We start from the raw sequence: 144,179 nt of genomic DNA, 5'->3' as shown, positions 1-144,179 counted from the left end.
CATGAAACTCTTGGCTAATAAACTTTTAGAAAGGAAAAATATAAAGAAATGAAATCAGAAATGTGACCAGGAAGCATGGCAGGTACAAGTTGATCATTTTGACTACATTTTCAAATAGTATTCTTTTGTAGAAATTTAATGCTATTATAAAATTAAAGAAAGCAGTATGTATAAAACAGGAAAGGAAAAAGTTAAAAGGTAGAGTCTTTCTTATACAATTTTCCCTAAAGACTTGGATTTCCCTCCATAGTCTCTCTCACGCTGGTTTTTGGAACTTCAATATACCCCTGACTAGAATGATTTGGTTTGAAAAAGAGGGTGGAAGAATAAAAACAGCAAACTTAAAGAGCAAGCAGATCCTATAGTTTTAAACACCCTTGTTCATTGTTGTTGTTGTTGTTGTTCTAACTAAAGGCTAAATAAAACAACAACAACAACAAACTAAACTAAACTAAAGACACAGGGGACAATCCAGGAAAATATCAATTGCTCGATATTAGCTCAGGTTTTGGCATTTCCTCCTTCATACTCACAGTTGTGTCTCTTTCATCTTTCCCAAATCCTACATTCTGATACAGACCTTCTAGTTCTTGGTACTCTATACAGTAAGTAAATAAAGGGGAAAGGGAAACTCCTGGGGGTCATCTACCCCCCGAAAAGACAAGATGACCTTCCAGACAAGTACATACTTTATTTTGGCTAAATATTTGGGTCCAATTCTGATGTGGTATGTCACACTGGTGAGCTAAGTTGGGCCATATGTTATCTCCAAGGATATTTGTGATGGATCCTTTTGCCTAAGGCCCAAAGTAGAAGCAAACAAAGTACCCCCATTTATTACTTTCCTTAGCATGATGTTTTTCAAAATGTGATCCAGAGGTCAAAGGCATCAGAATCCTCTGGTAGGCATGCTAAAGGTGCCCACACTCCATATCCTTCACATCCATCCCATACACATATAATGAATCAGGGTCTGTGGAGGTGGTTTCGGAAAATCTGTAGCTTCAACAATCTATTGGGGCGATCCAGCAGACTGAAGACTGCTGGTAGCTCTGCCCCAAGAAGCCCTCATTGTGGTGTTTAAGGTCTTACCCTTTGGCATAAAGAGACTTATCAAAGGAAAATAGGAGTATTTGTTAAATCTACCAGCAGTTAAACTCATCTTACTGAGTTTCCACCTAGTGTTTCTTTGTTGTCTTCATCCTTAGGGGGAATGGAGAAAATGAGTTTCAGGCACAGACCTACTCTAAAATTCAAGGAGATACACATGCCCTGTGTCTATGTACTTAAAAGTGATAAATGAAGCTAATAAGCTGTTAAAATGTTTCATCTTCTTTGATAGACATTCCTTTAGAGTGTCCTGGGAAATCAGGTCCAATTTAGAATTTTCAGAGTCCTTGAAGTTCTATGTGGGGTACTTGGTGGCACAAGCGGTCAGCTCCAGACCCTTAGCCTCCAGCCCATAGCCCACCCCTTCTTATCTCAGTCTGCCCAAGCCTGTACTCTGAGAGGCCTCACACACACAGCTGTGGACACCACATCCTGCAAGTACAAGTTCCATCATCCCCTAACCATACAAAGAGTCACTCCTTGGCCACAGCAGTCTTCTGACCTCACATTAGTCCCTGGAGGAAATGGCCCTTGCAGCTTGGGGAAGTGAACTAGAGGCTATTTTATGTGAGTATGGAATCCCCAGTGTAGTTTCAGAGGGAGTGCAATGGGCTCTTGTAAGCATGTCCTCTTGGCCTGAGGCCTCATGTTGGGAAGGAGGGGTGTGGCTAGAGGAAGGCCAGCCCAGGATTTGATAAAGCACAGGCCCCAAGGCAGGGACTCATAGAGCTATTTTATGTGTGTGATTCTTAAAATTTAAATATTACCTAGTCTAAGTTTCTGGCTGGTTCTGGTTTATTCATTTATTCTACAAGTAATTTTTGAGCTAAATGGCCAGTACTAGTTTAGACATTTGGGATACATTGGTGAAAAAATCAGACTAAGCCTTTGCTCTTGTGGAGCTTATATTCTAATGGATTCTTGAGTCCCTTCTATAACGTACCTAACACCTGCTGTCTGAAGACAGCCTGAACATATCCACTGATGGGCTTTTCTTTCATTGTGGGCTACAGTTTTCATCTGACTTTTTTTCAATTGGATATATGGACACCTTCCCAAGATAGTAAAAATTCCAGCTGGGAAAACTTTTGCAATTAATTTATTCTATATGGAAGAAAACACTATTCAAGTAGATTATATCTTTTAAAGCCAGAAAAAAAAAAATAAAGAAAAATAATGTTATATTTTGAACTGTTCTTGATCATGATTCTGATATCCTAATTAATTTGATATTCTGAACTTCTTTTTAATAAAAGTACAAACCAGAAGTTTATTAGAATTTCTAAACTCATGTAATAATTTAACTTAAAAAAATTTTTTTTAATTAATTAATTTGTTTTAGAGAGAGAGAGCATGAACAGGGGCAGGGCCAGAAGGAGAGGGGGAGAGAGAGAATCTCAAGCTGACTCTCCACTGAGCAGGGAGCTCATGAAAGCCTTGATCCCAAGACCCTGAGATCATGACCTGAGCTGAAATCAACAGTCAGATGCTCAACCAACTGAGCCACCCAGATGTCCCCTCATGTAATATTTTAAAAGTTCATAAATTTAAGCTGGTAGACTCCAGCGATTTTTTGAACTGAAAACACTTTGTTGTTTAAAATATGCAAAGATATGAGTTATCTATGCAAAGAATAATCATAATATTTAATTTCATAAGAGAAACTGAGATTCAGATATTTTAAATATAGTAAATAATACTGCTGAGTCGACTGATAACTCTCAAAAAATATCACCAGGAAAACCTGTTGATTCAAAAAAGCTAAGTTAATTAGACTTAGTGCAGTAAATACTCCCCTGGGGGTGTCTTTGTAGTATTTCAGAAATGAGAACTCTGAGGAGGATATAGACATGTTTAAGTCCTTGGGTTTTTTTTTTTTTAATACTTTTAAGGGGTTTAGGTCCTGGGTTGGGTGACTTTAAGGTGAATCTTGCAAGGTGGAATACTAGTTGGGATTGGCAGAGTTTGTGACATAGTAGTTTTGGATTGGCAGACATAGCAAGGAAATGTTCTTTAAATGCATACTGCTGAGTAAGCTATGTTAGTAGTTTATTGTCATATTTTCCAGGAACAAGTATTTTTTGAGACGGTAGCTAGGTTATTTTATTTTATTTTTTCATAGAGAGAGGAGGGGCAGAGGGAGAGGGAGAGAGAGAATCTTAAGCAGGTTCCACACCCAGCTTGGAGTCAACGTGGGGCTCGATCTCACAACTTGAGTCGAAAGCAAGAGTCAGTTGCTAAACCAACTGAGCTACCCAGGCACCCTGGTAGCTACATATATATATATGTTTGTTTGTTTGTTTTTAACCAAATTCCTGTGTTGGTTAGCTTGTTTAGCACAAAACCAGGAATGTATGCTTTGTACCAAAATAGATGAGCATGAAAACATTAAAGTTCTTAATTGAACCCCAATTTTTTTCTTCTAATAAATCACTGTTGTAGAGAAGCTGAAAGTTATTTATCTATAGATCATTTAAGAAAAAAGGAAACAACAGTCTAATCTTATCATTTATATGCAAACATATACCTACACAATCAAATAATCCAATTAATCTTCCATTTCTACCAGTTATACTGATATTTCATGTTTCTATACATTGATTTTTTCAACCAATATTCCTTTTTTTTCTTGAATGTCTTGACCTCTAGATAAACCTATGAGTGAAGGAATAACAAATTCAATAATAAAGAGCACAATTGAGAATGCTGGGATTTTTTTATTGATTTTGATTTTCTGCTTTTGACCAGGTATAATCCTGCCATAAGACTGACTTCCTGTAAGTAAGGAAAATAAAGAATTCAAGTTCCTTTGCCTCAGACTCAGCTTTAGAAAACTACCCAGAAGCTGCCATGAGCTAAAATTGATGTGCCAGGAACACCTTTGCCCTTTCTTTATTGGACTCTAAAATAAATCTGCATTAGGTACACAAAAGCAGTTAGGAGAACTAGATCAGCTCTAGCTGCCTTCCAACTCGTGTGGAAGCAGCTTCTCCTCAAATTCAGACCCTTGTGTTACTCTGGGTGAATAATTATCAATATTAGACTGGCTTGTAAGAACTGTAAAAACAACCATTTAAGAAATTGAAGCTAAAATTAATTTGTTAAGAATGATAAAACTATTGGCTTGATCTTATTTTGTCACTATTTTTTTATAAACTGCAACATTTAGTTATATTTTTTCCTTTTTTGCATGTTTTCAGTAGTGTTGCTAATGTTTTGGTTTTGCTCTTAACTCCATTAACCATAAATAGATTTTTTGTGTTTACACCTGTCTGTTCCAGTTTTAATCTGTTCTAGTGGTCATGTGAAGAGAATATTGGCATTCATTTCTAAAATGGGACTATGAGTGTGTTACAACACAATGAGAATTACAGTATGAGTCACACAGTCTGAGTTCTAGTCCTGGCAGTCAAAACAGCTAATTGTATAAATTTAGGAAAGCTCTATGGGACTAAAGTTGTTTATTTGAACAAATGAAGGTGTTGGGCTATTTGACTGATAAAATTTTCCCATGTCCATGAAGGTTTTATTTAGCTTAATTATAAAATATCCATAGTAAATCAGATTGCATATAGAAAAGGATGTTAAGAAGCTAAACAGGCTAAAACACGATGCTTTTGGTGTATTGTTGAATCTATGATGATGTAATGGATTTATATATAAAATATAAAAGAGAAACCAAAGGTCAAATTAAAATTTAAATTTAAAAATCAAATAAAAAATTAATAAAGATCTACATACTTAAGAGAACACTTGAAGAAAAAGCCTTAGTTTGTAAAATGAATTCAACTCAGCAAATTTAACATAGAGAAAAAAATGTAATGTTCCTAAATAAAAATCTGGCTCTTTCTTTCTTTTTTCTTGCCCTTCTGCTAATGGTGAACTTTATTTGAGCTCTGGAAAACAATGATGATTAAGAAATCTTCCCAATGTTTTGTTATCCAGAATCCCCCTTTTTGTGTTATGGGAAAAAGTTGACCTCAAAGAACCACCCATGTGAGTTAGATAGGACCTTCTGTCCACCCTTTCTTTTTTTTCTTTTTTTTTTAAGATTTATTTATTTATTTATTTGAGACAGAGAGAATGAGAGAGAGAGAGCACATGAGAGGGGGGAGGGTCAGAGGGAGAAGCAGGCTCCCCGCCGAGCAGGGAGCCCGATGTGGGACTCGATCCAGGGACTCCAGGATCATGACCTGAGCCGAAGGCAGTCGCTTAACCAACTGAGCCACCCAGGCGCCCGTGTCCACCCTTTCTCATGACCCCTTTATGATTTGCAGATGACTCCTTTGTGTACCTGTGACAGGTCAAACACAGACCTTTCCCCCTTTTGCCTGAACCTGCTGACAAAACCAGACATAGACCCTCCTCTTCCCATTCCTTGTCTCGTGAATGATTAGCTGAGATTAGAACTGTTTGTCCCCCATGAAACTAGCTAGACACAGGGATAAACATTTCCATTTTAGCTAACTGACTGAGACTTCCTTGACTGAAAAAACAAAACAAAACAACAACTCAAGTGTAGATGACTCTACCTTTAACTTTACTCCTCCCTGTAAAAGTCCAGGGTAAAACTACGCAGCTTAGACACTGATTTTTGGATCTCCCTTTGAAACAGCCTGCATAAAGTCAATCTCCTCACTTGTTTTGTTTTTCTTTGACATTGCCTTCTATTCTTCTTTCTTTTCTTCTTCTCTTTCTCTTTCTCTCTTTAATTGTTATTGGATATCCATAGGTTTTCTCAGATTTTATTCAAGGTGAGTCTTGAAGCACAGAGAAGACACTTCTCTTGCCTTCCTAAACAGTAAGAATGATGAGTAGCAGATGGGCATGTGTCTAGTAAAATGAGAAAAGAAAAGATTAATTACATACTGAAAAGATAATGCTTCTGAGCTGAATAGCATTTTAAGGACCACATAGCACTCAGTTATGATAGAATAGTTTAATTTGGATCCATCATTAAGAAAGTTTGGATTTAGAAAAACTGACATTCAAAAGAAAAAAGAAAAACTGACATTCAAAGTTGTCAAACCTAAATAAAAGTGTATATGTGTTTGTTTGTGTGTGTATGTGTTTAATACATGTTTATTTCTGACTGTAAGGTCCTACATATTAAAGAGACCCAAATAGTGAAAATCAGTTAAAAGTATATATATGTATATGTGTATATATATATATATGTTTATATATGTATATATAAAAATATGTGTAAAATGTACACAATCATACATAAAGTATTATAACCATTTTGTCAAATCGAGGGACAATTCAGTATACTAAAATTGTTAAGAAGTTTACAGTTTTAATGAAGTTCTTCTAGCTTAAGGATTATTCTATTTCATATTCCTTTAATCTATAAAAGTAACCCAGTAAAAAATAAATACTACTTACTAGAATTCTTGATTTCTATAAATCTAACTTTCCACATACTATAGTTCTATAGCATTTTTACTTCTATAAGATTTATAGAGCAGCATATCTCAAAAGATTTCATTTGAATTGGTAGCAGAATGATATAAACATTTCTATACTTCTCATAAAGACAGTCTGCTCCTTCTCCTTGTGCAGGCACATTACTCTAAGTGATGAGGTTCATGGCACTACACAGCATGCTTTCTTGGATCAACACCAGCTCTTCAATCCCAACACATCTCAGAGTGTATTTTTGATGAATAAATTACCAAACTAATGAGACACACTAAGAGGTTAAGGATTGATCAAGTACTTAATCTTTTTAATGAAGGACACAGCATGAAACACATTCCTCCAAATAGATACAATAAACAATCTTCTAAAACCTAATTAGAAATAAAAATACAAAGAAAGGTGCAAAGTCTTAGAATATTTCTACCAGATAATAACTTAGCATTTTCTGCAACAATGGAAAAGCTTTAAATCATCAACCTTATTAATATTTGAATCAGGTGAGTGCCAGAAATGCAGCAGGATAAAATAACATTTTGTTTTGTTTTGCTTTTTTTCTGGGTCAGTCTGGAGATAAGAGCTATGCTGGGAGAAAGTAGTAATGATTTATTAGTTATAATCATAACAACAATAACAGTATACATATATTGAAAGCTTACAATTCTCCCAGCATTGTCATGTTTTATTTCACTGAATTCTTTTAAAAATGATATGAAATGACTGCTATTATTTTCCCCATTTTACAGATGAGAAAACTGAGCTCTAGATAATGTAAGTGACTTACCCAAGATCAATACATGGTAGGTGAGAGAACTGGATTCAAACCCCACATGGTTCAGAGTCATAAACCATTAAAACAAGAAAACCATTAAACCATGTCAAAAATTCTTTTGTTCAAAGAGGTGACCCACAGAATGGGAGAAAGTATTTGCAAATGACACTACAGATAAAGGGCTGGTATCCAAGATCTATAAAGAACTTCTCAAACTAAACACCCAAAAAACAAATAATCAAGTCAAAAAATGGGCAGAAGACATGAACAGACACTTCTCCGGAGAAGACATACAAATGGCTAACAGACACATGAAAAAATGTTCATCATCATTAGCCATCAGGGAAATTCAAATCAAAACCACATTGAGATATCACCCTATACCAGTTAGAATGGTAAAAATTGACAAGGCAAGAGACAACAAATGTTGGAGAGGTTGTGGAGAAAGGGGAACCCTCTTACACTGTTGGTGGGAATACAAGTTGGTACCTCCACTTTGGAAAACAGTGTGGAGCTGCCTCAGAAAGTTAAAAATAGAGCTACTCCATGACCCAGCAATTGCACTCCTGGGTATTTACCCCAAAGACACAGATGTAGTGAAAAGAAGGGCCATATGCACCCCAATGTTCATAGCAGCAATGTCCGCAGTAGCCAAACTGTGGAAAGAGTTGAGATGCCCTTCAACAGATGAATAGATAAAGAAGATGTGGTCCATATATACAATGGAATATTACTCAGCCTTCAGAAAGGATGAATACCCAACTTTTACATCAGCATGGATGGGTCTGGAGGAGATTATGCTAAGTGAAATAATTCAAACAGAGAAAGTCAATTACCATATGGTTTCACTTATTTGTGGAACATAAGGAATAGCATGGAGGACATTAGGAGAAGGAAGGGAAAAATGAAGGCGGGGGAATCGGAGGGAGAGATGAATCGGAGGAGAGACTATGGATTCTGAGAAACAAACTGAGGGTTTTAGAGGGGAAGGGGGGAGGGGGGATGGGTTAGCCCGGTGATGGGTATTAAGGAGGACATGTACTGCATGGAGCACTGGGTGTTATACAAAAACAATGAATCGTGGATCACTACATCAAAAACTAATGATGTATTGTATGGTGAATAACATAACATAATAAAATAAAATTAAAAAAAATTCTTTTTTTGCACTAGGTGTGTTTCCTGCAGAAAAATTACTTCGAGAATATTCCTTTCCTTAGTAAGAAACAGTTTGGAATGACAGTGATTTAAGTTCCACCCACACGACACTGTCAATGAAACTTCAAAAACATGGACCAGCCCTACCAATTCTATGTACTCTTAATGTTTGTCATTCTTCAAAGACAGATCAGATCTCTAACCAGGGAACTAGTATCTTCCCAATAAAACTTAAATTATCGATTAATATGGAATTTCAGTGGTGTGGTTCAAGGAATAAAAGCTGCAATTTTAAATAGAAGAAACTGCAGTGTGCCCTCACTATATTTGTTCTACCAGGAGGCCATCAGGTGCTTAGAAAGAAATCTACTTATAGGAGAAAGATGGGCCTAATTTATAACAGTTAAAAATATAATTAAGTAAATATTTCCAATTGTCTTGAAACAACCATCATTTTGCCTCATAGACAAGTAAGTATTTGGTTCTCATGTAAAATAATTTGTTTCCACGGGGAATAATTCATACTCTCGGATACCAAACCTTATTTAGTGGATCACTTTCTCTTGTTTATGACTCTGTGTTTTAGAAGAGTTACATTATAACTGTTATTCAGTTTACTGCCTTAGAATACTAGAATTCCAGCAATTACTTCTAGAATAAATTTGTTTTAAAACTGTGGTCTAAGGAGTGCTAGTGGTTCAGTGAGGGCCAGGCCTAAGATGGGTGGACAAACAGCGAGCCTGCCGTAATCCATCCTGGGCTGCCAAATTAGATGTTCCTTGAACAGAGAGCTAAAAAATCAAACCCGAACTCCAAAAAATTTTAAGTCCCTCAAGTTAGAATAATAAGTAGAGGAAAAGTCATGTATAGCCTTTATTCATTTCAATATCTTAAAACATTTCTTTTTGGAAGCCTATGAATGTATTAGACAAGTTATTAGAAGATTTGAGTTAAACATCTGATTTTGTGTTTACCTTGATGTGTGAACTTTGGGGGCTAAGGCTCCACATCTATGAAAAAAAGAATGTTGGATCATTCAAATCACCTCTAGCTTTAAAATAAAATAAAAAAATAATGAAATTAACAGCAATGATCACAAACAAGTTGCATTTGTTCTTTGAAGATTATATTATAGCTCAGTTTTCCTATATTACTAATAAATAATTACCTCATATGACACTGAAGGTCAACATGACATTTAATATCAGTATGCAAAATTAGACTTTCAATTATTCAGATATTTATAAATACCCTCATGTTTGTTTCTGGTGAACAGTATTTGTGACTAGGATTCTTTCATTCTAAACTAAGAAGTTTTCAGGCCCACTGATCTATTAGTAGTGTTGTAAGCACTTACTAGCTTCTGTAGAAACCTGAAAGAATTTAAAGAATTCGTAAACTTTTCAAAGGTGTCCAATTATCTCCCCATATTACTCCACAATGAAAAAACAAATCTGGTTCTTTATCATTTATAGTTTCATTACTTACCAAGTTTATAATTGTTTTTGAGAAAGTTCATTGCACACATTTATGGAAAACAGAGTATATTTTCTCAAAATATATGACTCTCCATATTTATTGCTTTGTGGATTTTTATGACTATAAAACTTAGCATTTTTTCTTTCCCATTTTGCCTTTTAGGACCCTAGGTAATGAAAGTTGACCATAAGTGTGTTATATCATTAAAACTTTAAATTTAGTACGTTTTCCTTTTAAAGATCTACAATGCTATTTTACAAAAAAAAAAAAAATTGAAACATTTGGCTTTTGCTTGCTTCTTTCCCTCTTCCTGTTATCTGAAAATGGCACAAATCATAAGTGTACAGTTCAATGAATCTTCACCAAGTGAATGCATCCCTATAAATATATCAGAAAATAGAATATTACCAGGACTGTAGAAAATGCTGTCAGAGTCCCTACCAGTCACTGCCCACCTCCAAGGGTGATCTCCATCAAAACATTTAATATCATAGAAGCCTGTCTGATTTTAAACATTATAAAAACAGACTGTGCAGCAAGCCCTCTGTTGTGCATGACTTCCTTGACTCCATTGTTTGTTTTTTAATTGGTCCATGAATTTGTGAGTAAGTGTGATTGGTGTTGTACATCTTTTGAGTTGAAAAATAGTAGATGAACTGTTTGGGGGAAAAATGTTTTTACAAGTGATATACAAATGTCTGTTCCTCATTATTCCATATTATCTCCATCTTATGCGGGATCTTCCATACTAATCTAATAAAGACTCGCTGAAAATAAATGATGTGTAATGTGAGAATAATCTATCCATAAACATAAGTAACAAGGCTTCTCTTCCCATAGCTTTCAGTTTCAGGGTTCAAACTGTCTTAGAGATTTCACAAAATAAAGTTTCTTTCCTAAAGTAAATAATGAGACATAATGAATATTTGGGACAGAAAATAAAAGAATTTCATATATGTGACTTTTGAATTATAGGAGAAAGTTAATCAAATAGACTACATATTATGCTAATTCCAGATTGGCATTTATACATGCTTGTCTTTTTTTTTTTTTTTTTTGAGATTTTATTTATTTATTTGGCAGAGAGAGAGAGCACAAGCAGGGGCAGCGGCAGGCAGAGGGAGAGGGCGAAGTAGGCTCCCTGCTCAGCAGAGAGACCTGACATGGGCCTGGATCCCAGGACCCCAGGATCATGACTGAGCCAAAGGCAGATGTTTAACTGACTGAGTCACCCAGGCGTCCCACATGCTTGTCTTTTTTACCTTGCATTTTGAATGTATGCACTTGAATGCTAATTTCATTTCCACTGCTTGACTCTGTCTAGGTTCTTTGGGTGGGGAGGTATCTATTCTTGTATCTCTCAAACTTACTCTAACAGTTACTCTAACTTACTCTAACGGTTACTCTAACTGTAAACCAAAGTAGGTGCTTACTAAGTGCTTGTGTTTGAAAAGAATAAAAGGCTGACATACCCATTTTTCCAAATCATGCAATAATAAGTAGTCAGAATCTCTATTTTTGCATTTAATCTATAAAATGATACCTTTAATACTGATTTGTCCCTTGATTATATTAAAAATCTATTATTTCTGAGGCACAGGAATGTTTTTTGTTCTGTGTAATGTAAGTACCTGTGTTATTCTGTTTAGAGTAAAGAAACGTTTTTGAAATATTCTTGGATTTTCAAACCAGTAACTAAAGCTAAAGTATGAATTTTTTTTTGCCAATAGGAAAAAAATTCTAAGAGAGATTGGTAGCTCTACCCTAATCTCTAAATCAATACAGAGCCATAGCCTAAAATTACTGAATTCCATTGGATTGATAGGTAATATTCTAGAATGCATCAGTGGTTGCCAACTTTTGCCTTGGAAATAGAGAGCAGACCAATGGGCTAGAAAAATGTCTCAAAAGGAGAAAAAAAGATAATCTACTAAGTAATTCCACCTCATGAGAGAACATGATGAGATATATTAAATTCAATCTTTAGGCATTTTATTGCTAACTCTCAGTAGGTCAATATAACGAAGTAAATATAGTTTCTAGGGTTTTTTGTGTTTTTGTTTTTGTTTTGTTTTGTTTTTTTGGTGTAGTTCAGTCTACAAAATAAATTGGAAGAGAAAACAAAAAGAGTTATATCTCATTTCTTCTAGTCATAGTTGGTTTGAAATTGTTCCATGAGGCAGACAGACATTTTGTCAGTAGAATTGGATCTAAGTGGCTCAGTAGTTTTGTTCTACAAGAAGAATCTTTATTTGAATTCCCAGCCCAGTGTTTTTCTATGTGTATCAATTTGGTTAGAGATATTTAACATCTTCCAAGCATTAGTGGCCTCGCATGTGCAAATACCATGTGCAAATTTCCCTTTCAGTCTGGGAAGTTATTAGTTAAAATCATCCAGGAAATATGGTAGAGATTAGTTTCCTTGTCCAGTCTTTCTTCTAAATGGCAGCCATGCTTGGGCTGTGCAGCAAAGCAGAGGCAGAAGCACAGAAATCAGAGAAGCCCGCAAGCAGATGGCTTAATTGTCAAGTCCATCCTATCCATCACTGGGCCATGTGCTATTTTGGCAGTCCAGGAAATGTTATTTTTAGGAACTGCAGGAGCTGCTGCTAAAGCCAGCAAATACACTTTTGTGGTAGCGCCATTGGCCAGTAGCATTTAATGTCACAGCTAGAGATAACAAGATTTTATACCACAGGTAGTAGTATTGGGTGTTTAATATCACAGGGAATGGTATTAAGTACTTACTATCACATGTAGTGATACGGATGTCTTTGCTTCTTACTCCATCCTTAAGAAATGGGGCAGCACCAACACATCCTTATATGCCTTTAAGACCATTTTCAAAATGTAAGATACACTTATGGGTTTGATAAACATCATTATAACAATCATACACATACTAAATTGGTGATTTCTATTTTTAACTTGAAAGCTTTTTCTGGGATGATAGAAACTCATAATAGAGAACTCTATTTTATCATGATCTGATAACAGTAAAATATTTATGGTACAGACCAGCTCACACAAAATGATAGATGATAATCACGTTGAAATGAAAGCTTCATTTCTGTCAATAATTGGATTTATAATGAGTAATAGCAAACCAAAGTATTGAAGAGAGTAATATCACTCAAAGAATCTATATTTCATATATTTTTGCTGTTGTACATGAAGAAAGAGAGAGAATATATTAAGGATACTACTTTTAAAGTTCAGCTTTGCAAAGTAGTTAATACAAACATTTGTTTTTCAAAAAGTAAGGTTTACATATATAATTACTGCCTACTGATATTCAAATATGATTAATACAAGAATTAGTCAATTTTTGGCAGGCAGGTAGAAAAGAAAATGTATTTAGTATAGAATTGTATACAAACTGTTATGTCTATTTACTTGGCAAACATCATTTGCTTTCCTTGAAATAGCAAGAACTTCATGTTTAGATGTTTACATAATCACCCCACAAAGAAGGGCCATTATCATTAAAAATACAACTAATGTATAGTAAATACCATAAAAAGGGAGCTTTTAAAGTTTTTGCATTTTTTACATTTTGAAAAACGTTCTCCCAATTCCTATTTCTGAAATAGTAATTCATATCTACAATCTATTTAAATGGAATTTACATATTTCCATTTGTAAATTTCCTTATTTTTTTAAAAAGTAGCACTTTAAAAAAGCTTTTGTAGATAGTCTCCTTTTGTCCCTTAAAACAGTTAAGTCAGGCCAAAAACTATGATCGTTTTAGTGAGGGAGAACAGGGAACGGATTAATTTAAGGTTCTAGCTGAACCTGGAGGTTGGTGGGGAGGTATGAAAGAGAGAGATTAGCAATCATTAACTATGTGTTAGGCATCTTTATGTAACGAAATCCATGATGCCTAAGGTCTCCAGGTAATGGGGTCTAACTTGCTTAATCAGACCCAGGAGAGCCAGGTCTTCTATTAATCCTCCCAGAAGCAGTCCCCAAGGCAAGGATTCAGGTTCAAGTGATTTGTTAAGGAAGATCCCCCAGAGGAAAGCAGAGGAAGCAGCCACTCAGTTCTGTGGTTTCAGTGGAATCCTAGACTCAGCCCCAGCCCTCAGGGAGCTCTGTAATGTAAAAACACCAGGGACTGTCCAGACTTGAGGCAAAGGAGAGGAGCCTCTGTGCTCTCATACTAGTCAGTTATTGTTAGGGACTGCGGCTGGGTGGAGGGAATAAATTCCCCTGTACTTCTGGCTCCCCATAAGGGTGGGCACTAATCCTCAGAGAAGAGCAAATACAAGTAGGCAGCTGCAAAGCGCACTGGGGCTGGGAAGTAGTTGCACAGAGATGGTCCAGCAGTCCGACTCGGAGGCCACCGCCCGCGTCAGCTATGGTTCATCTTGCACGAGCATTTAGGTCCAGCTCCCCCTCAGTTACCTCTGAGGAATCCCAGCAGGAGTCTGCCTCTTCCTGGCTATTGCTTGTTTCCTGTCCCTTCACTGTACCTCCTCTGGTTCTGTCAGTCTGCTCTCTTGACCATCTGGTACCTGCTGCTCCAAGCTGTAACCCTTCTTCCCTAGTTCGTTTTGCTCTGAGGGTGGACACAATCCTTCCTCTTTAATCACAGTAACACTCAATACAAGACTGTGCAGTGAATAGATTTAAGTAAATCTTTAAGATAACACAATTACAAAGCAGAAAAGGAGAGCCTAACTGGTCCCTGTGTGCTACGGCTCTGCTCTTCCTTAGAGTGACCCCCCCTGGGCTTTCTCCCTGTTCTGTCTCCGTGTTCTTGAGATCTACTTGCCCTCTACCCCCCAAAGAAAATAACAATTCTCCTCTGATGTGGCACATTTAACAAACCCAATTTAAGGCACTATAAGACATTTTTTTAAAAAGTTATAATTATCTTTTCAGAGGAAGAAAAAAGATTATTCCATCATTTATTAAACAGAATTCTTAGAGTCCAATCTCAAGTATGTTTGTGTATATTATTCGCTATATTCCTTTTTAAAGGAATAGCGGCTACAGCCTTGCCTTACTTCTGTACCGCTAAATATTCATGTGAAAAGCTCACCTAAGACATTTCAGCTTAGACCCTAGAACGCAGAAACTGTTGCTTTTTAAAAATCAGCTCAGGGAGTGCCTGGTTGTCTCAGTCAGGAGAGCATGGGACTTTTGACTTTGGGGTTGTAAGTTTGAGCCCCATGTTGGGTATAGAGATTACTTTAAAAAAAAATCTTAAAAAAAAAGCAGCTCTGTTTTCTCCCTGCCTTATCTATACATTACATCTAGTTTACATGTCATTGTAAATTATTGTATAGAAGAGGAAGTTAAGCCTTAAGACTGAGTAACTTTTAGAAGTCATATAATTATTGCATAGCAGAACTAGTCTCCCACCATGCATCACTTATCTCGAAAGACATCTTTTTTATACTATTCCATTCTTTTATTTAAAAAAGGTTTTATAGTGCCAAAATTTGTCTTATGTTTGTATACCATCTTTGGGGGGGCTTTAGACATCATTTGATACATAGTGTGGTCTCTCAGGATATTTTGAAAAACTCGTCTCTGATTGAAGAATGTCCTTCTTTATGAATCCTGCCTTCCTAAGACAGGAACTAGACCTGGCTTTTCCAGTCTTCCTAATAGTTTGGGCCCAAGAATACAATCCAGGAACCAGAAACTCAAATGTGAGACTTTGCTACAGAAGAGAAATGTAAAGAAGCAAGCAAGGCCTCACAGAACCCACCTTTGAGAGAGTGTGGTGGTAAAGGTGGCTGGCTTTTACGGGTAGCACTGGTGAAATTCTGGCATTCATTTCCAAGCATCAATTCTGTAAGCAATAGACTCATTTCCAAACTATTAATCTGGGGATAAAATTCATGCTTACTTCTGTGTGGGTTTAAGAGAATTAAATGAGATAATGCATAAACAATGTTAAAAAGTATGCATGGCACAGAATAAGTCCTCAATATGTTAGCTTTTACAGAAATGATGATGATGATGATGATGATAATGATGGTCTCATTCTTCTTAAATCCTTCAGTGGTTCCCCAGGTTTTTCAAGATGGAGGTCAAACTCCATAGTTTATGCCACAAAGGCCTGCATTAACAGGGTTTTGCCTCCTTTCTTTGCAAACCCTTCCTTCCTCCACACTAGATATAGAGATTTTCATGAATTACATCTACCTGCTTCCAGTTTCTGAATATATAATATGTTTAAAAGTATCAGTGCCTTCATGCATACTATCCTTTTCCCAGTATCACCCTATTCCGGCTATGAAACTTACTGTCTTTCAAACAGTAAGTTTCATATTTCCCGGAAGCTTTTGCTTACCCAATTTGAATTAATGCTCCTTCTGCTCTCATAGTGTCATATCTATTTCTCCATCTCAGCATTTAATACAATATAAAGCCCTTTGGACTTAAAGATTTGTCTCTCCACTACTCTCCTTGAGAGTATAGAATATGTCTTACTTGCATGGTTCTCCATACTTCTTAATCTCAGAGAATGTTATTAAATCAAAACAATATAATCAGAGACTCTGAGTAGAATAAATAGGGAGACCCTGAATCAAAAACATTGATGAAGGCAACATTCACTCCCTCCCAAAAGTATAGAATCACCTATTATTTACTGTTAAACATGTGCAAATCTTCCTTTGTTATACACAATAGTTGACTTCATCAACCTACCTCCACATAGCCACTGCTCTCTGCCTCCCTTCTCCATGAGTTTTCTATACTCGCTGTGTCTACTTCTTTATCTCCAATTACTCTTAAGCTCATTCCAATCTGGATTCACCACCATCTCCATCACACCACCAGGCAATCCTCATCAAGGTCACCAATAACCTCCAGGTCAGTAAATCTAATGAACTTTACCCATTTCCTAACTTGCTAGACTTGTTACCTACACTGAATAATGTTGAAGGATTCCCTTCCCTTTGTATCTATGTCCCAACACTCTCCTGGTATTCCTCTCACCTATTTGTACCCTACTTTCCAAGCTCAGCCTCTTTTACTGTCTTTAAAACTTGGAATTCTTTATGACATGATCTGAGGCCTATATCTCTTCTTGTTTGTTATCCAAAGAAATCTCTTATAAGACTATGCCTTTAATATGCTCTAGATATGTTGACACCCAGAGCCTAGAACAGTGACACTCAGTACACAGTCAATTTCTCTTTGTTCAGTGTATGACTGAGTAAATGAGCAAACATCAAAAAGCTAGGGTGTACTGGACCTTAGGATGAGCAGGAAAGAGCCCAGTAATGCTTTGGACAACAATGGAGGACCACTGTAATCCCCTCTATGAGATTAGACTTGGTGGTCTCTGAAAAATATTTATCAATGAGGGGTGTGTTATTTAATAACTCATTCCATCAGGAAGTTCTGCTCACAGTTTGAAGCTCATGCTCTGTTTATGATCTATAAGTCTGAGCTGAATTGGCCATGCATACCTATACAACAGAAGACCTGAGTTCAATTTCAGGTCTGTGGTGCAGAAAAGAAATAATGGGAAAGGCTCTCTGTTGTTAGTAGAAGGTTGAATTTTCCTCAGGGAAGCAATAGGGTTTGTGGAACACAGAGACTCACAGAAGAGTGTGGCATTTTGTGTAGGATGGGCGATGTACAAACCTGAGAAGGAAGGGTCAAGAATAAAAGGAATAAGGACACCTTCTTACAATGTCTGTTGTTTAACACGGGGACGTTATGGTATCTTTTGTGCTAGATAGCTCGCTCTTCAACTTTAAGGGTAGTAAATTGTCCTAAATGAGAATGTACACCTCAGGGGTCCTCACTGGCAAAATATCATAAAGTCCACACTCCACACTATAGTGCTTATATATGTAAGCACTATATAAATATTGTATGTACTTAAGTGCAATATTATATAATGTAAGAGAACAGACACTTGCAAAAAAACAAATCTTCTGATTGCCCTAGAAATAATCAGAATCTACTATTTGTTGAGGAAATAGAAGAGAGCATAGAAATATTGAGGTTATATTATCCTAACACTTAGAACATGTTTAAGACCTAGAACACGGCCTAAGCCTGTTCTTTACCTGGTATATCCTTGGTATATACTTGACAAACGCTTTTGGATGAACAAATGAATGCAGTTAGCTTTTAGTTTTTAAGGTCAGTATTATTCTTTTTGTGAATTCTAACAGAGAAGGAAGTCCTCACTAGTATTTCGACTCAGTTCTCAGGGCCTGGCAATCTGGTGAGTGCTTAAATATTTTATTGGGTGAATGAATGTTTACTGGAAGAAAAAAAAATCAATAAATGGATAAATTAAAAAATAGCCACTAGATTCTAAATATTAAGGTGTATCATGATGGGACAAAAAAATTATACCATGCTAAATAGGTGAAACATATTCTTTAAGAAGCACACTTATTATTTTTTTCTATTGCTAGATAAGTAGGATTATAATAAAATAATGCATCTCAAAACTTCATACATATTGCGCTAAGGTTACACAATTAAGACTAGGATAAATTTTTAAAAATCAGAAAACAGGCAACACCACATTGCTAATGTGAAGGTAAGAGAGAAAAAGAATGGTTTCTTCTTGAAAAGATTCATTTTATTATAGGTGGTGCCTTAGCCCAGGGACCCAGGTAACAGTAATTTAAAGCTGCTGTATTTGATCTTGTATTGTTAAAGGAATTTACAAATAAACCCTTTACCAGTCTCTCCCTCTCTCTCTCTTTTTTTTAAAGATTTATTTATTTATTTGAGAGAGACAGAGGGAGCAGGGGAAGGGGCAGAGGGAAAGGGAGACAAGTAGACTTCCCACTGAGTGGGGAGCCTGATGCAAGCCTGATGCAAGGCTTCCCACTGAGTGGGGAGCCTGATGCAAGGCGAAATCAAGAGTTGGACGCTTAATCAACTGAGCCACCCAGGCCCCCCACCAGTCGCTTGAACAATGGAAGAGATAATACATTTAGAAAGTAAAGAGTTAGTGATGTCTTCTGTGGCTACTAGGCAAACAGTGTAGATCATTCCTGAGCAGTATCTTCCTTGAATCATCAGACTTAATATTCTAGACTAGAAGTCTAGAAAAATAATTATTGCCCAGTTGTTGAAAGTTGCTTAGTAAAATGGAATTAACACAAACAAATCTCACAGGAGACTCATGTATAAAAAACAATATCAATGGATTATTTAACATTATGTCACTACATAGACTTGCCCAGCATTAGAGAATTTAGAAAAATTGAATTTGTAACCAAGGAGTTACTTGGTATATATGAAATCGCAACAGAGAAAGTAGAACTTTCAGGGATGTCCTTTTTCTATCTAGAATGAATTCCCCAGTGCTATAACAGAGCATATAGCTCCGGTGATTAGAAAGCTCTTGTCCACCAGGTGAGACAGGAAGGCGTAGAAAGATTATAATGTATATATTTTCAGCTTTTGTAGAGGATTGAAAGCGGAATGAGCTTCAATGACATGCATTGGTTATATCCCTATAAATGATTAAGTAGTCCATACTTTAATTGGCTTAAGTTTATGGAGGTATATTTTATCTACAAAAAAAAAAAAAAAAAAAAAACTCAGGGAACACAATATAATTTCATTCTCATTACTCTAACGTGCAGACTTTTTCTTAGACTTACATCCCTTTTGGCTCTGTCATGGTTATATCTGCTCTGCCTAACTAATGCCAATGACTCTTCTCTACAGAGATAACTTACTTGGGAATTTTGCTCCTGAATGCTTCCATTAAGTTGACCCATACATATAGTACACCAGTTCTCTAACTTTGGTGAATATAAAAATCACCCAGAATATGTGGTAAAATTTCAGATTCCTGGAAGAAACTCCACAGTTTCCCATTCTAAGGGTCAGGAATCTGAACTTTTAACAAGCACCTCAAATAATTTTAGGTGAGCAGTCCAAGAACCAGAATTTGTGAAAAACCCTCACATAGTGATTTCATTGAATCTCAGAGTGTGCATCAATCCCATTTCCCTTTAATGTTGGCTGCACTGGTGTCCATCCCCATAGATGCCTAACTGGGTTATACTGATCTGGCCAGAAGTTCAAGTGGTGTCCCCAGGTACAGTCACTGGTATGTCTAGCCAGCTCATGTTCTGACAGTGAGGGCAACTATACTCATCATTATAACTGAATGGTTAGCATTTCAGTATTACCTCTGCTAATAGCACTCTTGGTCCCTCTATTTCCCAAAGGAGAATCCTTTCTGACTTGCCTCTGAAATAAACTTACTTTTTTCCCTCTCTGGGGAAATATTTTTACTCAGATATCCCAAGAAGAAAGACAGATTTTTTTCCAAGTCAATAACCAAGATACAGTCTTATGATTTCTTTATAGGTAGGGTTGACCTATTCACACATCAGTGGCCAAAGATTGACAATCAAATAACCCAGTTTCTTCCTAAGGTGTCATGGCCATTTGGGGCCCATTATGCAAACCTTGAAACAAAAATTCCTCTACAATTAACATGGGTTCCTTACACTATATACACATATACATACATATATGTACATACATATGTGTGTGTGTATATATATACGTATATATATACAGTTTAGAATTTAAGACTTTTTCTTAAGAATTTCTTAAGAATTAAGAATTTTCCTAAATATGAGTTGCCAAAAAACAGAAAAAAGTATTAGGAGGAGCAGAAGATTGCTTTGTTCTCTTCTGTTGTGTATCATAGAAAGAAAAAGTTAAGCATTTACCCCTCTGGCATAATAAGATGTAGCTCAGTGAGGGTGAAGCATGGTGGGAGTGCATAAGCTATTAAAATCCCATCCAACCTAGTGAATCTATTTATTTGTTCTTTTCCTATGTTTAGATGTGGCAGTGATGAATGCTATTTCCATACAATACGGTGCCTGTAGCCGGCACTGGGACCATGTTTTGTAATGAGCTAGGTATAGCCATCTACTTTCATATCTTGGCTACTGTTCTATTTAACATAGACCTTGAAAAAAAGCACATTTAGTTAATAAGTGTTTAAGCATTTTTCATAAATGTGGTTTTAGAAAGCTGTGCTCAGAAAAGTCTAATTTAGACTATGAATTATGTGTATTTAACCTGATTTTAACAATCTATATGTTTTACATTATAATATCTGCTTCTTAACACATAAAGCTCCCTTTTTCTTTTCTTGCTTTTTAGATTTCAGCTTTTAATTTAAATTTGTCCTTTAACCTGCTCCATCTGCTTACCTGAAGTAATTATTTTTATGATATACTTGGAAGCAGTTGCATATCCAAATGCTAATTAGGCATACATATATATTTATAAATATATATATATTAATTGAGGTAAGATTGGTATATAACATATTACTTTCAAGTGTATCACAAGATAATTTATCTTTGTATATAATACAAAGGGATCACCACAAAAGATCTAGTTTCCACTCATCACCATACAATTGACTACCTTCTCCTATATTGCTCAACCCCAATTCCTTTCCCTTCTGGTAACTATCGATCTTCTGTATCTATGAGTTTTGTTTTGATTGTTTTGTTTTTTATATTCCACATAAAAGTGAAATTATGTGGTATTTCTTTCATTGTATCACTATTTCACTTAGCATAATGTCCTCAAGTTCTATTCATGTTGTCACAAGTGGCAAGATTTCATTCATTTTTATGGCTGAGTAGTATTCTGGTGTGTGTGTGTGTGTGTGTGTGTGTGTGTGTGTGTGTGAGTATAATCACATCTCCTCTATCCATTCATCTGTCGATGGACACTTAGATTGTTTCCATATCTTTCCGTACCTTGGCTACTGCAAATAATGCTGCAGTAAACATAGGGGTGCATATATCTTTTCAAATTAGTTTTTTCATTTTGTTTGGATAAATATTCCAAAGTATAATAGATGGATCATATGGCAGTTCTACTTTTCACTTTTTGAGGAACCACCATACTGTTTTCCACAGTGGCTGCACCAGTTTACATTCCCACCAACAGTGTATGAGGTATCTCTTTTCTACAAATCCTCATCAACACTTGTTATTTCTTACCTCCTGATAATAGCTATTCTAACAGTTGTAAGTTGATATCTCATTGTGGCTGTGATTTGCATATCCACAATGATTAAAGATGTTGAACATCTGGGCGCCTGGGTGGCTCAGTTGGTTAAGCGACTGCCTTCGGCTCAGGTCATGATCCTGGAGTCCCTGGATCGAGTCCCGCATCGGGCTCCCTGCTCGGCAGGGAGTCTGCTTCTCCCTCTGACCCTCCCCCCTCTCATGTACTCGTTCTCTCTCATTCTCTCTCAAATAAATAAAATCTTTAAAAAAAAAAAATAAATAAAGATGTTGAACATCTTTTCATGTACATATTGACCATCTATATATCTTCTTTGGAAAAATGTCTATTCAGATCTTCTGCCCATTTTTAAATGGGATTGTGTGTTTTTCGCTATTAAGTTGTTTGAAGTTCTTTATATATTTTGGATATTTACCTTTTATTAGATACATAGTTTGAAATTTTTTCTCCCATTCAGTAGGTTGCCTTTCCATTTTGTTGATTATTTTCTTTGCTATGCAGAAGCTTTTTGGTTCAATGTAGTCTCATTTGTTTATTTTTTCTTTTGTTGCCATTGTTTTTGGTGTGAAATCCAAAAGTTATCACCCAGACTGATGTTTATGTTTTCTCCAAAGAGTTTTATGCTGTCAGGTCTTACATTCAAATCTAATCAATCTGAGTCAATTTCTTGTGTGTGGTGTAAGATAATGGTCCAGCTTCATTCTTTTGCATGTATCTTTCCAGTTTTCCCAATACCATTTATTGAAGAGACCATCCTTTCTTCATTGTGTATTCTTGGCCCAATGTAAGCATGGGCTTATTTCTGTGCTTTCTCTTCTGTTCTATTGATCTGTGTGTCTGTTTTTATGCCAATACCATACTGTTTTGATTACTATAGTTTTGTAGTGTAGTTTGAATTTAAGGAGCATGATATCTCCAGTTTTATCCTTCTTTCTCAAGATTGCTTTGACTATTTGGTATCTTTTGTGGTTCCATACAAATTTCAGAATTATTTGTTCTGGTTCTGTAAAAAATATCCTTGGAATTTTGATAGGGCTTGCATTGAATCTGTAGATTGCTTAGGTAGTATGGACATTTTAAAAATATTAATTCATCCAATCCATGAGCATGGGATATCTTTTCTTTTATTTGTGTCTTCTCGAATTTCTTTCATCATTATAATCTGTCCTTGAGAATGTCCCATGTGCACTTGAGAAGAATGTGTATTCTATTGCTTTTGGATATAATGTTCTGTATATACCTATTAAGTGCATATGATTTAATGTGTCATTTAAAGTTGCTCTGTTTGGGTGAGCCCCACTGCTCTGTCCTCCAGGTCACTGTTCTATTCTTCTGCTTCATCTAGTCTGCTGTTGAAGCCCTCTATTGTATTTTTCAGTTCGGTTACCTGTGACTTTTGTTCAATACATTCTTGGGTTTTTTGCCTTTTTCTTGAAGTTCTCACTGTGTTCTCCATTCTTCTGAGATTGGTGAGCATCTTTATGACCATTACTTTGAACTCTTTATCAGATAAATTACTTATCTCCATTTCACTGAGGCTTTTTCTTGGGGTTTCATCTTGTTCTTTCATTTGGAACATATTCCTCTGTTTCCTTATTTTGCCTGACTCTCTCTGTTTCTGTGTATTAGGCAAAACAACTACCTTTCCTCAGTCTTGAAGGAATGGCCTTGTGTAGGCAATGAAACTTATCATTCAACCTTGCTGTAGCCCTTGGTTATTTCTTAAACCTTTGTGATTGTCTAAGCTGCCTAATTTATTCTTGATAATTCCCAGTTGTTGAAGGTGTGTCAAGCCCTTGTCAGTGTTCCAAAGGAGATCTCAATCAGCACCTGTTGTAAGCCTATTGGAAGCCAGTCTCTCAGGCAGTGGCTTTTAAAGTATGCAAATATATAGAGTCCTGTGAGACTACAGTCGTAACCTCTGCTGGCCTTCAGACCAGGTGATTTGGATGTTTCTCCTTGGTGACAATGCAAAAATTGGGGCTCCAGACAAGTGTATAAGCTCCATTCTGAGAGGTACCAATGAAATCCAAAGAGACCAAAGGAGAGTGCAACAATGGCATCCCCTGGCCTGAGATCACCTCAGTAGCCCCTACATGTGTGGTAAATCCGATTCTTGCCCCTCAGCTCCAGGAAAAGTAAATAGTCCTTTTCCACAGGAATACTGGGAGTGTGTTTCAGTCTGTTGTCTGTGTTGTGCCCTGAGGGGTGATAGCTTACCAAGAACTGTCTTTATGATTGTTTCAGTCCTGTGGTGAGCAAAGGTGAGTCAGGTGAGCAAAAGGTGTCCCCTGTCTGGATTAGAGAAATCTGCTGGCTTCAGCAAGCCCACTGGTGCTAGCAAGGTGCAGTGAAAAGGCAAAAAATGGTGCCAGCCAGTGCCTTTGTCCCCAGAGAAACCCAACCGATCTCCGCATCCCTGGCAGATGCTTTGAGATTAGCTAAAAAATCTTCATGTATGGTCCCGGTGTTTTTCAAACTGTTGCTTTTGCACTGGTTCCCAGGGTGAATGAATCTGTGCATGAGCCCTTTAAGAGTGGACTTTCCATTCCCCACAGAGTTTTGGGTCTCGTAGATTCAAGCCCTACTGGTTTTCAAAGCTTGGCGTTTTAAAGGATCATCCCTCCAGCGTGGGATCCAAGGGCAGTGGTGCCTGATGTGGGGAACAAACATCTTGGTCCTCAGGGATAGGCTCTGTATCTATGATACCCATCTTGATTGTGGGTCACTATGACAGGGATGAGGTTTTTGGCAAGACTGTGTCTCTGGTTTTCCTAACCTTCTCAGTGTGGTCCTTTTATCCTTGGTTGTGCAGGAGCTGTTCAGCTAGTCTTCAGGTTTTTCTCAAAAGGAATTTATATATATATGTAGCTGTAGATTTGGTGTATGTGTGGGAGATGAGTTCAGGATCTTCTTATGCTGCCCTCTTGAACCTCCCTCTCCCCCACTCAATGAGACTTATATTTATCTCTATATTTTGTGGTTTAAAATTCCATCTGATAACAAAGGGACACAGTGTAGAAATGCATACTGAACATTAAGATATGTGTGTATTTTTTTCCTGGGGGCATATAAGATTTTAAAAGAGAGAGAACTGTTAAAAAGGGTACAAAAAGAAAAAACCCAAAAACAAAAACAGAAAGAAACCTACAACATTTTTGTGCATTTTGAAAATCAAACAATAGCATAAAAGATATAAACATAAGAATAAAACTAAATTTTTTTCTAGAAAAGTTTTAATCCTGAGAAACTTCTTCCTTCTTTTATCTTCTATTCTAACAGTTCCTTGGAGTACTGCAGTTTGTTTCTGCTCATTGGTTTGAAGCTGACAGCAATATTTTGAACACTTTCATCAGTGTGCTATGCACTTTTTTTTCATATATTAATCATCATAATTTTGAAGTCTGGATGTTGAAACAGTTTTAGGACATAACTGAATGGGTCTCTTAAAATTTCCCTGAAGGCAATGTTGTTCTGATGTGGCTGATGGTGAACCTGGACTCATTGATAGAATGGTATCTGTGCTGGACAGTAAACAATGACTTTAATCAAGATTCTAAATGTTGTTCAGATTAAATTGCTTTCCAAGGTTCTCTGATTTTACAGAGTCAGAGTGGGTGTATCTGTTTCTCTTTTGTAGTTTCATTCCCCTAGATGCTGATTTCTCTTAACTCTCAAAGCAGTAAAAGAAGCTAAGACAAAAGTCTTGCTACCTAGTGATCACTTTTTGTTTTGCAGTCTGAAGCACATCAATGTTGGTAACCGTAGAAAGGAAAGAAATGTGCTCTAGTTTTTCCTTTTCATTATCATTTCCTTTGAACATAAAGGAGGAATATTACACAAAAGGCAAATTTTGTTGCCAGCCATGGGATAACTTATCTAAACAAATACATGTTGGTTGCTTGAATGCTGTCACCTTAAAAGGCAATGCTCTCATTTCACTCATGCTGTAGTTGCCCTGGGTAGCTTTGATCCAAAATTTTAGAATTATTTTCAGAACCAGAGGCAGATTCTTTTCTTTTTATTTTCCCTTCCATTATTTCCTTCCTCCTTCCCACCATCCTTTTTTCCCCTTCTTTTGGCTTCCTACCATCTCCTTTGTCCTTTCATTCTGTTTTCTTCCTGGTCAAGCACCTGGAGGTAAAACTCACGAAAGGACAGGAGCTTCCCTAAGGCTGAGACTCCCTTGAGTTTTTAACTCTTAGACTTGCTCACCCTGAGCCGCCAACAATTTATCCATTACAGTTTGTGTTCCTACCCCCGTATTGGTTCCAGTGGAGGTTTTTGCTCAGGTAATTTGTGAATCTCTGTTTCACCTCTTTCTCAGTTTTGGGGGGCAGCAGCTTGCCCTGTGACCTTAATTCTCTAACAAATCTGATGAAAGTAGTTGATTTTTAGTTCAGCTTTTTTCTTGTGAAGATGGGAGTGACCACTTCCCATTTCCTTACAAGCTGGACCAGAAACTAAGAGCCTCTGAAGCACATTTTTAATGCATAAGAAGTTGCAAAGACTCTTTTAAAAGGAGTCTTATACATACTATGTTTTCTATCATTTTTAGCTATCATTATTGCTATATTTAATACACCATATCTTATTGATGCTGGGGCTGTGTTTTTTTCAGATTTCAACAGTCTTGAAATCATGATGTGGTGGCTTACAGTTGGTTTGCACATGATCCCTGCTATTTCTGACCTTGACTCAGCTAAAGAAGTCCAGCTGCTGTTAAAGTAAGACCTCAGCAATTGCCCTCTCCACCACAAACCTCTTAGGTCCTATCTCTGCAGTCCCTTTGTACCAACTCTCTTCTGTCAAACACAAGCATTAACATCCTTGGACTTGCTTTTACACCAGGAAAGAACACTGAAAGGCCACTTAGATTTCTTTGGGCCACTATGTAGTTCTGGTATCTATTGGCTGTCATAGCACATCCATCTAGAACTCTCTTTCTCTGTATATCTTTCTGTCTCTTTCAGTTTCTCAAGTTAAGATAGGGAACCCTTCTGGAGCCAGAGAATCTTCGAAAGAGCTTTTCTAGTAAGTGCAAAATAAAAAAAAAAAAAATCAATCAAATAATAAGAAAACATTTTGCCATAACTTAATTGGCAGTATTACTTATTTCTTCCTGGTAACTAAAAGGTGTTGTACAATTGATAACAACTTATATCCTGATCAAATGATCCAGTGATTTGCTGCAGCCAGCTTCTTCTCCTGGCTCATGAAGTAGAGTGTGTGCCTCTCTTCCCAACTCCATTCCCAGTGACATCAAGTTGGTGGCTTGAAGTTAGCTATGGTGGAATTTTTAACACCACGCAAATCAGTAAAAATTAAAAGTCAGCACCTCCTCCCCAAGTTGTTAGATATTTCCTAGAAGACCACTGATTTTACCTCTGAGTTACAATTTTCGCTCTGGAAAAGCATTATTTGTGATTGACTTCAGAAAGGATGAACTTGCAAAATTTAAACATATTTTAGAAGTTTACATACCTTACCATATATTGGCACGAACCAGTCACTAATGAAGTTAAATGAGATTACCACATTTTAAAAAAATATTATTTAAGTTGATAACAACATCACTAAAACTCTACTTAGTCTATTTCTCTTTCTTTGTTGAATGTTAAGCTTAAATGTTTTTAAAGAATGTTTTTCAGTAATAAAATATAGTTGAGTTTATTATTGGTGTAAAAAAGGACCTATAATGACTTCTTTGGGCCTTTCAAATTCATAGCAATTGGACATTCTTAGACTTTTAGCTAGTAGTTAAAAGATTTTTATTTAAGAAACTTTGTAAAGTTGAAAAACTTTTTTCAAAGAGCAACAATTTTTTTAGCTAATATTTTTCTCTTGGACTATTATTAAACCATGACCTTAGAACGACCAGTTTCTTTTTCTTCTGAGATCTAGCAATGAGGAAGCCATCCTCTGTTTATGGTACAAAAGAAACAATGTCCTCTGGAGAACAGCAGGTGAGAGACTGTCACTTTCTGTAGGGTCCAGTACAAATGAGTTATTAGGATGGAAGTTTTTATTCTGTATGTATACCTTCAACCTAAAGAGCAAGTAGAAATTATTTCATTAAAAAAATTATACCTAAATAACTCCTTAAGTCTACACATTGCTTTAAAATTTTTGTCTAGGTCAAGTGGATATCTTTGGAAAAGTTATCACTCATTTCCTTTTCACATCTTGAAGGTTTTTACTGTTAATCTATCTTAATTACTCATTCATTTTATCTAATATATCTCCAGTGCTTAGGACAATGGCTTATACATAATAGGAGTTCAAAAAAACATCTAAGTGTATGAATATATGTATGTGTATCTATTTATAGTCTATCTTAATAAATTGATGACAGCACTCAGATGTAGGATATGACAAGAGGAGAGTATCCAGAAATTAAGGACACTTAATCAGGACTAAGCAAACCTCTGTTCCTGCTTAAGTTCAACTTTAACTTTGCTCTTTCACTACGGGTCTTTTCCAATCCTATTTTTTGCATCCTTTCCTTCTTCCTTTTGCTATTTTACTCACTAGCTTCTTAAATTACTTTTTTATTCATGCCACTTCTTTTCATAGGAATTGTTGAATAATACAGGCAAGTGAAATATTGACCCCAATTCGTTCCCTTCCTTCATATTGAAATGTACTACTGCATTACAGGTCACAGAAATGATTGGTGAGTAGAAACTTGTGTGGTTACATTGCATCTACAGGTAAATACAGCACATAGTACTAGAAAGCAGGGAAATATAATCAAGAATTTCATCCACTGCCATTACCACTCAAGTGGAAAACCATTTCTGAAATGTCTAAAATGCTACTCTGACTGTATCATTGATAAATAAATAATAAGTGAATCCTTCCTTGCTCCAAATGGTTTATAAATCAATATTTTGAGTATCAGATATCAATATAAAGTATTCCATGATTTACACATGGATATTTATTGAAATAAGTAGCAAACATTAACTTTGTTACATTTTTAAAGGTATAAATTCTTAACCTGCTGATTTAAATGATACTTGCAGAAAGATTTCATTCTGTTTTACTTATTTTGTTAATGTAAGTTTATTCATTTTTTATATTTTAAACAAAGATCCATTATTATTCATGTGGTATATATTAGGAAAAATTATCTTCAAATGAGTAAGATAAAACATTTAACTATGTTGAATGTACAACGTAATTAAGAGTTATTAACACAAAATAATATGTTTAGAAAGAAAAATATTGAATGTTTTAAAAAGAGAAATGCATTTACATATATAACATACACAATTTGATAACTTATTTGTCAGTATTCTGATCTCTGCAGAAGATAGTTACTATATAGAGAGTTTTATTCATTTGAAAGGCAAGTAGAGCTAGAATGTAAATGTAATTAATCACATGTTAACAAACATATCAAACTCAAACCTCAAAGTCCATATAGATTTCCACTGTAGGATGATGGTAAGAATGGACATACTGAACAGGGGGGAAATACCCCTTCTCTATCTTGCTCTTTTGTCTAGGGGGGGGATCTCTGAGCTTGGAGCTCCTCGCCTAATCAGGAAATTACACACTTGAGCAGGCACTATAAGGTGGTTTTTTAATGTGAGAATTGAACCCATTTATTTCCTACCTTGATTCTATTTAAATGAGATTGACCCAAGAGAGAAAGATGTAATTTGATTAGGTTGTAATTATTTTTTTTAATAGTCATTCTAAAATTATGTGGCAATTACCTGTGGAAAATATAAAGTGTTTACATCTGTTAGTACTTTGGAGCTTAAGCCTGAAGTTATTCTCCCGGGAAGAGTCGCCAGGAAGCTTTGGAGGCTTTTTTTTTTTCCCTTTAAATTTCTAACCCTTCACTCAGAAAGTCTGGCAAGACAAATTTCTGAAATCATTTTTAAGGCTGTGAAATGATTAGCAGAAATGTAAAAAAATGACCATAGTTCAGCAGTTAATCTGTTGTGATCAAGGTCATGGTGTCCATTGTGAACATTTCTTTTGGGGGGTGGGATGCGGGAGTGCTGCTACTCATCTCTTGATTAAATAAATAAAAAGAAAAAATAGAAAAGTTAGCATAACTCAATGTTCGTTTACTCAAAAGTGCAATACAACACACCGATTTATTTGCAAAGTCATTCTCATATAATTAAATGATATTGCTTATATACAAAATTCATAAACTCCTAGGGGGCTTTAAAACACTAAATCGTTGCTAACCTGAATATAAAATTTTTTCCCCTTCACAGCCAGTTCTTCCCAAGGAATTTGAGGGAGAAGGTCACATTTGCCCAATAAGGCTGATTTTACTTAAGTGGATGTAAAAACCTATCTCAAAAAGCTCTTGAGATGTAATTTAGAAGTTTTTAGGAAGCAGCAGAAAACACTTACCAGTAATGTAAATTTAGAAGGACCCATCTTTTCTTTTAACCACCTGAAATCAGCAGCCCTGTTATAAAAAGGAACAGACACTTGGGTGATTATGTTCAGGGCACCAGCAAAAAGAAAGTAATTTTTAAAATCTGGCCCCAAATATAAATTCTAAAGATAAAAATAATCAGAGAGGGGTAACTAGTTCCAACATTCTGAACTGACTATAAAATTAGTAGAAATAAATTTGTCTTAAGATTTGTATGTTGCTTACACACAAATGAGGTAAGGAATTTAATCTGATGTATCTGTCCCTGAAGAAAGCAATCTTTCCATTCCTCAATAGCCTCCATGTAATCCTATCACTAAACACTGGTTTCAGGTTTCTGAAGTTAATTGTTTCCATTTAGTTATTTCAGAAATACATAGACTCTATAAAGCTTAAATAATTATCAAATATGAAGATCTTGAGTCAATCAAGTCTGATTAATTAGATCTAGAATACAATACATATAACAATAAAAAAGATTCCTATCGTCTGAGCTAATATTAGGTTGCAAATTTAGGTTAACCTAGGATAGAGAAAAAAATAAATGCACCACAAACATCAGTTAATATAATGAATATCAAGCAAAATGTTATAAGGTAGACAGAATAGTTAAAAAGCATACACTTGGGATCAGGAAAATCACATTTGAAATTCAAACCATTTCCCCCACTCACAATGCGGTTTTTGAAATTCTTATTCTTTCAAATGCTCACTTTTCTCATCTGTAAAATAGGATACTAAAATAATGACAAACATTCAGTTTGTTGAACTTTATAGCAATGGCTTTGCTTCTAAGTTCCTCAGAAAAAGTAGCTCTTGGTAGAGTTTTTAAGACGGAACATTTCAAAGAATTAAAGTACCATAGTTGCAATTTTACAAAGATTGTATCATCTACTTAATTCTTTTTTTTGTTTTGTTTTTGTTTTTATTTTATTATGTTATGTGAATCACCATACATTACATCATTAGTTTTTGATGTAGTGTTCCATGATTCATTGTTTGCATATAACACCCAGTGTTCCGTTCAATACGTGCCCTCTTTAATACTCATCACCAGGCTAACCCATCCCCCCACCCCCTTCCCCTCTAGAACCGTGGGTTAGTTTCTCAGAGTCCATAGTCTCTCATGGTTCATCTATTTCATTCTATAAGCTAGCAAATATAACTCACATTCTTTTTTTTTTTAAGATTTTATTTATTTATTTGAAAGAGAGAGAGTGAGTGAGAGAGGGAGAGAGAGCAGGAGCAGGGGGAAGGGCAGAGGGAGAGGGAGAAGCAAACTCCCCTGCTGAGCTGGGAGCCTGATGCGGGGCTCGATCCTAGGACCGCAGGATCATGACCTGAGCCGAAGGCAGACGCTTAACCAACTGAGCTACCCAGGCGCCCCAATAACACACATTCTTATTTGAGGGGTAAAATAATGGTTACTTTTATACCTTTTGGATAAATCTTCCCTTAGAATTGCCGAATATATACATATATGTGTGTGTGTGCAAACATGAACACGTACACATATGCACACTTGTTTCATAATGTAATTGTTCTTACAGTAACTTCAAGAAATGACATATCACAGCTGTATAATTTTATAATGTTGTTTGATACATTAAGAAATTATTCCTAATGAGAAAGTAGGTTTAGATTCAAACCTATAACATTTCTGCTTCTGGATCAAGTCGCAAAACGACTCCTGTAAACATAAGTATTCAGTTTTCTTTTTGATTTTGGTTTTGGGTTTGGGTTTTTTTGTGTTTTTGTTGTTGTTGTTTTTTCTATATTTTCTTTGACTCTTTTTTGTTTCTGTGAGGAAAATGACAGCATTTTTCATCATTATGCTCACATCACAATCTGACAGATCTTATTGCTGCATCTTCGTTTTAATGCACCAATTTTTAAAGAGGGTCTGTGCCTTCCCAGTAGGTACTACTGTTTTTCCCACTTGATTTTGCTGGTTTTGCTGCTGACTTTCACTACAAATTTACTGAATCTGGCTCACAGGTATATTTTGCTTGGTAAGAAAATTGGTGTGTGTCTCTGCGTTCCCGTTTGCAAATATGAATGTGCAAGTAAACAAATATATATTTGTAAGCTGTTTTTAGTTGGGGCATGTGTTCTCTAGTTCAGCACAGGCCCTGGTGTTCTCTACTGCCTTATTGTGAAGTGCTTCACGCTCTGTCTTCCAGAAGATGAGTTTGGCTGCATCGTTAGAGGTCTCCAGCTTGATAGAGTCATTTACTAAACCACTGCTGTTGCCAAGTTGGGACAGGATGGTTTTAGTGTTCTCCAACAATTTTTCTGCTTGTTTTTGCTGCTGCACTTACTGCTTAAATATATGGTAACTGTTTATTTTTAAAACAATGCAGATTAACTACATCTTGGATTCTATGTAACAGATTACTAAGTCTATGCAAAATATCCAAAAGGCTTTTATTCTTACGACATTATGGTTGTCAGCAAAAGAGTTAACTTTTGCTTTTAAAGTACTTTTAAAGGAGAAGTTACAGCATTTCCAAATTTGTATGTGTATCTAATATTAAAAAATGAAGAACTAAACTTCACCGGTTTTGAACTAACAATTTTACATGCATTTGCCCTTTGTGAAAATGTGCCATCACTATTGTTGCCTTGCAAGGGCACATTCAATCAATTCTAGTTATTATAAAAATGACAAGCAGATAGAATTCGTTATTGTCATGCCTCGTGTGGACTTGTACTTGGTCTCTTTCCAAGAATAATTCTTCTAAGGGTCAGCAGATTTTTTAAATATTTATTTTTAAATCCTGGCTTTTTCTTAAACAGTAATTATAGGACAATATATATCCTTTGAGTCCTACTGTGTAAGGAAAGAAAAGGCTATATGCAAATATAAAAATATATTTATACATTATATATATTTATATATGTATATATAAATATATGTATATGTACATGCATATATGAATATATATATACATATACATGTATGTATATGCATCTTTTGCATTGGATTGGAATTAGGTATTATATCTAATGACTTATTATAGAAGCATGGATATTTGTCTGAAAAGTCTAGGAGGGTGGGTTGGAGGGGTTGGCGTTAGATCTGCCAAGAGATTGGGGGAATTGAAACAGATGCTGACGGTGGAATTTCAAACAAGTGAACATATGAATGGAGTCTAATTTTTTAAGTTTGGTCAGTATAGAAGAGAATATTAACTATGTCAGTCTGATGGAAAAACAAGGATTTCACACAGCATCAGAAATCTAGGTTGTGTTATCAGTTACTGCCTTCCAAGTAAACAGACCCATGAAATGTGTACATGGATGACAAAACTAAAGCTTAGGTTTCAAGGTAAAATCTCAGTCTCTAGAGAGGGTGTTTGGCCGCTAGGCAGGGTTTTAGTCCTCACGAGAGGGTGGGATAGAGAAAGGGAAGCAAGTTGGCGGTTACTGAGGGCTCTGTACTATGTGTGCTATGCCGGATGCAGATGATGAAGACTGCATTTGCAACAGGGATCAAGAGAAAGTCTCAGCGAATGGGAGACATGAGCTTCTCAGGACTGAAGAGCCAAGAGTCAGGCCTCTGGGAGCATTGTGTCCAAAAAACCACATACAGGCTGAAGATGGAGGGGACGGAATGCCAAGCCCTCTAAGTGATATACTCATGTACTAGGGTTGCTTCTTGCTTTAGTCAGTAAGAGTTCAGAAACTGCGTCCAAACTGGCCAGCAAGTAGGGTATTAAGTGGAGCCTAATCACTGGGGAGCTGGAAAGAGCAATCTAATATTCCTGGCCGATATTCAGTATCTAAAACAATGAAGTTTAAACTAGGAATACTTTCGATTAATAAGTGCACATTTTTCTAAACTCATGAGTAGCATTCTTTTATGTAATTGCAGTCATAACTCCTACCTTATGGAATAGATGTATGCCTAGAATGTATATGTAAATAATTATTGTCTTAATAAATTAGCTTGTATTTTAAGTGAACAAAGAAACTCACTGTTTAAAAAATATCAAATGAGGTTATCAGAAATATGAACTTGGTCCTTCAATGTATGACTTTATCTTTTTATCTCAGTTTACAATTCACAAGAAACATTTTCACTTCTGTTGTCAGCTGTGAATCCCATAACTCCGTAAGTTATACAAGTGAGTATAATTAGGTACACTTTTGGAAGGAGCAGGAGAGGGAAATATGCCCATCATCACACATCTTCTGAAAGTTAGCTCTAGATCTTGGACCATCATGCTTTCTCTCTCCCTCCCTCCCTCTCTCTCTCTCTCTCTCTCATACCACACTGCCTCTATATTTTGTAAAAATGTGTTCTTATGTCCCATGTTACGGTCTGTGGTTGGGATCTTATTAGCGAGGGAAGCCACCATATTTGGTTAACAGCAGTGGTTTGGTCCATCCTCTAGCAGGTGGCATAGCAATTTGGAGCTTGGAGTTTGGAGCTACGCACTTGACTCCTCCCTCTACATCCCTATTACTCATGTTCTCACTCATTGCTCTGACACTGATTCCAGGCCCTGGAGAACCCTTCCTTAAGCTGTGTGTCCCTTCTCAATGGAGCTTTAACCATACATAGTAGGGCAGCCTATATAATTGTCCATGAATGAGTAGGTATGGTGAGCTTTTCCTCTCTTTCCTTCTAATTCTTTTGCTACCTTATAGATTCCTTAGATCCCATTACTTCTATTTCCCAACAATTCTCAAATAACAGACTTCCAAGCCTGGGTTCTTACACTGCCTCAATAATTGACGTGGACTGTGCTACACCCGGTTTTAGATGGGCCCACAGCCCTTCTTATTGCTAAGCTGCTCTGCTTGACTCAATGATTTCCATGTTCAATAGGCATACCTCAAGGATAGCCTCTGTGGCTTGAAATTTTTTATATTGTACAAAGTACCAGCAAAATGGACCACCTATTAATCATTTTCTTCAATATTAGCCTTTAAGATAAATAAAATAATGATTACCTCTTTTGGTTTAATTTATTCACTAAATATGTGACTGGAAAACTTTTCTGGGGAAAAGTTTTATTATATTGCTCTTTGAAATGTTACAGTGTAACATTTATAAAATACGTTAAATGCAAATTGTGAGCTGATTTGCTGAAACAAGCCGCCACATATAAGAATGATTCATTTGGGAGAAATGCATATCAGATTCAAATAATTCAGTTCTAAATTTAAAAAGAAAAATCAACCTATTTGCAGCTTCAAGATTGCTTGTATTTGGTTGTTTTGAAATGAAGCACACCTGCTTGACTCAAATGACTAGTACCATACTTATCATTTCTTTTGACCATTGCAGCTGAGTTTACAAATACTACCTGTTCAGTGGAAGTCATTTATAACACTGAGGTGGGTAAAGTGAAATACCATCACCTTAGAAACTTTTGTTGCTCCATCATGCTTTAGTTGAATTCACATATTGTGCTTCAGAAAGCAAGGTCTGACCTGTGAATTACCAGAATTCCCATAATAACCAATAATCATAATATACCTTGAAGTAGAAGGCATTTGAAAAGAAATATGCCATTCAATCAAAAGAGTTCTACATTGAAATAGGAAAAGAGAGAGGAAAGAAATTAATAGGATTAAATTCAAAACACAGGAGATTTTAGAAAATTATGTATATGACTAAACTTTTTAGAGAAAGGCTGTTAACGGAAAAAGAGACTAGTAGTTTCAGGAGGAAATATTAAAAAGAAGAACATAAGCAAGTCTGAATAGCGTTTAAAAATCCAGATGATAGAAACAAATGGAGAAATTTGGGTGATGATGAAAGCAATACAAGATGTGGGAATAAGCTACAAAATAATAGACCAGCAGAAAAGAACATGCACGATACTTCCTTAATAGACAAGATATGACATTGATTGAGGAAATCCACTCTTCACATATCTGCAGGAGCTTCATTTTTTTTTGAAAGCAGACAATCTGACAAATTTTTGTCTTGTCAATTTTATCTCTCACTAGCAATGAGAAAATATATATGTACTGTCAGTGTTTAGATTGGAGAAGATTCAGAGGCATCATGATGGCTGTCTTTAAATAAAGGAAGATGTGTTATGTGAAAAAGGGACTCCTTAGCCTAAAACACAATTCCAGAGGCTATAATTAGAACCAATGTACAGAAACTCAAGGGGAGTTAAATTTAACTCAATAAATGCAACTGTTGTTCTTGATATATTCCTTATTAATGAGTAGGAATATGTAACCATAGAGTAGGCTTTCCAGTGAAGAAGGAAGATGGTAGTCATGGATTTCTTTGTGACTTGAAAGTCCAAATAGGTGAAGTCTCTGAGCCTAAAGGAAACTGATCTCTATTAAAAGGGAAGAAAATTCTGCTATTACTACTAATAATAATGACTAAGGCTTATTGAATGCTCACTATAAATCATGCACTATTTTTTAAAAATTTTTTTTATTGTTATGTTAATCCCCATACATTACATCATTAGTTTTAGATGTAGTGTTCCATGATTCACTGTTTGTGCATAACACCCAGTGCTCCATGCAGAACGTGCCCTCTTTAATACCCATCACCAGGCTAACCCATCCTCCCCCCCCATAGAACCCTCAGTTTGTTTTTCAGAGTCCATCGTCTCTCATGGTTCGTCTACCCCTCCGATTCTCCCCCCTTTGCTCTTCCCCTCCTGCTATCTTCTTCTTTTTCTTTTCTTAACATATATTGCATTATTTGTTTCATAGGTACAGATCTGAGATTCAACAGTCTTGCACAATTCACAGCGCTTACCAGAGCACATACCCTGCCCAGTGTTTATCACCCAGTCAGCCCATCCCTCCCACCCCACCCCCCACTCCAGCAACACTCAGGTTGTTTCCTGAGATTAAGAATTCCTCACATCAGTGAGATCATATGATACCTGTCTTTCTCTGATTGACTTATTTAATACCCTCCAGTTCCATCCACGTCGTTGCAAATGGCAAGATCTCATTCCTTCTGATGGCTGCATAATATTCCATTGTATATATATACCACCTCTTCTTTATCCATTCATCTGTCAATGGACATCTTGGCTCTTTCCACAGTTTGGCTATTGTGGACATTGCTGCTATAAACATCAGGGTGCACGTACCCTTTCTGATCCCTACTTTTGTATCTTTGGGGTAAATACCCAGTAGTGCAATTGCTGGATCGTATGGTAGCTCTATTTTCAACTTTTTGAGGAACCTCCATACTGTTTTCCAGAGTGACTGCACCAGCTTGCATTCCCACCAACAGTGTAGGAGGGTTCCCCTTTCTCCGCATCCCCGCCAACATCTGTCATTTCCTGACTTGTTAATTTTAGCCATTCAGACTGGTGTGAGGTGGTATCTCATTGAAGTTTTGATTTGGATGTCCCTGATGCCAAGCGATGTTGAGCACTTTTTCATGTGTCTGTTGGCCATTTGGATGTCTTCTTTGGAAATATGTCTGTTCATGTCTTCTGCCCATTCCTTGATTGGATTCTTTGTTCTTTGGGTGTTGAGTTTGATAAGTTCTTATAGATTTTGGATACTAGCCCTTTATCTGATATGCCATTTGCAAATATCTTCTCCCATTCTGTCGGTTGTCTTTTGGTTTTGTTGACTGTTCCTTTTGCTGTGCAAAAGCTTTTTATCTTGATGAAGTCCCAATAGTTCATTTTTGCCCTTGCTTCCCTTGCCTTTGGCGATGTTTCTAGGAAGAAGTTGCTGAGCTGAGGTCGAAGAGGTTGCTGCCTGTGTTCTCCTTTAGGATTTTGATGGACTCCTGTCTCACACTGAGGTCTTTCAACAATTTTGAGTCTATTTTTGTGTGTGGTGTAAGGAAATGGTCCAGTTTCATTCTTCTGCATGTGGCTATCCAGTTTTCCCAACACCATTTGTTGAAGAGACTGTCTTTTATCCATTGGACATTCTTTCCTGCTTTGTCAAAGATTAGTTGACCATAGAGTTGAGGGTACATTTCTGGGCTCTTTATTCTGTTCCATTGATCTATGTGTCTGTTTTTGTGCCAGTACCATACTGTCTTGATGATGAAAGCTTTGTAATAGAGCTTGAAGTCCGGAATTGTGATGCCACCAGCTTTGCTTTTCTTTTTCAACATTCCTCTGGCTATGCGGGGTCTTTTCTGGTTCCATACAAATTTTAGGATTATTTGTTCCACTTCTTTGAAAAGAGTGGATGGTATTTTCATGGGGATTGCATTGAATGTGTAGATTGCTCTAGGTAGCATTGACATCTTCACAATATGTGTTCTTCCAATCCATGAGCATGGAACGTTTTTCCATTTCTTTGTGTCTTCCTCAATTTCTTTCATGAGTATTTTATAGTTTTCTGAGTACAGATCCTTTGCCTCTTTGGTTAGATTTATTCCTAGGTATCTTATGGTTTTGGGTGCAATTGTAAATGGCATCGACTCCTTAATTTCTCTTTCTTCTGTCTTGTTGTTGGTGTATAGGAATGCCACTGACTTCTGTGCATTGATTTTATATCCTGCCACTTTACTGAATTCCTGTATGAGTTCTAGCAGCTTTGGGGTGGAGTCTTTTGGGTTTTCCACATAAAGTATCATATCATCTGCAAAGAGTGAGAGTTTGACTTCTTCTTTGCCAATTTGGATGCCTTTTATTTCTTTTTGTTGTCTGATTGCTGTGGCTAGGACTTCTAATACTATGTTGAATAGCAGTTGTGATAGTGGACATCCCTGCCACGTTCCTGACCTTAGGGGGAAAGCTCTCAGTTTTTCCCCATTGAGAATGATATTCGCTGTAGGTTTTTCGTAGATGTCTTTTATGATATTGAGGTATGTACCCTCTATGCCTATACTCTGAAGAGTTTTGATCAAGAAAGGATGCTGTACTTTGTCAAATGCTTTTTCTGCATCTATTGAGAGGATCATATGGTTCTTGTTCTTTCTTTTGTTAATGTATTCTATCATGTTGATTGAATTGCGGATGTTGAACCAACCTTGCAGCCCAGGGATAAATCCCACTTGGTCGTGGTGAATAATTCTTTTAATGTACTGTTGGATCCTATTGGCTAGTATTTTGGTGAGAATTTTTGCATCCATGTTCATCAGGGATATTGGTCTGTAATTCTCCTTTTTGATGGGGTCTTTGTCTGGTTTTGGGATCAAGGTAATGCTGGCCTCATAAAATGAGTTTGGAAGTTTTCCTTCCATTTCTATTTTTTGGAACAGTTTCAGAAGAATAGGTATTAATTCTTCTTTAAATGTTTGGTAGAATTCCCCTGGGAAGCCATCTGGCCCTGGGTTTTTGTTTGTTGGGAGATTTTTGATGACTGCTTCAATTTCCTTAGTGGTTATAGGTCTGTTCAGGTTTTCTATTTCTTCCTGGTTCAGTTTTGGTAGTTGATACATCTCTAGGAATACATCCATTTCTTCCAGGTTATCGAATTTGCTGGCATATACTTGCTCGTAGTACGTTCTTATAATTGTTTGTATTTCTTTGGTGTTGGTTGTGATCTCTCCTCTTTCATTCATGATTTTGTTGATTTGGGTCATTTCTCTTTTCTTTTTGATCAGTCTGGCCAGGGGTTTATCAATCTTGTTAATTCTTTCAAAGAACCAGCTCCTAGTTTTGTTGATCTGTTCAACTATTCTTTTGGTTTCTATTTCATTGATTTCTGCTCTGATCTTTATTATTTCTCTTCTCCTGCTGAGTTTAGGCTTTATTTGCTGTTCTTTCTCCAGCTCCTTTAGGTGTAGGGTTAGGTTGTGTACTTGAGACCTTTCTTGTTTCTTGAGAAAGGCTTGTATTGCTATATACTTTCCTCTTAGGACTGCCTTTGCTGCATCCCAAAGATTTTGAGCAGTTGTGTTTTCATTTTCATTGGTTTCCATGAATTTTTTTAATTCTTCTTTAATTTCCTGGTTGACCCATTCATTCTTTAGTAGGATGCTCTTTAGCCTTCATGTATTTGAGTTCTTTCCAACTTTCCTCTTGTGATTGAGTTCTAGTTTCAAAGCATTGTGGTCTGAAAATAGGCAGGGAATGATCCCAGTCTTTTGGTACTGGTTGAGACCTGATCTATGACCTAGGATGTGATTGATTCTGGAGAATGTTCCATGGGCACTAGAGAAGACTGTGTATTCCGTTGCTTTGGGATGGAATGTTCTGAATATGTCTGTGAAGTCCATTTGATCCAGTGTGTCATTTAAAGTCTTTATTTCCTTGTTGATCTTTTGCTTAGACGATCTGTCCATTTCAGTGAGGGGGGTGTTAAAGTCCCCCACTATTATTGTGTTGTTGTCAATGTGTTTCTTTGCTTTTGTTATTAATTGGCATATATAATTGGCTGCTCCCATGTTAGGGGCATAGATATTTACAATTGTTAGATCTTCTTGTTGGATAGACCCTTTAAGTAGGATATAGTGTCCTTCCTCATCTCTTATTACAGTCTTTGGTTTAAAATCTAATTTGTCTGATATAAGGATTGCCACACCAGCTTTCTTTTGGTGTCCATTAGCAGGGTAAATGGTTTTCCACCCCCTTACTTTCAATCTGGGGGTATCTTTGGGTCTAAAATGAGTCTCTTGCAGACAGCATATCGATAGGTCTTGTTTTTTAATCCAATCTGATAGCCTGTGTCTTTTGATTGCAGCATTTAGCCCATTTACATTCAGGGTAACTATTGAAAGATATGAATTTACTGCCATTGTATTGCCTGTAAGGTGACTGTTACTGTATATTGTCTGTGTTCCTTTCTGGTCTATGTTGCTTTTAGGCTCTCTCTTTGCTTAGAGGACCCCTTTCAAGATTTCTTGTAGGGCTGGTTTTGTGTTTGCAAATTCCTTTAGTTTTTGTTTGTCCTGGAAGCTTTTTCTCTCTCCTTCTATTTTCAATGACAGCCTAGCTGGATATAGTATTCTTGGCTGCATATTTTTCTCATTTAGTGCTCTGAATATATCCTGCCAGTCCTTTCTGGCCTGCCAGGTCTCTGTGGATAGGTCTGTTGCCAATCTAATGTTTCTACCATTGTAGGTCACGTATGTCTTCTCCCGAGGTCCTTTCAGGATTTTCTCTTTATCTCTGAGACTCGTAAGTTTTACTATTAGATGTCGGGATGTTGACTTATTTTTATTGATTTTGAGAGGGGTTCTGTGTGCTTCCTGGATTTTGATGCCTGTTTCCTTCACCAAATTAGGGAAGTTCTCTGCTATAATTTGCTCCAATATACCTTCTGCCCCTCTCTCTCTTTCTTCTTTTTCTGAGATCCCAATTATTCTAACGTTGTTTCGTCTTATGGTATCACTTATCTCTCGAATTTTGCCCTCATGATCCAGTAGTTGTTTATCTCTCTTTTCCTCAGCTTCTTTATTTTCCATCATTTGGTCTTCTATCTCACTGATTCTTTCTTCTGCCTCATTTATCCTAGCAGTTAGCGCCCCCATATTTGATTGCACCTCATTAATAGCCTTTTTGATTTCGACTTCATTAGATTTTAGTTCTTTTACTTCTCAGAAAGGGTTTCTCTAATAACTTCCATGTTTTTTTCAAGCCCAGCTAGTATCTTTAAAGTGATGATTCTGAACTCTAGATCCGACATCGTACTAATGTCCGTATTGAGTAGGTCCCTGGCAGTCAGTACTACCTCTTGTTCTTTTTGTTGAGGTGATTTTTTCCGTCTTGTCATTTTGTCCAGAGGAGACTAGATTAATGAGAGAACGAAATGCTAACAGGGTAACAACGTCCCCAGAAAATATACTCTAAACAAATCAGAAAAGACCTGAAGCAGTGGGCAAAGAAAGGGAAAGAGAGAAAAAAGGAAAAAGAAAAAAAAAAGAAAAAGAAAAAGATAAAGATAAAACCAAACAAAAACAGAAGAAAACAAAAAAAAACAGAATTTGATCAAATATGATCAGGCTGGTACATAGATCAGTGCCACACACTAGATTTTGGGTGTATTTTGGTCTGTTAGAAGAAAGTGCCTCCCAAAATTTTAAAGAAAGAAAAACTTATATATGTACAAAAATAAGGGTTGATATGATGAAGGGATGGAATATGACTGTAAAGATGGAAATTATAAAAAATTTTATAAAAGGAATTGATAAGAAGTTGTTTGAAAAAAGAAAGAAGAGGATTTAAAAAAAAAAAGAAAAAGGAGAGAATGTGATCAGGCAGGGGAGTAGAAAAAAACCATACACTAGAGATTTAGGGTATATTTTGATCTGTTAGAAGAAACTATCTCAAAATTTTAAAGAGAGAACAACTTATATATATATGCGAAAAATACGGGTAACTACTATGAAAGGATAGAATATGACTCTAAAAATGAAAAATAAAAATGTTTTTTTAAAAAAGGGATTGATAAGATGTTGGTTGAAAAAGGGAAAAAGAAAAATTAAAAAAAAAAAAGTTAAAAAAAAATTAACTTTGAAAGACTACAGAATCATGGGAAAAAAGCCATGGATTCTATGTGCAGTATTCCCCTAGTGCTGGAGTTGTGCCATTCTCATTGATCGGTAAACTTGGTCTTGGCTGGCTGTTCTCGCTGATCTTCTGGGGGAGGGGCCTGTTGCTGTGGTTCCCAAATGTCTTTGCCGGAGGCGGAATTGCCCGACCCTTGCCGGTCGGGGCTAAGTAATCTGCTCGGGTTTTCTCTCGGGAGCTTTTGTTCCCTGCAAGCTTTCCGTACAGTTTTGGAGGACGAGAGTGAAAATGGCGGCCTCCCAATCTCTGCCCCGGAGGAGCCAAGATCTCGGGCTCCACTCCTCAGCGAGCCCCCAGAGAAAAGCAGTCAGTCACTCCCGTCTCCCCAGTCTCCGGCCACACTCCGCGCTCACCCGGCCTGTGACCGCGCCTTTCTATCTGGCACCCGACCCCGTGTGGAGTCTCCAAACCCAGCAGATCCCTGCGGTGCGCTCCGGTGCCGCTCCTCCCAGGGGAAGAAGGTGAGTCTCCCTGGATCTGCTGCTTGTTGGGTCCCTGCTGGAGGAGCAGTGGCCTGACTGTGCCATGGATCACTGTTTATGGCAACCCCGAGCTGAGAGCCCGTGCCTCGGCTCCGTCTCTGCAGCTGGCTTCCCCGCTCTGATACCTGGGAGCTCTGCCGCACTCAGGCACCCCTGGTCTTTGACCCCGAGGGTCCTGAGACCACACTGTCCCACGAGGGTTCCACCCCCCCACTTAGTCACCAGAGCGACGTCCCTCAGTGGAGCCGACTTCAAAAAGTTCTGATTTTGTGCTCCGCGGCTCTATCACTTGCCAGAAGCGGCAGACAGAGGCCCCTCCCCCGCCGTCTATCGTCCCGAATATCACCTCGGATTCACTTCTCCACACGTCCTACCTTCCAGAAAGTGGTCGCTTTTCTGTTCAGAGTTGTTGCTATTATTTTCTTTGATCTCCTGTTGAGTTTGTAGGTGTTCAGAATGGTTTGATCCCTATCCAGCTGAATTCCTGAGACCAGATGCAATCCAGGTCTCCTACTCCTCCGCCATCTTACTCCCTCCACTCCAATCATGCACTATTTTAAACCCTTTATTATTAACTTATTTGAGTAAAGTGAGGGTCACCAAGTAATTGACAATAATCAGGAGAAAACTGATACAGGATGCTACTTGAGAAGATCATGTGAAAGACTCTTGAGAAAAAAAAGAAAAGATGTCAATATTGGCTATTTGAGCTGCATAAAAGGATGTGGAGTGGATCCCTGGAACTTTGCTAAGATATTGGTAACTTAAAGAAGACACTTTCAATATAATATTGAGAAGAGTCTAAACAAATCTAGACATTGGTAAGGACCCTGGCTATAATAATTATAATTCAAGATTTAAGATCAATAGTCAAAGGTGGTAGAGAGTTGCAGGAAGATAATTAAGACATTGGATCTTTAAAAAGGTTTTTTGGGATAAATATACACAAGTGGAATAAATGAACTCAATTGGCTTCTAACACATTCTATATATATTTCCTTCTAACAGACACTACTATTTTTATGTCCAAAATTGAAAGTATGACATATGGCTATTTATCTTAGCATATTTGACTAGATACTATGTCCTTATTTACTTGCATGATCATTGAAAATGCATCATCTATGTATCTTTAAATAAGCATACTGTTTCTATGGCACTACTAAAATAATATTTATATGGCAAATGATTTAAATATTGTAGATGATGTTCTGCCATCAGCACTTTGCATTACTTACAAGAAATAGAAATTCACTCTGGCTCTCTCAAATTGAAAACTGAGATGGGATTTTGGTAAACAATCAATGGGAATTATCAATGATATTCATGGAAAAATAATCCAGTACAAGGGACTATCATAGGAGCTGAATTTAAGATATCAAGTAGCTGGAAGCAAATTCTTTTTCTTTACCAAAAAAAGCTAATTTTTATTTGTTTTCATATAACTAACTTATTTGACTTCTGTTTTATGAACATTTCAAACATAGAAAATGACAATGAGAAATAATAGAAGTGCTTCTTCTTGTTATCTAAAGAATCATCTTAATAGAAGTAGATTGCCTATATATTTTTTTACTTTTAATTTTTTTTAAAGATTTTATTTATTTATTTGACAGAGACAGAGACAGCGAGAGCAGGAACACAAGCAGGGGGAGTGGGAGAGGGAGAAGCAGGCTTCCCGCTGAGCACATATTCCCGATGTGGGACTCAATCCCAGGACTCTGGGATCATGACCTGAGCTGAAGGCAGCCACTTAATGACTGAGCCACCCAGGTGCCCTATTTTTTTAATTTTTAAAAAATTCTTATTTATTTTATTTTTTTGAAATTTTTTAAATTAATATATAATGTATTATTTGTTTCAGGGGTACAGGTCTGTGATTCATCAGTCTTACACAATTCACAGCACTCACCATAGCACATACCCTCCCCAGTGTCCATCATCCGGCCACCCCATCCCTCCCAACCCCCTCCACTCCAGCAACCCTCAGTTTGTTTCCTGAGATTAAGAGTCTCTTATGGTTTGTCTCCCTCTCTGGTTTTGTCTTGTTTCATTTTTCCTTCTCTTCCCCCATGATCCTCTGCCTTGTTTCTCAAATTCCTCATATCAGTGAGATCGTATACAATTGTCTTTCTCTGATTGACTTATTTCGCTTAATACCCTCTAGTTCCATCCACGTTGTTGCAAATGGCAAGATTTCATTTTTTGATGGCTGCACAATATTCCATTGTATATATATACACCACATCTTCTTTATCCATTCATCTGTTGATGGACATCTAGGCTCTTTCCACAGTTTGGCTATTGTGGACATTGCTGCTATAAACATTGGGGTATATGTGCCCCTTCGGATCACTAGATTTGTATCTTTGGGGTAAATACCCAGTATTGCAATTGCTGGGTTGTAGGGTAGCTCTATTTTCAACTTTTTGAGGAACCTCCGTACTGTTTTCCAGAGTGGCTGCACCAGCTTGCATTCCCACCAACAGTGTAGGAGGGTTCCCCTTTCTCCGCATCCCCGCCAACATCTGTCATTTCCTGACTTGTTAATTTTAGCCATTCCGACTGGTGTGAGGTGGTATCTCATTGTGGTTTTGATTTGTATTTCCCTGATGCCGAGCGATGTTGAGCACTATATATTCCTAAAGATATAAATTATGACAGTCACCACTTATATGATTAGTAGTAGCACACTCAAATATATTTTTTTCACTAGGCAAATAGAATCTCTACTTCTCAAAATGTCTTTTCTTTAGAGACCACATATACTTAAATTATTCTTCTTGAGGTTAAAAACTTTTAATTTGAAATATCCTTTTATATTTTTTTTTCATTCTAATAGGTTGCACACAGCCTTTGCATCATCTTAGGTTCTAAACTACCCCCAATATCTCGTAAATACTTAAACATAAAATGATGTCTTAACAGTACTTTTAGTTAGTAGGTGTGTGGAATGTTGATTTCCAAAGGAGGATGTCAGAATTTGTGAGTAATGAGTAACTTTACATTGGTGTTTTTCTGCTCAATCTCAACTTTTACAGTGGTAGGATGCCCCTATATAGAGGTAAGATTTTGAAATGCTAGATATTAAATGATCTGACTTTGAACATAAATAAATCATTCTGAGGTTTTGACAAGTCTTTTTTGGAAAACTTATTCAAGCCACTGTAAACTATACTGAACAGACACGCTCGCTAGAGATAAGTCACTCCATTTCAGAAAGAACAGTTAATGAGAAGCAATAAGTAAAAGAATAATTTTCAATAATCTATTGTCTAAAGGGGTAACTAGAATAACTATATAAGTTTTATTTTATTTTTTTCTCCTCTGGCAGAAATACGATTGTTCATAATTCATTGTTTGTTTTTGGCTTCTGTGTTACTTTGAAGAAATGTTTTAGTATTTTATCCTTTAATCATATAAAGGTTATCTACATAAAAACACAGCAAACAAAATATTTTATGATGAAATGTTGGAAGTATTTCCTTTAAAATTGGTAAGGAGAAACATGTTACTGTTATCACAACTTTTTTCAATTTTTGGTGTTCAGTGCAGAGAGGTGAAGAAAAAAACTGTATGCAGACTGGATACAAAAAACCAACAATCAAAAACCAGTCAATATTTGCAGATCATATCATTGTGAATAAAAATAATGTGATAGAATATACAGATAATTTATTAGAATTTATAGCTGAGTTTAGTCAAACTGTTAAATACAGATTTAATAATTACAAATCAAAAAGCATTATATACAGGGACGCCTGGGTGGCTCAGTTGGTTAAGCGTCTGCCTTCAGCTCAGGTCATGATCCCAGGGTCCTGGGATCGAGTCCCGCATGGGGCTCCCTGCTCTGCGGGGAGCCTGCTTCTCCCTCTGCCTCTGTCTCTCTCTCTGTCTCTCATGAATAAATAAATAAAATCTTTAAAAAAAAAAAGCATTATATACAAATTTACATGAGGTTAAAAAATAATGAAAAAATTTAAACCCCATTTCAAATGACAAAAAGAAAATACAAGCTATCTAGGAATTTATTGTACAAAGGCCAGACAAAAATTTATTGTATAAAATTGTATAAAATTCTTTTAAAAATAAAAGACAATCTGGTTGAAAATTCTTTTAAAAAATGAAATAATTAAGAAATATATTAGTTTCATAGCTTAAAATATTCAATAATTGAAAAATACAAATTCTGTCAAAATTGATCTATAGATGCAATGCAATTCTAATAAAAATCTGATGTGCGTGTATTTAAATTGAATATTTTAGCCTAGAGTTTATATGAAGTGAAAAGAAACTAGAGTTATATAAGATAATTTTATAGAACACAATAGGGAGACTTGCCCTTCCGGTTATCAAGACTTATGATAAAGTTATCATGATCAAAAGAGTGTGGTCCTGGTGCAAAGATACACAAACAAATAAAGCAGAAAACAGCCATCAAAGATACTTGTGCGCACGCACACGCACACACACACACACACACACACACACAGAGTCATGTAAGTGGATCAAATGGGGAAAAAGTACTTTTTTTCATGTTCTAGAATGAATGGTTATATCAATGTAAAAAAAAAAGGAAGATTAAATTTCTTTATACCATAAACAAATATAAATTCCAGGTAGATTGAAAACCTAAATATGAAAGAACAACCTATACACTTTTAAGAAGACAATATAGAAGAATATTTTCACAACCTTAAAAAAGAAATGGATGTTTTAACTGGACAACAAAACAAAAATTCATGAAGAAGAGAATTGCTGAATTCAACTAAAAAGAACTTCTTTTTAAAAATATTTATTTATTTATTTTAGAAAGAGTGAGCGCACAAGTGGGAGGGGCAGAGGGAGAAGGAGAGAGAATTTCAAGCAGATTGTGCACAGGCCAGGACCTGAGGCTGATTTCCCACCCCTGAGAACAGGACCTGAGTTGAAACCAAGAGTTGTATGTTTAACTGACTGCGCCACCCAGGCCCCCCAACTTAAGAGAATTAAAAAGAAAAAGAATTTCTGTGTATAAAACATACAGCAAAAACAGTATTAAGTCATGCCACATTTATGACACATACAAAATATTTTCAGAATATATAAACAACTTGAGTGAATTTGTGTGAGAAAAAGTCAAAAATTCAATAGTGGCATTGGCAAGCATTTTGTCCAGGCACTTCATAAAAGAGAACAAACATGTGAAGGATTAATCAAGCAAATGAAAATATACTTATTTTCTTATGCATATCTTCTTCATTAAAAAGAATGTGAGCAACACACTTTCTAAGTCAAAAGAAATTTGAAATTGCCTCCATTTCTTCAAGGATTGAATTTTGTAGATAATTAGTCTTCAACTTTAGTCTGGATGACTGTACACTAATTTTTTTCACCTTTATAATTTAGAAATGTTAAAAGGCTATGACTTATCTTCCAGGTCCTTTGTGAGGTATTTGTACATATACAAATTTGAGTATCTTATACTTGGAAGTTGTTTAAAATATGTTTTTCTTTATTTCTTTTTTTTCCCCCTATTCACCCCATATGGACTCTTCTATATAAGATTTCCCAAATTAGCTCTCCCTATCACTTTTATTTAATTCTTAACTTTCATCTCTTTGCCTTTTATTATTCTTTTAAGTTCAGAGAATTTCCTGGGATTCTCTTTTAATGTAATAATTTTCTATGCTGGCTTATTCAATCTATTATTCACTGCTTTAAAAACAACAATAACAACCTTGCAATTATGATTTGCATTTCCAAGAACTCCTTCATTTTGTTATTCTTACAAGAGCCAGTTCTAGATTTACCAATGCAGCATGCTTTCTAATTTTTCCCAAAACAAAAGAATTCTCTTCTTTTTCTTGTAATGACTGTTTTTATAAAGCGTTATTTGCTCTCAATTCTCATTTTATCCTATTTGTTTCCATGCTGAGTGTTTTTATATTTCCAGTTTTTTCCCTTTTCTTCCTTGCACTTATATGAGAAGGTCTGTACACATATCAGCACTGGGAGAGAGTTGGGTCCTTATCCAATATTGTTATTACTGATCAATTCCTTTAGTTTCAGACACAAGTCTAAGTATTTGGTTACACTGTAAAATTTCTTTTTTTATGTTAAGTATTAGATTTTCTGGGGCTGTTTGGCTTTGGGCAGAGAGAAATAGTTTTGGAACAGAGAGTTTTTCCTCTTTAGAAACAATCTCTTCTTATGTATGCACTGGCAGTCCAAAGACAGATAAAATGCAGAGTTCTCCTCTCTAACTGGCCACCTGGCTTATGTGAATTCCCATGTTTCCCCATTCCACCCAACAAACTGTCTCTGTGAATTTATTCCCTGATCTGTACAGATTAAGGATGATTTACAGGCTCAAACAGGGTCACAATTTATTCTTATGCCCTCTCCTCCAGTCCTTCTGTTAATCTCCACTTAAAGAAGTAAAATGTTTGTAGTTGTAATTTTAGATACCTAATGATTAATAGGATTACATTATAATCTTTTACAAAATTGCAGACAATCCCATTAACTTCTATGTGTATTTCTGTCATGTATTTTTACCATATAATGAAGTCTCAAAACATTTCCTCAATTTTGATGTTTAATTTTTCATCCATATATTTAAAATAAACTATGTTCTATTTTTTTATTCTCCCCTTTTTTTTTTTTTTTTTTTCAGAGGAGAGAAAGAGAGCACACACCCAGGGGGAGGAAGTGGCAGAGGGAGAGGGAATCTTAAGCAGGCTTCAGTCCCGGTGCAGAGCACAACATGGGGCTCAATCTCACAACCCCGAGATCAAGACCTGAGCTGAAACCAGGAATCTGACGTTTAACCGACTGAGCCACACAGGTGCCCCTATTTATTTATTCTTAGGAATTTTGAGCCCAGTGTTATTCTTTGTATGAAATTAATATCGACATCACAGTATTACTTACTATTTTTTTGTTAATATTAATGTTAATGTTAAGCACTATATTCTTGAGGGTTATCATTTATATAAAGCTTATTCTTTTTTTCCCCAGCTTTATTGATACATAATTTATATATAAAACTGTGTAAGTTTAGATGCACAACATGTTGATTTGATACACACATATTACAAAATAAAGAACACTGCAGCATTAGCTAATACCTCCATCACCTATATAATTATCTTTTCTTTTTTGAGATGAGAATATTTAAGATCTACTCTTAGCCACTTTTAATTATATAATACAGTGCTGTTAACTATATTTACCATGTTGTACATTTAATTCCCAGAATTTACTCATCTTACAACTGAAAGTTTGTGCCTTTGACCAGCATTTCCCCATTTTCCCATTTCCCAATTTCTGGTAACCATCTTTCTGTTCTCTCTTTCTGAGTTTGGCTTTTTTAGATTCCACATATAAGTAATATCATATGGTATTTGTCTCTTTCTTATTTCACTTAGCCCTCAAGATCTATCCATTTTGCTGTAATTGGAAAGATTTCCTTCTTTTTCCTGGCTGAATAGTATTCCATCATATATATATATATATATATATATATATACCATATCTTTATTCAATCATCCACTGATGGACACTTAGGTTGTTTCCATATCTTGGATATTATGAATAATGATATAATGAACATGGGAGTACAGATATCTTTTTGATATCCTGTTTTTATTTCCTTTGGATGTATACCCAAAAGTGGGATTGCCAAATCAATCATATGGTAGTTTTATTTTTAATTTTTTGAGGAACCTCCATACTGTTTTCCACAGTGGTTGTTCCAATTTACATTCACACTAAGAGTGCACAATGGTTCCCTTTTTTCCATTTCTTCTCTAATATTTGTTATCTTTTGTCTTCTTAATGATAGGCATTTTAATAGATATGAGTTGTTATCTCATTGTGGCTTTTATTTGCATTTTCCTGATGATTAGTGATTTTGAGGAACTTTTCATGTACCTGTCACCATTTGGATGTCTTTTGTAAAAATTTGTATTCAGGTCCTCTGCCCATGTTTTAATCAAATTATTTGTATTTTTGCTATTGCATTATATGAGTTCTTTATATATTTTGGCTATTAAAACCCCTTATCAGATATGTGATTTGTAAATACTTTCTCCCATTCCATTGGTTGCCTTTTCTTTTTGTTCTTTTTGTTGATTGTGCCTTTTACTATGCAAAACCTTTTTTTAAGAGAGAAAGAGAGTGCGAGTGGGGGTGGGCAGAGGGAGAGAATCTTCGTAGACTCCCCACTGAGCATGAAGCCCAATGTGGGGCTTGATCTCATGACCCATGAGATCATGACTTGAGCCAAAACCAAGGGCTGGATACTCAACTAACTAAGCCACCCAGGAGCCCCATGCAAAAGTTTTTTGTATGATGTAGTCCCACTTACTAATTTTTGCTTTTTTTGCTTTTCCTGCTTTTCCTTTTAGTGCCATATCCAAAAAGTTGTTGCCAAGAGCAATGTCAAGGAACTTATTCCTATGTTTTCTTCTAGGATTTTATAGTTCCAGATCTTATGTTTAAGTCTTTAATCCACTTTAAGTTAATTTTTGTAAGTGGGGTAAGGTAGGGGTCCAACTTCATTCCTCTGCATGTGATTATCTAGTTTTCCCAACACAATTTATTGGAGAGACTATCCTTTTCCCACTGAGTATTTTTGGTTCCCTTGTTAAGTATTAGTTGACTGTTTATACAAGGGTTTGTTTCTGAGCTCTTGGTTCTGTTTCATCCGTATATAGTGTCTATTTTAATGTCAGTATTATACTCTTCATTACTACAGCTTTGTAGTATAGTGTGAAATCAGGAAGTGTGATGTCTCCAATTTTCTTCCTCTTTCTCAGGATTGCTTTGACTATTTGGGGTCTTTGAGGTTTCACACAAATTTTAGGATTCCTTTTTCTATAACTATGGAAAATGCCATTATTCTCTCAACTTTTGCTTATCTGACAAATTCTCTCTCTTTCATTTCATTTCTGAAGGACTACTTTGCTGGATAAAGAATTCTTGGTCAGCTATTTTCTTTTCTCTTTCAGAGCTTTGAATGTATCACTCTAATCTCCTGGCCTATAAGATTTCTGGTCTTGAGCTGTAAGCAATGGAACAATGTTTGATCGTGACTAGGTTATGGAGAATGTTGCCAGGATTATCAAGCGTAGAACTAGAGAGAATAAAGCTCTAATCCTATACTAGGTGGTGGATTCTGGAGTCCTTAGTTGTATGTATATTTGGGTGATGATAGCAAGTTAGACCAAGCAGTTATTAACAAAAAAGTTACATTGCAGGATGACAATCAAATTCTAGAATGTCAGCATCCAAGAAAGGCACAGGAAGTAGAAAGAAATGGTGAAGAGTAAAGAAAAAAAAATAGGCAGATCAATAGGTCTAAGAATACTTAAGATATTTCCATAAGGGAAAGAATCAATTCCAGGCTTAACCAGAGTAAGACTTGTGGGTAGAGTTAGGAAAGTGATTGTATTTGAGAGAAAACTTAAGTGAAAATTAGAGTGTATGCTGAAAGACTGCATACTTTTAAAAAGATTTGTATTTGTCATAGGTACTTATAGAATTTACAATTGTTTGATTAGACAGTTTTCCTGAAAAATGCACTTACATGGTAGACAGGGTTTGATTTGTGTATAGTCTGATCACTAAAATTGTACCTTTTGAAATTAGAACCAACAGTCTTCTCTCAAGCTTTTTTAAAAAGATTTTATTTATTTATTTGATAGAGAGAGAGTGCATGGGTGGGGAAAGCACGAGTGGGGGGAAGCAGAGGGAGAGGGAGAAACAGACTCCTGTGCTGTTAATAATAGCAATGTATATCCAGATGTTACTTTTTTTTTTTTTTTTTTTAGAAATAGGAGCTTCTAGGAAGAGATTTGCTGAAGGTGCAGGAGTTCAGAAGTAAAGCTCTGACCTATTACTTCTTATGTTTGTAGTGGCTGCCTAGATATTTTCCCCACTTTTAGCACTGCTTCCGTTCCAATGTAATTTCCATTTCTGCTGACAGACCACTCTTAGGTTATAACTATAATCATGCTTTCCTTTTTCCCCAAATCCTTATCCCCATGCTTACTAAATCTAGGCTAAATGCCTTAACATGGTCCTCAAGGACCTTCAAATATAGCTCCCACATGTATTTTCAGTCTTATCTTTCAATGCATTCTTTGGAATCCAACCAAATTCATCTGCTCACACCCACTTCTATAGTTTATGCATTTTAGTATCCCACTCTTTGCCTTTTATCTTACCATATCAGTGTCTTATCATTCCATAGCTACTTTAAGGCCCAGAGCCATGTCATCTTTCGTAGCTAGAAGTGGCTGCTGTAGGCTTACTCTCTCCTAAGAACTGTGTAAAGAATTTTGGATGGTTTCAGTCATTTGTACTTTAATGGTCCCATCTTATGGTTATTTGGGCTTACCTTTAAATTCCCTGTTTATTATTGTAAGGTCCTCCTCATTAAATTGTCAACCCATTTATTATACAAATTTGTATCTCTCACAGTTTCTTGCACTTGTTTTTTTTTATATAGTCATGCTCAGCAGGTAATTATATGAGTAAAATAGTGGTTAGTTTATAGAGCCTGCAAAGACTTCTAGGATTAGTCTACCCACTGTTCAACATTATTACTTTGAACAGTCTCTGTTAGTTCTTCTATTGTCTACCTACCTCTGTAGCCTGAACCTTATCCTTTGGGTCACACTGTACATAGACTCCCTTAGAATAAATGCATGACCAGAAAGGTACTTGGCTGGAAGAGGCTCGAGCTTGCTGGATACTGAATAGTATAAACATATTTTTATTTGCATTAGGTTAAATTTATTGATCTTCCTTCAAAAGCAGTATGGAATTTTGGAAAGCATTTTGTGCTAAGGTTTATAAGGAGTGCAAGGATCTTAGAAGTTGATTTTATATACAAATAAAGACAAAGTTTCTGTCTAGAAGACAGAGAAGGCATACAATTTGTTACATTAATGTACATTAATCTCACAATGGCTATGTCAATTTTTAGTTGCCATTTTGCTGAAGAAAAAGTACAGGAACTGTTAACTGTTGTTAATTTTTCCATGTTTAGAAAAATGATTTAAAAAGCTACTGGAAAGCAACTAGTATGGTTAATCACAGAGCTGTGTCCTCTTGGGGTACAGAGATGCGTAGGAAATGGCCTCTGCTTTCCAGTTTTTAATCTAATAGGACAATTGAGACATTATCCACATATAGCTATTTACATATTGTATGGTGTGTGTGTCCTTTCCTCCCTCCTTTCTTCCTCCCTCCCTCCCTCCTTCTCCTCTTTCCTTCCTTCCTTCCAGAGAGCATCACAATCAATGGGAGAAATTTGAAGAAGGAAAAGTCATTACTCAATGAGAGAATCAAAAGGTGTCATTTAAGCATAGAGATTGCTCAATCAAGGCAAGAGTGGGAAAGGAGAAAGGGTTGGCAAGAACAAAGCATTGTAGACAGAATAGGGAACACACGCCTCTGGTACAGTGAACAACACAGTTTGATTGGAACAGATGTGTCAAGAGATAACTGCTGTTGGAAGAACTGAGAAAGAATAGTACCATTTTTCAGAGTCTTAAGATTATAAGATCAGATCTCCTTCCTGAATGCCTTATCCATTGATCCAACTAACTTCTAGAAATCTCTTTGGGATATTTCACCTCAAATTCATCATACTCCAAAGATAAAGGAAGCTGATGAAAATTTTTGAGGAGGGAGTTACCTGGTGACTGATTCAATATGAGAGAAAGGAGGGATGTGGTAACTTTATTGTTAGAAAGTAATATTTGAAATTGAGAAGTCCCCTGTATTCCTCTTTATCTAAAATAAGGAAATGTGAGGACAGCATGGGAAAGGTTAGTATCTTCAGGAAACAGCCAACCACAGGAGTAGAGCATGATGGATGAGCTCAAAAAGAGTTTGAAAAAAGTTTGATAAAGGCAGCAGGGATGAGAGGTTTGTGGCCAGAGATACTACTAGTTAATAGCAATATAACGAGTGGTGTCTTACAGGTGGGAGAGAAAGGTGCCTGGGATGACATTGTGTAGTGCTGTGTGATGGGGGTCAGAGGACAAAGGACAGGTTCACTGAGGGGATCTGAAATGTAAGCATCCACGTACAGGGAAGCACAGCATAGATCTGTAGTGTGTCATTTTGATTAGGAACATATATTGTTTTAATGATTGGTGATAGAAAGAGGGAAAAGAGTCCAATTATTATGCTGCATTATTTAAAACTTCTTCGTAGCACAAAAGTAACTTTTAAAATTATACCTTTGGAAAACGAAATAAACCTTCCTCCAAAAGGACATCAAAATGGCCAATAGACCCTTTAAAAGATACTCAACATCACAAATCACCAGGGAAATGAAAATCAAAACCACAAAGAGATGTCACTTCACACCTGTTATAATGGTTATCATCAAGAAGACAAGAGACCTGTTGGTGCTGATGAGGATGTTGTGAAAAGGAACCCTTATACATCGATGGTGGGAATGTAAATTGGTCCAACCACTATGAAAAACAATATGGAGGTTCCTCAAAAAGTTAAAAATAGATCTCGAGTACAATCCTTCTAGATTGTGTATACCACTTCTGGGTATACACAAAGAAAATGAAAACAGGATTTTGATGAGATTATATGCATTCTCACATTTATTGCAACATTATCCACAATAGCTAAAATATGGAAACGACACAAATGCCCATCAATGGATGAATGGATGAAAAAGATGTGGTACATTTACACGATGGAATATTATTCAGTCATAAGAAAGGAAGATATCCTTCCATTTGTGACAACATGGATGGATCTTGAGCACATTGTGCTAAGCACACAAAGACAGAGAAAGAAAAGTACTGAATGATATCACTTATATGTGGAACCTAAAAAGGTTAAACCCGTAAAGGATAGTAAAATGGTGGTTACCAGGGGATGGAAGAGAAGGAAAAGAGTGAAGGTTTTAAGGGCACAAACTTGTAGTGAGTATTAAGTAAGCCATAGAGATCTAATGCACAATATAATGAATATAGACAATAATATTGTACTATAATTACATAATATGATAAATATCTCTACATCAGCAATCATTACAATATATAAATGTATCAAACTAATGCCGTGCTGTGCACTTAAACTTATTCAATGTTCCATATCAAATTTATTCAATTAAAAATGATACTATGGAAAAACTTATGTTTAGAAAAATAAAGAATATGAATGAGGTAAACTACAAATTAGCAAAGGGTTGGGTTACTTCTAGTAATTGTAGCTGTTTAAATTCAGTATTTGTTTGACCAAGGTGAAGCTTATAGTAGTTTTTAACTTATTTTCTTGAAAATAAGGACACATTTTGAAAAGAACTGCAATCCTTCAAATCATACTTGTTATTTAAATTTTACACAAGGGACGCCTGGGTGGCTCAGTCATTAAGCATCTGCCTTGGGCTCAGGTCATGATTCCAGGGTCCTGGGATCGAGCCCTGCATCGGGCTCCCTGCTCAGCAGGAAGCCTGCTTCTTCCTCTCCCCCTGCTTGTGTTCCCTCTCTCGCCGTGTTTCCCTCTGTCACATAAATAAATAAAATCTTTAAAAATAAATAAATAAAATGTACATGAACTCTCTACAGAGCAGTAGTGAGAAATTAAATATATTTATATTTTTCTAACAACTTCATATGTAAATATATGTATTTAATGTATCAAATATAAGTAAAAGCATAGTCCTATGAATAATTTAAAACAAACCAACTTTGACAACATTTTCATAAATCATTCTTTTGTTCATTAATTAATTTTCTGTGAGTTATCATTAGTCACATGAAATTTCCTTTGCCCTTCAGCATAATAAGATGGAAATATTTCCATTGTGCCAAAATGCCTGTTAGATACAATAAAACTTTCAAAAAGTAGAGAAGGCCATAATCTATAAAATGAACTTTGTGATGTGTCTGAATTACTGTGGCTCTAGCAAAGACCTCCACATTCCTCTCAAATTGCCTTCTGCCTACAGTATTCTGTGCCCGCCTCCCAACTCCTGGGCACTTTGTTAAGTCATCCTTAATTCCCTTTTAGATCCATATTTGCAGTTTATCTACTATTACCACCATCAATATTTTCCCCTGGAACCCATAACTTTTGCTTTCAAGGCAACAGTTGTATGACATTCTTTCTCCCATGTCTTCTATGAAACAACTATTTATTGGTTTTCTTTTGCCTCCTTCATATTCTCCTTTTCCAGTAAGTATCTATTAAATGGTGATATTTGTTAGACTTTCTATTCGCAAGGCTTCTTCTCATGCCATAGTTTTCCTGGCTGACCATTTCATTACTATGCTTCCACTCCCACCTCTGTTCCTATGCTTATGGCCCTCAATTTTATAGAGCTCTTTCCTGAGCTCTAAAATACATTGCAAATTACTTATTAATCATCTTTCTTAGATATCTGCAAGGCTCTTCTAATTTAACATGCCCATCATTGAACCAAGTCTGTCTTTATTCAAAACACCTTCCCTGTTCCTCTCCTTTGCTGGCCATTCCTTCCCTTTTTTCTCCATTTACTCCCACAGATGTGGAATGCCAGAGGACACGATAACAAATAAGCTAAACATAGTTCATGCCTCATGGAGGTAACAGTCAAATGGAATAAAATGATTCTCAACAGATCAATATGGTGGTCAGATGATAAAGAAAATCGACATAATGTGAATGTGAAAAGATAAGCTTCTGTAATAACAATGTGGATGATATTCTCTACCAGTTTGGCAGTAGCTTGTGGTTACTGACATTTTGAATGTTAAAATGCCTTCATAATCAAATCTCCTTTCCAGGAGAATACCGATAGCGCCACCCCTTCCACCCCCCCACCCCCGCGCCGCCGCCTTCCTACCTCCAAGTATTAGACAAACATGTTAACAGAAATTGTATTAGATGCCCTCCTTCCAAGTTCTACCAAATTATGAAGGACTTGTAGTTGGTTCAAAAGGCACTCTGAACTGAAAAAACAAAACAAAACAAAACCAATTCAAATTACAAAGTTAGAGTGAGCAGGAAAATCTATCTACTGTGAAAACTTTCTACTAAAGCTCTACATTAGTATTAATTAAACGAGCAATTCCTGGTTGTTTATGTACCTAATTGAGATGCTTGCCAGTTGATGCTTTTGTAGAGCAAAAGTACGCAGCACTGTACTGCCACATTTAATTATTGTTTTGTTTTTTTTTTAATTGGGACAAATTTTTGAAACACTAAACTTTGAAAGTATCCTGTTTATTCTACCATGCCATTGGCCCCTAGGCTTTATTTAAAAATGAGGTGGAAATAGCTTTATACCTTTAAGGGTAGGTCAGTCCACATTCCTCCTCATTTGTCAAGGGACTTGTGTTGATTAGAATCTGTGGACTATGATGAGCTGAGAATAGTTTAACAGCAAAAACCTTCTGGAACAAGCCGGTAGCCTAACAGCTAGAGATCAAGGCTTTCTTCCTCTTTTTTTTCTCTCTCTCTCATACTTTGCCAGGATGCTGAAGCCAAACACTAAATGAAAGCACATTCACTGTCCTTTAAATGTGCTTTAAATTAACTATGTTAGATGAGGTTTGTAATCAATTCACTTGTAAGGATTTCAATGTTAATGTGCTTTCAAACCAAGTGGGATTGTCCCTGAGACGTATATTTGCTATCAATTTGATACCCCCAGAAAGTTACTGTAATAACATATATCTTGAGGCATTTCACTGACTACTGCTCGAGTCCCCATCATTGGCTTAATTGGATTAATCTCGGGAAAAGCAAAGATTAAAGAAATTTAGATTTTGTTTTAACTTTAGTTCTCTGATTAGGGAAGATTTTCTGAGCATGCAGGCGCATGAAAGAGCTTCATGCTAACTATCCAGATGTGAGATGTAATGAAAAGTTTCAGTGAGAATTTGGTGGTTTGTCCATCCCCCTCAGTATAGTTTATTCTCTCTTCAGATATAACAACCATTCTGAAGCTATTGTACATCATCCCTGGTCTTTCCCCATCTAAGTATGTGGCCATGAAAAATAGATAGTATATGATTCAAAGTTACAGAGTTATCATAATGAACATACTTCTCTTCAACATTGTTATTGAGATTTACACATGTTGATATACAGATCTAGTGTGTTATTTATATTTTTTACCAAAATTTAGTTTTCCATTTTACAAATACAACATTATTCCATTATCCATTTCCCTATCTGTGAAGAGTTAGGTTGTCTCTAATTCTGTGCAAACGTTGTTAACCTGAACAAACATGGACATGTCTCTTTGTGCACATCTGTAATACTTTCTGGAAGGTCTGCACAGTACTTGGAAATGGAGTTGCCATGCACATTTCCATCTTCACCTCTTTTGCTCCTTGTTTTTGTGGGCTGTGTTTTTCAGGCCTCCATTTTCAGAAATATCTTCTTAGTGCTTTGTTTCTTTGGTTACCCTAAATACGTTTTTGTTGTAATTATTCTTTGCTTGTTTTTAATAAAGGTCTATTTTGTTTTCATTACTGTTCCTATTCAGGTTTTTTTGTTGTTGTTGCTGATTGTTTGTTTTGTTTTGTTTTGTTTTGGTTAGCATATGCCTGATACATTTTTCCATCCTTTTGCTTTCAACATTTCTGCCTCATTATGTTCGAATGTGACATTTATAAACAGCATAATGGTGGATTTTGAAAAATCCAACTTGGGAATTCCTGTCTTTTAAGGGGTCATTCATTTTTAATTCACTTACACTTATCATTATTACTGGCATATTTGAAATTAATTCTATTATTTTATTTTCTACTACTATTTTATTTTCTATCTTCTATTTATGATGAGTTTGCTACTTCTTAGTCTTTCCATTCTTCTATTAAACCTATCAATTTTTATTTACATCCTTTTCCCTTTTGTACTAATTAGGAGGCTATATGATCCACTTCTATCTGATAGTGAGTCTATTTTTTAAACCACATAATTGAATTAAATCTAAAGTTTACCAATATTTCTACCCTTCTTATGAAGAACACATGGACCTAAGAACATGTTAGCTCTGATTACACCCCTCTCATTTTACAAGGTATTTTTTCTCATCTGGTATTTTAGATCCATGTTTTTAATGATCCTCACTTAGTTGTAAATTTCATTCACCCACAATTTTCATAATTGCCTTACCATTGCTTCTTATGTGATACTCTGTCATTTGGGGTTCGATTCCTTTTTGCAGAAATATATGTTTAGTTGTTATGAAACTGAATATGTATGAGTGGAAAATACCAGGCTGCTATTATTTTTTTGGTCTGAAAATACACTTTGTCCTCAGTTTTTATGACGATTTATAGGTACTTGATTTTACACCAAGGGCTGAAGCACACTGAAGATAGTAAGTACTCCACTGGCCTTTATTGTTAATTTCAGAAAGAATCCCCTCAATGCAATGGTTGCTTCTTTGGAGGTAATCTGTGTGTTTGTTGTTGTTGCTCTATAGATGTTCTACTTTCCTACACTATTTTGTAGTTTCATTACGATGCATTTAGTTCTTACCTTTGTATTTATTTATTTTATTGAAACTCATGGTTTTCTAGTATTTATGACTTCCAGCGTTTCTGGCGAATTCTCAGTAATTTTCTCACTAAATCATTCTTCTTTGTATTTCTTTTCTTTCTCCCTAAATCACATATTTAATTTTTGTGGTGATTTCTCATTCTACCTTCCATATCTTAATTGATCTTTCATATTTTTCATCTTTGTTTCTTTGTGCCGATTTATGGGTGATTTTCTCAGCTCCATCTTTTGCCCATTGAGTGTTTAATTGCAATGGTATTTTTCACTTTTACAAGTTCATTTTGATTCTTTTCTAATCTTGTTTTTTCCCTTTTTAAAAAAATTCTTTACCATTTTTAATCCTCTTTCATCTCTTCAGTTTCTTTAAATATATGTGTTTTGTAATCTGTTTTTAGAATTACTCTTATATGAAATTGCAGGGAATCTAAACCTACACAGTATTATGCATGCTGCCTTTCACTCCTTTGGATGTTTTGCTTGTGTGACTTTAGCTTTTTTCTTTTGAGTTAATTTTTAGTTCAGCTTTTTTTAAGTTATATAGTGAATTTCCATTTTTAAAAATTCTAATGAATAATCCAGGGTTTTCACTGACCTGGGACCTGTTTAAAAGATAAATTATCATTTTAGGATTTTAGTTTCCATGCCCTTGCATAAATTTGGCTTACTCTTGTATCTGGGATAGTCTTAGTTTTATTAAATTTCTTTTCCCCACATGGAGTGTGGGGCAGAGACAAGTTCCCAGGGATAGTGAAATGATTTTTTTTTTTTTTTAATTTTAAGGATGGGATAAACATTAAAGTTTAGTTTCTCTACCATGCTCAGATCAAAGTTTACATATCCCCTTCCTAATTGGGAATCCCACATTCATAAAGCCTATATCCAGATCTAAAATAATCTTTCTAAAACATCATGACCATCTTACCACAAAGTTTGAACCTACCTTTAAACAGTTCAATAAGCTTCCTGTTATCCCTCTGAAAGCTAAATATTTTCAACTTTGCTTATGAGTTCTTTCCAGGTCTTACTACTACTTCTTCCTTCTTCCTGGTATCTTTTTCTTTTCACCTTCACAGTCTGTATTCCAGCTACACTTGACTTCTTTTAGTTTCTTCATTGTGCTATGCTCTCTCTTGCTTCTGGGTCTTTAATGAGCTCTTTCTACTTCATAGGTCATACCTTTTTCCTTCCCTTCACAAGATAACTCTTCTTTCTTTCTTTTAGATCCTCTCTAACTACAGCAGTTCCTCTAGCATGGAGTTTTCATAACGCATGTGCTTCTTTATCTTAAAACGTACCAACTTACCATCTACCATTGAAATACCCTATTTAATTGTTTGTCTTCCTTGCTAGAATATAAACTCCATGAAGGCAGGAAAAATATCTACCATATTTACTACTGTATACCTAATGTCTAGCAAACTTTCTATACATAGTAAATAATTCTTACTTGTTTTATAAAACAAATAAAATGCTTACTTTGAATAAATGAATAAATAATGGTTTTAATTTTTTTTTATTTTGGTTGTAATTATTCCATTATAATACAATTGAATCTAATTAACTTGCAATTAGCTAAAACCCCAATCTAATTTTATATACACAATTGCTTGCCTTACCCTAAATATGAAATATGTTACAGAAATGAACATGGATTTGCATACCTAGTTCTTGTCCATGTAGAAATATATTATCTATAGCTTTCTGGGGTTAATTCAATTCTTAGTAATTTGACTAAAATGATTGGTTCTGGTGGTTATAATTTGATTTCATATAAATTCTCAAGGATCCTCTAAATTATACAATCTACCTTGTTCTTTGGCCCAATTTTGGACTAATCCTATGCCCATATCTTACCAATGCACTTTGCTTTGATCATAGCAATGGAGAAGCTGAAACCATGTTAGTATTTTATTGGACCAATTAAATCTTTAACAATAATCTGTGAACATGGACAAAAGTGGGCTTTCTTACTGGGAAAAACAGAAATAAATTTTCTCTGAAAAGAGTTAAAGCCATCCTCAGTAGACGATGTAGGAGGCAGATACTGCATACATGATCCCCAGCTGGAACTGGTATATTACTGCAGGAAGAAATTCTGAAATGAAATAACACAGGCAGTCTTCATGCTGCCTTATTAGTGGGGATCTGTGGATGAGCGGTTAAGAACACTTGACCTGAGGTTCTAGGAGGGAAAAAAAGCAAATAAACATCAATATACATCTGCTTACATTTACTAAAGGATGAGGTAATGGTACTCTTTTACTCAATTATTCTACAATATATTTTAAAATATAAAAAATATATATTGTAAGTGGAAAATACAAAAATATGTGTTTGTTATCAAGGTTCCCAATAACAGGTTGGGATTCTTTTATATGGAGAGAAGAGATATTTTTCTTTATAGTTTTCAGAACCTTGTTGTTAATGTCCATACTGAAAGAAGTCATACCCCAGTGCATTCATTCTATGTATATACTGCATAAGTACTTGTGAAATTTGCTGAAAAAGCAAAAACAGAAACAAAAAGGAACCTTAAATCTGTGGCTGAATTTTGTCCTAAAAGAACTGGGAATTTAAACAGCAGCAGGTTTGCAAATTTTCTGTTTCTCAAACTTGTTCAAAGTAAATATATTCTTGACTTTAGGATCTTAAATTCCATTCAGCTATAGACTTGTGTTATAAAACAAAATACAGCAATTTGATTGCAGTTTAGTAGTGTCCTTTTGTTTCCATATGTTACTAGCAAGCTGTATTTAAAACATCATTTTTTTTTTTGTAATGGACCAACCAACAAATGCTTGAATTCCTACAAAATTTTGAGTACTGTTAAGCAGAAAACTAGACCTCGGAATATCTCTGAATATAGTAATATGTCCAGTTAGGAAACTGATATAGTATTCCTCTAACATCCCTAAAACACTTGTCAGGATGGCAAAAGTGATTTGCTCTGTGGAAATTCTCTGACCACAAAATCTAGGCTGATGTTTTATGAGAAATGTGTTGATTTATTTTTACATAGCATACTATGCATTTTATGTTGTGTTCTTTCATTCTGTAGAAAGTGCCAGAATAAATTTGAAGTGCTTTTTGTATGAGATGAATCCATCTGTTTTCTAAACATTGCCTCTGTGAAAATTGTTTTTAATTTAGTAAACAACTACAATTACATTGTAAGCTTCAAAATGAAAGGGGCAGCAATATAATAGTAAATCAATATTAGATTAATTTGAGGAATGGAACTTATGTAGCATTGCCAGACCAACCCCAGAATTTAGATTTGATGTGTGTGTGTGTGTGTGTGTGTGTGTGTGAGAGAGAGAGAGAGAGAGAGAGAGAGAGAGAGATTGCCAAGGCTGTTAAAGCAAATTGGTATTATCTTTCATTTTTTAGCTAATATCCACTGGGATTAATTTTGGGAAGTTTGATACCACGGCTTGGATAAGAACGGTTTGGAGTATTTCTAGAATTAGATAAGTTGATGATAGTGAGTATCCTAGAAACAATTTTTTTTCTCTTTAGAGAATCCTTTCATTAATTTCATTAACACTTGAGCAATTTGAAGGAGCCCACAAAGCTAACACATAGCAGTAGTTTTTTTTTTTTTTAAGATTTTATTTATTTATTTGACAGAAAGACAGCGAGAGAGGGAACACAAGCAGGGGGAGTGGGAGAGGGAGAAGCAGGCTTCCCGCTGAGCAGGGAGCCCGAGGCGGGGATCAATCCTAGGACCCCAGGGTCATGACCTGAGCCAAAGGCAGACGCTTAACAACTGAGCCACCCAGGCGCCCCGGGTATAGCAGTAATTTTAATAGTAATAATATCAAATGCCATTAGACAAAAATCTGTCCATTTTATAAGTAATTTCCCCCAAATCATTGAGTTTAGACACAAAACTCTTACAGTTGACTGGGGGGGTGGGGGGAAGGAAGGCTTCCATCTGCACTTCCATAGTGTTTAATAGCACCTGCTCTGGAGTTACTTTTCCTGGGTTCTTACTTTAGCTCAACTACTTATTAGCTTTGAATCCTTGTGTCATTACTTATTTCTGTTATCCTTCAATTGATTACTTTTTTTTTTTTTGTAAAATGAAGATATTAAGAGTGTCTACTTCACTGGTTACCATAAAGATTAATTTACAAAAATACATACAGCTCTTAGCACAGTGCCTGGAAAAATAAATGTTGACTCAAGTATATATTGTTAGTTTGTGTTATTATTTAACAAAACTGTTATAATGACAGGCTTGTCATTATATTGTCTCAGAAACCACAACTCCTCACCCTATATTTTCCTTGGACTTTACATATATATAATTAGTTTGCAGAGGTTAAAATACTTGAAATTCATGAATGTGAAATAACAACACAATAATATTTTCATTTTTGTATAAATGCCACTTTTCAGATCTTTTCCATTTTGGTACAATTTTTAACCTATCAGGATTGCTTTATTTATCATTATAAACCTATTTTTATTTCTCTGTCAAAACATCAGATTGAAATGGTGAGTTTCCAGGCCCTGAAAACATCTTAGATTACTTCTTTCCTAGAATATGGACACTATTTTTATTGTTGTTCAACTTTATAGGGAAGTCCAACATATAGTTTTCCTCACTGGATTTAAAGGTAACATTTGCAAAGTAAAAGAGTAAATAAAATTTTCTCTGACTCTTTATCAGGGAGCCTGAAAGTCTGTATTGATTTTGCCACAAGTGAGTTTCATGGCCTGTGATGATAAATTGATTTGGGGGCTGTCCATGTTGCAACATCTTTGCGCACAGCTGGTTTTACGGACAACAATGCGGCTCTGGAGACCCCAAGAACTATGATCTCTGACTTGGGGATTTTTAGCCCTTGTCATCTCAAATGTCGTTTCAGAAACATTCATCATAAGGGTTCTGTCACTGGACAAAAAAATGGGCCACTGTGATATTCACTCAAATACAGTTACGCTGCTTGTGTGACAGGTCCTGTGGTCGGCGGCTACTTGAGATTATGGAGACGTTCAGACACGTCAAATACAAAACGGGGAAGACATGGGATGGCAGCTGAAATGGCACTGTGCGTGCCCACTAAGGCTGCTGGTTACGTGAAGGGATGATATAGAAACGAGAGGGCTCCTTGCTGCTTGTGTTGCAAGTGTTAAGTACTTGAGCTATATAGCTTGAGCCATTACTATTGGCACCCTTTTGATTTGAGAGCTGTAACCACTGTGAGTATTCAAGCATGTGTTGTAAGGCTTATCAGGCAAGCTCTGTTTGCCACATCTGTAAGTGTGCATGGGGGTTAAGTGCAGGAGAGGCTCCCCCAAATCATCAGATGTCCCTCAGGACCACATACACCTCTTACCTCTGTTTTCCTCTGATGAAACAGCTACTTTCAGTCCCAGTGTGTTTTATCACATTGGTACTCACACTACGTGAATTTCCTAATTAATTAATTAATTAATTATTTTCCTAATTAATATTTGGGATAGATGTATTTTTCAGGGGAATAAGTTTATGAGGATAGTTTAATAAGTAAATGCAGTTTGGATAACTTCATACAATATTTTGTGTCATCCTTTTCTGAGCCTTTAAAGTTAATGTAAGGACAGTTTTCAGTTGTGGCTGCCTTTGGCTTCCCACCACTTACCTACCACTCTTCAGGTAAGATGACTTTTACGTTCGGACTGGAATCTATTCCATCAGTATTACTCATTCCCTAATTTTTTCTTGTCTTATCTTACAAATTATTAACTTCTTAATGTAATCTCAACATACTTAACTAGGGACTTCAAGAATTGACAGAGCCAGACTCTTCATATAAGCTAGGCTTGTTTTGTTCGTTTTTATCTAACACATTTTTCTTCCTTTAGCAAAAAGATATTTAAGTACATTTTGGTAAGTCATGACTTAATTCTAGATTCAAGTTCTAAAAAAAAATACATATCTCTACCTGCAACATTTAATCAGACTTTGAATGTTGCTAGTGAGTGGTTGACAAGAAAACATTACTGAAAAGTTAGGATTTTCTCTCCGATTAAATTGTCTAAAAACTAAAGTACTTTTTCATTTTGTGATTCCATCCCAGACTAAATGTCTACTGATTTGTTGATAAGGAAGGAGATATTTGGCCTATGTCATCTTGCAGTAAGGAAGGAAAGACATACATTTTGGTAGGAAATTAATAAGTGATGTGCTTACAGAAAGAACCTAGGCTTCCCAGTGACAGCCTCATAGATTGTCTGCCACTTACCTTATAAAGCACATTCAACTTTTATGGAGAGAGCTTTCTCTATTCATGTTAGATGAAGAGTTTGGGGCTGGAGAAAAATAGAGCCTACCTAGATTCTACATCCTCAGTATTCCTTTGAGAATTCAGGAGGTTAGCCAAGGCATGATGTTTAAATCCACTTATCCTTGCAGACAGTTCATTTAATAGTCTTTGTCTTTAAATTTTACTGCTTTTAAACTGTTTTCAATTTCCCATTATACCATGGCACACGATTATTTGTGCATGACTATAGTGGAAGCTCCCCAAGGGCAGGTTTTTAAAAAAATGTAGTAGTAGTATTCATACTTGTCTTCTAGCACACTGTATTTTTCAACTTATATTTTTGAGTTGAAAATGATTGAAGCTAGAAACTATGTTAAAAGAACAAGCTTTCATAATGAATTGCTCAAGTAGGAAAGAGAGGACCTACCTTTCTTAAATGTTTTCTGATTTTGATGTTTGCATTAAATAAAGGTATAAGTGACTAATTTGGGTTATTTTCCTGTCTTTATTGCCAATTATATTAGCAAAGTAAATTGACTAACAGCTAAGGTAAATACTATCAGCAGTACGCTTAGAACTCTGGGGAAGTTCAGGCTTATTCTGTCCCCAGGGAAAAGGAAACCTGATTATATTCAAGTGTGTGATTTCTATTCTAGGCATGAGCATTTATACCACTCTACTAGGGGAAGCTGTTAGAGGGAGAAATAGGAGCTGAAATGGAACAGATCTAGATGGATGTCTCTTGGATTACGTCCACATGACCTTTGATCAACCCATCTTTTTTAACCTGAGTGATAGCCAGGCATGGGGATACCTCCTGTTGGGGATTGATGACCACTGCCCATAGAAGGCCAAATATGAACTAAGATGGGGTGAGAAAAAGGTGAACTGGGGAAAGCCACTTAACCATGAGTCTAGTAGACTAGACAGGAAGAACTCTAAGGAATCATCTGAGATTTAAACTTTCATAATAACAAAAAATGCACTAGCTCACAATATCCTGCTTTTTTTTTTAAGATTTTATTCATTTATTTGAGAGACAGAGAGCACGAGCAGGGAGAAGGGGCAGAAGGAGAGGGAGAAACAAGCTCCCTGCTGAGCAGGGACCCCCCCCACCACCACCACCTCACGGGGTTCCATTCCAAGACCCTGGATTCATGACCTGAGCTGAAGGCAGACACGTAACCTACTGAGCCACCCAGCTGCCCCAGTATCTTTTCTTATACTCTAGTCGTTGGCAGCAACCCATGAGGCTAAAAATAAGGGATTTCTTATCTTAGACTTTTCACTGAGTCAAAGTTCTGATAATTATTTCTTACTCTTTACCCGACCCATTTCTGAAAATGAACAGAAAATGGTGATCTCAGGACAGAGGTAATATGATAAAATATGCAAGGAAGCAGGTATGTAGTTTTATATATATATATTTTTAACACATTCCAAATTCCTCTCTTCCTTTACTCTCTCTTCATTAGTGTTTTCCTCTCAAATTTTAAGCCCTTTCTTTAAAAAAATTGTTCTATATTGAGTTAATCTAACAGTAAGAGGTATGCTTCAATGATTATTGCCAGCTACACAAGTGCTCAAAGGTTTTGTTTTTTTTTGTTTTTTGTTTTTTGTTTTTTTCTTTCTGGAAGCTTAAAATTAAGCACATAAAAATATACTTATTAACTTGGTATATAAAATACATGTTAAGAATATATAGCGTATATATAAATATATACAATCATATTACATATCATTAAACAAAAAAAATAAAAAAATAAAAATTCATAGCATCAATCTGAAATTTCCCACTAAGCTACTTTGCTCTCTTATAAAATGCTAAAAAAAAAAAAAAAAAAAAAAATCCAGTGTATCTAGAATCCTAATTTGAGCAGTTAAGCCTATCACTTTCTAGATACAGTTGATTTTAGCAAACATCTTACTTTTCCAAGTACTAATACCACTACTACCTGGGGGCTTATTGCTTATTTGCTTCTTTTGTCTGAACACAGGACCTGGAAGTAATTGCCTAATTAAGGTAGTGTTGGGGAAACATAGTGAGCAAAATTAAGTCAAATTAGATCATTGTTCTCAATCTTGACTGTATGTTGGGAATCAATGGGAAAGTTTAAAAACATATGCCCCACCTCCAACAGATTCTGATATAATTGAAATGGGGTATGGCCTGCATCTTGTGATTCTAATAGCTCCCCAGGTCATATTAATGCAGCCAAGGCTACAGATCACTGAATTAAAACTTGAGAAGACTTCATCAATTAATCTTTACTTAGCAGTAGTATTTTCACTAGATCCTACTTAGGACTTGGAAATAATGCTGATTATACATATAAATATTCTTTAAAATATGACACATAACTCCTATAGAGAAGAAAGGAGTTCTCCAGAAAGGAAGAAATATTAGAATCCCTGTGTTTCTGAATGTACCCATCATTTATGTTATTATTTAATACAAATTGCAGTGATGTTATTTGGAACAAGGAGTGCTTCCCTTTTGTTGTACAAAGTTACTATTATAAATGGTTTAAAGTAAGTATATAAATGGTTTTATGAAAGTAAAATATTAGTATGAGTAAAAGTATTAGTATTAGTAAAAGACAATTCCAAAGTAAGCACAAGATCATAAGCTTTACCTGACAAAATTACTGGAGTACACAGTAGATTGAAAAATTAGAATTTTATTTTGGGTGTGAAATATAATCTTAGAATGTGCTGCTTCTTGGAGACTGGGGCGCTTTTGTATTTGTAGCTCTTAATTTGATATTTTCTTCTTCATTTACTGCAGTAATAACCAGGGAGAAGGAGTGCATGGGAAAGTATACAGCAGGCATTCAATTGTGTATATATTATATACAGGCAGGGGTCAGCTGGGGGAGAGAGAGTATGTGTGTCAGGGTCAAGCTACCTGCCTATTCCATAAGTATCCTCGGACAGTTGTTTAGCTTACACACATACTATTTAAAATTTCATAGGATCATGAGGGAAGTTAACGTAGTCAATTTTAAGCATTTAGAATATCACAAGTACTTAATAAGAACTATATATCATTAAACGGCTTGTACATTTTAAAGAGTTATAAAACAGCAACATGCTTTTGGGGTGCCTGGGTGGCTCAGTCAGTAAAGCATCTATCTTTGGCTCAGGTCATGATCTCAGGGTCCTGGGATCGAGTCCAGCATCAGGCTCCCTGCTCAGCGGGGAGTCTGCTTCTCCCTCTCCCTCTGACCCCAAGATCCCCTGCTCCCTCCTGTACTCTCTCTCATTCTCTCAAATAGATAAGTAAAATCTTTAAAAACAACAACAACAACACGCTTTTAATGTTGGGATCCCAATATAAAGTACAGATTCTACACCTAGATATAATATAGTATTTCATATATTGTAGTATCTCTGCCTTCTTCATAGTGAGTGTTTAATCAAAGGGGAATTGGCAATCTGATTAATTTTAACAGTATAAACAATAGTAATATTGTCTATTTTAAGCATAAGCAAATTGTTATCTTAAAAAGAGGTTACATTTTTATCTTTGAGGAAATAGTTCATGAAAAATTAAAACTTGTTTGGAAGTATAAGAGATTAAAAAACACTGTATAAAATTGATCAATCAATGAATCCAAATTTAAGTGCTTATCTTTTTGCTGTTTATGGTAGAAATGAGCCTCACTGTACCTACACTGATCAGCTTCCATTAGTCCTCATTCATAAGCTATTCTGTTTCTTTAAGCAAGTCAGTAAAAAGTAAATAGTTGCACTCTTCTTTGAGTTCTAATGTGTCTTTTTTGAGAAAAGATGTTAAATAGAATTCTTTTGAAAGGCCAAGAGTCCTGATTTTTGTTTTTGTTTTTGTTTTTCCCTCTTCTACTTTAAAAGCAGACTAGCTGTGCCATTTTATTTGTGTCAAGCAGTTTGTGCTTCCCATTTCCATCTTCTTCAGCTCCTAGTGCTTATCTTGCAGCAATGCTGCTCAGCGGGCCCAGGGGAGCCAAGTGTCAGTTTTTCCAGATGGCAAGCTGCCAGTTTACAGTAGACTGTTGAGAGTCACGGAGGGAATTCCTTTCATTGCAAAACCAAAGAACATCATCTCATGCACACCTTGTACATGATCAGCTCACAACAGCTGATGAGTAGCCACTAAAAAGGGACAGATGGAGAGAGAAAGGAGATGCTGTTTTAGTGAATTCAGCCCATGTTCTAGACTATTATACAGTGACATATTTTATTTTGCAAACAGAAAGTTTTTAAACATGATTGTCAATTTACAGGAACTTCTCTCCTAATAGCTGGATCAAAATTCGCAATTTGCCCTAATTAGAATACTAGTTAAGGGGGATGAGTTTTTCTCCTTCATATTTAAACTGAACATTAAAAAAAAGTTAAATCACTTTAAATGGTCTTTAAATTGCATTCTCTCTATCAGAATTGTTAAGTCTTTTTGCCTGAAGAGAAAAGCCTCAATGTAGAAATATAATATCAGAGTAGAAGTGGTTTTTCTATAATAAATATTTTGGCTATTACAGAGATTGTATTTAAATGGGAAGTGTTATGAGTTCTACCAATGGGGAATGCTAACTGAGAACTACATTACTTTTTAATGTTTTGTAAATGGAAACCCAAAGCATAGGAAACTGTATGAGCTAAAATATTATTTCAGGAATTGAACAGGTACATCTACAGGTAGAAAGTTTAAATTGCAAAGGATTCAGGTAAATATAGCATATAGATAGATTATGAAGCCAAGAGACAGAGTTTCCAGCTTCAAATCCATGGGTTCTCAGGGGTCTTAGGCGGCCTCTCTGGGTTTAATCTGTAGAAGAAGCAGTTTGGTTTGGCTTTCTAGATTTCTCCTGTCTCTTAGGGGAGTGAGTTATTTGGTTAAACTGCAAATTAAACATTTGTCTGAGCAAGGGTTACACTGTGATAGTTTTGTTATTATAACACATCTTCAGTTTATGATAACACAACAATTTCTTTATGGAGGAGGAATTCAGAAATATAGTGTTTTTTTCTTAATATCACTATAAACATTGACAATTTGTAGCATTTGTGTATATTGAATAAGTACAGTGTAACATCAACATCTGAGTGCTCATGCTATGATTACTGTTATCCTCACATTTTTTCAGCACCTTCAAATGTCTTTAATGAAGTAATTCATGAATTTTACTCACTTAAGAATTAAATGAATAAGTAATTATTTTACTGGAAAGAAGTTATTTTGATTCACAATTAAAAGTGAGATTGTATTTGTTATAATGGGCAGTGACAGAAGCAAGATTATTTTTTAGATAGCCTAAATCTAGACTATATTTTAAAACATTCTCTAAATATATTCTTAAATATATTCTAAAAGTAATAATGTATAGTTTATTTGTTGTATTTAGAACCTTTTACCATGATAAAATTTGAATTACAATTTCGAATCTTCTTTATTATATTATCTCACCTTTTAATATGAGATAAGAGCTTTATGGCAGGATAAATAGAAAAAAAAATGCCAAAAATGTTTTGAATTTTCAAAACCCTACTTGATAGTCACTGTTTTGCTAATTTTCCCATGCTTTTATCAAAGACTCCCCAAAATGTAGTATGTTGGTTCAGGTGCTGTGAAATTCAAAGAAAAGCAAACATTTACCTGCTTTTCACAAGCTTAACATCTCAAAAAGACAAGGTAGCCCTTGGTGTCCACAAATACATCCCATCATCATACAGAGCCAGCTATATACATTTTTAAAAATTATGATTACAAAATAATTAATTTCATATTCTAAATATAGAATTTTTAGATGTGGAATCTCTGGTCAGTAATTGGGGCACGAGTGTTTAAGGAAAATCAGCTATTTTTCTAAGAAGAGAAGTGAGGGGAGTTTGTTATGAATTTGAAAGCTGAACATGCACACCAAAGTATTATCTGTGAGAAATCTACAGCTCACATACACTAAATAGCTTTCCCAAGATTCAAGGGCAACAACACTAGGGCTGCCTTGGATGCCAGAGGGTCCTGGATCTAGCACAGGGCTCCCTGCACTGCTCCCCAGAGAGGCCAGACCTTGTACGATTGGGAGGATTTAAAATAGTTCGATTCTTCTTGCTTTTGTCTTCAGTGTTGTGAAAACAGCGCCTGGTGCATGGTAGAAGTCTGACGGAAAGTGTTGGGCTGTTGGGGGAGGTGGTCAATGTAGAAACTCTAAGGAAGAATTTCTGTTGGAATATGTTACTAAGCCGAGAAGGAAACATGAAAATCTGAGGGTGGGATGGTAGGGAGTTGTATGAGACAGACTAGCAGGCAAGCAACTTCTTTCTCAGCGTCTTGCAGCAGACTGTCTAGGTTTCCTTATGACGGCTCTACGCAGCTGTACAAGTAGGGTGATTTGCAGAGTCATGCTTCTGCAAGACTTTCCTACACTTTTTAATTGACATAATATTAAGCGCTTCATGTGTTATTAATACAATAATCAGTGTTCTTTGTAACAGGGATTGAGCTCCGTACCCTCCTCAACCCAACGTGGATGCTACTTTTACCCTTTGAAAGAAAGGGAACAAAGGTTTGAGACTTTGAAAGTTTCTCAGGTCAAGCTGCTAATAAGTGGCAGGCCTGGGATTTCAATTCTCTGCTGACTGACAGCAAGCCTTTGCTCTTAACAACTACAGGAGTATTGTACGTAAGATGTATGCTCTGCATAAATTAATTTCATTGGTTATAAATAGACAGAAAAAGAGAAAAATGATTCTGCTCTCAGTTTGAAAAATGGTGAGTGCTGTGAATTGTGTAAGACTGTTGAATCACAGACCTGTACCTCTGAAACAAATAATACATTATATGTTTAAAAAAAAAAAGAAGAAGAAGAAGAAGAAGATAGCAGGAAGGGAAGAATGAAGGGGGGGAAATCGGAGGGGGAGATGAACCATGAGAGACTATGGACTCTGAGAAACAAACTGAGGGTTCTGGGGGGGGTGGATGGGTTAGCCTGGTGATGGGTGTTGAGGAGGGCACGTACTGAATGGAGCACTGGGTGTTATACGCAAAAAATGAATCATGGAACACTACATCAAAAACTAATGATGTAATGTATGGTGATTAACATAACATAATAATAAAAATTAAAAATAAAAAAACAAACAAAAAAAGAAAAATATGTTGGCTTCAAAAAGCATTTTGGGCCTTTTTAACTAAGATTTCTTGAGATTTTAGTTTGCTATGTGCATAGCATTTCGGAAAGGATGGAGGAACAATGTATGTTGCGTTTTGTAACATTTGACCATGCAGCACTTTTGCAAAAATTCATTTTTTTTTTTCTAATTCATTTGTTTGTTTCTAGGTTACCATCCACTTACTTTCTTGTCTCTTCCACACATCTCAGGCTTATATTGGAGCCAGCCCAGATCGTTCCCTGCTATAGGAAAACATGTACAAGGTGACTGAGAGATTTTTCTTTAAAAATAGATCTATATAGCACTCAGATATTTTGGTTGCTATTGCCTTATTTTGAAACTGCCTTGTCCTTCGGCACCTGAAGAAGTCAAATCTTTTTGTTTGTTTGTTTTTCCAGGCTTTTCCTGATAAAATTCTCATTATCTATTAGCTGAAATAATATGTCACTTCAAACTTTTTTTAAAAAAAAATCTTTTTCAACCAAAGTGAATACTTCTTGATGGCAAGCATATTTCATATTGATGTTCCTCTATGCAAATGGTAGAATCCCAGTATTTTCTGAATATGACTTCTTTTTATCCCCCGGCCCCCCACCACCAATTGAGTATCCATGTGAACACTTCTGTATAGATTCTATGTATTTCTCCTCTTTCCATAATTAAGACTATTTGCCAAGTCTCCATATATGAGGTTGTGGATTACCACAGATCTTCTCAAGTAGGACTTACTAACAGGCCCAGCTTTCATATGGTTCTTCAGCTGATAAAGAAAAGGACTTGGAATTTATTTTCCTGTAGCAAAGTGTATTTCCTAAACTATGTTTTTTCTTATTGTAACAGATAACAATTTGAGGTATCACAGCATCTGCTCACACTAGGAAGTCTAGGGGAGAGGAGATTACAGTTATCCAGCTTGGATGTGACAGGCCGTGATGCTGGGAATGGAAAGGAAATATCAGCTTCAAGCAGCGGTGTAAATAAGGTGGTGTGGTCACACTGGTTACAAACACACAAGGAGAGAACAGGGCCAAAAGGATTTGCTCTGGGTGCCTTCCTACAGTTCATCCCATCTGTTCTGCCATGACTTGTTAGTCACCATTGCAGAGTGGTCCTGCGTCACTTTGACCTTATCTGTTCATCGGTAGTCTTCCAATGACTTCCATGTTTGTACCAACTAGCCTTGTATTGACACGTCTAACCTGTCACCGGCACAGGGTTATCTTTTCTTCAGTCCCTGAGAAGTTATCTCTGTTTCTGCCCTGCTCTAACCCCAGTGCAGAATGAGTGTTTTCTTAACCAACTGAGCCACCCAGGCGCCCCTGAGAATGAGTGTTTTCTTAAGATCTGGAGCCAGTCTAGGATTTAATAGATCTAATCATACTGATCCTAAGAATCATCAGTTTATAGATTTCTGTATTTACTGGTTTGTGCTAAAATGACTACATTTTCATTTTCTCTAATTTTTAGCTCAATTCTATGCTTAGTTTTTTTTTCTAACTATATAGTGCCTGAATAAATTCTAACCACTTCTGTCTCTCCTACTGGCACCAGCTATATTTATGAGGGGCAAGTGGTTAATAGATGTCCACGCACTAAAAACTGCACAATGAAATTCCAAAGTCTACATCCTTTGAAAATAGTTTTGCAGTTGTTATTGTTGTTTTTTTAATCACCAAATTTTCTTTAATTAGCCAAAGAGATTGAGTAATGTTGAGTATCATGCATGGCAATATTTAGGAAGAAAAATAAATTAACTGTGATACCTGAGCAAAGAAAAAGAATGTACCTGGCTTACTCTATTTGTGGCTCTCAAACTGATTCTGAAAGCAATTTCAGAAGATGAATTTTCAAAAAGTAGCATCATCAGAATAAAAATGGCCAAACTTTCGAAGTCATTATTTCTGAGTATGAGTGTATTTACTTGCATACATAAGTCCTGTCCAAGAGTACTAATTACTAAAGACAAACCTAGTAAAAATAGTAAATTATCAGAGATCTCACCATATAAGTGGTATCAACTTATGTGCAATGGCAACATCTCACCAGATTCTGGCCAGAGGCTGTGGTTTTAGCCAATCTAGTGTCTGGGCTTAGTTATGTTTGCCTGAACAAGTAGTGAGGTGAAAGAATGACAGAAATAGAAACCTCAGCTCAGAGAAAGCAATGTTTTCTTGATCTCAGGGCTGTTTTCATTGTTGCTGCTAATTCCAACCTGGCTCCTGCTGATCACCGGCAAAGGGATCTGATACTGTTTGATTTTCAATTTGGGGAAATATTTGAGAATTTGCCTGGGGGCAGAAAGCACAAGTTATAACTGGTTTCATGCCAGCAGAATGAGAAGTTGTCAATACATGTTTGTTGAATCAAATTGATTTGAACTGAGCACCACTGGATGCAATTAGTATTATGACAGGGAAGAGAAGGTTTGTGGCAATTACTCAATATTTGTGGATCACCTACTATACACTAGTATGCTGTGAAAGAGAGAGCAAAGTTGTTTCTGACCTCCAAAAGCTCCCAATCCTGTGGTGGATGAGAATGAGAAAGAAAGACTGACTTCCTTCCCAAAGCATATAACTATCATGAGTGACAGCAGAGCAAACTGCCACCATCCCCCAGGTGACATTATAGAGACGTTTCAAACAATGTTTCAAGCCAAGGCTGTAAATATATGTCCTTGGCAAATTATACCAATTATACGTCCTTGGTAGTGCTGTCATGCATATGATTATTTACCCATCACTTAGCATAATGCTTGCCATGTAGTAACAGTGGACAATCTCACAGAATCAGGGGGGAGGCTTCTTTGCCATTTGCTAGTTGCAATGCCTCCTTATGAACGTGAATTTGGAAAACAGCCTAGGAAACCATAGTGGAACAAGGCTTTTTAATACCAGAGAATTGTAAGTTATAACTCATGAGCCAGTGGAATTAAGCATTGGGCATATTCTAGGTCTTTATAGGTTACATTTTTTTAATCTGGTTATTTTGCAATAGCTCTGTAAGAGAATTCAGAAAATACCTCTCCAAAGTCCCAAATGAGAAAGGAAAACATAATTGGATAGCATCTCTGGTATAAAAGGGAGAGGCAGGGAATTTCAGGTAAGGAAATGGGAGCCAAATAATGTCCAGTGTGCTCTGTCAAAGTAAAAAACATCTTGCAGCCCTCCTCCCCAAGCACAAGGAACAGTACCAAATGTCTGTTCGGACCTATACAAGACTCCAGAAATTAGATAAGAAACTTCTTCATCTAAGAGTTGGGTAACTAGTTTGGGTAAATATTTGATTATATAGCATTTTCTTGAATAAAGGTAGATGCATTTGACTAAAAATCTTGTATCACTGATTTCAATCACTTAGAATTTTAATCCATTTACTTACTGACTTAAAAAACAACCTCTGTTTTTTGTGGGGATTTTTGTTTTTGTTTTTAATTGGGCTTGGCAAGGCCAAGTGATTCTCCACATGAATCAGATTTTCCCTAAGACAAGTACTAATGTTACCTATTTTTCTTCACTTTTTCTGTCTTCCTCCTCACATTTCAACCACTACTTGCAGACAACTAATTTCCTCAGGCTTATCAGGTCACTGACTAAAAAATTTGTCAATAGAGGTGCTCTCCATCCTATTTCTATGCTATGTATCTTTTCCTACTGGTTGTTCCCCTCCCCGCTTCAGGTTTAGCTATAATCTTACTGAAACTTTCATAAAACTGCATTGTAGTAGTCAGCCTCAGAGATATTACCCATTTATCCTCACCCCAGGTATTCTTACTTTTGTGTAATTTCCTCCTAGATTGTACCAGAGCTTGTGTGATCAACAGAATACGGCAGAAGAGATGGGTGTATCATTTCCAAGTCTTGGTTCTAAAGACTATTGCTTCTATCTTGATTCTGTGTATGTTCATGTGCATGTGCGTGTGCGTGTGCATATGTGTGGTCACTTGCTCTCAGGGAGGCAAGCTATTATATCATAAGAACACTTAGAGAGCCTGTGGAAAGGACCATGTGATGAAGGATGGTGCCCTTTGATCAATAACCAGCAGAGAATGGAAGCTTACCAACAAGAACTTGAGTGAACTCAGAAGCTGATTCTTCAGCCTTGGTTGAGTCTTGAGATGACTAACTCTTGGTCTACAATTGGACTATAACATTGCGAGAGGTCTTGAGCCAGGACCATCCACCTAGGCTATTCCATAATTCTTGACTCAGAAATTATGAGATAATAAATATTCGTTGTAAGTTGCTATATTTGGGGATAATTTGTTACATAGTAATAGATAACAATGTACAATACAAGCATAATGTATACTTACAGCAGGGCCTCATCACTTTGCCTTGCCTTCTTTGGAGAAAATGAAGTTAATACATACTTCCTACATCTTGGATTCAATACTTTAGAGTTGACACTTAGGTTTTTGTAAAACTACTGAGTGGTAGCATTCTCTACCTTTCATGTTGGCCCAGAATTTAAGGCTGAACTTTTACTTTCATCTTTATCTCAGAGGGAAGAACACTGAATTATCTGGTACTAGACTATCCTCAAAAACGGGGTCTTACATTTAACCACCTTGCTTGACAGAGGGTTGGGTATTTGTGGAGAGGAGGGTACATAGGTGTACAACTAAGTTTTAGACTGCTTCATTTGGGTCAGAATCTATTTTTCTTGTTCCTTCTTATCAATGCAAACATTAATACTCCACAGATAGAGTCGATTCTCACTTATGTTCTATAAAGTCACCGCAAACATTGAGTTAGCAAATACTGAACCATGGCTCCTAGGGGAGATAGAGGGTTAGGTTCCTGCAAGATTCTGGTCACATTTTCTTCAACTGATCAATATGTAACCTTGTTTTATGTGTATTTCTGTCTATAGGAACTTTATTCAATATACACAGGCATATATCATTTTATTGTGCTTCCCTTTATTGCACTTCACAGAATTACATTTTTTTATAAATTGAAGATTTGTGGCAACCCTAAGTCAAGCCAGTCTATTGGCCCCATTTTTCCAACAGCATCTGCTCACTTCATGTCTCTGTGTCACACTTTGGTAATACTTGCAATATTTCAAACTTCTTTCATTCTTATTATATTTGTTATGGTGATCTGTGATCAGTGATTAGAACTCACCAAATGCTCAAATGATGGTTAACATTATTTTAGCTACAAAGTATTTTTTAATTAAAGTATGTACATTGTTTTTCAAGACATAATGTTACTGTATACTAGACTATGGTATAGTGAGTGCACTTTTATATGCACTGGGAAAACAAAAAAATATTTGCTTGGCTTTATTATGATATTCACTTTATTGCAGTGGTCTGGAACTGAAACTGCAGTATCTCCAAGGTATGCCTATACTGTTGATTCATTAGCATTGAACTCACAACTAACATCACTGTAACTCATGCTTGGACAAAACTTACCTAACATATATTTTCTTTGTACGGCACTTCACAGCTTTCTTGCACTTATCAACACTACATAGCACTTCCACACTACAGTCGAGGGCTATTTTGAACAGTGTAATGACCAATAAAAAAGCAAAAATATGCAAAAATTTGGCACTGACTAGATTGTGGAAAGGGCACCATTTATAGTATGAGAGCTGAAACAAGAAGGCAGAGTACTGCCTTGTTCAACCTCAGCGGGGAATGGGCACACTGGGTGACCCAATGTTTCACCACTCTGCACATGTCCACCAATGATGGCAAAAGGTCCTTGAGTATTGGCTTTGAGGTTGCAAATAAATTTTACTAAGTGAGCAAATTTGCAAATATGGAATCTACAAATAATAAGGGTTGACTGTATTTATTTGGTTCCTCATATGCTTAGTGGAGAGTCTATCATAAAAGTACTTGCTATCTGGTGGATATGAAAAATTAGAAGAGGCAATGTCTACTCTACTGTACTGGCCCCTGAACACTTTAGTTAACCTGAATACCTACTGTCATCCAGTATCCAACTGATTTGGATGGTTGGGAATCAATCATTTTGAAGCTGGAACAGACAGATCCCTTTACTCAGTGAGGCTGGACAGCCTGGCTGCTCTGTACTATGAGACTCTGCACCTGAATCAGATTACTGATACCCATCTTTACCTGCCCAGCTGTTTCTATAAGTTTTCACACATTCCCAATACCCCATATCCAATGTCAATTATCTTGGGGGAGATACAACAATATAGATCTTTACCAAACAGATTTCTTCTTTCTTTAGCCCTTCAAAACTTTCTCTGCCACCCATCTACCCATCAACTAGAAAACTTATAAACAAATATAATCAGAGTAGCCTAATTATAAAATCACCTACAGATCATTTTGAAAAACAAAAACAAAAACAAAACATCAATTTCTCCCCAAAATATATATCAGAATTTCCAGGAAATAGTCTTGAAATTCTATAATCTTATCAAGTGTTCTATAATGATTTTTATGATTAAGCAAGTTCTCACCCTTAACATTTTTCCAAAAACTTTGAAAATTTGGAAAAGGATAAATAGAGGAAAATAAGATTCCTGACTCAAGATTTCTTTTAAGTCCATTTGAAGTCAGGTTTTAATTGAAAGCAGCTATCAGAAAGGCTCAGCCTTAGATAATTTTCACATAAGTAATGTTAAAAACGTACTAATGGAATTGCAATGGATAAATTAGTTAGAAGTATAGGTCCTGGCTTGCCTATAAAGAGGTAGCAATAGTCGTTGTAAAATATTTAATATATTCGATTTGAGACTCACTGTTTCTAGTGCTTTCTTGATCCTACCAGAAGGCATCAACAGAAAACTTTTAGCAACTACATCAAAACTACCTGCCTGATAGCAATTGTAAGACAGGACACAATTAGTGTTAGATGAATTTCTATGGTAGATATACTAACATGTGAAACAAACAAAATAACAAAGACATCAAAAGAGTGGCAAATAATTGATGAATTCAGGTTATTATAGTATTATGTTACACTAATTAATTTCATATAAGTTATAATTGCCCCAATCATGTTAAAGACAATTTTCCCAGCTAGAAAAAAGTAAATTGAGATAGTCTTGAATAGAGAATGTATCCCATTTGTTCAGGCTTTTATGATTTTTTTAACCTCTAAAAACAAAACAAAACAAAAAAACTGTCCTCTTTTTTTTTTCTAACTTGTATTATTTACCTCTTAACAATATATATTTTCCTTCATATCTATTACCAGCCCCTAGTTGCAGTTTGATTATTCATTTGAAGTCTTATTAACATCCTTGTGCCGTGGTTTGAATGTTTACTGCTGTAGTTACTCCTCTGAAGCACATCATGGAAAGGTGCTGTGTTAATAAAGAGCTCTATAGGGTGCCTGGGTGGTTTAGTAGGTTAAGCATCTGCCTTATGCTCAGGTCATGATCCTGCGGTCCTGGGATCGAGTCCCGCATCGGGCTCCCTGCTCAGCAGGGAGTCTGCTTCTCCCTCTGTCCCTCCCCCCTCTCGCTTTCTCAATCTCTCTCTCTTGCTCTCTCTCTCCCAAATAAATAAATAAATAAATAAAATCTTAAAAAAAAAAAAATAAAGAGCTCTATATTTACTGAATCTCAGAGTCCGGCTTTTCATGGATCACTTTCCTCTAGGGATAATTAGTCCAAGTTAGTGATCCTCAAACTCTGGTGCAAATCTGAATCTTTTGTGGCACTTTCCTAAAAACAGTTGCTACAGCTGCATCTTAGCTTCTGAGTGAGATCCTGAATGGGATCTAATCATGAGAGCACAGGGTACATCATGAGGATAGAGTGAGCTCTGGCACTCTTAGATTTATTCACGTTCATAAGAGAGGAATCTGCACACACATTTTCTGCCCTGGCTGCACTGACTTCAATTGTGACTTCTTAATAGACCTAACACTGCCAGTCCAAATTTCTATTCCTAATAGCTAAAGGTGTACCTTGCCATTAATCCTTAGAGTTTTTTGCCCCATTTTGATAACCATTAAATCAAACAGAATTTTCAGCTAAGACATTTAACTTATACATGCTAGTGAAAGAATCGTTTACAGGTTGGGAAGATGAATTTTAGTTTTTTTCTGAGAAAATGCCCTAAACAAAAGATTACATTAATAAGGGAATTCCAAGTTGTAAGCTAGAGTATTGAAGTGATTATTTCTCTTGATTAGTCTTTGGAGCCTTCAAATCAGATCCAGAAATTGGTCTCCTATTTACCTCTGTGCATGGCTAATATATTATCACTTTTAGAAACCACATCTTTTAAGAAGCCTACCTCAGTTGTTTGGTATTATATCATGATTCTCCTCCCCTCAGGGTAATTTAATCTTTTCCTTTTTTAATAATACCAACAATGCAATAATCAAAATGTTACATATGAATGAAAGTGGTTTTGTAGCCTTTTGTTCCATTATAAGAATAAAGAAAACTGAATGCAAGAAATATATTCACATGTTCTAAAAAATTGCATAGCATAGTTTGGATGCCGCATGTGATTTGCCATTAAAACAAATCAATAATGAAACCCTTTAAACATTGAAGCAATCAAACACAGCTGAGTAGCATTAATTGGAAATCATGGTATATTTTATAAATCAAAGTTGGAAAATCAATAGCAAGGTTGAAGGTGCACCTGTGGTGATCATTCTTGGTTGCATTCTCCTGACAAGTGACCACATAATATTGATTGGGAAGAAGCTTATATTGAATAGGTGGTATAAACTGATGTCTGGGTCATTCACTTCTTATAGCCACAAAGAAGAATGGGACTTAATGAATTGGTCCCCTTATGTGTACATAATTACATAAGCAAACAAGAATTACTCACGTGAGAGTAGTGGTATTGTTAATTAAGTGGTTAGTATATGTTGGATTATATGAAATTGAAGATAGGAACCTGTGTCACTAATCATAGAATCTTGGAAAGGTACTTTAGAGACCCTAATGCAACACTCTCATGTTTTAGTGGGGAAAAAAAAGAGACAGGGCAGATAAAATGATTTGATCAAGCCAAAATAATAGGTAATGTCTAGATCCAGAACCAAAGACAATATTCTTTCTGTTTCTGATGTATGTATGCAATATCTAGGAATTAAACACATCTAATTAAATATATTTATGTTGCAAAATATATTTTGTGAGTTGGTTTACTAGAATTTGGATTCTATTTTACCAGAAATAGAATTTTACTTAACAAAAGCTTGATTTCCAGAGAAATCCACAAAGGTGTTCATGCCAAAACCCATCTTTCCTTCTGCAATTGGCGAAAGAAGACTGGCAATACTTTTTCATTCATGTAACTTTAAGAACAAAACATTAAAATCTAAAATGCTTTATTATAAATTTAAATAGTCACAATGAATAACATTTCTAGTATGTTTTCTAGGTTGACATTCTACAGTATGTATCTACACTTTTTACTACTGCAAAATTTCAAATTCAGTTTAAGCTTAAGATGAAGACTGAAATTGTGCTTTAAGGAACCCATTAACCTAAATATATATTGATTTTATGAACCACTGGCCCCAAAATATATATTTCAAGATCCTTTGCATGGTGTATAGATTCTTTCATTTTCTTAAAAAGAAATAGCCTTTATTTCTTTCTGTCATAATCCAAATTAACTATTTCCCTTGACTTTCAAAACAAATATAGTGATTCGTTGTCATCTTCTAATATATACTATAAATCATCATGGAGAATTTTATGCTTCCAGTGTTTCCATTCACAATCTGTAATTAGATTTTAATCCTCTCCAACCGTAATTCTCTTTAAATCTATGTGTCACTTACCTATTGCTTTATAACAAACCACCCCAAAACTTAGTGGCTTGAAGCAACCATTTATTTAGCTCACGTTCTGTGTGTTAATTTGGCGTGGTCTCAGGCACGTTGCTCTGCTGGTCTCAACCAAGATCACTTATGTAAATACAGTGACCTGCCAGTAGTTGGAAGGCTCTGCTGCTTGGATTGGCTGACTATAGTTGGTGGTGACAGAAGTGACTGGACCACATGTTGCCTATCAAACAGGAGGCAGCCAGGGCTTTGTCACATGGTGGTGGTGGCAGGGATTGAAAGAGCATAAGTAGAGGGAAAACCTCATTGTGCAACAACTTTTTGGTCTCTGCTTGCATCATACTACTAATGTTCTACTGGCCAATAAAAAGTGGCATAGCCAACCCACAATCAAGGAACGAATTAATGGTCTCCATTTCTTAAAAGGAAGACCAGCAAAATCACTCCACCGGAGCATAGGTGCAGGAATGAGGAGAATTTTTACTCATTTTTGCAACCTATCATACATTGATCCTGCTTATGACTATTCAGTTGCCTGAATAGAATGTCAGAAAAATTTACTAGATCAAAGTCCCATACAAAGTCAGTTTTAGAGAAATATTCAAGCCAAGATTTGACTCCAAAACTATCAAATCCATCTTATGAGAGATCTTAAATATATCTCATACCTCTTCTTTCTTTCATCTTCGCTGTAGGTCAAGCCATCATCTCTGATCTGGATATAATCTCCTTCCAATTGATCTTCCTGTTTCCAACTCCCCTACCAGCAATACATTTTCCATGAAGTAATCTGAATGATATTTTAAAATGTAAATGAAATTATGCTATTTTCCTAATTTAAACATTCCAGTAGTTGTCATCCTCCTACTTAGAAAATAAAAATCCAAAGTTCTTATCTTGTTTATAAAACCCTAGAAGATCTTCCCCCTTGCTTTGTTCTCCATACATTATGTTCATTATGTTTGAGCCACATTGGCCTGTTTATTGTTTCTCTAATACATTGAATTTATTCTCCTTAAAAGTGTTTGTTTTTGCTGTCCCTGGAGACATAGCTTCTGAAAGGAAAACTCTTCTGTCTTGGACTTAGCTTTCTCTCATTATGCAGGCTCATTGACAATGCCAACTCCATAGAAAAGGACTTTCTTAACTGTTTTCTGTAAAGTAACCATGCTTTTCTCTGTGTATAGGGTCTTTCATCAAGGCAATTTATTACATTATATTGGGGTGGGACACAAGGAAATGGTGTCAGTATAATACTCATTAGTAATTGTCTTGCACATTTGTTTACTTTTATAACATCTATTTTCTTGCTACCCTTGTGAACCAAATAACAGTAGAAATCTTGTCTATCATAATCACTGATGCATTCTAAATGAAGGACCAGTGCTTAACACGATATTTGTTGAATTAAGAAATGACATGCTTCAGATCTTGGAAAAAGCCATGAAAAATAACAGGACTCTTTCCACATCTTTGGTAGCTTTCAGTAATTAGCTGAAGGCCAACTGTTCCAAAGCTCATTCTCCTCAGAGTTTTTCTTTCATGAGAGTCTCTACACTATCGTGGAACATGATTCTGAAAGGATTAAAGTTGTCATCTACAGGGCATTTAGGCCAGGTATGACTTCCAGGAGATCTACATACCAAAGGGGAAACAATGGTCTTTGAAATTAATTTTCTCTAACATTTAAATGATAATATATCTTTACCAGGTATGACAAAGGAGAAATGATAAAAGCTGAAGAATATTGAAGACCTGAATAATGGAAGGAAGTAAATACTGAAAGGAGAAACGTGAAAGAATTGTAGATTTAGTGACACAGAAGACAAACTACATTGACTTGCTTTGATTAACCCTATTTTCCTTTAACTTGGTAAAGATAAAAATATAAGCTACATCTGGAGTATTTTTGTCACTCCTGACTGAAAATACAGACAGCTGTGTTTTAGATGATTTATGAATATTTTTAACACAGATTGTGTAAAGGATTTCAGTCTCAGTGGAATAAAGTATGCTTGACAGCAGAGTTATAACTAGAAGGGCTGTTAAGAATAGAATTATGGAGATTAAGGAATGTGTCCTAGATTTATAAGAGTATACACAAAATAGTTCAGTCTTATAATTACCTTAGAAAATTGGTAAAGAGTAGAAAATAAACTTTTAAACTGCAAAGTATACTATCTTCTATCTTAGTGCTGCATTTTGGGGTATTTTTAAAAAAATGTTGTGTGGGCCTGGTAACAAAATGGAATTCTTGAGATTGTTTATGTTGGAATATTGACATTTTCAGGAGATTTGTGATATATCAAAATGTCTAAAACAGTCTATTTTAGACATGGACTAGAGAGAGCATATATCTTGCTTAGTGAAATTCTCAGTTGAGTAATGCAGGACACTTTATATATTTACTATATACCATGCATAGATGTATGTATATTATAGATATATATGTGTGTGTATTTATTTTTGAATATTTTGCTTTTATTGGAATGGAAATATCCTACTCCTAGACTTATTCAATTCTCTGTAGAACTACAGTACTAAACTTGGTAATAAAGATTTTTTTAATTGCTCTAGCTAGTTCTGTTTTCATGTATTCAGACCTCTGAATATTGCAGCTTTCGAAATGTAAATATACATTCAAGTAGATTAAGAATATTTAAGAATCAACATTATTTCCTCACTTATTCGATAAAGCTATGCTATTGAACATCTACTAGATGGAGGGACTAGATGAGTAACTGCAGAAAATACAAGATAAGAAGACAAATTTCTTTTAAAAAAGTAAATGATTTTTTAGTAAAGATAATACACATTCACAAATTAGTAAAGCATAAGATAGAATGTGTTGTGTACAATTAAATTTTATGGTGTAAATTTTATGGTATATAGATTTTTTCTCAATAAATCTGTTAAAAACACTACATACAAAATGATATTTACAGAAACATGACTAATCAAGGTAGATTCTTTGAAGGCTGGTACCAGCTGGTAGGCATGGGCACACTGTGTGTTTTTTACTATTGACATCTATTTTTTGGGGGGTGTCCTCTGTTCTGACTGGTTAATGCAGAGGCTTCATCAGTTATTAAGGATTTGATCATCATCATTCCAGGTAGAGAGTTTAGAGTATAAAAATTAATGTGTTAAAATGTTCTTTTTTTTTTTTTAAAGATTTTATTTATTTGACAGAGAGAGAGACAGCGAGAGGGAACACAAGCAGGGGGAGTGGGAGAGGGAGGAGCAGGCTTCCCGCTGAGCAGGGAGCCCGATGCGGGGCTCGATCCCAGGACCCTGGGATCATGACCTGAGCCCAAGGCAGACGCTTAACGACTGAGCCACCCAGGCGCCCCAGTGTGTTAAAATGTTCTAACAAAAAAGAGAACAACATGAAATAATAGATGGGTTTATTAAGTAGAAAAAAGGAAGCTATAAAAAAGAATCAATTAGAAATGTGAAAAATAGAAAAGACACAATAACAAAGATTAAGACTATAATTGATGGGCTCATAAGTAGACTCAGTACAGCTAAATACACAATCAGTGAACTTGAAGATAGAAACATGAAATAGAAACCAGGAAGAGAAATAAACACACACACACACACACACACACACACACACACACACACACCCTGCAGAGAATTCAAGAGCTGTGGGTTAATAATAAATGGCCTAATATATACAGTAGGCAACCCAGAAAGAGGAGTGAAAGAAAGTATAAGGCAGAAGAAATATTTGAGGAAAAAATAGCCAAGAATTTTCTATAATTAATGAGAGATATCAAACCACAATACAAGAAGCCAGGGAAACCTCAAACAAGCTAAACACCAAATAAACCACAACTAGGTGTATCATACTCAAAACAAATAAAAACAAAAGACTGTGAGAGAATCTTGAAGCTAGCCAGAGAAAAAAAGAGAAACTACATACAGAGGAATAAACATAAGAGTTTCTACAGATGTGTAATTAAGTGACACCTTTAAAGCCAAAAAAACTCAACCCAGTTTTATACCCAGTGAAATAGCCTTCAAAAATGAAGCAAAATAAAGTCACACAGAAACACTGAGGGAACTCATTGTGAGTAAATCAATTTTATGAGAGATGTTAAAAGTTCTTCAACAAAAAGAATATGACACCATACAAAAACTTTAATGCTCACAAGCAAATGAAGTACATTGGAACTACAATAAATGATGGCAAAATAAACTTTTTTTTCATATTTTTAATTGCTCTGAAATATAACTGATTATATAAAGCATAAATAATAGTAATGGACCATATGCTTATGACATATTAAAAGAACATCTTATAACAATATTAACACAAAAGATACAATAAGAATTTTGGAACATATTTTTTAAGATTCTTAACACATAAAGTGGTATAATACTATTTAAATTTACAGGAAAATTGCATTAATTAAAGATGTATATTATAAACCTAAGGCAAGCAATAAAATTTTTTAAAAAAGAAGTACTAACAATGTCAGTAGGAAAGATAATAAAGAACAATGAAAAATGCTCAATGTAAGAGAAGGCAGGAAAAAGGGGAGGAAAGTAACAAAAGACAGAAGAGATAGAGGAGCTACTAAGATTTGAATCCAGCTATATCAAAAACATCACACTAAAAATGAACTAACTGACCCACCAATAAAAGGCAGAAATTGTTATCTTGGATAGAAGAGCAAGGCACAAATCTATTCTTCAAAAACTCATTTTAACGAAAAAATAAATAATTAATATAAGGACAATTTTCAACAAGGGTGCTAAGACAAGTTAATGTGAAAATAAAAGTCTTCCCAATGAATGATGACAGAACATCTGGTTAGTCACATTCTAAAGCATGAAGCTGAACACCTACCTCACAATAGTATACAAAAATTAATTCAAAATGAGTCATAGGGGGAGCCTGGGTGGCTCAGTCAGTTAAGTGTCTGACTCTTGGTTTCAGTTCAGGTCATGATCTCAGGGTTGTGAGATCGAGCTCCATGTTGGGCTCTGCACTCAGCGCAGAGTCTGCCTGAGGTTCACTCTCTCCCTCTGCCCCCCATATAAATAAATAAATAAGTAAATAAATAAATAAATAAAATGTAAAAAAAACCCATAAAAACAAGAAAACAAAAGCAAAATGAGCCATAGATCCAAAGGTAAGAGCTAATGCTATAAAAGAAAGCAAGAAATTTCCATGATCTTGGATTAGAAAATGGTTTCTTAAATATGACACCAAAACACACAAGCAACAACAACAAAAAGAGATAAACTGGACTTCACCAAAATGAACACTTTTGTGATTTAAAAAGCAGGGGGATCGGGGGGGACAGCAGGCAGGGGGAGAAGGAGAAGCAGACTCCCCACTGAGCAGGGAGCCTGATGCGGGGCTCAATCCCAGGACCCTGAGATCATGACCTGAGCTGAAGGCAGCCACTTAACCAACTGAGCCACCCAGGCACCCCGAGATAGCTCTTTTTTACAAAAGAATACTAATTTAAAAATGTAAAATGAATGAGAGAAATGGAAAATCACCATTAGAGCATCACAGTAATAATTGCGGCAGACCCAATATTTTGATGGTTGCTAAAATTTATGGATGAAGATTTCATTAGAAATGAGATATTTGCATAGCCTGAAATACCTTCCTCCAAATAATTATTCATTGCAAAGGAAAAAAATGTTAACTTTACAGGGGAGAAAGCTGGCATACACCATTTTAATCAAGTGATCAAGGTTAACCTTACCATTGATAAGACATAACTACATCATGTAGCCCTTGATATGATGCAACGAGAAAGCGATATCACTTTTGTGGTATTCTTGCCTATGTACAATCTAACCTAATCATAACATAACAGATACCAAACAAACCCTGACTGAGGGACATTCTACCAAAATAAATTGACTATTTATCTTCAAAAGTGTCAAAGTCATGAAAGTCAAGAGAAGTCTGAGAAATTGTCACAGATTGGAAGAGACAAGGAGATCTGAAACCAATTGCAATGCAAACTAAATGGATAGGACACTGGGGGAAAGAAGATATTAGTGGAAAAACTGGTGAAATCAAAATAAGTCTGTAGTTTCGTTAATAGTATTGTACCAAAGTTATTTCCTTGGTTTGGCACTCTGATTATGTACTGAAGCTATGTGAAGCATGCATGAAAATTCTCTGTAATATTTTTCAGCTTATAAGTTTAAAATTATTTCAAAATAAAATGTAAAGAAAGAAATCTAACATCCCTGAAAGCAGATATTATACATTAAAGTGGTAATTATTATTTTACACATAAAAGCAGAAAACTAAACATAATAAAAAATTGTTTAAAAACCACAGATTGAGAAAGTTGTCTCTGCTTCTACATGTTTTTACCAGTGTGAGAGTGTGTATGTGTGTATATACATGTGTGTAAGACAGTCTGGTTTGTGTATGTATGTTTTTCTGTATATTGGTTCTTTTGTGGTTGATAATGACTCAGTTCAGAATTGAAACAAACAGGAAGTCAGTTTTTACAAGTGGAATAAGAGATTTGTACACCAATGGGATGTGCTTCTCTCTGTTATCTCTGATTCTCCTTGGAAAGTGGCTAGATTTTCACAAATCAGTCAACATCATATCTCTCAGCAAAGATAGTCTCTGACAGAATTTGACTCACACCACCTTAGAATTATGTGATTAAAGTGGGAGAGGAACAATTCCCCAAAAGATGCATTTTCCAGAAGGATAATATAGGGCACAGAGAAAATAGTATCTTCATACTTAAATGAGATATACTTTCATAGAATACTCAAGAAAAGGAAGAGGGAAAAATAGCGACAATCAAATAGCACGATGAAATTTGAAATATTATTTTCATGATAGTTTAATAATGGCATTTTATAAGTTATAAAACAATAAGAAATATTAATGAGTTACACCATGTACTCTCTGAAAGGGATATTCTTTTTTTTCCTTTCAACTTGAATTTGAAAGGGCTATTCTTTGGAAAAAATGACAAAAAATTAAAAATAATGCTTCAAAACATTCGTGGATGATTTAAAATTATACCATTGATTTAAGTAACTTTTTCTGTATGATAACAGACTCTTTGCTCCACTGCAAAAATAAAGCATCCAGGGGCGCCTGGGTGGCTCAGTTGTTAAGTGTCTGCCTTCGGCTCAGGTCATGATCCCAGCGTCCTGGGATGGAGCCCCGCATCGGGCTCCTTGCTCAGCGGGAAGCCTGCTTCTCCTTCTCTCATTCCCCCTGCTTGTGTTTCTGCTCTCGCTATCTCTCTTTCTGTCAAATAAATAAATAAAAATCTTTAAAAAAAAATAAAGCATCCTGGAACTAATAAGTTAACATAACAACATTGCAGGATACAAGGTTAATACACAGTAGTCAATTATTTTTCTATTTATCTACAGTGAACAAACAGAATCTCAAATTAAAAACATAATACCATTTATGTTAGCACTCTAAAAAATGAAATACTTAGTTGTAAATATAACAAAGTATGTACAAGATCTATATGAGGGAAACTACAGAACTCTGATATAGTCAAAGAAGAACTAAATAAATAGAGGGACATTCCATGTTCACAAGTAGGAAGACATAATATTATCAAGATATTAGTTCTTTCCAACATTATTGGTAGATTTAATATAAGTCCAATAAAAACCCCCAGCAAGTTATTTTATGAATATCAAAAAACAGTCTAGGGGCGCCTGAGTGGCTCAGTCGTTAAGCGTCTGCCTTCGGCTCAGGTAATGATCCCAGGGTTCTGGGATCGAGCCCCACATCAGGCTCCCTGCTCAGCCAGGAGCCTGCTTCTCCCTCTTCCACTCCCCCTGCTTGTGTTCCCTCTCTAGCTGTCTCTCTCTCTGTGTCAAATAAATAAATCTTTAAAAAAAAAAAAAAGAAAAAAAAAAAGAAAAACAGTCTAAACTGTATGTGGAGAAGCAAAAGACCCAGAATAGCCAATACAGTATTGAAGGAGAAGAACAAAGTTGGAAGACTGACACTACCTAATTTTAAGGCTTACTATAAAACTACACTAATCAAGACAGGGTGGTACTGGGAAAAAGTAGACAACTAGATCAATGACACAGAATGGACTGCCCCCCAAAATAGACTCACATAAATATAGTCAACTGATCTTTGACAAGGAGCAAAGACAATACAATGGAACAAAAGCAGTCTTTTCAGTAAATAGTTCTGGAAAAACTAGCCATGCACATGCAAAAAAAACCCAAAACACACAAAAAAAACATCAGACACAAACCTTATATGCTTCACAAAAGTAACTTAAAATGTATCATAGAGCTAAATATAAAATGCAAAACTATAAAACTCCTAGATGATAACATAGGAGAAAAGTCTAGACAACATTGGTTATGGCGATGACTTTTAAGACACAACACCAAAATATGACACGTGAAGAAAATAGCAGAGGGGCGCCTGGGTGGCTCAGTCGTTAAGCGTCTGCCTTCAGCTCAGGTCATGATCCCAGGGTCCTGGGATCGAGCCCCGCATCGGGCTCCCTGCTCAGCGGGAAAGCCGGCTTCTCCCTCTCCCTCTGCTGCTCCCCCTGCTTGTGTTCCCTCTCTCGCTGTGTCTCTCTCTGTCAAATAAATAAGAAAATCTTTAAAAAAAAAAAAAAAAGAAAAGAAAATAGCAGATAAGCTAGACATTAAAATTAAAACTGCTCCATGAAAGGCAATGTCAAAAGAATGAGAAGACAAGCCATAGACTGGGAAGAAATACTTGCAAAAGACACATCTAATAAAGGACCAGTATCTAAAAGAGAAAAAGAACTCTTAAAACTTCACAAAAAGGAAAAAAAAAAAAAAACTAAAAAAAGGAAACAGGCCTAATTAACAAGTGAGTCAAAGACCTTAGTAGACATCTTACCAAAAAAGATATGATATATTGAATGCAAATAACATGTAAAAATACGCTCCACAAGAAATGTCATCAGAGAAATGATAAATAAGATGAAACAACAATGAGATACCATTACACACCTATTAGAATGGTCAAATGTAAAAACAATAACAACACCAAATGCTGACAAGGATGCTGAGCTACAGGAACTCTCATTCATTGATGGTGAGAATGTGAAATACACTTTGGGGGACACTTTGGCAGCTTTTTTACAAAATTAAACATACTCGTACTGTAGAATCCAGCAATTTCGCTCCTTGGTATTTACCCAAAGGAGTTGAAAACTTATGTCCACACAAAGACCTGCACATGGACTTTATTCATAATTGCCAAAACTTGAAGCAGCCAAGATATTCTTCAGTAGGTGCATGGATGAACTATGGTACTTCCAGGCAATGGGATATTATTCAGAACTAAAAAAAAATTATCAAGCCATGAATACACATGGAAGATGCTTAAATACATATTACTAAATGAAAGAAGCCAATCTGAAAATGTTATATACTGTATGATTCCAATTATAAGACATTCTGGGAAAGAGAACTATGAACACAATAAGAAGATCAGTGTTTGAGGGGTACGAGAAATAGGCAGAGTATAGATTTATAAGGAAATGAAAATATGATAGTATAATGATGGATACATGTCATTATACATTTGTCCAAGCTCATAGAATGTACAACACCAAGGGTGAACCCTAAAGGCAAACTATGGACTCTGAATTATAATGATGTGTCAATGTAGGTTTGTCCGTTGTCACAAATATATCACTCTGGTGGAGGAAGTTGATAAACAGGGGAGGCTATATATGTGTAGGGGCAGAGGATACATGGGAAATCTCTGTATCTTCCTCTCAATTTTGCTGTGAACCTAAAACTGTCAAAAACAATAAAGTCTCTTAACAAATTAAAGCAACAACAAAATACCTACTTGCTAAAGTAACATGTAGCATAATATATTTCTTTATTTGAAAGGAATAATTTGTCCCTGCACTTATTTATTCTTAGCCCAAGAACGTAATCCTATATCTTATGCTATTTTCGTTTTTATCTCTTAGATCTATTGGAACATGCTGCTATTCTTATATCAGAAATTATTGTTAACCTCTCCCTTGATTTTTTCTACTTTCAGAAACTTTGGATTTCTCTTTTGAACTTATTTTCTAAATTGTTAAAGGCTTGTTGTGATAACGAAACATTACCCTGATGTGAATGAAGCAAAACAAGGCAACCACAAAAAAGGAAAAAGGAAAAAAAAAATAATTTGTGCCTCTACCAATTATAAGAAGTGTGATCCTGAACACACTGATACTTGACCCTCAATTTTCTCATATTTTAATTGGTAATAAGAAGGCCAGCTCTACTAATTTATTTTCATTCTCGTTAGTATCAAATGAGGCAATATAATATGAAAAGGGCAAACACAGCATAAAGAAAAACAACAGATTAATACCCTGAGCTAGGCAATAAGCAAAACCCTTTTAACCTTCTGCACTGCAGGAAGAGGCATTTGGTGGTAAAAGAGAACTATCCCTGAAGAAAATGATTTCTGGGTAGAGCAGGACAATCTTCCATGTGAACTTGATCCTGGAAAAGCACCTCTCCCCTCACCTCCCACGTAAAGACTGAAGTTCTATGTTTCAACTAGTGCAATCCATCAGGACAGCTGCAGAAAGTAATTTACAGAAATGTTGTAGCAGTCATTTCCGTACTGATTTTTTTGTAAAGCATTAGCAGAGACTATTCAAATATTTAGGTGACTCAAATATATTGGCTGTAGCCCAGGCTTCCTGGACCAACTCTGTTTAACCTGGTGCTAACTGGTGTGGAGACCTGGTCTCTCTGCCTTTCAGCAGTCACGTGTTTGTGGATCGCGGTGAATGTTTTGTAGGGGAAACTGTGTTGTGTTGAGGAGGAGACGGTGGGTGGGGACAGTATTCGTGGTAATAGTGTACATCTCCCACAAGGGAATACCGCATTGTACATGTACGCACATGCACACGCGCACACAAGCACACATTTCTCTCTCTCTCTTTAAAGTTCCCCTTAGGCCATGCATCTAGCCAAAAAATTGTGCTTACATCCATAATTCTTCTCTCCATTAACTGTTTAACCATGCTCCCATATCTGCCAGCCATCTCACATATTCCCTTTTGAAATATCAAATTTCTCTCCCATACATCAAGAAGATTAGCGTAGCTTTTCCTTAGGAAAATGTGGTACCCATTTCAATGCCTGTCCCTTGATTTTTGTATTTATCTTGCAGAGCTATCATTCCCCAAAAAAAGGTTTCTCCTGTTAAAAGAATTACTTTACCAGGTGCTAAGAATATGTTTCGTTCCCTAAATGATTATACTAACTATTGAATATTGGATTTCAATTGCCCCACACCATCCCCAGCCTTCTCTTGGATGTTTGTAAGGACTGTCTGTACTTCTGAATAGCTAATAAAGTCTATTAGAGCACGGTATCTGTAGCTCTCTTTCCAGTTAAATAAGGTTTGGGTTTTGTTGTATATGGGTAACTGTCTGCTTTAGAATTTCAGCAATATTTTGGAAAGCAACTCCATGAACGCATACCATAAAACAAGCAATGTGCAGGGCACACTTTTTTCTGATTGGAGCTGTTCATGTTCCAGGTTTTCTATGTTAGAGTAGTTGGTAACCAGCAGAACATTTTATGTATACATGTCTATCACTAATAGTTAGGATCAGCTGTGTTTCCTTGGATTCAGACTCATTTTAGTTAGAGCTGCCTAAACATGATCTTGCTTGACAGTTGACATTTCTATCTCCCCTGCCTTATCTCTTTTGAAATCTATGACCCATTCCCACTTTATTTCATCTTGATAGAATTTGTTATTGTATGCTATTTTTTCAAAATTTACCTGCAGAAAAATTCACTTTTTTCAGCGTACACTTCTATGAGTTTTTAATGTAAATAGATTCTCATAACAACCAGCACAAACAGAATACAGAATAATTCCATTATTCCAAGGAATTCCCTCATGTGGCCCCTTTATATTCAGACCTCATCCCACTCCAACCCCTGGCAACCATTGATCTGTTTTCTGCTCCTCCATGTTGGCCTTTTCCAGAACAAACGGAATCATATGATATGGAACCTTTTGAAGCTGGATTCTTTCACTTAGCGAAATGTGTTTGAGGTTCATTCATGTGTGGGTGGGGTGAATCAGGAGTCCTTTTATTTTTATTGCCAAATAATATCCCATTTTGTGGATGTGCCACAGTATTACCCAAACACAAACTGAAGGACATTTGGATTATTTCCAGTTGTTTCTGAATAAAGCTGCTATAAACTTTTGCACACAAGTCTTTGTGAAATATATTTTTCTTTCTCTTGGATAAATATCTAACAGTGAAATTGCTAGGTCATATAGAACGTTTATACTTAATTTTATTTAGAAAACCTGCCAAACTTTTCCAAAGAAGTTGTAGAACTGCCCTTTCTTCTAAAATTTATTTTTCCTATTTAATAATCACATGATTTTCTTTTATCTTAGTGAGAAAAGAACATTGCTACTGTTCTCTAAATTTGTCTTTAGGCAATGAGTATATTCTAAGGGAAGATTTCCCTGAGGTCTAACATGGGCGGACTTACTGTATGTTACAGAATTCTGAAAAAAGCATGTATATATCCTTTCTTAGCTAACTCTCCTTAAGATTTCTTATTTACTTTTCACTAACGTTGTATAGACATAACAAACTTGATTTTCACACCCTATCATCCACCTTACAGGTAAACTAGTTAGATTTATTTGGCTCTTGTGTTGGATAGCAAGATCTTGAAATACTGTCACTTTCACATTCTGGACATCTGGACTTGTACCCTGGATTATAAATTAGAACCTTGTTTACGTATAAAGCTAGAATAATCTGAAGGAAACAGAGCTGATAGTACAGATATCATTCCTTTTCTCTAGAACTTTTCTGAGTTTCAGTGGTCACTACATTTGGCATTTTTCTCTGGTGATGTATAATCCAATCTGGTCATGGAAGAAGAAAGGGTATCCAGGAATATGTATTTTTTACTTTACAGATTAGTGTACAACAGCCAATCAACGATGTAGCTAGTATATGAATGAAGGACAGGTCACAGCTAGAGTTGGAAATCATTTAAGAACTATGTTGGTTTGAGAACAGCTATGCAAGTGTTTAGCAACTTAATGCAATTATATCTAATCTTTAGATAGGTTCTGCAATCATTTTTTGTCAACTTTTTCTCCCAGACTCCAAGACCTCATATTGCACACAGCAGTGGCAGACTTCTTATTGCTGAGAATGTTCTTTTTATTTGTGTATTAATGAAACCAGCAGGAAGAAGTCTCCTAATATCTCCCTCCTACAAATAGCTCAAAAATAATCCTGGTAAAGGCAATCTCCTAATAGGCACTTCCTGTCTGCTTTGTCTATCCTAGACATTAAGATGCTCACCCCCGACTCTTAGGCAGGATCTGCCCCGGTGAGGTATTAGTCTGTAACAATGCCTGAGAGAGTCTTCATCCAGAGGAAGATTACAAGGTGACCAACTGAACCGACACCGTGTAAAAGTGGGAAGTGCAAACTAACTATAAGCAATCCATCTGATGACAATCATACATGTAGACCCATGTTTTATCCTCACTTGCAACACAGTAAAAATGGTTACCATATGCAGCTCAGGAAATGCCTTTTTCTTGTTCTTAAATCTACGCTTAAATCTATCTCGTTCATAAATCTAAAGGCATCTACCTTTCTGCTTTAGTTCTTTGCTCCACAGTATTCTTGTTCCTGCCAGTATACTCTGAATGGCCAATTATCTAATTTGGGGATTCTCAGTACTAACTATTCTCATGTCTATTCTATAATTGCTCACGGTTTTACTATCAAGAGTTTTCACTGTTCTTCATCATTGCAGTTTTGCTTTTCTTTAATATAATTACTTAATTTTTAAGGGTTTATATTATTAAACTAACAGATGCGTGTGGCTAAACCAAAAGTATTGTGTTGAACTCCATCTTAGCTCCAATCCTGTCCCCAGAAGTAAGATGGTTAGATTCTTAATTTTTTTTCCTTCTGATACCTCAATATCCCTAAGTATTGTTTCCACAATATTTTTGAATTTATTTGCTTTAGATATTACATATTAATTCCTTGTTTTAATAGGCAAGGATTTAGCTACCTTACACCAGCCTTCAACTTTCCTCTCCCATTCTGATGATATAGGGTTGCATATCTCACAAATAAAAATATGTAATGCCCAATTCAGTTGGAATTTCCTGTAAGCAAAACAATATCTTCAAAAAAGTATGTCCCAAATATTACAGGGGCTATAGACTGAAGGTGCCTCCCCAAATTTATAAGTTGGAACCTAATTCCCAATGTGAGGGTATTTGGAGGTGGGGTCTATGGGAGGTGTTGGGCCATGTAGGTGGACAGAGCCCTCAAAAATGGGATTAGTGCCCTTATTAGAAATGCCTGAGATTGCTCCACCCCTTTCTGCCATGTGAGAACACAAGTGAGAAAACCTCCACCTATGGACCAGAAAGCAGGCTCTCTCTAGACAATCCGTCGGCATCTTGACTTTGGACTTCCTGGCCTCCAGGACTGTGAGAAACAAATTTCTGTTGCTTATAAGTGATCCCGTCTATGGTATTCTGTTATAACAGCCCGAACAGGCTAAGACAACAGGGGACATGTTTACACTAAAAGAATTCTTTGTTTATCTCAAAACCCAGTTTAACTAACTGAGCAATCTATATTTCATTTGGCAACCACATCACAATAGTCATATTACTTTCTTTTTTTTATTCAGTTGGTTATCTTTTAGAAAAATGTATCTCTTAATTCTTGTTCCATCAAAAGTATTTTTTATCCACCATTTTGTAAGATGCATACATTTGTACCTCTTCCCCTTTCCTTTAACTGTATTCCTGTTCTTTTTTATATATTTGTAAGTTCTTCATATGTAACATTCATATAAACAATATTTTTATTATTTGAATTACAGAAAAATATTAACTGCAGAGCTATGTCATTAAGGATGACTACACTGGTTTTCATAAAATTTTCGTGGTTCCTCACTCTGAATATTTTCTAATGCCATTTTTTCCCCTTGTTCCACTCTCCTGCTTTCATATATTCTCAAACTTTGCAAAGACTGACTTCTTGGGAACCCTCTGAACTGCAGTCAGACTGAGAATTGATTCCATTTAATGCTTTCCTAGATTCAATCCATTTTTGGTCTGGATCTTCATTCTTATTTGTTTGTTTTGCCAGAGCAAAAGAGCTGCATTTCAAGTAACTATCTAAAGAGTTTGTTGAAGGTAATTTTTTTTTTTTGAGATCTTGCATGTTTGAAAATAGCTGAATCCCTTCTTCATACATGATTGATAGTTTGAGTGTGAACAGAATTCTAAGGTAAAACTAATTTCCCTGGGGAGGTTGGAGGGAATTGCTCTCTTGTCTTCTGGCATTCAGCATGGCCATTGAGAGTCGTGCTTGTTCTGACCTTCTTCCTGCGCCTGCATTTCCCTGCCCCCCCTTTTTTCCCCTTTCCATTGTATGCAATTCTGAGACTGTACTATGTTGTAATTAAGTGCATATTCTCCCCACTCATTGTGCTGGGTGAGTTCTTTTAATCTAGAGACATAACTTAATTTGGAGAAAAATTTTTATGTGTATCTTTGATTCTTTGCTCCAGATTCTCTGGATTTTCTGAAACAGCTTTTAGTTGCATACTGGGGTTCTGAATTGTTTCTTTATGTTCTTTACTTTTTTCACATCATTTTAATTTCCTTTTCTTTGTTTTCAACTCTTTTGGGGAGACTTATAAAACTTTATTCTCTAAAATTTCTATTGATTTTTCTCAACATTTTATTACAAATATTTTCCAACATCGAGCATTTGAAAGAATTTGTAGTAAAATCTGAATGCCTACTACCTAGATTCTATTTCTTGAACTTTAAAATTTTTGTGTTTATTATATATATTTAAGTTTCAAAAAAAAAAACCGTCTTTCAATTGTTTGTTTGTTTGTTTTTGCAATATATCTTGTTTTAAGGATGCACATTTTTTCACATGTCACTTTCTTTGGGAGTGATTTTATGTTCATCTCTGTCACCTTTACTTAGAAGAATTCCCCAAATATCTCATATGTCTTATCTTATTAATTCACATTTGTAATTAAGTAATTAAATATTAGTTTAGCAACTGCTTACATGGTGGGTATTTGAACAGGTACACTTTGCTTTTGAGGGTTTGGGCAGGGGTGATCTTCACCTGGGAAAACCTAAATACCAGATTGAGCGGCCTGCTCACATTTCAGAGAGGAAGACTCTGTTTTGTTACTTTCCTAGTTTTACAGGAGAGACTTCTGCAGTGTTCGATATAAGAGTTTGATATAAGTGCGTGAATGCGTCTGTGTAAGAGTAAGTGTCTATGGTTCTGGGTGGGTTAGTGATCTGTCATAGTGTCATCTAACCTTTCCTTTTTCCTGCCCCCTGGATTTACAAAGCTGGAGACTTTAGGGTTCTACCAGGCAGAGTTGCATCCTTATCACTCTTGGCTAGGTCTTACTAGATTTTGGATTCCTTCAGCAGACTTCAGTTTTGCTTTGTTTGTTTCCTCTGTTTCTCTCTCCCCTGGTCTATCAACATATTTATGCCTTGTATTCCTTCACTACAAGTTTAGTGGCATTTTTCTAGGAAGAGCGGATAAGTGTAAATGAATAATTGCTATTTCTGGAATCAGTTTTCCTCTCCCAATCGGTTTCCCTCTCCCACCTCAGTAAGTCAGGTGTGGTCCATCTGTCTCTGAGCACTCTTCTGCTCTGCATCCTTGCAGTAAGCTGCGTTTTAGTATCTGTTCAGGATTTCTGAAAGAAAGGAAGAAAGAAAGAAAGAGAAAGAAAGAAAGAAAGAAAGAAAGAAAGAAAGAAAGAAAGAAAGAAAGAAAGAAAGAAAGAAAGAAAGAAAAAGTGAGCAAATAAAACCATTTACAAGTTGTGCTCGCTTCGGCAGCACATATACTAAAACCATTTACAAGTTAAATTTGTTTCAACAAAATATTCCCAGATGTGCAAAATTCCTGTGTTGTAAAGCCAAGCCCTTTGCCTGGGACTAGTATCCTTGTGCTTCAGACCTACTGTCATGCTTTTGCAGAAGTCCTAAATATTCAATTCCAGAAGACATGTCAGGGACATGAAGGCCAGAATTTTCTAGGCTCATATCTTGACTGTGCTATCAGCTGTCTGAGTGACTTGGGGAATCTATTTAATTTCTATGAGGATCAATTCCTAACCTTAATATTTGAAGAGTTACCTAAAATAGTAATTTGTACCTTACAGGTGATATAAATAACTGTAAGAACTTTCCCAAACACATGATCCTATACATGAAACTTTGTAGACTAACTCACTTTGAATCTAAATACTTCAGAATTGTACATATCAAATTATATTAATTATAGTATAACTAAACCCAGCCAACATATTGTTGACATGACCAAGTATTACAGAATCCAGTATTCTTGCATGAAGATAATATTATCTGTTTCATAGGGTTGTCATTGGAATTAAATATGTTAATACATATAAAGTGCTTAGAAATGTGTCTAATAGAGAGACTCCCTCAAATGTGCACTAAAAGAGTTGCTTTATATTATTTGATTTCTGTGTGCCATGAACTTTTCTAAGACTTTTACATGTATCATCTCTTACCTCATCTTATCCCTACCTGTCTTTGAAAGGTACTATTGCCATTCTCATCTTATGGATGAAGATAAGAGGCAAAGAAAGTTATGTAATTTGCTCAAGGTGGCACAGCTAATAGGTGAAGTAGGCAAGATTTGAGTCTAGGCAGTCTGGTCACACAACTAATCAATCACCAAACCAAACCATCTGTTTGAGCAATATAAGTATGAAAATCAGATATCAAAGATTATTGTAGGTTGGGTTAGTATAGAAAAAGGCTTTCTAGTATTTTTCAGGCATCTTCCCTGTGGCCCCTACATAAGACTCAGATAGACAGAGAAAGGAGAGAAAGGAGGGCTGCCAGGTAGGGCTCGTGGCACAAAGCTGGCTGTTGTGTTAGAGCGGTGATGAATGCACCTGCTTGGAGATACCAACTTGAATTTTTTTTTTTTTAAAGAGTCAGAGTTAAGTGTTAATTTTTGGCGAAAAGGACATTAAATATTAGTAACAGGAATACTTTGAAAGTGAATTGAAGCTAAATGATGAATGTTAAATGTTATTTTCCTTCTTTTAGAGTTTTTAGGAATTGTGAAAAAGAGCTGCAAATACGCTTAAAACCTAAATTTTGTGAAAACAACAATCTCACAAAACGTTGTGTATATCTGTGTGTGTATATATGCAATCATTCCATAATAGCCTTCATTTCCTGTCTTATCAGTGTTTCAGTTTTGTTTTCAAAGCACTCGCGTTCCCTTTTTCCCCCTTCATATTGATTGGCTTATTTAGATATTTAATCAATCCTAAAATCCCTATGTTGTCCGTTTTCTCGGTATACTTTAAATTCACAATCCTCTGGTTGGATTTAAGAGAGCAAATTTAATTCTGTACTGTAAACAAAGATATTTTGAATATGTAATAGGAATGCCACTTCTCTTTCCCCAATCCTCATTCTAGACATTTAAGTTATTCACAGCCGCTATTCCCATAACACTTAAAGTGATTATATCTATTGCCAACATCTATAAATTATTAACGTCAAAGCTAGCGGTTCCCTGGCACACAATTTCAACCTTTCACAGAAAGAGGAACACTTCGAGGGAGGTTTAAGGAGATTAAGGAAATTCAGGTGGTAACATGGTCGCTAGAAATTTAATCTTTGTTTGCGATTGCTTTCCCTTTCTTTTCTTACTGGGCTCTTGTGAGCAAGACTTTGAGTCTGTGGAGATTCTGAAAGTTCAGATAACTGGGTAAAGTTCATTCCACCCCATCTTCTTCCCACAGTTTTAAGTAATGAGCCAGCACAGTCACTTCTCACTTAAAGTTATCTTGCAGTTATCAGAGTTTATTCAGCAAGGGCTTATGCACTGGATTCATAAAACAGAATTTATTGAATTCAAGAAAAGGAATGATGAAGATAAATTGAGAAATGTCTCAACAATATAAAAAATTGCTACTTTCTCAGAATTCAAAGAGTGGCTGGCTATAATACCAAATACCCAGTTAACAACGTTGGGAATTAAAGGTATGTAACTGATAAAGATGGATGTCTCGCTTTTGTGGATACAACTTGGGCAGTTTAAAATAAATACTGTAATAATTGATCTTTCTGAATGATGTGCAAGTGCTGAATAATGCTTGATATAGGGTATCAACTTCCTGTCTTTGACACTGATAGATGGTCCTTACATTTCTCCTAATAAAATGATGAGCAAGCCTTCAATTATACATATTGCAGTGCTGCAAATAAAGCTCAATGGAAGTGGGTGGGAGACTCTCCTACCACCATTTTAATATTACCCTAGACTGGGGCGCCTGGGTGGCTCAGTCGTTAAGCGTCTGCCTTCGGCTCGGGTCATGATCTCAGGGTCCTGGGATGGAGCCCCGCATCGGGCTCCCTGCTCTGCGGGAAGCCTGCTTCTCCCTCTCCCACTCCCCCTGCTTGTGTTCCCTCTCTCGCTGGGTCTCTCTCTGTCAAATAAATAAATAAAATCTTTAAAAAAAAAAAAAAAATATTACCCTAGACTGAAACCATTTCTGCCTTGCAGTCTGACAAGAGGAAGATGTCACTGCAGATTAATGAGCTTCACATTACACTGTCCTAGTAGGGAAATGGGGGAGAGGATGCCTTGCTTCTCTTTTTTTACAGCAGCTGCCTGGTTAGCTCACTAAGTAAGAAGCAGCTTCAGAAAGGTTATTAATAGCTTTATTGACATTCTGATTGAAAGCAATTTTTCAGCAGGCTTGGGTATAATTCAGTAGAGATTTTATTGGCTCTCGACCAGTAATTTCAAAGAAATACTTCAATTAGTAATGTAATAATATGTCTGTAGTCAAGGTATATTTATGAAAATTATGCCTCAGCTCAGCTTTGAATTGTCTCACAGATAAGAGTATGCCTGTTTGTTTGGAACAGGGTCATTACGACTCTTCAGATGCCAATGGTAAAAAATAACATTAGGTGCTTAAATAAATCAGAGTATATTGGCTGAATATTCTCTTATTGGTGCCCAGAGTTACTACAAACTTTTATATTCCAGATCACATTTAAAACACAGCATCACAGTGGGTTTTTATCTTCTGTTGGAAATTCAAAAATGCATTACTCTGAGTTTCTGCCCTTTTTTAATTTTGTAATAATATTTATTTGTTCTTATGATGAAAGAGTGAGTGATAGATTGATAAACCTCACAGGTATTTCATTAGAAAAACCATCCAGAGTTTTGGGTACAGAGAGTCAAACTGAGATCCTATAGGAGATACAATCCCCCATTTCATTGTTTTCTTGAAACCAAAGCTGTCATCTGATAATTAATTTAAACTGCTGCTTGTTAATGTGACTTTTTTATCCTCTGTACTCCACCTTATTAATAACAGTTTCCCTAATGTGAGAAAGTGTTCCCTGAATTTAAGTTCAACAAACTTTGGGATAAATGGACTTGGGTTGGATGGAGGAGGGGTGGGCAGGAAGGGAAACTCTTACTTTTCTGTAGTGTTATGTGTATGTTTTGCCATGTATGTGTGCTGATATTTTTAACAACTTTATATTGAAGTGTAATGTAGATAGATGACAGATATGTTTTAGGTACACACACACATACATACATAAGAGTACACCACTATAAATATGGTATATATATTCACAAAGTAAATACACCTAATGTAAACATTACCTAGATTAAGAAACTGAATGTTACCCAAGCCCCCAAAACTCCCTGTGTTCCCCGTTAGTCACTACCCTCCTAACCATTATTCTGATTTCATATGGCAGACATAAGTTTTGCCTTCTTTTGTTTTACCAAATATAAATAGAATCATACAGTAAGTACTCTACTGTATCTGGCTACTTTTGTTCAACATTGTGAGAATCATTCACATTGTTGCACATAGTTGTACATCACTCAGTTATTCCTGTAATGATATTCCATTGTAGGGATAATTTTAATTTATTTATTTGTTATTTATTTATTTATTCATTCATTCATTTATTTATTTATTCATTCATTCAATGTTTGGTAGGGCATTTGGAAAATTTCAAGCTTGGGGTTATTATTGATTGTGCTGTTTTGAACATTCTAGAATATGCTTTTATGGTAAACGTATGCACACATTTCTGATGGGTATATTATCAGGAGTAGAGGTTGTGTGGTTCCTACATACTCAGCTTTAGCAAATACTATCAAAAATTCCCCAAAGTGGTTGCACTAGTATAGGCACATACTAGCGATGTCCGAGAATTCTGGTCATTCTATACTTTCACCAACAACTGGCATTTCTTGCCTTTTTAGTTTTAGCCATCCTAGTGAGTGTGTAATTATACTTCTATTGTTTTAGTTTGTATTTCTCTGTGGCTTACTGCCTTTCATAGATTTATTAGCCATTGGATATCTTATTTAGTAGTGACTTTTGCCTTTTTTCCCTATTGTGTTGTCCTTTTTATTGCTTTATACTTCTTCAAAATATTCTGAATATATAGTTTTGATGGGTGTATAATTTTTAAATATTTGCTTTCTGTTGGTGGTTTGCCTAATTTCTGTCTTAATTGTTTCTTTTGATGAACAGAAGTCCTCAAATTTAATATAGAACAACTGGCTAGGAAATAATCAACAGCAGATCTATAACTCATTCCCTTCTACTGCAGACTACCTGGAAGAACAATGGTGACAATCAAATTCCCTAGAGAACAACTTATTGGCCGTATACCAGAATCAGAACTTCCATGCTAGTGACAATCACTAGCATAAAGATAAAGGACAGAGAGCCCTGTCCTCAAAATGAACAATGATGTTTTGGTAGGACACACATGATTTCTCTGATTGCATATTGAAAATAAACCTAGAAATTATGAACTTTCGGTGAACCGCTGGATGGATATGGTGACACTTGCACACTGTGTAGCTAACAGTAGATAACATGAAGAGAATCTAAAACCACAATGAATCCCATTGTGTTAGTAATGTTTCCACATACACTGCAGAAGGATAAGGATGTTTTGGGAACGGTCTCAGACATCTCTGAGAAAATTAATTTAAAAATACTGATTTTTCGAGAGGAGAAAAGATGGCAGAGGAGTAGGAGACCTTATTCCAACTGGTCCCAGGAATTGAGCTGGATATCTACCAGGCCACTCTGAGCACCCACGAAATCAGCCTGAGATGTAAGAAGATCTGGATCACTACAAACAGAAAACCGCAGTGGTTGGTTTCAAGGTAGGAAGTGGAGAGCCATGATTCCACGGACAGATAGCAGAGGATAGACGGCAGTGGGAGGAGGCTGGCCGTGGGGATCCTATACCGCCGGTGAGTGATAGTCTCCCCCGCTGGGGACGGGGCACAGACTTGCAGACCAGTAGCGGCAGGGAAAGGACTTTAGGGCACCCCCGGGGTGGAAACCTGGAGCAGCGGGGTCACGCGTGCAAACTGGGAGTGGCTGGTGGTTTTAGAAGCACAAAGGACAGAGACGTGCCCCGACCTGGAGGCAGGACTGGGAGCGCTGCGGAGGGGCGCACAACCCAGGATGCTGCAGTTTATAGCAGCACGGACAGAACCGGAGACAGTGTGGCCTGGAGAGCTCACTGAAGAACAGACTGCGATCTCACTGCTCTGAGGCAGAGAGTTGGAAATGGTCTCTTCTGCTCAGACTCTCGGAAGAGACGCAGAAAGCCACCAAGGAAAGCCGCCAGAGAACAAAAGCCCCAAAAAACTGGTTCCCACTGAGCCCATCCCCCTCCACAGGGGGGCAGGGCAACTCTGCCCAAATAGGGTTGCCTGAGTAACAGCAGGGCAGGCCCCTCCCCCAGAAGACAGGCTAGGAAAACAAGAGGCCAGCAACCCTAAGGTCCCTAGAAAACAGGTGCATCTTGCTTGGGTTCTGGTCAATAATTTGGACTCTATACATTCCTTCAATCACCCATCAACAGAATGACTAGGAGGAGGAACCCCCAAAATAGAAAAGACTCAGAGATTATGACTTATGCCACAGATTTACAAATGGAGGCAGATATAACCAAGATGTCGGACATGGAATTCAGGCTAGCAATTGTGAAGACAATAGCTAGAATGGAGAAATCAATTAATAGCAACATAGAGTCTCTAAGGGCAGAAATGAAAGCTGAATTGGCAGAACTTAAAAATGCTATCAATGAGATCCAATCTAATCTAGATAATCTAACAGCTAGGGTAAGTGAGGCAGAAGAACGAATCAGTGACCTGGAAGACAATTTAATAGATAAAAAGGGAAAAGAGGAGGCCAGGGAAAAACAACTCAGAATCCATGAAAATAGAATCAGAGAAATAAGTGACACCATGAAGAGTTCCAATGTCAGAATTATTGGAATCCCAGAGGGAGTGGAGAGAGAGAGAGGGAGGATTAGAAGATATATTTGAGCAAATCCTAGCTGAGAACATCCCTAATCTGGGGAGTGAAACAAACATTCGTGCCCTAGAGGCAGACAGGACCCCTCCCAAGATCAAGGAAAACAGGCCAACACCCCAGCATGTAATAGTAAAACTTGCAAATCTTAGAACCAAGGAAACCATCTTAACGGCAGTTAGGGGGAAGAGATTCCTTATGTACAGAGGGAGGAACATCTGAATAACGTCAAACCTATCCACAGAGACCTGGCAAGCCAGAAAGGCCTGGCAAGACATATTCAGGGTACTAAATGAGAAGAACATGCAACCAAGAATACTTTATCCAGCAAGGCTGTCATTTAGAAGGGATGAAGAGATGCAGAGCTTCCAAGACTGGCAGAAACTGAAAGAATATGTGACCACTAAGACGGCCTTGCAAGAAATATTAAGGGGGGTTCTATAAAAGGAGAAAGCCCCCAAGAGTGATATACAACAGAAATTTACAGGGACAGTCTATAAAAACAATGTCTTCACAGGCAACATGATGACAATTAATTCATATCTTTCAATGATCACTCCCAACGTGAATGGCCTAAATGCTCCCATAAAATGGCACAGAGTTGCAGATTGGATAAAAAGACAGGACCCATCCATATGCTGTCTACAAGAGACTCATTTTGAACCTAAAGATACATCCAGACTGAAAGTGAAGGGATGGAGATCCATCTTCCATGCCAACAGACCTCAAAAGAAAGCTGGGGTAGCAATTCTTATATCAGACAAATTAGATTTTAAACTAAAGTCTGTAATAAGAGACACAGAAGGACACTATATCATTCTTAAAGGGTCTATCCAACAAGAAGATCTAACAATTGTAAATATCTATGCCCCCAACATGGGAGCAGCCATCTACATAAGCCAAATGTTAACCAAAATAAAGACTCCTATTGATAACAATATGTTAATTATAGGAGACCTCAATACTCCACTCTTATCAATAGACAGATCATCTAAGCAGAAAATCAACAAAGAAACAAGAGCTTTGAATGACACACTGGACCAGATGAACCTCATGGATATATACAGAACATTCAACCCTAAAACAACAGAATACTCATTCTTCTCGAACGCACATGGAACTTTCTCCAGAAGAGACCACATACTGGGTTACAAATCAGGTCTCAACCGATACCAAAAGATTGAGATTATTCCCTGCATATTCTCACACCACAATGCTTTAAAACTGGAACTCAATCACAAGAAAAAATTTGGCAGAAATTCAAACACTTGGAAGCTAAAGACCACTCTGCTCAAGAATGTTTGGGTCAACCAGAAATCAAAGAAGAACTTAAAATTCATGGAAATCAATGAGAACAAAAACACATCGGTCCAAAACCTATGGGATACTGCAAAGGCGGTCTTAAGGGGGAAATACATAGCCATCCAAGCCTCACTCAAAAAAATAGAAAAATCCCGAATTCACCAACTAACTCTACACCTTAAAGAACTAGAGAAAAAGCAACAAATGATGCCTAAGCCATGCATTAGAAGAGAAATAATTAAGATTAGAGCAGAGATCAATGAATCAGAAACCAGAAACACAGTAGATCAGATCAACAAAACTAGAAGTTGGTTCTTTGAAAGAATTAATAAGATCGATAAACCACTGGCCAGACTTATCCAAAAGAAAAGAGAAAGGACCCAAATTAATAAAATTATGAATGAAAGGGGAGAGATCACGACTAACACCAAGGAAATAGAAACAATTATTAGAAATTTTTATCAACAACTATATGCCAATAAACTGAGCAATCTGGATGAAATGGAGGCCTTCCTGGAAACCTATAAGCTGCCAAGACTGAAACAGGAAGAAATTGACAACCTGAATAGGCCAATAACCAGTAACGAGATTGAAGCAGTGATCAAAAACCTCCTAAAAAACAAGAGTCCAGGGCCTAATGGATTCCCTGGGGAATTCTACCAAACATTCAAAGAAGAAATAATACCTATTCTACTGCAGCTATTTCAAAAAATAGAAACAGAAGGAAAACTTCCAAACTCATTCTGTGAGGCCAGCATTACCTTAATCCCCAACCAGGCAAAGACCCCATCAAAAAGGAGAATTTCAGACCGATATCCTTGATGAATATGGATTCCAAAATCCTCAACAAAATCCTAGCTAATAGGATCCAACAATACATTAAAAGGATCATCCACCACGACCAAGTGGGATTTATCCCCGGGATGCAAGGCTGGTTCAACATTCACAAATCAATCAATGTGATAGAACACATTAATAAGAGGAGGGAGAAGAACCATATGGTCCTCTCAACTGATGCAGAAAAAGCATTTGACAAAATACAGCATCCTTTCCTGATAAAAACTCTTCAGAGCATAGGGATAGAGGGAACATTCCTCAAGTTCATAAAATCCCATCTATGAAAAACCCACAGCGAATATCATCCTCAGTGGGGAAAAGCTGAGAGCCTTTCCCATAAGATCAGGAACACATCAAGGATGCCCACTCTTGCCACTATTGTTCAACATAGCACTAGAAGTCCTAGCAACAGCAATCAGACAACAAAAAGAAATAAAAGGTATTCAAATTGACAAAGAAGAAGGCAAACTCTCTCTTTTCGCAGACGACATGATACTTTATGTGGAAAACCCAAAAGACTCCACCCCCAAATTACTAGAACTCATCCAGCAATTCAGTAATGTGGCAGGATACAAAATCAATGCATAGAAATCAGTTGCTTTCTTATACACTAACAATGCAACTGTAGAAAAAGAAATTAGAGATACGATTCTATTTACAATAGCACCAAAAACCATAAGATACCTCGGAATAAACCTAACCAAAGAGGTAAAGGATCTATACTCTAGGAACTACAAAACACTCATGAAAGAAATTGAAGAAGACACAAAAAGATGGAAAAATATTCCATGCTCATCAGTCGGAAGAATAAACATTGTTAAAATGTCTATGTTACCCAGAGCAATCTATACCTTCAATGCCATCACGATCAAAATTCCAATGACATTTTTCAAAGTGCTGGAACAAACAATCCCAAAATTTGTATGGAATCAGAAAAGACCCCGAATCGCTAAGGAGATGTTGAAAAAGAAAAACAAAGCTGTGGGCATCACGTTGCCTGATTTGAAGCTATATTACCAAGCTGTGACCACCAAGACAGCATGGTACTGGCACAAAAACAGACATACAGACCAATGGAACAGAATAGAGAGCCCAGATATGGACCCTCAACTCTATGGTCAAATAATCTTTGACAAAGCAGGAAAAAACATGCAATGGAAAAAAGTCTCTTCAATAAATGGTGCTGGGGAAATTGGACAGCCACATGCAGAAGAATGAAACTCGACCATTCTCTAACACCATACACAAAGATAAACTGAAAATGGATGAAAAGCCTCAATGTGAGACTGGAATTCAAATCTTAGAGGAGAACATAGGCAGTAACCTCTTTGACATTGGCCACAGCAACTTCTTTCAAGATACAACTCCAAAAGCTAGTGAAACAAAAGCAAAAATGAACTTTTGGGACTTCATCAAGATAAAAAGCTTCTGCACAGCAAAGGAAACAGTCAAAACAAAGAGGCAACCCACAGAATGGGAGAAGATATTTGCAAATGACACTATAGATAAAGGGCTGGTATTCAGGATCTATAAAGAACTTCTCAAACTCAACACCCAAAAAACAAATAATCAAGTCAATAAATGGGCAGAAGACATGAATAGACACTTCTCTGAAGAAGACATACAAATGGCTAACAGACACATGAAAAAATGTTCATCATCTTTAGCCATCAGGGAAATTCAAATCAAAACCAATTGAGATACCACCTTACACCAGTTAGAATGGCAAAAATTGATGGGGCAAGAAACAACAAATGTTGGAGAGGTTGTGGAGAAAGGGGAACCCTCTTACATTGTTGGTGGGAATGCAAGTTGGTACAGCCACTTGGGAAAACAGTGTGGAGGTGCCTCAAAAAATTAAAAATAGAACTACTCTTTGACCCAGCAATTGCACTCCTGGGTATTTACCGCAAAGACACAGATGTAGTGAAAAGAAGGGCCATATGCACCCCAATGTTCATAGCAGCAATGTCCGCAATAGCCAAACTGTGGAAAGAGCCACGATGCCCTTCAACAGATGAATGGATAAAGAAGATGTGGTCCATATATACAATGGAATATTACTTAGCCATCAGAAAGGATGAATACCCAACTTTTACATCAACATGGATGGGACTGGAGGAGATTATGCTAAGTGAAATAAGTCAAGCAGAGAAAGTCAATTATCGTATGGTTTCACTTATTTGTGGAACATAAGGAATAGCATGGAGGACATTAGGAGAAGAAAGGGAAAAATGAAGGGGGGGAAATCAGAGGGAGAGATGAACCATGAGAGACTATGGACTCTGAGAAACAAACAGGGTTTTAGAGGGGAGGGGGGAGGGGGCATTGGTTAGCCTGGTGATCAGTATTAAGGAGGGCAGGTACTGCATGGAGCACTGGGTGTTATATGAAAACAATGGATCATGGATCACCACATCAAAAACTAATGATGTATTGTATGGTGACTAATGTAACATAACAAAATTAAAAAAAAAAAAAAGCAAGTGCTCTAAAAGCATTCACCCCCAAATTTCAGATTGTAAATCCCAAGTCAGTTCTGAAGATTTTCAGTGTAATCATTGTACAGGAATCCACATCCACCCTAATGCTACAGTTGTCAGGGAGAGAGTATTCAAATTCTCATTTGACTATTTACTGAGTGACCTCTGGTTATTTAACTACTTTGTGCCTTAGGATCTCCATCTGTAAAATTGGGGAAAATAATAGTAACTATCTCCTAAGGTTGATCTGATGTTTAAGTAAACAAACAAATTTAAAGTGCTTAGAATAAGGTCTGGCCCACAGCACTAAATAAATGTATTTTTTTAAAGATCTTATTTATTTATTTGACAGAGAGCGAGAAAGACAGCACAAGCAGGGGGCGGGGAAGGCAGGGGGAGAGGGAGAAGCAGGCTTGAGCAGGGAGCCCAACGTGGGGCTCAATCCCAGGACCCCCGGGATCATGACCTGAGTTGAAGGCAGATGCTTCGCCACCTGAGCCACCCAGGCGCCCCTAAATAAATGTATTTTAGTATTATTATTATTAATACTTGGCACAAAGAGAAATTTAAAATTTGCATTTATCTAGACCAATTTCCAAAAGTTCGGTCATTTAAATAATAATCTTATTATTTCCAAGTATCATCGAAATTACTACTTTCTTGAGATTTTTTTCTAAATTGTCATGCTTCACATAATAAACTTTTTCTGTCATTCAAAAAAAAATACTGATTTTTCTTGCAAAAACTTATACCAATGATTCTTTGTTTCCTATATATTTTAGAATTTCCTTGCTTTTTATGTAGGGACGCTGGGTCAAAGTTTAGTTGAGATACTAAGATATGGAATTCTTGCTTCCTGTAACAAACAGACTTACTGAATAAATGGGTTTTAAAAACATAATTTGAGACTATCAGTTTACTCTAATGTATTGAGGGCTTTAAATGCAATAGGGGGCAAGGAAACAAAATAAGCAACAGGACTAAAAAAAAAAAAAAAAACTGGGAAAGTTTGTAAGAATGGATTTCATCCATTGTGAATTTTGGGACCTAAAGCTGATTAGGTGGTGGGGTGGGTAGAATATGAAGAGTTTAAAAATTAGTCAGGGGATTGGCCTTTGTAAAATATAATCCGCTTTATTGCCTTTAATCATCAGGACTTACCCAAAGTCATAACAGAAAGACATTAACTGTACTTTTTCTTCTTTCCTTTGAGAAGAAGAAGAAGGAAGAAGAAGAAGAGAAGAAGAAGAAGAAGAAGAAGAAGAAGAAGAAGAAGAAGAAGAAGAAGAAGAAGAAGAAGAAGAAGAAAGAAGAAGAAGAAGAAGAAAGAAAGAAGAAGAAGAAGAGAAAGAAGAAGAAGAAGAAGAAGAAGAAGAAGAAGAAGAAGAAGAAGAAGAAGAAGAAGAAGAAGAAGAAGAAGAAGAAGAAGAAGAAGAAGAAAAGATTTGGAAATCCCATTTACTATTAATAAAACAATATATACTAACTCTTATGTTGTCTGAAACATGACTTAAAATTTTAAACCTTAAGATTAACTTTCTGCCTCATGTTTGTCTAAATTTGGGACAATTAGTTTGAAAAGAGTATATTACATAAGTATTATTTAAGCCTCAATGTTTCACTTACCAGTGCCATCAACTGCAAATCATGATTCTATGATTCTATGAAGTCCTTTCTATCACTAACACACATGCAAAAATATTACCCATGCATTTTGTTAGATATCTGGTGTAATAAAACTTGTTATAGAGAAAATTAAGAAATAAATGTTTACTTTCTCATATTTTATACTACCCCCACCTTCAATATTATTAGACACACTAGAGTTTTTGGATGGGAAATAGAAAGAGCACAATTAATGGTTAAGCAACTGCTAGATGTCTAAACTAGAGAAATTCCATGTAATTTTTAAAAAAGAAAGCACACTTTACATAAAAAGCATGCAGTTATCAAATTTAACATTTCTTTATATAATTAAAAAAACAAAAAAACAAAAAAACGACTTTCAAGTCCAGATGGACCACCCCATTTCATATGGAGGTTAAATGCAAGAACACCTACAGGCATAGTCAGTAGCTTCTCAAAATAAACTTTGTGATACATATTTATTTTTCAGAAAAGTACTTTGATGAAGGCCTAGAATTCTGTATCAGAAACACAGAAGACATTACTTTAGCCTGGGAGATATTTTAGGTAGGAGTAGCTAATTGCCTGCCTCTATCATAAAGAAACCTTAATATGGTTCCTGAAGAACACTTTTGTGCAAAACTGCGACCCAATGAGTCCCCCAGGATGAGTTAGCCACAAAACGCACCCTCTGATAATTAAATCTTTGAGTAGAATTGCTAACTCTTGTCATCTGGTTGCAAGAGAATGTATACCAAAGATGCTGATTTTTCATTTCAGTTTATTGATTATGAGTTACGCTTTCTGGTGCTAAATAAAGAGTTTAGCTGAGTCTCTAAAACTATTTACCAAATTATAAAATATCATTAGTTATATATAAGTAATATTAATACTGCATAAGGAAAAATATTGAAGCAGATGCAGAGGTAATTCTCTCCTTTTCTCCAAATTTGGACTTATTTCACAAGATAGTGACCTCTAAATATTTTATTGTTTTTTTTTTTTTTTGGTGGATCGCATTGCAATGTTAAAAATAACATATCTTATTTGCTGAGGAATTCACTTGGCAGATATTATCTTCCTGCTTCCTTTCCTACCACCAGTCAATTTTGAGAGTATACAATTTTAACCCATTCTTTGTTACCTTTATAACTTCAGATGCTATGCTTGAATCTGTACTTCTCAATTCATCATTAGGAGTCTGTATTAGGCATCGTCAGTAAATCAGCAGGCTCACACTCACCTCCACCTCTTGTATCTCCCTTTTTGTCAGTCCTGCCATTGCTTTGATAAGATTTCAATATTAAACATTAGCACTCTAATCCTTAAATCAGGTGTTCTATGTTTTGTAGATGGGATGTGTCCAAGAAGTAAAAACCAATAAAAAGCACTTTTAAGTTTATGGCTATATTATCATCATTCACTGCAGATTTATTTTATTATTAGAATACATCATTGCGTTCAGTATTTTTTAATTTACACTCACAATGTAAATCCCTTACCTTACCAGATTGGGACTTCTTGTAACAGTAGGAATGAAACAAACCCCTTAATGTTTAAGGGCTAAGTTCTAGTTAAGACAGAGTTTTGTTCATACTGAACATAAATAAAATTTACTTTGGGAATTGAATTCTAAATTTATATAATGAAGAATGGCTGGAACAGTGTCTTTTCAAAAGATGTGTTAGCAGTTGGGAAGGAACAACCTGTTGGGTGAAGGTCTGTATTTACCCTTCCTGGAAGTGGTAGAACAGATGGCTTCACAATGCTGATTGTTGTCTGCAGAGATGATAACATGAATAGGGTAAAGAAAGGTCTGGTGTGTGTATGTGTTTGGGTCTGAGTGTGGGGAGGGGGAGGGGGAGGGTGGTTGTGTGCATATTTAAAGACGAGGTGGGTCAAGGATTAACCTCTTTGTCAATGAGGAGGTGGTAGGGACGTAAGAGTTACTGATCCATGAGAAGTTACCTGTTGTTACCTAAGAGATATTCTGCGTGTGAAAAGAAGATTGGGCTCCACACACTACATCCAGGTAATGAGGCATGCTGCGGAGTGGGAATGAAGATGGTGATGGAAACAAGTTTATAGCAACTGTATTTTCATTGTGAGGCAGAAATAAACACTCACATTATCATAGATTTCAGAATCATGCAGCTTGAACGTGTTCACTCAGTTGTTGCTTATTAGACATGTAAACTTGGATACTTTACTTAATATCTCTGGGCCTCAAAGATTCTATGTAGAAAATGGGGATAGGAGCAGTACTGACTGCATTTGTGGAAAAATTAAATTAGAACAGTGGAACATTACAAATGTACAATAATTGTGAATGAGTTGTATTTTTATTTTTATCTGGAAATAAACATTTAGCTGGTAAGAATATCTCTGACTTCATATTGTCAGAGATTAACTAAACTCTTTTATAATCATGACTTTGTGGCAATTTGCAATTCCCTCAAAAATTGTGATCTAGGAATATTTATCAATTTATTGGGATTAAACTTTGGATGTTGCATTGCATCTTATTATTACATAAAGACAATTACACATTTTTTTTTCCTAACTGCTCTTTCCCCCACCCTTTTTTTCAATGTTCAAGTTCTTCTCCTGGCAGGGTATTTGTGTCTAAACCATTCAGGAATAGTAGAAGCTAGTAATCAATAGTTCAGGCTTTAAGGTAATACTTATATTGATTAGGGTGCTGTAGTCTGCTTACTAGCCTGACAACCTAAGTTATTAACTTTACTGTAACTCAAATTCCTCATATACAAGTTAGAATTGTACATACCTACATTATGGATGAGTTTTGAGGACTAAATGAAATAGTGTATGTAAATCAACATGAAACTTAACATTTCACCTTACACATGTTAAACACATAATAAATTATAGTTTTAAAATTGTTCATAAGGGGGCACCTGGGTGGCTCAGTCGGTTAAGCGTCTGCCTTTAGCTCAGGTCATGATCCCAGGGTGCTGGGATCGAGCCCCGCATCGGGCTCCCTGCTCAGCGGGAAGCCTGCTTCTCCCTCTTCCTGCCGCTCCCCCTGCTTGTGCTCTCTCTCTCTCTGTCAAATAAATAAATAAAATCTTTAAAAAATTAAAAAAAAATTGTTCATAAGAACCAGGCCCACTGTAGCATCTAAATTACTACAAAATAACTTGAGTAGATTGGAAGGGTCCCAATCAGATGGCAGGGCCACCAAATGTGAGGTGCTGGGATAGGGTGGAGGCTGGCTGTACGGGGGTGAGAGAATTCCCCCACAGCAGAACAAAAGGACGAAACATTTACTGACTACACTACAATGGAGCAGTGGACAGGACAGCAAGGGAGAGACGGCCTGAGAGAAGACGGTGGTGAGGGGCCACAGTTACAGGGCAGAGTGAGGGAGTCTGGGAAGGCATGGAATTTTCCCTTTCTTTGTAAATTTAGGAACTGCGCCTGGGCCTGGTTGTAATTGGTCAGTTAGGGCCTCTGGTTGTTGTGAGGTGGGTCGCTTAATGAGCCTGTTTACACGCAGCTCGGCAGTCCCTATGGGCCCTTCTGCCTTGATGGAGTTTCCCTTGCTCAAGCCTCTTGCCTAAAAGCAGCCTCTACAAAATGTAAATGCACATGAACTCTTTTAGGGGATATGAGAGTTGTAGTCTAACAGGAGGATATGACTCTTGCCCCGACGAGAACGGTATTAAAAGTTTATAAATTCATAGTGTGTAACTCTCTTGATTGAAATGACTTGTACTCTCCGGGCTAACCTATGCCATCTCTAATAAACTATATAAAAGCTCCATTAAATAAATCAAAGGGAAGACTGTACAGAGTAGATTTCAGACCTTGCAGAGTTTTATCCAGTTGTGATATTTGCAGTAGTGATATTCTAAAGTGTCACATAAATTGAAGGAGATATGAAAGTGTAGGCACTGAACAAATACTTTATCAGAGCTTTACCAATTCACATCTAAACTAAGTAAACTACACAAGTAAAATAAAGCATTCCTGTGTGGTTTGCCTGTCAGGACTTTGACGTTACAATACTGGTTTGTTTTTGTGTGTGTTTAGTTTGTGTGTGTGTGTATGTGTGTGAGGGAGAGAGAGAGAGAGTGTGTGCGTGATTTTAGAAAGAACAATATTACTTGATCAAATGTAAAGCTGAGATTGCTAAATATAAGAATAAATGGCATTAAAATATTTTTATATTTAGAAGATATAATCATACCTTAGATATGGTATAGATATAAATATGCAAGGTGAATATTTTCTTTGTATTTACCTACAATTAGATATCTTATAATGAATTACATGCCTCAATGAGAGTTTGTATTATATTAAAGAAAACAAATCTAATTAATAAGTTGAGTTCATCTAAAATGTGTGAATAGATAATAGAAATCAGATTTATTTATTTACTTATTTTCTTTTTTATGCTCAAATCCTTTCAGAAGGAAATAAGCTGTTAAAGGGTATATTTAATTGAAATATAAATTAGAAATATATTTCACACATCCATCAAGGAACATTTGCTATAATATTAATTGAAAATTTTCATATGCTTCATACTGTAACTCAAAGTAAGGATTTTATAACCCACCACTGGACTTGAGGTTATTAGAGGTAAAACCCAGGCAATCACAGTCAAAGGGAGTGTGAAATAGAATTATATAGGAACTGTAGTGGTATCTAGTTATAAATATCCTGAGTTCAATGCATAACACTTACTCTCAGAAGAATGAGTTATATGACCCCAGAGGACATTCAGAATATGGAACATCAGATGCAGGGACCCAGTGCTGGGAATTGACAAGTCCTTAGCCAATTGTATGTCTGACTGCACTTCCCGACTTCACTTTTGCTACTCAATCCAGGTTGTTCTGGCTTTCTTCACAAAGACAGCAATATAATATCTGTCAGCAATTTCTATTTCGCCCAAGTCAATGGTTAGTCGTCTATTGATCTCAGCCACCACCTCGAACCCCTACTTCTCTAGACTAGTGTGACATCACCTTCATCTGCTTCTCAACACCAGTGAGCCACCATCACTGGTTCCTGATATACTTACTTGTCCTCTAAATATTCCCCTTCTTCTGTTCTCTTTCTACTTTCTCTTTAGATGAACTCATTTAAATCCTGTGGTTCTGGAGAACATTCTACAGGCTAATGAATCTCAAATGTGTATCTTTGCCCATTGTCATCTAAGTACAAAGTATGATCATCTCTAAACTGAAACTTGTCAAATGTCTCCAAATTGGTCTCCCATCTCTTCTTTTGTTCCTCTATAATCTACTCTCCACAAGCGAACCAGACTGCTTTGTGTAAAGCTTTAAGTAAATTATTGCTCCCCTTCTTAAAACTCTTGTTATTCCTATGAGAATAACAGCGAGAGGAAAATTTATCTATTTCAGATCAAAGGTCTCCTTCAGAAAGACATACACCATTCACCCACCTATATACACACATAGACACACAAAGGGACAGTCTGCTGAGTCTCTGCCATCCTATCCTATCCAACTTATTTCTTTGTGACTGAGCCAATATAGTAGCACTACCTGAATTATTTCTAAATTATTATATCTTTATAATTATTAAAATCTTGTCTTTTATTTTCATCTATCAAAATCATCTTTGCTATTCTTGGTCCCTTTTTCCCTATGCCCATTTTTAACCGTCTAACTTAAAACATGTGTTCTTTAAAGCACTGTTAATTGGCAATTAATTTAAAAATTAATTTGGAGAGAAATGGCATCCTTAATATTTTGAGCCTTACGGTCCATAAACTCTTCATTCGTATCTCCTCAATTACTCAATTCTTCACTAAAGTCTTTCAATACAAAATTTTTTTTTATACTAGGGTATACGAGCTATGAAGTGGGTTGGGTAACAACTTTCATCTAATTCTCATAAGAGATATTTTTAGGGGCTCCTGGCTGGCTCAGTCGGTGGAGTATGCAACTCTTAATCTCAGGGTTGTGTGTTCGAGCCCCACGTTGGGTGTAGAGATTACTTAAAAATAAAATCTTTAAAAAAATAAAAGAGGGTTTTTTTTAAACGTAATTAACAGTTTCTTGGATTTTTTAAACAACTAACCTTTGAAATAATTTTTTTCTGCTTGTTTTATAAGTGTGTCTGTTTGTTGGGAATAGATTTTAAACTTGTGATAAAACATTTTAATAGTTATTATTAAATTAAAAAGTGTCTTCTTAAGAGTTAGTGTTGTTAAATTACCCTTTCTTGGAAATTTTCCAAGTCATTTAAGTTTTACATTCATTTGAATAAAGATATTCATTGTATTTTCGTATCATTTTTAATTTCTTCTGTATCTATAGCATTGTCTCCTCTTTCTGACCCAATAATGTTCAATATCAACATTTTTTTTCTTTTACTCATAAATACCCAAAATACAGGTATATGTGTATTACCAGGTTTTACCTAGAATCTACTTCAAGTTTGTTTTACTTAATTTTTTTCTATTCAATTAACTTCTACTCTTATTTTCATTTTCTTATTTATTTCAGCTCTTCCTGTTCTTTTTCATTTTTTACATTGACTGCTTAAGTATTTAATTTTAGAAAATTTTTAGTTCCAATATATATTAAAGTATAACTTTTTCACACAACACCTAATATTTCACATACATACATACGTAGCAAAATTTACAGTAAACCAATACCTATAACCTCCAACAAAACTATAAAAGAATGGTGAAGTACTGGTAAACTTTTTTCTCCTCAATTCCTACACTTTATCATTGCCCAGCCTTTTGGATCTCTTTTATGTTTACTTCCAAATTAATTATTATTGTTATTTTTAAATCAATACATGTTTAGCTACATGTTTATTAATTTCCTTGATGATTATTCTTCCCCATATCTCTTTTTTTATCCTGAATTCAATTTCCTTTCCACTGAAATATATCATTGAGATTTACCTGAGATTGAATTTTATCTCTTTGGAACGGCCTTTATTCTGCTTTTTTCTATAATAATATCTTAGCTATGTATAAAATTATAGGTTGTCATTTGTTACAATTATAGATTGTCATTTATTATTTTCTTATAGTTTGAAAGGTACTATTTCACTCTCTTCTGAAAAATGCCTGTTCAGAAGCCTGTTATTAGTCCTGGTAATCTTTCTTTCCGCTCTGATTGTGTTTAAGATTTCCTTGTTATCTTTTGTGTTTTAAGCTTTAGTACCACGTATTGAGGAGTAGGCAGGTTTTTCTCTTTATTTGTCATCCTTTGGAATCTTTGTGGTTCTTCCCCAACATAGAACTACCTGAAGGACTTACAGTCTCAGTTTCATTTTTAAAATACGTTTATTCTGTTTTTAAGTTATTTTGGCTTTCATTGAGGATATTTTCAGGATATCTAATCTGTGTTATTGCCAGAAACTAAAGTTCCAACCTAAATTTCTTAAATGTAAAGCTTTAAAAAAAAAAAAAAGAAAGATTTATTAAAGTCTTCTTTAAAGAAAAAAAAAAGACTTATTAAAGTATTCTTGAATCCTAAATCTAAATTTAATGGAAAAAAATTGTTCAGCTTACAAAACATATATATAACTGTAATGTAACAAGAGAAAGTAAAGAAAAGTCATGCTCTAAAAGCTAAAATAGAAAGGAAACAATCAATAGTTTTATGACCAGATACATATACCTTATTCAAGAAGGCAGTTGGATATTAAACACTTCAGAATGAGAATTTAGTAATGCCATTACAACTTCACTTTGTGAGAAATAAAGAGAAACATATTTGTTCCTATCTTTTTGCACCAAAAGAAAAAATGAGTGAATGAAATAAGGATATAGCATAATCTTTAGTTACTAAATGTTGAATGTCTGCCCTTAAACCAAAAACGAAAGCAGAATACCTCTGTACAGATAGGGTTCCATGAAGCTTCTCCAAGGCAGCAAACAAGGAAATTGGAAGAGGGAACCAAAACCTCTCACTGTGCCAAGCCTACAATATCTACCTACTACTTCATTCTCTAAAGATATTCTGAAGCCTTTAATCTATTATTAATTACCATAAAAGTCGGAGGATAAATATTTAAGCACATTTCAAATATTTCTCTTCCTAACAGAAACGTGTTTTTCTTTTCCTTAACTCAACAATTACCTCTCTGACATTTAGTGAACATTATGTAATTATGGATTCTGTGTTAGGGAGTCATTGCTATTCATGGATCTGGAGAACAGGTTTCACACCAGGATGTGTCAGGAATTCGAGGAGACAGTATTCTTAACAAGCTATATCAAGGACTTTTTTTCAGTATAAAATACCTTTTGTTGTTTTTTCCTGCATGACTCTTCTGAAAAGCATATGTCAAACACCTCACTGAAGAACTTAAGCCTGGGGCTGAAAGGGAACAGTTTGGATTAAATAGATATATTTCATCAATACATTCTGGAAAATTGTTTAGAATAGTTTTAAGTATATGTGAAAACTCTAATGTTTAAACTGTCACATATTCACAAAAATCACTTAATGTCATGTTGAATTATCAAAAGGGAGTTTGGAAAAGAGTTTTGTTAGTTGAGGATCTCTATCTTGGGGTTATACTCAATATATAAGACTAAGTTTTTGTAAACTTGGGGATTCTGAGAAAGAATTAGACAGGAATCTGTTAGTCAAGCTATCACTTTTCATTATTTTCAATGTTAACCTGATTAAAGATTTGTGGCTCCCCTCCACCCCATTGGGTAGGAGAGGAAGTAATTATTTCTGTGTTAAAGTATATGATATATGGGAGCAAGATGGCGGAGGAGTAGGAGACCTGGATTTCGTCTCCTCTCAGGAATTCAGCTGGATAGGGATCAAACCATTCTGAACACCTACAAACTCAACAGGAGATCGAAGAAAAGAATAGCAACAACTCTCTGAACAGAGAAGCGACCACTTTCTGGAAGGTAGGACGTGCGGAGAAGTGAATCTGAGGCGTTATTCGGGATGATAGACGGCGGGGGAGGGGCCTCCGTCGGCCGCTTCTGGCAAGTGATAGAGCCACGGAGCACAAAATCGGAACTTTTAGAAGTCTGCTCCGCTGAGGGACGTCACTCTGGTGGCGAAGTGGGGGGTGGAACCCTCGCAGGACAGTGTGGTCTCAGGACCCTCGAGGTCACAGAAAGACCGGGGGTGCCTGAGTGCGGCAGAGCTCCCAGGTATCGGAGCAGGGAAGCTGGCTGCAGAGACGGAGCCGAGGCACGGGCTCTCAGCTCGGGGTTGCTATAAACCGTGATCCGCGGCACAGTTGGGCCACTGCTCCTCCAGCAGGGACCCAACAAGCGGCAGATCCGGGGAGACTCACCTTCTTCCCCCGGGAGGAGAGGTGCGGGAGCGCACCGCGGGGATCTGCTGGGTTTGGAGACTCCACCCGGGGTCGGGTACCAGATAGAAAGGCGCGGTCACAGGCCGGGTGAGCGCGGAGTGTGGCCGGAGACCGGGGAGACGGGAGTGACTGACTGCTTTTCTCTGGGGGCTCGCTGAGGAGCGGGACCCCGAGTTCTCGGCTTCTCCGGGGCGGAGACTGGGAGGCCGCCATTTTCACTCTCCGCCTCCAAAGCTGTACGGAAAGCTTGCAGGGAACAAAAGCTCCGGAGAGCAAACCAGAGCAGATTACTTAGCCTGGACCCGGGCAAGGGCGGGGCAATTCTGCCTCCGGCAAAGACATTTGGGAACCACGGCAACAGGCCCCTCCCCCAGAAGATCAGCGAGAACAGCCAGCCAAGACCAAGCTTACCGATCAATGAGAACGGCAGAACTCCAGCGCTAGGGGAATACTGCACATAGAATCCATGGCTTTTTTACCATGATTCTTTAGTCTTTCAAAGTTAATTATTTTTTTTAACTGTCTTTTTTTCTTTTTTCTTTTTTTCTTTTTTTTTTAATTTTTCTTTTTCCCTTTTTCAACCGACATCTTATCAATCCCTTTTTTAAAAAAAAAAATTTTTATTTTTCATTTTTAAAGTCATATTCTATCCCTTCATAGTAGTTACCCGTATTTTTGGCATATATATATAAGTTGTTCTCTCTTTAAAATCTTGAGATAGTTTCTTCTAACAGATCAAAATATACTCTAAATCTCCAGTGTATGGTTTTTTTCTACTCCCCTGCCTGATCACATTCTCTCCCTTTTTTCTTTCTTTTTTTCTTTTTTTTTTTAATCCTCTTCTTTCTTTTTTCAAACAACTTATCAAATCCTTTTTTAAAATTTTTTATAATTTCCATCTTTACAGTCATATTCCATCCCTTCATCATATCAACCCTTATTTTTGTACATATATAAGTTTTTCTTTCTTTAAAATTTTGGGAGGGACTTTCTTTTAACAGACCAAAATACACCCAAAATCTAGTGTGTGGCACTGATCTATAAACCAGCCTGATCATATTTGATCACATTCTGTTTTTGTTTTGTTTTGTTTTGTTCTGCTTTTGTTTGTTTTTATCTTTATCTTTTTCTTTTTTCTTTTTTTCTTTCTTTTTCTTTTTTCTCTCTTTCCCTTTCTTTTCCCACTGCTTCAGGTCTTTTCTGATTTGTTTAGAGTATATTTTCTGGGGACGTTGTTACCCTGCTAGCATTTTGTTCTCTCATTAATCTATTCTCCTCTGCACAAAATGACAAGACGGAAAAAATCACCTCAACAAAAAGAACAAGAGGTAGTACCGACTGCCAGGGACCTACTCAATACGGACATTAGTACGATGTCAGATCTAGAGTTCAGAATCATCACTTTAAAGATACTAGCTGGGCTTGAAAAAAACATGGAAGTTATTAGAGAAACCCTTTCTGGAGAAGTAAAAGAACTAAAATCTAACCAAGTAGAAATCAAAAAGGCTATTAATGAGGTGCAATCAAATATGGGGGCGCTAACTGCTAGGATAAATGAGGCAGAAGAAAGAATCAGTGTGATAGAAGACCAAATGATGGAAAATAAAGAAGCTGAGAAAAAGAGAGATAAACAACTACTGGATCACGAGGGCAGAATTCGAGAGATAAACGATACCATAAGACGAAACAACATTAGAATAATTGGGATCCCAGAAGAAGAAGAAAGAGAGAGAGGGGCAGAAGGTATATTGGAGCAAATTATAGCAGAGAACTTCCCTAATTTGCGGAAGGAAACAGGCATCAAAATCCAGGAAGCACAGAGAACCCCTCTCAAAATCAATAAAAATAGGTCAACACCCCGACATCTAATAGTAAAACTTACGAGTCTCAGAGACAAAGAGAAAATCCTGAAAGCAGCTCGGGAGAAGAGATATGTAACCTACAATGGTAGAAACATTAGATTGGCAACAGACTTATCCACAGAGACCTGGCAGGCCAGAAAGGACTGGCAGGACATATTCAGAGCACTAAATGAGAAAAATATGCAGCCAAGAATACTATATCCAGCTAGGCTGTCATTGAAAACTGAAGGAGAGATAAAAAGCTTCCAGGACAAACAAAAACTAAAGGAATTTGCAAACACGAAACCAGCCCTACAACAAATATTGAAAGGGGTCCTCTAAGCAAAGAGAGAGCCTAAAAGCAACATAGACCAGAAAGGAACACAAACAATATACAGTAACAGTCACTTTACAGGCAATACAATGGCACTAAATTCCTATCTTTCAATAGTTACCCTGAATGTAAATGGGCTAAATGCCCCAATCAAAAGACACAGGCTATCAGATTGGATTAAAAAACAAGACCCATCGATATGCTGTCTGCAAGAGACTCATTTTAGACCCAAAGATACCCCCAGATTGAAAGTGAGGGGGTGGAAAACCATTTACCATGCTAATGGACACCAAAAGAAAGCTGGGGTGGCAATCCTTATATCAGACAAATTAGATTTTAAACCAAAGACTGTAATAAGAGATGAGGAAGGACACTATATCCTACTTAAAGGGTCTATCCAACAAGAAGATCTAACAATTGTAAATATCTATGCCCCTAACATGGGAGCAGCCAATTATATAAGGCAATTAATAACAAAAGCAAAAAAACACATTGACAACAATACAATAATAGTGGGGGACTTTAACACCCCCCTCACTGAAATGGACAGATCGTCTAAGCAAAAGATCAACAAGGAAATAAAGACTTTAAATGACACACTGGACCAAATGGACTTCACAGACATATTCAGAACATTCCATCCCAAAGCAACGGAATACACATTCTTCTCTAGTGCCCATGGAACATTCTCCAGAATAGATCACATCCTAGGTCATAAATCAGGTCTCAACCGGTACCAGAAGATTGGGATCATCCCCTGCCTATTTTCAGACCACAATGCTTTGAAACTAGAACTCAATCACAAGAGGAAAGTCAGAAAGAACTCAAATACATGGAGGCTAAAGAGCATCCTACTGAAGAATGAATGGGTCAACCAGGAAATTAAAGAAGAATTAAAAAAATTCATGGAAACCAATGAAAAGGAAAACACAACTATTCAAAATCTTTGGGATACAGCAAAGGCAGTCCTAAGAGGAAAGTATATAGCAATACAAGCCTTTCTCAAGAAACAAGAAAGGTCTCAAGTACACAACCTAACCCTACACCTAAAGGAGCTGGAGAAAGAACAGCAAATAAAGCCTAAACCCAGCAGGAGAAGAGAAATAATAAAGATCAGAGCAGAAATCAATGAAATAGAAACCAAAAGAACAATAGAACAGATCAACGAAACTAGGAGCTGGTTCTTTGAAAGAATTAACAAGATTGATAAGCCCCTGGCCACACTTACCAAAAAGAAAAGAGAAATGACCCAAATCAACAAAATCATGAATGAAAGAGGAGAGATCACAACCAACACCAAAGAAATACAAACAATTATAAGAACATATTATGAGCAACTCTATGCCAGCAAATTCGATAACCTGGAAGTAATGGATGTATTCCTAGAGATGTATCAACTACCAAAACTGAACCAGGAAGAAATAGAAAACCTGAACAGACCTATAACCACTAAGGAAATAGATGCAGTCATCAAAAATCTCCCGAAACACAAAAGCACAGGGCCAGATGGCTTCCCAGGGGAATTCTACCAAACATTTCAAGAAGAATTAATACCTATCCTTCTGAAACTGTTCCAAAAAATAGAAATGGAAGGAAAACTTCCAAACTCATTTTATGAGGCCAGCATTACCTTGATCCCAAAACCAGACAAAGACCCCATCAAAAAGGAGAAATACAGACCAATATCCCTGATGAACATGGATGCAAAAATTCTCACCAAAATACTAGCCAATAGGATCCAACAGTACATTAAAAGGATTATTCACCACGACCAAGTCAGATTTATCCCTGGGCTGCAAGGTTGGTTCAACATCCGCAAATCAATCAATGTGATACAATACATTAACAAAAGAAAGAACAAGAATCATATGATCCTCTCAATAGATGCAGACAAAGCATTTGACAAAGTACAGCATCCTTTCTTGATCAAAACTCTTCAGAGTATAGGGATAGAGGGTACATACCTCAATATCATAAAAGCCATCTATGAAAAACCTACAGCGAATATCATTCTCAATGGGGAAAAACTGAGAGCTTTCCCCCTAAGGTCAGGAACGCGGCAGGGATGCCCACTATCACCACTGCTATTCAACATAGTATTGGAAGTCCTAGCCACAGCAATCAGACAACAAAAAGAAATCAAAGGCATCCAAATTGGCAAAGAAGAAGTCAAACTCTCACTCTTTGCAGATGATATGATACTTTATGTGGAAAATCCCAAAGACTCCACCCCAAAACTGCTAGAACTCATACAGGAATTCAGTAAAGTGGCAGGATATAAAATCAATGCACAGAAGTCAGTGGCATTCCTATACACCAACAACAAGTCAGAAGAAAGAGAAATTAAGGAGTCGATCCCATTTACAATTGCACCCAAAACCATAAGATACCTAGGAATAAATCTAACCAAAGAGACAAAGGATCTGTACTCAGAAAACTATAAAATACTCATGAAAGAAATTGAGGAAGACACAAAGAAATGGAAAAACGTTCCATGCTCATGGATTGGAAGAACAAATATTGTGAAGATGTCAGTCCTACCTAGAGCAATCTACACATTCAATGCAATCCCCATCAAAATACCATCCACTTTCTTCAAAGAAATGGAACAAATAATCCTAAAATTTGTATGGAACCAGAAAAGACCCCGCATAGCCAGAGGAATGTTGAAAAAGAAAAGCAAAGCTGGCGGCATCACAATTCCGGACTTCCAGCTCACTACAAAGCTGTCATCATCAAGACAGTATGGTACTGGCACAAAAACAGACACATAGATCAATGGAACAGAATAGAGAGCCCAGAAATGGACCCTCAACTATATGGTCAACTAATCTTTGACAAAGCAGGAAAGAATGTCCAGGGGAAAAAAGATAGTCTCTTCAACAAATGGTGTTGGGAAAATTGGACAGCCACATGCAGAAGAATGAAACTGGACCATTTCCTTACACCACACACAAGAATAGACTCCAAATGGTTGAAAGACCTCAATGTGAGACAGGAGTCCATCAAAATCCTAAAGGAGAACACAGGCAGCAACCTCTTCGACCTCAGCCGCAGCAACTTCTTCCTAGAAACATCGCCAAAGGCAAGGGAAGCAAGGGCAAAAATGAACTATTGGGACTTCATCAAGATAAAAAGCTTTTGCAAAGCAAAGGAAACAGTCAACAAAACCAAAAGACAACTGACAGAATGGGAGAAGATATTTGCAAATGACATATCAGATAAAGGGCTAGTATCCAAAATCTATAAAGAACTCATCAAACTCAACACCAAAAGAACAAAGAATCCAATCAAGAAATGGGCAGAAGACATGAACAGACATTTTTCCAAAGAAGACATCCAAACGGCCAACAGACACATGAAAAAGTGTTCAATATCGCTCGGCATCAGGGAAATCCAAATCAAAACCTCAATGAGATACCACCACACACCAGTCAGAATGGCTAAAATTAACAAGTCAGGAAATGACAGATGTTGGCGGGGATGTGGAGAAAGGGGAACCCTCCTACACTGTTGGTGGGAATGCAAGCTGGTGCAGCCACTCTGGAAAACAGTATGGAGGTTCCTCAAAAAGTTGAAAATAGAGCTACCATATGATCCAGCAATTGCACTCCTGGGTATTTACCCCAAAGATACAAAAGTAGGGACCCGAAAGGGTATGTGCACCCCGATGTTTATAGCAGCAATGTCCACAATAGCCAAACTGTGGAAAGAGCCAAGATGTCCATCAACAGATGAATGGATAAAGAAGAGGTGGTATATATATACAATGGAATATTATGCAGCCATCAAAAGGAATGAGATCTTGCCATTTGCAACGACGTGGATGGCACTGGAGGGTATTATGCTGAGCGAAATAAGTCAAACAGAGAAAGACATGTATCATATGACCTCACTGATATGAGGAATTCTTAATCTCAGGAAACAAACTGAGGGTTGCTGGAGTGGGGGGTGGGGTGGGAGGGATGGGGTGACTGGGTGATGGACACTGGGGAGGGTATGTGTTCTGGTAAGCGCTGTGAATTGTGCAAGACTGTTGAATCTCAGATCTGTACCTCTGAAACAAATAATGCAATATATGTTAAGAAAGAAAAAAAGAAGAAGAAGAATGTAGCAGGAGGGGAAGAATGAAGGGGGGGAAATCGGAGGGGGAGAAGAACCATGAGAGACGATGGACTCTGAAAAACAAACTGAGGGTTCTAGAGGGGAGGGGGGTGGGAGGATGGGTTAGCCTGGTGATGGGTATTGAGGAGGGCACGTTCTGCATGGAGCACTGGGTGTTATGCACAAACAATGAATCATGGAACACTATATCTAAAACTAATGATGTAATGTATGGGGATTAACATAACAATAAAAAAATTTAAAAGAAGGTATATGATACATAAATAGCATGAGTCTTTTTCAGACAGATTCCTTCAGGCACATTCTTTACCCAGTTTTATCTATTCTGGATATCAGTTACTTTACTGAAATAAATTGGTAAATTCCGCTCAAGCTATCTATATAGAATAAATGAAAGTCTTTTTAACTCAGATCTCTCTATATAAGTATACATTATATATATTTACATATATTTAATTTATTGTCAAATTTCTTACATATATTATATATTTATTATATATTTTATTTATATTTTATTATATTTTATTATATATTTATACCTATGTAAGTATATATGTAAGCATAAACTTACACAAACATATGTATATCTATTTATTTTCATATTTTATTTCATAGTGAGTCAAGCAGAAATGTAGAATTTCTGTAAAGTAACGCAATATGCTTCCAAAATGAAAATACTTCAGTTCCATTTTATTTCTTTTTCTTTAGGATATTTCTCTGGGTGTCCAGTGATACTCTTGTCCCATATAACTTGAGGCATAAATGATCACTTTTAGATAATGTTGTAAAATATTTTTTTATACTTTGAGACTATATGCATTTGGTTGGACTTTAAACAGCTAAGTTAAAACTAGGTGAGTATGATGATTTTCCAGTTAATGATTGCTGTATATCAACTACCCCAAAATTAATTGGCTTAAAACAATAATAGTTTTACTATATAATTCATCAAGAATTAGGGTAGAGTTCAGCCGGGTAATTATTCTGTTTCTCATGGTAGCAGGTCCAATTTGGCTTCACTCACATGTGCAGTCACTGGTGGAGATAGCTAGCAGGGTGGACTCTGCTCTCATTGTAGGCCTCCCTGTGGCCTCTCTATTATGGCGGGTCCCAGAGTAGCTAGCCTTTTTCAAGGTTGTTGGTTTCACCCACAGCATGCATTATAGGAGGTCTAGGTGGAAGCTAAAAACTTCTTGCCTTTGGAAATCACACATCACTTCTGCCATGTTCCATTTGCCAAGCAAGTTAAGAAGTCCAGTCTCAATTCAAAGGGAGGGGAATTTTCCCTCCGCCTCTCAGAAAAGGAGTAGCAAAGAATTTGCATCCATCTTTAAGCTCCTAAAATAATACTGCAAAATTGTCTTTCATTTCACTCTTCTACAGAAGGATCCTATTCAGTGTGCATCTAAAAAGTCATAAAAGCTGTGGGAACGACCAGTGCTTCCAAACTTTGGATCTTAAAATATAAAAATCAAACAGACCAGCTACTCTCTCCTATCTCCCTGCCTCTTTAAAGCTTTTCAACTTGTATCCCTGTTAAAATCATGTACTTATTAAACTTGAAAATGTAAGGCTGTGAATGTGTATTTCACACTCTATTTTTATTCTGACATTCTAAACATTTTCTTATGGAAAGTTTAAGAATTGATCTTAAAAAACATTTTAAAAATAAGAAATCTGAAAGAAGTGGTCTATGAAAGATGCTGAAGGACTGAAATATTTCCATTGATCTGAATAAGCCTTTAGTCCCAAGCTGATCCACTCTACCCCGTCTGATAAGCCCAGAATGACTGAGAAAGAGCTAACCTGGAGGCCCAGGCTTGCCTCCCTGCATGCCAACCTGTGACAAACATCTGCTTTCTCATACCTTCTGAGCATTTTCACAGTGAATAGCTAGGCATTTTTTCAGGCATAATATAATGTAATCTTTACAATTCTTATTTTCTCTTCTGACATCAAATCTAGATGTGAATTTAGTAATAGAATAATGTGAACAAGATAAAATTTAGATCTGGAAACAATAGTAGAGATATTCTTTGTAGTGTTCTCAATTTGCAGACCTGGAAACAAAAGAATATGGAATAGGGAACATCGAACCATAATAATTGCATTTAACCATTTCATATAATGGTTTTATATTACTATTGCCCTAAAGCAAAAAATATTTATATTAATCGTTAGGCTAGTTATCTATTGCTGCACAGCAAATTATCCACAATTTAGCAGCTTAAAACATTACACATGTGTTATTTTATAGGTTCTGTGGATCAGGAATCTGGGTGAGCCTATACGGGTTCTTGGGTTCAGAGTCTCTCACAAAGCTGCAATTGGGGTTTCAGCCTGCCATGGTCATCTCAAGCTTCAGTGGGGTAAGATCCACTTTCATGCTCTCTGAGTGGTTGTTGATAGGATCAGTATCTAGCTGGCTATTGGATTGAGTGAGGTTTTAGTTTGTTGCTGGCTATTGCTCAGGTCCTTAGGAAGGGAGGTGGTCTCACTTCCTTGACATTGGGCCTTTCCATAGGACAACCAAAACACTGCAGCAGCTTCATCAGAATGAACAAGAGAGTGCTCCAACAAGATAGAAGTCAGTCTTTCATACTGTAGTATCAAAAGTGGCATCACACCATTTTTGTAGTACTTTATTCATTAGAAGCAAGTCACTAGGTTCAGGCCACACTCAAAGGGAGGAGATTACCCAAGGTAAGAACATCTTGGGGCAGGGATCAGGAGTCATTTTAGAAGCTGTCTACCATATTATGTGTATATTCAAAATTTTAAATTTATTTACATTTCTCTAAGGAAAATATATTGTCAATTTTTGCAAGCTTAAGCTCATTTCCCGTTAGCCATTTTGAGATATTTGAATTATGATCTACCTTAAATATTTTAATGGATAAGTGTAAAAGGGTGTGTGTATGTGTATGTGGTGTTATTGTCATTCTTTACTTTAAAAACACCAAAGCTAACTGAAAAGAATAAAGCTTCCACATTACAATCAGCTTATAAAAACTGCAAAACCACCTGGAAAATATTTTAAAATTCATTTGAAATCAGATACAAAGGAAGTCTTACCTTGCATTCTAAATTTGCTTGCATACATGTCTCAGAATACACAGCAGCTCTTTAGATTTATCAAGTGTTATTTAGAGTGTGAACAAAAAACATACTAATACAGTTCCAGAGCAGGATACACATATAAAGACTTAACTAAGTTAAAGCATATGAAAGCAATCCTATAATATGATTGTCCCATTTAATAAAATTAGCATTAGCAAGTGTTAAAATATAATTTGAAATTTTTAGTTATTATATGAAATAAAGAAGTTTCTGCTTCTGTTAATACCATTTTATTAATTCCATAAGATACACTGATAATAATAGGATATTGCACAAATTGAAAATTCTTTGGTTCAAATAAGTATAGGTGATAGTTTTTGCAAAACAGAATTGACATGGTTGGCTGTCTTAGTAGTATTTTAAATGACATTTCATTTATTGTGTTTTCTATCATTCTCCTTTCACTTTTCAAGGAGAAATTCTATGGCCTTCTTTAATGACCATGTTGAAGATATTAGAGTGTATGAAACCTAATAGAAAGTTTTAAAATTTAAATTTTATGCAATATATTTGTATATATTAAATACTTTAAATATTTTATGTAAACTTACATATATATAGATTTCATGTAATCCATAAAAAAGCTGAAGATTTTATAAAAAGTATGACTTACTCTTTTTCACTGTCCTGGCTGACATTGTTTTATTCATTCTTGGCTTTCAAGGGAGTTGCCACGTTTTCTGAAAGGTAATCCTACATTTCCAACAAAAGAGAAATGTTCTTCAGAGGATACAATTGCTGATGAAATTGTGGTGACTGGGAATGGAGAGATTATGTGAAGGAAAATAAAAATGACAAGAGTCTGCATATAAATTCATTAGCTAATAAGAGCATTAGCATAAGTCTTCTAAACATGATGTTCTTTATTACATCAATCTATTTTATTTCATGCTACACTGAAATGATAAACACTGGGGGAAAATTGTCTGTATTAAATAACAAGCAGTGTCTTTTTCTTGTTTTGAAATCTTGTTTTTTTATCATACTTTTGTTAAGATGAATGTTGAAATATTTTATTCATTAACTATACCATCCCTAGTTAGAACCTGTTTCTAGCTTTGATTTAAAAAGAACTCAATGCAAATCAAAATATCTGATTATTGCTCAAAGGATTTTATGCGTATATCTATCTACAGCCAAATGAACTCATTTGTATCAATATTAGTCTAATTTCACTAGCTTATAAGTTCATAGTATTTTAGTTTTTGTTTTCTTTTCACAGATATGTTGGTACTATGACCTATACCACCAGCCTGCCATACAAATATGGTGGTGTAACTTTGATTTCTCTAATTAACTGCTGTTGTCAGCACCTCTCCAAATGATCAGGAAATCCTCTTTGATCCATTAACTTTGCCCCTATGATGTACTGAATGTTTATGTATGTCCCCTTTATCAGTTGAAGACCCAACACGCAATGTGACTATATTTGGAAATAGGACTTTTACGGAGGTAATTAAGGTTAAATGAAGTCATAAGGGTAGGGCTCTGATCCAACAGAATTAGTGTTCATATAAGATGAGAGTCTAGAGAGTTTGCCTCTCTCTCTGCCATGTGAGGACGCAGCAAGAAAGTGATCATCCAGAAGCCAGGAAGAGAGACTTTCCTATTGTTTAAGCCACCTAGTCTATGGTATGTTATTATGGCAGCCCAAGCTAACTAAAACAGCAATTATCATCTCACTTAGTCCACAGTGATGCCCTCAACTTCCACCACAAGGAGCAAGAAGTAGACAGGATCAGTTACGTTTGCCTTTCCTTCTTTGCTGCCATATGAATTCCTTAGTAGAGCTTGTCCCTCAGAGCAGGATAACTGCTTGTTATGATGACTTGGTTGGCAGTGTCCCAAAAATTGCAGTAGTGGTGACCCATATTTAAATCCTAAGAAATAGCTCTTATATTTTAGAGCCACATATGCAGACATTTTTCTTAATCTCTAAGTGCTGTCCTAGGTATCAGAGACTAGAGGGAGAAAGAGAGAAAGTTAGAAGATATATAAATTTTTAGAACACCCACTCATCATAGAATGGCTGGATAGTTTTGTAGGCATGAGAAAATATTATGACACTGATTTAAATGTATCCGTTTTATAGGTGGACTCTTTATTGCAGTGGAAGGATTTTAAAGGTGCAGGTCTACCAAATTACTTAGGAGGATGTACTTCAAAATAGCAACAATGAAGAAGTAAAACTATCAGGAAGCTGAAATATACTAAAACAAAGGGCACAATTAATTATTTCTTGAATGAAGTTCAAATTGACTTGTACTTTTCTGGGAATATCATCACTACCAAGTTGAATAATACTTAGCAGTATGTTTGAAGAACTAGGACTTCTTAATTTCTAATTCTGGTCTATCTGGTCTAGACTAAAACATAAATGTCAATCAGAAGATGAAGTAAGGAAATGATGTAGAAATACATATGTCAAATGACATCAGTGAGCCCAAAACTACCACTGTGAGGAATCTGAATGACTGAGCCAGACATCTGAAGATTGAATGACCCTAGAAATTATATTCATACAAAAGGGAAATATTTCATTGCATTTACATTTGATTTTAGAGGCTGAGTGAATTTTTACATAGACTGTCCGCAAAACAGCTCTGCTTGTGGACTTTGGAGTCTTACAGATCTTTGTAAAATCCAACTTCTATCATTGTTAATTGTGGAATTTGGTCCAAAATTCAGATTTTCTGATCATCATTTTACTCATCTATAAAATAGAAATTTTTGTGTATATGTCTCAGAATTATGTTGAGAATTGTATGAGATAATGTATATAAAACATACATGCCTTAGCAGATTCCTGCAAAAAATGACAGAATCATTTCTTGATAGTCAAAAGCACTAATTCATTGCTTGTGGTATTTGTTTCTTAAGGGAAAGGCATAATAATGTCACACATCACCATGTGTCTGTCCCCTCATTCACTCTCAACTCTGGAGCATCCTTTTGGTTTGAACCTTCATGTTTTAAGTTTTATAGAGCCTGGCTTCCACTTGAGCCTATGTTGCCTGGTTGGATTGCTAAGTGTAATCTGGGGGTTTATTATTAGGGAGTTCATTTTTGCATTACATTAAGCAATTTCTTCCATTTAAAGTCTGTCAATAATTAAGCTGATGTTTTAATTTTCTTTGCTTATTGTCTTAGTTTATCTTTTAATCAATTCCATACTGAATTTCTTAGAAAAATGTTAATTATTGGGCCCTTCAAACACCAATGTAAATATTAATACTTAGTGGTATTCTTTCCTCTTGTGTAGATTAAGGAACAGAGGCCTATAATTAATCCTTATACCCACACATATACATGTTTCTATAAATGTGTATGTGGTATCTCTGTGAGTGTGTATGTATATATTAGTATTATATACTAATATAAGGATACAAAGAAAATCACCTATATTTTATATATAGTTGATATGTACTGTGTGTATATATGTATGTGTACATATATAGGAACTTGGTGAATTGCTCTAAGAACCTTTTTCTACATTTTTTTCTACATGGGCCTGCATTTTCTTGTCATTTACAAATGAAGTTAGGTAAAGGTATGAAAATAGAACTCTTGACAATGAGAAAATGTGTCTGAAATGGTTCTAAAAGAATGACTCTAAAATAGATTTTAGGGTACCTGGGTGGCTCAGTTGGTTAAACGTCTGCCTTTGGCTCAGGTCATGATCCCAGGGTCCTGAGATCAAGTTCTGCATTGGGCTCCCTGCTCAGCGGGGAGTATGCTTCTCCCTCTGCCCCTCCCCCTGCTCATGCCCTCTCTCTCTCTTGAAAAATAAATAAATAAATAAATAAATAAATAAATAAATAAATAAAATCTTAAAAAACAAAATAAAATGGATTTTATACAGCCATGTGTTTAGGGTTCATGATCCCTTATCAACTTCGACAGAAAAAAATTCTTTATTTGGTAGAATCTTGATAGATTTCAGATGCAGGAGAGTCCTTTATTAGTTAAATCTGATAATTTATAAAACATCCCAGATGGGAAAAAGGATTTTTACAAACTAATAGATTTTTCTACTTGTTGCACAAAATTGCTAAGTGGGCAAATTAGAATGCCTAGTTGGATAGGGAAGATGTTAGGAGTTCACTTACCATGCCAAAAGACAGAAGAAAACTTCTTAGGATGAATGTTGAGGCTTTGCCTTCCATTGAAGAGCTAGCTTCCTCAATCTTTGGTGATGGGAACCAAAACTGGCTTCTATGATTAAATGAAACTTTCAGGAAATTGTGTTTACATAAAAAGAAAACAATATATTTTTCTTTTTTTTTTTAAGATTTTATTTATTTATTTGACAGAAAGAGAGACAGCGAGAGAAGGAACACAAGCGGGGGGAGTGGGAGAAGGAGAAGCAGGCCTCCCACCGAGCAGGGAGCCTGATGTGGGGCTCGATCCCAGGACCCTGAGATCATGACCTAAGATGAAGGCAGTCGCTTAACCAACTGAGCCACCCAGGCACCCCTATATTTTTCTTAACTAATGCACAAATACATTTCATTTGAGCCATGAAAACTCTGATTTTGTCTTGTTACTGTTTTTGAAAAAACATATGGAATTTCGGTTTAAAGAGTGGAATTAAGCCCCATGCTTTGCTAATGGGAATGAAATATGTCAACCCTCTGGAGGGGAATGAAACAATCTAAAACAATATTAGACTTGCATTTATCTTTTGACCTGGTGGTCCTATTTCTGAAAATTTATCCTGTAGATATATCTGGCCAAATAAGGCCTTTTCTAAGCATCTCAAGTAGCTGTTGCAATATTGTTTATTACAGAGAACAATTTTAAAAACAATCAACAAACAAAAATCTCTTAGTGCCCACTATAAACAATTGGTTAAATAAACATTTTGAAATATTATGCACCTGTAAAAAGGAATAGTGAAGCATTATTTTTACAGAACTTATTTTTATTGAAAAATTCAAGGGTAAGTACAGTGTATTTCCCTTTAAAATCAGTATACACTGCCTTTTGTTTTAAAAAGTAGGACAAATATACATTCATAGTTGCTTGCTTTATATAAAGAATTATATGAAAACATAGCTAAGAAACTAATAAATTGTTTACTTACACAGATAGTTTCTAAGGAACTTCTCAATGTCTTATAGTTGTTTTTTTGTTATCAAACATGTAAACTCAAAAATGAAATTTAAAAAAGATAGGGAAAGGCCCAAAAGGGAGCTTATAAATTAACTACACCAATCTCTTTATTTATAAATAAGAAAAGTAAGACCAAAATAGATAACCTACACAACTGTGCATATTCTATGCCCCAACTTGAATGCTGGGCCCTTTAGAGCAAGAACTATATCAATTCATCTTCATATTTATAGTGGTTCTTAACTCAGTGTTTTTACTCAATAAATAACTGTTGATTGATTGTCATTTAAACATATGCTGACAACTTATTTCAATTGTTCATATCTTAAAATATTCTAACACATTAAACATTCCTGTAATATGTCTTGTGATGATTGGCAAGCTTTCTTAATCAATACAGCTTATAATGGACTTATTAAGATCAGGCATGGTTGGGTTCCATTTTGACACATTTGAGTAATATCTTTTTTATCCACTCTACTGATTTTTAAGCCTTGCATCCTTAATGGCTTGTCTGATTCACCTTTTCTGTAGCTTAATGCAATATCAAATAGAGGACATAATGAGTGAAATGTATTTGAGGGTAAAAATGACCCCTAAATTATTTTTCCATTCTATGACGTTGGGTAGTTAAAATTCATTCCAATTAAATTCTTTTCAGATAGTCATTTGTGATGAAAAGGTGGTGAATATTCAAAAATAGTTAAATGTTGAGAAGCTATATTCTAATAAAAATATGTATGTCTAAAACAGATTTCAGAATATATCTGCTGGAAGTATAATCTGTGAATGGTAGGACTTATTAGTAACATTAAGTTTGAAATAAAGTATTTGTACTTTAAAAACTGTTGCTGAATTATATACTAAATAAGATCCTCAACTTTCGGCAGATAGATAATACTTTCATAGAAATAAATATGGGTATGGTTCAAAGATTTTCAAAATTTAAAGTGTGTGTGTGTTTTTTAAAGATTTATTTATTTATTTATTTATTTATTTATTTGAGAGGGCACAGAGAGAAACCTAAGCAGACTCCATGCTCAGCATGGAGCCTGACACGGGGCTCAATATCATGACCCTGAGAACATGATCTGAGCTGAAACCAAGACTTTGACGCTTAACCGACTGCACCACCCAGGTGCCCCTCAAGATTTAAAGTTTTTTTATATACATTTAATTTCTTACTTTAAAATTTGTTGCATATGTATTAGGTGTAGCTATTTAGTCAGAATGGGGAGGATCATATAGTAGAAATATGACTAAATAAGATAAGGTTGAATTTTTTGTTTTCGAAAACTACTTAGAGCTACAGTTCCCAAAACGAGTTCCATGAAGTACTAAGTTCATGAAAAATTTTAATATATTCAATCAATATGCATTCTCAATGTCTACAACGTGCCTGATGGGCAAAAAAACAAAGTGCTTGCTCTTGTGGAGCTCATGTTCTATCAAGGGACTTAGCATCTCACACAAGGAACAAACATATATGCCATATGTCAAATTCTGATCAGTTCTAAGAAGAAGGAGGCAGCCTAAGAGGGTGGGGTACATGGTGTGAGGGCTTGCCATGTATATGAGATATTTAGGGAAGGCCTCTCAGATAAAAAGCTATTTGGGAAGAGACATAATGCAGAGTGAGTGAGGCATGAGATATCAAGGGCAGAGTGGAATAACAAAGAAGGACACACTCAAAACCCAGGAGGTGTTTAATGTCTTTGGAAAAATGTAGGAGGGGGCCAGGGTGACTGTAAAGGAAAATAGGAGATTTACAGTATCATGGTGGCATTGATTACAAAAGATTACAACTAGATTATAGATTACAAGTTTCCAAATTCTTGAACTGAATAAGTTTCAACATATGATTTTATAGAATGTTACTTAAGAAGATCTTATAATAGTTGAGATAATCAAAATCTTTTAGTATAAGAAATCTAGACATGTCCTTGGATATCATCTAAGCCCATATACTTGTTTTACAGCTGAGAAAGCCAAGGCACAAAGAAATTCAGTTGACTTGCCCAAGATTGGACAGTTAATTAGTAGCAGAATTATGTCATTTAAACTCTGAGGAAAGATTCTAAGTTAATGAAGTAAATTTACTAATATTTTATTAATGTAGATTTAAGAAGAAAGTAGGGGCTTATGAGACATTCTGAAAATGATGGGCAGAAATTTTCCTTGGAGCATAGTTTTTGTTTGATAAAATATTTCTATTGCTTACCAATAGGTCTAAGTGTCACTTTGCATGTTCATTCATGTCTTTGTTTGGTATTATCTGATTAATTAATTAATTAATTTGAGAACACAGCACTGCATGCCCAGGCTAAATTATAGAGGACTTGATGTTGACAACAATGAAAACTTCCTTTCTGGTGGATATTACAGAGATAAGATATAAGTTGGCTAGACAATTTTTTTAAATTGTGAAACAAAATATTTATTATAAACATCCTGCATTAGTATTTATTATTAGTGCATTCTGTTTGACATTTGCTGAAATTAAACGACTTTGCATCTGATCACAGTAAAATACTCTTCTATTTCTCTTGTCAGTATGATGAATCTACTTCTACGATAGTCTTTTTTTCCTTCATAATGGACAGTTAATTCACATTCTGTAAGTTTATGAAAACTATTCCACAGGCAGTCATCTGGATTAACTTCTGTTAATTACCACTGAAATGTTGGGTTTTCTGCATAAACTGTGAAATGATTCTTTAGAGAATCGACTGAAAATGACTTTGGAGCCTCTGTTGCTGCCAAACCCTTTGGTTCTGTGGTGCAACATTTAGCCTCTTCGTAATTTAATTTCCTACTTTGAAATGTCACTTGCCAAATACCAATTCAGCTCCCCTTACTCTACATCCAAAAATCCTATCATAAATGTCACATCTGATAAGAAATGGATTACTTGGATTTGCAAGTGGGACTGGTGAAATTCTCAGAGACATAATATTATTTTCACTCCATGAAAATGGGTCACATGATTTGCACTATGATTCTATTTCCACAATGTGTATCTAAACCCACGGATCTCTGTATTATTTCAATGTAGTTATATCTGATTAGACATCATGTAAGCTGAGACTCCTATATTTAAGACTGGTTCGGTTGAAATTTGACATAAATCATGTCCCATTTTTGACTATGGGCATAAACTATTGGACAAATTATTGTGGTTTTTTTCCCTATAAAATGTGATTGGCTTCCTAAATCTTTCCAGTGCTCTGATATCTTTTGGAAGCGAAGAACCCTGTAAAGTAAGACCTATTCAGAGGTCAATTGCTATTCTTTGAAGAGTGAACTTTAAGTTATTTAAACCTCCAGGGATCTGAAATAGCCTGTAGTATAAAATATTTCAGTGGTGCAATTTTCCATCAATAAAAGGATACACTCATATTAAGTCAAACAAACCAAAAAAAAAAAAAAAAATAGAAAGCTTAGCGGATTGCTGAGTTTGTAAAGTATTTCAGTCATATTGCTGAATACATGTCATTCCAAAAAAAGATTCCATGATCTAGTTTTCTACAGTTTTCATATGATTTGATTCGATCTCCTCTTTTAAAGATTAGGTAGCAGTATAAAGAATGATTTGTATGTATGAAACATTTTGGGAATCTCAACTTCCTACTGCACTTGAATTATACTCTAAGTTATTGCTTTTCAAAAGTATCCATTTAGTTACATAAAATATCTTTAATTTAGAACAATCTCATTTTCTAATTTTTTTTTCCTGATTAGTCCTTAAAGTCTGTATACTGCTAAGTTTTTACATCTACAAATATCTGACATTGTCCTTTGGTTATGGTATATATACGTAAAGCTTAGAAATGCTTCATCTTCTGAGCTTCAAAATGTTACCTCAAAAAATGTTACCTTTTAATATAGCACTGTTAATTGGTTTGGTTCTACATCTCTAATAAACACCCAGTACACATTATGTAGGGATAAAAATCTATCTGGTGGATTTTCTGTTTCAAAGAGACTTGGAAAGTAAAGATATTTGTCTCACTCCCTGAGTCTCACCTTGGACTTCAGGACTGGAATGTCTGGGGAAAAAGTTGTTACATCTGCTTTTCAAAGTCAGTGAATGATGAATCCAATTGATACAATATGACATCAGAAAGAGTGAATAGAATGGGTTTGCCAAATTCTCATTTTCTCTCAACTATGGTTATCTTGTCTACTACCTTTGTTTTTGTCCTAAGAGTCATCACTTAAAATATAAATTCCAAAGAAAGTTTCTGGATTTGGAATCTGATTTTGAATAAGGGATCATTGCTCCTGCTATGAGAAAGATCCTGTTCCGTTTTCCTTGCTCGTGAAGTACAGTGTATTTGCTTTTAAAATGGTACTAGCACATGCCTTGCTTCCTTCACTTTGTTCCATTTTGGATCAAATAAATATATTCGAAAATATTTTCAAAACTGTCAAGCACTATATAAATACAAGCCGTTGTTATCATTATTTTAAAAAAAAATCTTTCACCACCAAAATACTGAACAAATCATGAAAAAACATTATGATATTTGCTTCTTTATAGGGTATTATGAGGCTTTACTGAATGTTGACTTATTTGGCTTAGGATGAATATTCTTCTCTAACTTCCCCTAATGGATAATCTGTGGCTTAGCACCTCTTGTGTATGTATCAAAGGCTTTGGATCAGGATGGAAAGCTTAACAGCTGAATTTGAGTAATAGGACTCAAGGAAATCACTGCAATAGGAGGAAAGAAGATGGTGTGGGGATGATCACAGACTGCTGCAAAGGTGAAAGAAGAGGGGTCTGACATTGTGGGCATGAGGTCCTAGAGGACCAAAATAAAAAGGGCTTCCAAGACTCTAAGGGTGTTTGGTGCTTTTCAGCATTTTTGGTTCTGGCTGGTGCTTGCTTTCAGCAAGAAGATGTGGTGAGTCCCATCTAATTTCTGTTGTTTACTTTTACGTAGGAGGATGGAGTGGGTGTAAATAGTGGAGTTTGGGTGTTAACACTAGAATCAATGGAGATAAGGAAGCTGAACTCGGAAAGAAACATTTGGTTTTATTACCATATATGTTGAGGGGACTATATGAATATGTCTTATATAATTCATAAATTCCCTCATTTATCCCTTTTCCAGTCTAGTAGCCTGAAAAAAAATACATTTTTCTGTATTATTGTGATACTTTTATCACTTCATAATTTACTTTTGTAATTTTAGCAGTTTAAATTTTACATATATATTTAAATATATATACACATATATATTTTTTCCCCTCCCCTTTCCCATATGCCTTCTCCTTTTTTCTCCTCTCCTCTCCTCTATACTGATTCCACCTGTGGAAGGAACAAAATGTCAATATGCAGGCATGCAATTTCAACCATTAGGATTTTATTCAACCTTCTAACTGAGCCTAAACTATGAATAAGAATAATGGTTTTTGTTTTTTGTGTTTTTTAATATTCCCTGGGTCAACATAGTCTCTATTCCAGTGGCTCCTAAATTTTTAAATGCCTAAAATTTACCTGTGATGTTTTAAAATCAACACCTTTCTAAAATCAACTATTTTAAGATTCTTACTCAGTAGGTCTGGGACTGGACCTAAAAAGTTGCATTTCTAATAAACACCCAGAATGATTTGATGCAAAAATCCTGTGGGCTACATTTTTTTAAACATTATAAACTCCAAAGGCTTTTATATTTTTTATTTCATACAGTAAAAAACAGATGTTGAAAAGAGGGAAAACAGCTCTACAAGATAGCTTACCAATGTGTAAAGAACTCTTTATGACTCGTTCTAATTATATGTATTCTCCTTTAATTTGCCCATACATTCTTTTTAATCATAAAAATAACTTTTTCATACATTTTCCCCCATCAGATATTATTAGCTTTTTCTCTCAGGCCTGAAAGTACTAAGATTTGCTTACAATGTCCCTTTGCATCTCTGGCTACTTGATGCAATATGGGTGCTAAGGGATCCTTACCTGGAACCCCCATCCCAGGTTCCCAGACCTCCTACCCAGAACAGAATCACTGCATGCCATTTGAGTAATTTTTGCAAAATATGGTTAAACTTGTTTTTATTGTTGTACTTCTATTGTGTCACTCTGTTAAGATTGCAGGGTATCACACAGTTTTTAAATACCAATTTTTTTAAGTTCAAATGTCTGGAGAGGAGTTTGCTCTTTACAGGATTGTGGCTTGTATTTCACTAAAGTATAAGTGGCCTGCACAGTATTAGATATTAAATCCAGGGGTGAGAATGACCCAATTAAGAGAATTCAGAAATCAAAGGTAGCATGATTATTGGATGAACTTGTAAGTTGAAAACAAAGGCCATCTGCTCTACTACATATACAATCAGGTAGGAAATGTTATTTTAAAAAAAAAAAATTAATTTTTATTCTTTTAAAGATTTTATTTATTCATTTGAGACACAGAGATACAGAGAGAGAGAGATTATGAGCAGGGGGAGAGGCAGAGGGAGAGGGAGAAGCAGGCTCCCCGCTGAGCCAGGAGCCCGATGTGGGACTCGATCCCAGGACCCCGGGATCATGACCTGAGCTGAAGGCAGATGCTTAACTGACTGAACCACCCAGGTGGCCCAGGAAATGTTATTTTTAATGCACACCATGT

Source organism: Phoca vitulina, unplaced genomic scaffold (assembly GCF_004348235.1).
Source record: "Phoca vitulina isolate PV1807 unplaced genomic scaffold, GSC_HSeal_1.0 scaffold24, whole genome shotgun sequence".
NCBI classification, from domain to species: Eukaryota; Metazoa; Chordata; class Mammalia; order Carnivora; family Phocidae; genus Phoca; species Phoca vitulina.
This window is presented reverse-complemented; position numbering follows the sequence as displayed.